The sequence below is a fragment of the Megascapheus bottae genome, chromosome 25 (assembly GCF_031878675.1).
Source record: "Megascapheus bottae isolate mThoBot1 chromosome 25, mThoBot2.hap1, whole genome shotgun sequence".
In the NCBI taxonomy this organism is placed as follows: Eukaryota; Metazoa; Chordata; class Mammalia; order Rodentia; family Geomyidae; genus Megascapheus; species Megascapheus bottae.
In genome coordinates this window covers 14538-158241 of record NC_143533.1, presented here as the reverse complement: position 1 = coordinate 158241, position 143704 = coordinate 14538, and the positions used below count along the sequence as shown (strand labels likewise).

Sequence of the window (143704 nt, the reverse complement as noted above, 5' to 3'; positions counted from 1 at the left end):
TATCTCAGAAACAAAACAGTAGTGAAGGTATGCTTTAAGTGGTAGAATACCAGCCTTAAGGGAGAAAGCCAAGCCAGAGAGTGAACTCCTGAGTTCAAGTCCCACCACAGGCACAAGTACAGAACAAAACCATAAGAAACGGGCTTCAGCATGATTCAGGTGATAAGAGCACTGGCAGTCCATATTGCATAAAAACAATTATTTTGTGGGACTCATTGGACAAATTTTGTGGTTACTGATTTTGAATTTTGATTTGTGTGACTCTGCAGGAATGGATTGACAAAGGGCCCCCTGTGGTTTTTTGGATCTCTGGATTCTACTTCACACAGTCGTTTTTGACAGGTGTCTCTTAGAATTACTCCCGGAAATATACCATTCCCATTGATCACGTTGGATTTGAGTTGAGGTAGGAGTATTTGGGGATAGGACAGCTCAAACCATTCACGATTGCCTTTTTCCTTATTAGTCCACACATTTGGGTGTGTTAGGGTCCAAATGCTTCCAATGCTACAAAAGAATTAGTTAGGCTGACTTATGATAGTTCCAAAATCTTCTCTCTCTCTAGAGCATTTCCAAGACATTGTTTATGTAAAAGGTAATCTTTCTAGAGGGAAGTTCTGTTACAGCCATACCTTGAAAAAAGAAAGCATCCTTCCACGCTTCCTATTCTTCATGATGACCTCTTCCTTAGAGAAATGTCGATACCCTAGAATAGTCACTAGAACTGGAGGAAAAGATTGGGCCCTGGTGGCTTAAACTTCTAATCGTAGTTACTCAGGAGGCTGAAGTATGAGGATCATGGTTTGAAGCCAGAGGGGGCAGGAAAGTCTGTGAGACGTTTCTCTCTACCAAAAAGCTAGAAGTGGAGCTGTGGTTCAAGTGTGAGATCACTAACCCTGACAGAGTGGGGAAAGCTCAAGGACAGTGCCCAAGCTTTGAGTTCAAGCCCCAGGACTGGCACCAAAAAAAAAAAAGAAAAAAGAAAAAAGAAAAGAAAAGAAAGACATCCCATTTATAGCACATAACTAACTAACTGATTATTATCCTCTCTGTTATAGGTATATGTTATCCTCAATGTAGACCATTTTATGCTTTTCCAGGAGGAATTGGTGTTTATTACCCCCCTGTCTAAACAGTGGTAAGCTGAGGCAGACTCACACCAGCTCATCAGAACCAGGTGTAACATTCTTTTGGGAATCACCTAACTTTGTTCTAAGATAGTAGCAGAAAAACCATGGAAATTGGTAAAATTATAAATCAAGGACTGATTTTTTCCTTCCCAGACTCTTTTTCTAACATGTCTCTGCATAGAATCACACCTCTTACTACATAAAGCCAGGTACAAAAATGGAATTGTACCAAGTCATGAAGTTATGATAAAACATGGCCTCCTGTCCCCAATGCAATCACTATATGTAAGGGCAACTCAGGAACCAGACCTTGCTCACGTATGGCAGGCAGGAGTATTACCAAACAAGCCCCTTTTGTCATTAGAGATCTATTCTAGTAGATCATGTTGCAGCTAGACTCATGTTTATGTATGCCTAATGTGGGGAAAAAAATGGAAGATTACAAAGCTCACAGAATTCCCCTCTTCCAGGTAACCAAACAAGAAACAAGCATGGAGAATAACCCAGAAGACGGGGGCCTACATAAAAGGGCTCTACCTGGAAGGAGCCCGTTGGGACAGAAAATCTATGCAGATTGGAGAGTCTTTCCCCAAAATCCTCTATGACCCGTTGCCCATCATATGGCTAAAGCCTGGGAAGAGTGCAACATTTCTGCATCAGAAAATCTATGTGTGCCCGATCTACAAAACAAGTGCCCAGAGAGGCACCCTCTCTACTACAGGCCACTCCACCAACTATGTCCTCTCTACTGAGCTCCCAACACATATGCCCCAAAAGCACTGGATAAACCCAGGGGCGGCTTCACTATACCAGCTGGATAACTGATGGCATTTGTGTCAGAACAAAGTAAATGGCATTTTGTTCTTTACTACAGATTAGCCTCTTTTTGTTTTAAAGGGGTTTATTAGCATATATTAGTTGTGAAAGGGCATTTTTCACTGTGACAGTCTCATTCACAAATGCAATATGCCCTATCAGCATCACCCCTTCTATGTCTAATCCCCATCTTATTAACATAGTTTCAACTAGCTGCCTTTTCTTAATTCATAATACAATGAGGATGGTAATTACATGAAGACAGCAACTGCTACAAACCAGGTATTTTATAATAACTCTACAAAGTAGCTTATTACCATCCACATTTTATAGCTGTAGAACCTGTATAGAGAGAATGTAGGAAATTTCTCCCAATTTAGGCAAGTAGAGTTGATATTCTTCAATTTAGACTTTGTCATTTGAATTAATATCCTTTGTTTCTGTGTGTGTGTGTCTTGGTCTGGGGGTTTGAACTCAGAGGCTGGATGCTGTCCCTGAGGTATTTTGCTCATTCTATCACTTGAGCCCAGTTTCACTTCTGGTTTTTTTTGTTTGTTTGTTTTTTTGTTTTTTGGTAGCTAGTTGGAAATGAGTCTTATGTACTTTCCTAGGCTGGCTTTGAACTATGATCTTCAGATCTCAGCATCCTGAACAATGAAGGATAACAGGTGTGAGCCACCAGTGCCTAGCAATTTTTTTTTAATCATTGATAGGATTTAGGATCCAATAGCTTCTTGGTGCTATGGATCAAACTAGTCTTGTGTTGTCTAGGCAAATTCTACATATAGTCCCAGTCCAGTTCCAGTTTTTTTTCTCTTTAGCCTATATAGAAGAGCTAAAACTTCAGAAGGAGTTAATAAGAATCATATTTATTGCTTGTCTATAGTTTGCCAGGATTTGTACCCAATACACATTTAGATATCTTGTGTGATTTTGTACACTATAAATATTGTCTTTCCCTTTAGTGTTCAGGGGAATTAAGTAGCTTGCTTAACATTACCCAGCTCTTTCTCACTGCAGATACAAGTGGTTTGTTTGGTTCTTGAAACCATGCATTTTCAGCTACCTTCTGTCCAAGTACCGGTACATGTTCAGCTGTAGATTGTTGGAAGAGATGTGTAGTTCCAACAAGACTGTGTCCAAAAAAATTCAACCATTTCTATTTCCTTAGGGATGGCTAGAAACAAATCCTGAGACAAAAGTCAAGCTTATGATGGATTCTTCACTGACTCTTGTAGTTCTTTGGCTGTAAATGGCTTTTCTCAGGGTGTTTCTTGCTAACTTCACAGTCAAGCAGACATAAGGCTGAGAGTTTTCATATGTCTGGCCTGGCTTGCTTCTTTACTAGAACAAATGTTCTGACTCAGGGCCTCTGATTTTTCTAGAATGTGGAAAGCTTCTGAGAATCAAATAAACATATTCTAGAAAATCTCAGTTTAAATTCCTTTATGGTGCTAGCCAAATCCTGACTGAAGACTCTGACTTCAGAAAGAAGCAAATCTTCCAACTCTAGGAATTCAGTGCAAGAGAAGGTCTCCCAATCTTGTCACAGGGCAATAGAGACAGTGAAAATTCAGCCTCAGACTCAAAGAGGGTATCTTAATAGTTAATTTTTTTTCCAGAAACATACCTTTTCCCAATGCATGCGGGAATCGGCATCAACAGACAGCTGTTGATTAGTCACATGAGATGGAAAAATAGTCAAGATCCCAAATCCTGACTCTTGAATCAGTACGTAACCACATTATAAGCTATATAGGAGGTAGCAGTAAGAGTGTTTCTATGAGAACAACTTAATTTTAATTGCAGTTATCTAATGCCAGCTTTAGCAACAAAAACTGAATGAGTCAGGGACTGTCTCATTCCTCAGGGGTTAAAGGACAAAATGTTTTTTTCTTTTTCTGTTTTGATGAATTACATTTTTGTAATTTAAAACATTTCTCTTTGTAAACAAAGATTGCCTTAAATTTGAGGTCATTTTCAACTGGGGCCAGTGTAGAAACAATGTCTCCTGGAAGAGAGCAAGATGCTCTTCAGAAATCACTGTGATTTCGAGGCTGGAATCCTAGGGCAGAGATGGTCAGAGAACAGCCCTGTGAGAAAACAGCAACCCTGGTTTATAAACAACTCAGAGGATGGCATTAGGCAAATCTAGTCATTAAGTTAGTCCCTACTCTTAAAAATCTAGCTATTAAGCAGTAGAGTATCTGCTTAGCAAGCACATGGCCTCAAGTTCAAATCCTATTACTGCCAAAGCAATAACAAGATCTAGCTGTTGAATAAACAATTATTTTCAGAAGAAAATTACATTAAAGGATGGGTGTAGGGAAGGTAGGATTGGCACCTTATAAGATTGCAGATGGAATCTATAGCTTTGAAAAGAAAATGAGGAAAAATGCTTTTTTAAAAAAAGAAAAAAAATCAAGTGTAGCAGATTATGCTTATAATCCTAGATTTTTTTGAGGATGGGGGAGAAGGATTGTGATTTCAAAGCTAGCCTGTGCTATACAATGAGTTTCACACCATGGTTTACATATTAAGACCCTGTCTCAAAAAGAAAACAAGATATACATTGCATGGAAGATAGTAATTGACAATTGTTTTTGTGTCAATGTGAGTGTGTGTATATATTGTCTATGTCCTAATAATATATACATACTATATGTATATATTGTCATAGCATATATATGTATATATATACATATAGTATAATATATACACACGATAGTGTCATGTGTCGTGGCATATATACTAGTTCGTGTGTGCGCGTGTGTATGTGTGTGTATTCTTTGCTTCTTCACTAGAACAAATATCCTAACTCAGGGTTACTGATTTTTTCAGAATGTGGAAAGCTTCTGAGAACCAAATACACATAAGGCCATATAGTATGATGCTAAATGAAAGGACCTCTAGAATATAGAAACAAAAGTCATATAATGAGTGATTGTTGTCCTTAATATACTATGTTATCTCTCATCTCTTTTGCTGTCCCTTGGTTATCTCACATTGTTACAGTATCTCACTTTGTTATCTGATATACTGGATATATTTGTATTTGGTTATTTGAAATTGGATAGGGAAGGGGGGAAAACAAGATGAGGGGTGGGGTGGGGGGAGGGAAATGGGGACCAAGACATGAGAAAGGGTATCAATGTATGTGAATTAATGCACCTTCTATCTGACAAATATAATGTAACCCTTCTATTAACTACAATAAAAATATATGGAAAAAAACCTGAGGTTTTAGTTTCTTCATGGTGCTAGCCAAATTCTGACTGAGAATTCTGAATTCTAAGATAAGCAACCTTCCAAAAAGACTCTAGGAATTCAGTACAACAGAAAGTCTCTAAATCTTGCTATAGTGCATTAGAGACAGTTGAGGTTTTTAGCCTCAAACTCAAAGAAGGTACCTTAGTCATTATTGTTTTCAGAAACATATGTCTTCCTAATGTTTATGGGGAATTAGAATCAACAGACAGCTGTCATGTGATATAAACAGGTGGTTAGGATACCAAATACTTATACAGTATATGTACTATCTATACTTTATTTGGAAAGGGGCAAGACATAAAAGACACATTTAGTTAAGATTTCTGGCATTCAGAAGGCTAGTCTGTGCTATACAGTAAGTGCTATCCAATGGCTATCAATTTGATGGTCTTCAATTGTGGAGGCTGGTTTGGAAAGATGGTTTCTACACTTTGTAGAGTTAACACAAACATTGTACATCATTGAAAGCACCTGAGGTGCTTAGAAAAGGACTGTGAAAGGAACTGTGGTAGAGACAGGTAAGTTACATCTCAACTGGTCCAGAATGGCCAGTCTTTTTTTCTAGTGTTAGGAACATATCTGGCTGACCATCAAATGAAGCCCTGGACTTCAGTTCACATATCCAAAACTGCACTGGCCATACTTTAGAGTCACCTCTAGGAAAAGACACACTTCTACAGAGACCCACTGAGTGACTGTGGGATCACCAACATACCTACTAGCACACTTAGACTTCTCTGCCTCCAGAAAGACCTACAGCTGTATTTGTGTTAAATATATATGATATGCTGGGCACAGTGGCTCACATTTGTAATCCTAGCTACTCAGGAGGCTGAGATCTAAGGATCATAGTTCAAAGCTAGTCCGGGCACTAAAGAACTCAAGACTTATCTCTAATTAACCACTAGAAAATGGGAAGTGGGGCTGTGACTCAGGGTTAGCTATGAGCCATTAGCAGGACAATACACCACAAAGTCTTGGTGGTTTACTCTCATGACTAAGAGCTATGTCTTGTTGTTATTGGCTAGCCCTGAGACAAAGTATTGTATTACATATTTCTAGATTAAAAGATGAAAATTTCACATATGGTTTCTAGTAAACATGTATCATTTTCACATCATTGTAAAACTGAGAAATCATGAGTCAAACCATCATTAAGTATGAAACCATTCATGTCTTATTTATCTGCACTGGAGCACATACAAGATTATACTTGTATAGGGGAATTTCAATTAGATGATTTTAACCTATATAAACCAACAAATATAAAGCTATTTTTTCCACTGAGAGACAATCCTAAATGGAAATCAAGCAATGTTTCTTTAATTCAAAAGAACGGAAATAATTCCTTAGTAGTATACTTCAAGAAACAAAGATAAGAATCAGAGGACAAAGGCAATATAAAAGATGTAGGAAAAAAAGATGAAAACAGGCAAATGGCTATACATCAGTCACTCATGACAACCTAGCCAGGATCTTCAAACTCAAGAGAGCCAAAATGCCAAATTAAACTCATGCTTTGCAATGCTCTTCTAAGAACATGGATTAGGAAACTATAAAAGGTCTTTGGCAAGATGAGACAGAGTTGGAACTTTCTAGCATCTAACTGTGTACTCAACTATTTAATATATAATAGCACTCTGAACAGAGGGCCAAGTCTTCAGAACACTCTAACATAACCAAACGATAGAGGCAACCTGTGCAGAGGCACTGGTGTTCCTGACTAGACTTTAAGAGGAGAAGCAGTCAATGATTATTTGTACATGTGGAGAATGATTAGCAGTAAAAAGTACCCTCATGTTCTTCAATACTAGCTCTAGTTAGGTGCCGGGGGCTCAAGCTTATAATCCTAGCTACTCAGGAGGCTGAGATCTGAGGATCACAGAATGAAGACAACCAGGTCAAGAAAGTCCATGAGATTCTCATCTCCAATTGCCTACCAAAAAAGATGTTAGTGGAACTGTGGTTCAAGTGGTAGAGTGCTATCCTTAATACAAAAGCTCAGGGAAGCACGCAAGAGCTGAGTTCAAGCCTCGAGACTAGTACACACACACACAAAAATGGACATAAAATATCCACTGGGGTTATACCAGTAGGGTAAAAGCCACAGGTGACTGATGCTGCACAAGAACCTTTGGGAATGTTAGGCTAGTATTGTCAGACTGGTTTTTCAAATAAAGCCAAATTTGGATATTTGATGTGCCAGTTTTGAAATGCTGGCTAGAAAATAAAAAGAATTAGGGAAAAAGCCCCAGAAAATTAGCAGGGCCGGTGGCTCTTGCCTGTAATCGTAGCTACTCAAGAGGCTGAGATCTGAGGATCACGGTTCAAAGCCAGTCCAGGCACTGGATAAGAGAAACTCTTATCTCCAATAACCACCAGAAAAGGAGAAGTGGCACTGTGGCTCCAGGGGTAGGGTGGGTAGCCTTGAGCTGAGCTGAAGAGCTCAGGGACAGCCCCCAGGCCCAGAGTTCAAGCCCCAGAATCCACACAAAAAGACAAAAAGCCCAAAAACATAAAACAAAAACAAATAAACAAAAAACTCCAGAAAATCACTTTGTAGTCTGAGCAGTATGTTTGTAGTCAACACCTGTCTTAGAAATTTGCAACTTCTAACTTAGGCCAACCCTTTCAGCTAAAAGAAAAGGGACTTACCCAAGGCTACTCTCTGTCAAGTCTAAGATGGAAATCCAGACCTGCTTCTTTTTCTCATACCACTTCCAATATATTGAGACTGACCATATTGTTGTGGTAGCAGTAGCAGGGACAAAACATCCTTTGTCATAAGCTATTGAATTTAGTGGCTGATACTTTATGAACACTGTGTTCCTGCCTAGCAAGGCTCTACATTACTTAGCAGCCAAGAAGACACAAAGAAATAGCCCATTGGGAAGACAGGCATGTAAATAAGCATTTATCAAAGACAGATTATATATATATATATATATATATATATATATATATATATATATATATATATATATGAGATGTAAATTTACCTGTGCACAAGCCCCAAAGCACTGACAGCTGGGAGGGGAAGGAGAAAAGAGATACAAGTGCCCTTTAAGGAAGAGTCTCAGATTATGACCTTGGGTCCTATTAGTCAGGATCTTAAGGGGAGTTCCTTCTTTTTTTTCCCCTGAGGTCTGATTTATGTCTCCTTTGTTTGCTTCTTTTCTGGGTCATCTCTGAAATGTTATGAGATGTAAGGGATGAATGACCCTCTTTTTATGTGTGTGTTGGTTCTGGGACTTGTACTCAGGGACTGGGCATAGTCCTTGAGGTTTATTTATTTTTTGACTGTGGGGCTTGAACTCTGGGCCTAGGAGCTGTCCCTTAGCTCTACAGCTCAAGTCCACTCTTGAAACAGCCACATTTCAAGTCTCATGGTCTTTAGTGCCAGGGCTGATTTTGAACTGTGATCTTAAGATCTCAGCATCCTGAGAGGTGTGAGCCACCAAGCCACACCTCCATTTCACACTTTTTTTTTTCTGTGGTGGTGAACTGGAGATACTTGTCTTTAGAATTTTCCTTCCTGGGTTGGCTTGGAACATAGATCCTGATATCTCAGCCTTCTAAGTAGCTAGGATTATAGGAGTGAGCTACCAGTTTAGGGATGTACCTTCTTTGTTATCTACACATTCTTCCTAGGTGGTCTGGAGATGGGCCAATATTTATTATCTCCAGTCAAAAGATTCTCCCTAATCTGTCTAACTTCTGAACATATTTGGATTACTACATTCAAAAGAAAAGCCTAAGATTTTCCCCCTAAACTGTTTTCCTTTAGTGAGTCATTTGCTCCATCATTTCCGACATGTTTGACATTCAATTCCACTTCATATCCAATTTGGCAACAAAATCCTGCAAGCTCCACCTCCAAAATAGAATTCTGTTAATTTCCACAGTGACTACCCTTCAACACTATGGTCACCTCTTCCTAAGCCTTCAACACTTTTATCTTACCTTTTTCACTCAGCAGCCTACGTGATTGTTTTAAAAAAATGTAATCAGATCAGGCAACTAACTTAAAATCCTATAGTGATACAAAAGCCAAACCCTGCATGCCACTTCTCTAATTTGATGCTGAGCACTCAAGCCTCTGTCTTCTTCAACCACGAGGCTTTTATTTTCCAATCTTAATCCTCTGCCCACTGACTATTTTCTCCACTTAGCTGTTTGCCTTATTCTCTGAGATTTCCTCAGGATGGATTTAGAGTGTGTCATCACTTTACCAGGCGTTCTTCTTAATTTTTTTTTTTTGGATGGGGTGCATTTCTCACTTTCGGATGGCTTTATTCTTGTGCTTGTTAACTCCTTCTTGCACGCGAATGACAGGGTGGCAAAGGTGCCCTCTGGTTTTCCAGTTTGCTCATGGAGAGAACTAGGAAGCAGGCTCTGTCTTGGAAAGTCTCAGCTCCCCACTACGCGGGTGGTTAATTTAGGTCGATCTGCCCGAGCTTAGAGGCCTTCAGTTCCCCCAACTGCCCCACGTCCTCTCTCATTTACATTCGGGGATCCAAAGGATCCGGACGAGTTCTCTCCTGGGCCGCACACCAGGCCTCCCACCCCGGCCCACACGGGTCGCTTCCCCGAGGCCGGCGGTGATGACACCGAGCTGCCCTCGCGAGGCTGGGGTCACACTGGCGCGTCGCCTAGCAACGCCGTACCCGCACCCCATCCCGGTCCCTGGGGAAGCCAACCCCTTTCCCCCCACTCCGGGTCCCCGCGCCGGGAGTCAGCGTCTCCATCCCTTCACTCACTCTGCGTCAGTCTTGCCTTCCCCCACCAACAGCAGCGCGGCAGCCCCCGGAGGGCCGCGAGGAGGCGGCGCCGGGAGCTTCGCCTCAGCGGTGGCCGATCCAGCTCCTCCGGTAGGTCCGGTAGGCCAGGCCAGACCAAACCACCGGGGCAGACGTCTTAATTCCAGGTCAGGATAGGCTCGAGTCTCCTTCAACTTCCAATTCTACACATTCTTCACCGCATCCAACAAGATACCCAAACCGGTCCTCTCCTTAGTTTCCCCTTTTACTCCTTTCGTTATCCTCCTCCCACCCCCACTCCCAGTTAAGAATGGTCCAGTCCAGCTCCTCCGGGCTCGCCCGCCCCGTAGATACGTCTTTGCCCTTACTTAACGACAGCTTCCTACGTCTTCGTGTACGTCGTGACGTCATCCCAGTCATTCCCTCCCCGCCCCTCTTCCATTCTCCCTCCTGGAGCTGGTGGCCGGCGGGGTTACCGGAAGTGATGATGCAGGAGGCGATGGAGGGGGCGGGGCCTCAGGGCGGCCGCGGCCGGTGGGCCGCAGATGAAGAAGAGGCGGCAGTGGTGGAAGAGGAGGCGGCGGCGACGGCGGCGGCGGCGGCGGCGGCGGCGGGGGTAGGGAGTCTGGAAACGCGAGCTGGGATGGTAGGTGGTTTGGACCCACCAGGCTGCCGTCGTTTCCAGAAAGGGTTTGACTGGAGGAACCTCTGGAGCAGCTGTGAGTTTTGTGAGGGGGGGGGCCGCAGGGAGTTGAGGCAAAGTGGGAGCGTTGAGAGATGAAGGGGCGGGGGTTCGAGTCCTTGGAGAAAGTGAGGGGGGGGGTGTAAGGTGAAGAGTGGGCCGGCCGCTGTGGAAGGGGAGGCTGGGAGCGGGAGCCGGTGGCGTGTCAGTCAGCACGGGGCTCTGGAAACTTAACCCACTGCCCCTGCTTCCCCACCGCCAGCACCCCTCCGCCCGGGCTCTCGGGACGTGGGGTCGGAGCTGCCAGGGAGTGGGTGCAGACTCTGGCCCTGAGGTCCCGGGGTAGAGGCTCTGAGGTGGGAGCCCAAGGGGAAGGTGGGAGGTCAATCTCGAGCTCCCTCCGCCCTCATCTCCCTCCCCACCCCCATCCTCCTCTTTAATTGTTAACAGCCCTGGAATTGAGGGGGCCCGAGGCCTGTCTGTGCACCTTTGCTGGAAGCCGAAGCCATCTGTGCCTGAGGTCACGGTGCGGGAGGCTTTGCTTTTTTTTTTTTTTTTTTTTAATCCTGTAATCGAAAGTGGGACGGGGTGACAAATGTATTGTTTTTTAACACCCCACCCCCACCCCTTAACCTCACCCATACACGCACCCCCCCCACCCCCGTTTCCACGTTAATTCTCTGGAGTTGAGTGGCAGTCATGGTGTTTACCCGCCTCCCTTTTATGGCACTTAGTACCTTGGTTATCTCTGTTTTGAATTTGGTGTTGAGCCTCCCTCCCAGATCTTAACTGCAAGCTTTGTAATACTTGAGTTTCAGGGGGTGGTCACATTGGGGAGTACCTCTTAGTGCTTTCTAGTTACCTATGACAATGAGCATGATTTTAACTGAATGCTGGAATTCCAGAGCCCTAGCAAGGAATTATAAATGGTATCATAGCTCAGGAATCAAGGTCTTGCTCTAAATACTTTTGTGTGAGGAATTTACATGTTGTCAACTCTTCCCTAAATGATTTGACGTGAGGCTAATTTTGGATTTCTGTGTTTCTCAACGCCCACACTTCATGATGCATTTCAGAGAACAGAGAAACCCATATTACTCTTTTGTTTCTACAATTGGACAATAGCTCTTTTATCTTTTTCTCCATTTACGTGTCTGGCACACGCATCTTCAGACACAATTGGACTTGTACTATTTTCATTTTATTTATATAGCTGATGCTTTCTTGCATATAGGTAGTTTTCAATGAGTTGATGTGATGTGCTTCATTTTTATTTTATTTTTTAAAGAATACAAGCAAGTAATGGATTTGGACATGTTTGAAGAGAGCAAAGGATGGGAAAAAAAAGATGTTTGTAGATCTTCTGTTGTTAAAAAGCAAACAGCATATTTCAGTGTTGACACATTTTTAAGAATTTTTCTTTTGAGTCTGAAACTATCTTTTAGGGAACTTTAGTAGTTAAGGGACAGTTCTTAAATTTTAGGGATTCTTTGATTAAAAAGGATGCATAAGTCTTGTCCTTCTGTAACTAAGCTTGATCCACATTACTAGTAGAATTGCTCTAATAGATATTCTGATGTTGGGAAGAGAGTCCCATTCTATTTATTAGGGCTTTCAAGGGATAGTAAAATCCAGTGTTTTTTGCTTTAATTGTACAAGTAATCGTATTTAGGTATTTCACAGAAATACAAGAGTGGCTACTATGTTCACTTAAATTCATTTGGAATTAAATTGAATAAATAAAAAAGAAAAAAACTTCAATTATTGACTAGCTCTTTAGTGCCAGCCAGTGTTGTAGGTACTGGCTGCATACAGGTAACATAAGTAAAAAGGTCTACTCTCATGTTGTGGGAGGGGGTGGGATTAGAGAACAAGTAACTGATTTTGATTAAGTGCTGAAAAAAAATAAGTAATGTGGTAGAAAGAATTTGACTGGGATGAAGTCAAGGGAGATCTCTGAAGAACTTTAAAAAAAAAAAAAAAAGCCAGAAAGGCAAAGATGAAGGGAGGAATCTTTCAGATTCAGGAAGTACTTGGTATTAGCTTAGCAGGTTCCAGGGGCTGGGAAAGAAATGGTTGTGTGCTGGTGGTGTTGGTATGTAGCTACCATCCAGGGCTTAGTAAGGAAAAGATTGTGTAAAAAGAGTCAGAGAAGTGGAAATGAGACCCCATGAAATAAGAGCAAGAAGAAAAAAAGATCCTTTTTGGTTAATCCTATTGACTTTACAAAACTCTTATCACTTACTGTTTTGCAGATACTGTTGGACTATTACAATTTTTTTTTTTTTTTTTTTTTTTTTTTTTGCCAGACCTGGGCACTGTCCTTGGACACTTTTGCTCAAGGCTATCACTCTGCCACTTGAGCCACAACGCCACTTCGGCTTCTGAGTTCCAAGGAATCGAACCCAGGGTTTTGAGCATGCTAGGTGAGCCCTCTACCACTAGGCCGCTAGGCTATGCTCCTGACCCCTATAATTTATTTTATTTTTTGAGGGTCATAGGGCTTGAACTCTGGGCCTGGGTGCTGTCTCTGAGCTCTTCACCTCAAGGCTACCGCTCTACCCCTAGGCCTGGGTGCCGTCCCTGAGCTCTTCAGCTCAAGGTTACCTCCCTACCCTCTATCTAAGCCCTACTTCTCATTTTCTAGCTGTTAAGTTGGAGATAAGGGTCTCAGGTTCTATTGTGCCCTGGCTGGCATTAAACTTGGGCTGGCTTTAAACTTTGATCATCAGATCTCAGCCTCCTAAGTAGCTAGGATTACAGGCCTGAGCCACCACGCCCAGCTATAATTTTAATTTTTTCTAAACATCCTCCCTGAGTAGGAGAAGAAGCAGTAGTAGTTGGTCACCAGGGTCTTTTCTGGCAGGTAAATATCTGAGCTACATGTTTAAAAGTCAGGATGTTCCATTGAATACACACGTTTTTTTCCTTAAAGCATTCCATCTCACATGTTATTTAAAATCGTATAATAAATATTCTGAATATGTCCTAGTATATGAACTTTGTATTTCTTGAATTTAAGGTTGATGTGCCTATTTGTGTATAGTGATGGCCTTCAAGATATGTTTCAAGTTTTTTTTTTTTTTTGTGGGAAGGCAGAATTTATGTTGCAATTGTACTACTATTGTCTGCTTTTCCTGATGACTGAAGTCATTCAGCTAAGATGTAGGCTGGTGCTAAAAGTTCACTTAGTGGATTACATTAGATAATGACCATTGTGGGGCACATTTCTACTATATTGGAATCTTTGAGTTGGCATATAACCAAGGGAGGTGACCTACTTTCTTTCTGTTGGGGGCATCTATAATTCCTTTTTCAGCTTCACCCTGACCAGAGTCCATTTGAGAGGCCTGATTAACACTTCTACATTTGGCTTGATCCATTATCATGGTGTGTCAAAGAAATGAATACTGTATACTTTTATTTGTTGTTGTTTTAAATCATACAGCAGTGATTGGTTGCTTAGGTTATTTATAATAAGTCCTAGTCTTAGAAATGTTAAAATTAAAACCAAACCAAAACAAAACCTTTAGCTTCTGGGAAAGACAAGAATCAAAAACCGGTGACATGTTATCTGTTTTAGATTTTAGTACTGTAATAACACCGGTAGGTGGATTGTCAGAACCAACTTGAATAGACTGATTTGGGCAAGGTAACAAAAGGGATACAGTGGGGCCTGCTCTTAAATTACTGAATTCTGACTTGAATACAAATAGAAAGTCTGAGCAAGGAAATGACTAAAGTGAACAGTTAGGACTAGGCAAATAATAGACTGTACCCTCCATTCTAAAGAGTAGCCTAAAGGAATGGAGAATCATACATACATACATCCTTACACACACACACACACACACACATACACACATACATATCTCTTTTTATTTGACATTGGCCCTGAAGAAATACTTTGGACTCCACTTTGTATGTTTATTTTATGTCCAGTGGGTTATTAAGTTATCCACCATTCATCTTCATTTTACTGGTTTATTATAACTCAAGTACGAAAATATTCTGTAGACTGAAATTTCCCTCAGCTACTTGGGAAACTGAAGACTCTTTGCTAATTCTTGAAAGAGGGTAGATAGGTAGAAGGAGGCTTGAACACAAGGAGAAGTCATTGACTTCTTCCCCTAGTTTTGTATAGGGAAAGACTTTGTAAATCTAAGTATATTTGGAGTCTTGGAACTGAGTTGGCTTTTTGATCCTAGGGTACCAGTAAATTTGTTTCTTAAGGTTTGAGTACATTATTCTAAAAGTTGTGAAACATAGGAAACCAGATGATGCCCCTAGCAATTGCACTTGTAAGTGGTTTTGCATTGCATTAGATAGTTTAGAGTTACTCTGATTTTGCTACTATTTTGATTTACGGAGTTAATTGTATATTGTCTGCCAGTTGTTATGAGGTGAAGAAGTGGTAACTCAGATAGAAACAATGCTAATTATGTGGTAGCTCCAGTTTCCTTAGCTCTTGGTAACTCACAATTACCTCTTCCTGTCTTTTTACAGATGTCTATATCAGTGTATCAGCATCAGTTCTCTCTAATGTTCTTACAGTATTGGGAGTTCCTTACACAAGAGATAGGGTCATTTGAATTGTCCTTCAGTTCAAATCTATTTGAATAGTTCTTGTGTCTTTTTTTTTTTTTTTTTTTTTTTGTCTGTCATTAGGCTTGAACTCTGGGCCTGGGCACTGCCCCTGAGCTCTTCAGCTCAAGGCTACCACACTACCCCTGGAGCCACAGTGCCACATCCACTTTTCTAGTGGTTACTTGGAGATAAGAGTCTCACTGACTTTAGTGCCTGGACTGGCTTTGAACCCTGATCCTCAGATCTCAGTCTCTCGAGCAGGTAGGATTGCAGGCATGAGTCACCATTGTGTTTTTCTAAATAATAGAGGATCCTATTTCTTTTGGGCAAAAATGGATAGTTGGAGGTAGGGGCATCATGAATAAAAGATTGAAAGTGGCTCAGACTATTTCTTTGAAGTTGAGATAGACTAAAAGGAGAAAATGGCTGGGGGAAGATGCCCAATCATTACCACGACCACTTTCTCCTCTTCCTCCTGTTTCTCCTCTTCCTCCTCTTCTTCCTCCTCTTCCTCCTCTTCTTCCTCCTCCTCTTTTCTTCTTTTTCCCAGTCCTGGGACTTGAACTCAGGGCCTAGGCACTGTCTTTGGACACTTTTTGCTCAAGGCTAGCATTCTACCACTTGAGCCACCACACCACTTCCAACTTTTTCTGTGTATGTGGTTCAGGGGGAATCGAACCCAGGACTTCTTTAATGCTAGGCAAGCACACTACCACTAGGCCATACTCCTGGCACCCCAATCATCTTCTTCAAGATGATTGTAAATGAGTCCTTACTTTAATACTTTATATCAGAATAGAGAAGCCTAGAGAATCAGTATTGAGGTGCTGATTAACCCATGTGGCAAAATAAGTCATCTAGCCTAGCACTTGAATACACTGTGATTGTATAGATAGGTAGACATGTAGATGATAACACTTGAGTTCCCCAGGGTTTGTCCTTACTCAAAAATACCTTTACCCTTTTCATTTTGTGTGTGTGTGTGTGTGTGTGTGTGTGTGTGTGTGTGTGTGTTAGCATCGAGTTGTACAAGAAGGGCTCATTTTGACATATCTATGTACGCCCAGAAATTGGTACTTTGAACAAGCTCTCCTTTCATCATGCTCCTTTAAGAATATCCATTGAAGGGCCTGGAGTTTGGCCTAGTGGTAGAGTGCTTGCCTAGCATGCACGAAGACCTGGGTTCGATTCCTGGGTACCACATACTTAGAAAAAGCCAGAAGTGGTGCTGAGGCCCAAGTGGTAGAGTTCCAGCCTTGAGAAAAATCCGACAGTGCTCAGGCCCTGAGCTTAAGCCCAAGACTGACAAAAAAAAAAAAAAAAAAAAAAAAAAGAATATCCATTGAAAACTCTAGAAGTATAGCTCAAGTGGTAGAGTGATAACTCACTCAGAGTGAGGCCTTAGTTGAAATCCAGCATTGCCAAAAGAAGGAAGGAAACAGGGAAGAGGAGTGAGGACAGGAATATTCTTTAAGCTCTGTTGGAACATTGCATGTCACCTGAAATGGAGAATAGGAATCTCTTATGTAGATTTAGCAAGCATCATCTGTATTCCTGCTTTACCCTGCCTGGCCCAAACATCAGTCTGTCCACTATCAGATCTCTTGACTGAGGCTCTTGGATAGGCCCATTTGCATAATGATTGCTAGAATGTTCATGTATCTTATAATTACTGCCTCTTTCTCTCTGCCTGTCATTCCTGGAAACTATTTGAAAGACTTACTCCTTAGTTTAGTAGTAGATTGCTTCTGTGCTATTAAGCAACAGCATTTGCTACGTTAACTTTTGGTGGTGGTGGTGGTGATGGTTGTGGGTCTTGAACTCGGCCTGGGTGCTATCCCTGAGCTCTTCAACTCAAGGCTACCTCCCTACCTCTTAGGCCACAGCGCCAATTCTGGTTTGCTGGTGATTAATTGGCGATCAGAGTCTCACTTTTCATGCCTGGGCTGGCTTTGAACCAGGATCCTCATTTCTTAGCCTTTTGAGTAGCTAGGATTACAGACGAGCCACTGCCCAGCTTTGTGTTAACTTTCTTTTATTCCTAAGGGGTTTGGACTCTAATGGTGGCCTAAAGTGAGCTGGTGTGTGATCTCTCTCTCTCTCTTTTTTTTTTCTTTTGTCTTAGTACTAGGGCTTCAGCTCAGGATCTCACTTTCTTACTCCACTTTTTCATTCTGTCTCCCACATCACACTTGGCTTTTTCACTCTGGCTGACATGCTACCAGCTAGTTGAGATAAGCTTTCTCATTTGTCTACCTGGGCTAGCTTGGAAATTCCAATAATCATAGCTCAACTAGGATATAGGCATGAGCCACTGGTGCCAATCTTAATTTTATTCTGAACAAGACTTGGGTCATAGCATTAACTACATTGAATGAAGTTTATTCTGTTTCCTTTACTTTAGGATGACACAGGAAAAGTCAGACCCTTATACAACTTTTAGGCTATCTGGTATGATGTTATTTTCTAAGCTGATCTTTGTAGAGTCCTCTTAGGCCATTACTGGAATATACTTAGGGCAGGGATGGTGGAAGGGGCTTTGCTTGCCTTCTATATTTCGCACTGCATCATTATGCTGAAAAGCAACATAATACATTTTTAAAATATGTTTGAAGGCTGAAAATCAATGATTTTAGGAGGGAAACAACCTAACAAAGTTAGAGAACATGGTATATAGGCAGCTGGCTACAGGTACAGACAGCTACAGGACAATTAGATTTTCTGGGCACTAATTCTTGTTTGTTTGTTTTTTTGTTTGTTTGCCAGTCCTGGGACTTGAGCTCTGAGTGTTGTCCCTGAGTTTCTTTTGCTCAAAGTGAGCATTCTACTATTTGAGTCATAGCTCACTTCAAGCTTTCTTTTTTTTTTTTTTTTGTCCGTCCTGGCCTTGAACTTAGGGCCTGAGCACTGTCCTTGGACTTTCTCAAGACTAGAGCTCTACCACTTGAGCCTCAGCACCACTTCTGGCTTTTTTCTGTTTATGTAGTACCAAGGAATTGAACCTGGGTCTTCGTGCATGCTAGGCAAGCAAGCACTCTTACCACTAGGCCAAACTCCCAGCCCCTAGTTTTTTCCTTTTTGCTCAGTTCTGGTGCTTGCACTCAGAGGGGCTGGGTTTTATCTCCAAGCCTCTCTGCGCTCAACGCTAGCACTCTACCAGTTGAGCCACAGTGCCACTTTTGGCTCTTATTTTTGTTTATGTGGCACTGAGGAATCCAATCCAGGGCTCCAAGCATGCTAGGCAAGCACTCTGCCACTAAGCCACATTGCTGGCCCAAGGCCTTATCCTTCCTTCTTAAGGTTTTTTGATTCCTTTAAATGTTTTTATTATTTATTTGTTTACTTGTTGCCAGTCCTGAGGCTTGACCTCAGGGCCTGGGAAATGTCTTTGAGCTTTCTCTAGGCTAGTGCTCTACCCCTTGAGCCACAGCACCACTTCTGGCTTTTCTATATATGTGGTACTGAGGAATTTAACCTAGGTCTTCGTGCATGCTAGGCAAGCACTCTACTCTTAGGCCAAACTCCTGGTCCAATGTTTTTATTTATTTTTTTTTGTTTATTTTTTCCAGTCCTGAGGCTTGAACTCAGGGCGCGGGCACTGTCCCTGAGCCCCTATGTGCTCAAGGCTACAGCTCTACCACATGAGCCACAGCACCACTTCTTGTCTGTCGATTTCTTAAGACAGGGTCTCACTATCTGGCCCAGACTGGACCTGAACTCGAGATCCTCCAGCTGAGCATCTCCAGACCATGCTGGTCTACTAAGTTCTTAAGATAGTGGGCAAGCAATGGAGAATGCCTGTGTAAAATAGAAATTGCAGCCTGGTGGCTCATGCCTATAATCCTAGCTACTACAGGCTGAAATCTTGAGTGAGGATCACGGTTCAAAGCCAGCCTGGGCACAAAAGAACTTGAGACTCTTATCTCCAATTAACCTCTAGAAAATGGGAAGTGGGGTTTGGCTCAAGGGTAGGGTGGTTGCCTTGAGCTGAAGAGCTCAGGGACAACACCAAGAGCCACAAAAAACCAAAATAAAAACAAAAACAAAAACTTCATGACCTGCTTTAAAATCCGATCAAGAAAAGCCAGGTGGTTTTAAGAACAGTGGTTTTTCAGATGGTTTTATCTTTTCCCCTTTACTTCCACTTTTTTTTTGTTTGTTTGTTTGGAGGTTAATTGTAAATAAGCTTATCTCCAGAGGCTGGCTCTGAATTACAGTCCTTCAGCCTCTTAAGTACCTAGGATTATAGGTGAGGACCACCTTTGTCCCTGCTATCTTTGTTTTTCTTGTGTGCCAGTCCTGGGGCTTGACCTCAGGGCTTAGGAACTGTTCTTGAGCTTTCTCAAGGCTAGTATTCTACCACTTGAGCCTCAGCACCACTTATGGCCTTTTCTGTGGTGTGTATAGTACCTGAGGAATCAAACCCAGGACTTCATTCATACTAGGCAAGCCCTCTACCATTAAGCCACAGTCCTGCCCTCCCTCCCCACTTTTTTAAATAATTTTAATGTTTGGAAACTATATTTTCAATTAAACATTTGCTTTGTATCTACTGGATAGCTACTAGTGAGTGCTTTTTAAATGTGAGTGGGTGAGTCCTTTCAGCCCCATTGGTGGATGTCAGACTGAAATGCTGCCTGGGAATGTACTGTATAGTGCTAGTAATCGTCATCTGTGTTCCTACTTTGTTCTGCCTCGCCCAAACATTCAACCTTTCAGCTAGAAAGAATTCTCTTAGTGTAACCTGTAGATCCATAGGAGATCTTATGCCTGGGGATCTTGGATATAGCACCACTGTGCAGTGATGGTACTCTAGCAGAATTAATCATAGGAGGCAACATCAGATACATACTAGAAGTCTCTGGTCCTCAAAGAGGGTGGTATTCTTCTTAGTTATGATAGCATTTTCTTTCTTTTCAGTAAGTGGAATTGAGAGAGGAATTATGAGTAATACTCGTCTCTCCTCCAAGTACTGGGTCTTGAACTCAGAACTTAGGAGCTGTCCCTTAGCTTTGAAAAAAAAAACAAAAACTCAGGGTTAGCTCTTTATCACTTGAATCAAATTCCCCTTCCAGCTTTTTGCTGGTTAATTGGAGATAAGATTTTCCTGCTCAGGCTTTCTTTGAACCATGATCCTTAGATCTCAGCTTTCTGAGTAGCTAGGATTACAGGCAATGAGCCACTGGCACCCAACCCCCTATGTTTTTAAGAATTTTTAGTAATGTTCCCATGATTCTTTTGTTTCAGCAAATTAGTTTTTCTTTGGAATAAAAGTCACTTGTCCAGTCATTTACTCCAAGCAGTTGGTTATAGCTTATGTCTAACAGGAAAACTTCTGCTTAGGGTTTCTAACCTTTATAGAGGAGGGAAATGAACAACCTTTTCCATAGACATTAAGATGAGAGGTTCAATTAAGCTCGAGCAGTGGGTGTAGTTGAGCAGGTCTTGGAGAGGAGAGTTGTATGTGTTTGTGGTATGGATACCTGGGAAGAGGCATGTCCTCAAGTGGTCTAGCTGGGCAAGGGAGGGATTACTAATGTGCTTACTGAGGGAATGGTAGGTAGAGAGAATGGTTCCACTTTAGGGACTATCATTCAATTCACTAACAGGCGGACAGGACTGAACCACAAGTCCTATCTATATACCCTTACTTGAAAGTGAATTTTTGCTCTAGAGAGATGAGTGCTGGGACATAGCTACTGAAGTTGAAATTGGAGTTTTAAGCTCCGCCTACTTTTTCCCCAAGAAAGAGACTGTATAGATGAGAGGCAAACAAAGGAGATTGTGTGTGTGTGTGTGTGTGTGTGTGTGTGTGTGTGTGTGTGTGTGTGTGTCTGTCTGTCTGTCTGTCTGTCTGTCTCTGTCTCTTGTGTCCATCCATGTGTCTACCCACGTGTGTCCAAGTGTCCACACCTGTGTGCACATGCTATTCCTGGGACTTGAACTCTGAATCTGGGCACTGTCCCGAAGCCTCTTTTGCTTGCCCCAGTTGAAGAGAGCACTTCAACCCATTTTCAAATGTTTACATGGGTGCTGGAAGAAGGATGTCTTGTCAATGAGTGTAAAAGCATCAGATACCAAGTTCAAGTCCTGGTCTTAGACAAAAAAAAAGAAAACATCTACAGACATGAGCTTCAGGTTTAAAGAATTGGCAGCAAGAGGAGCGAGGCATGCATTTTATTAAGCAATCCCGTTACAAAGGGCGTTCCTGTGGATCTTTAGCTCAGTCCTTGTTTTGGGAGGGAAATTGTTCTTTTCTTTGGAGGAGTTTCCTCCATTCTTTCTTATAAATATGTTATGGGTTGTTCCTATCCTTCCTGGATTCTAAGGTGATTGAAAAGTGCTTAAAGCAAAGGTGTACAAAATGATGCCAAGCTTTGTAGTCAGTTCTTGAGCCCAAGTAAAGAGTCAGTGCTTTTCAACAAAAGCAGCTTTTAAGTACCTATTATATTTCCAAAAATGTTCTGGCAGCTACTCAGAAAATTACTCTCCAGCAATTCCTCTGTGATACTGTCTGATGCTAGCACAGACCCCTCATGTTAATGACTTAGTCTCATAAGACTGCTCCATTTTAGATGCCATCTGTAGGCATTGAATATTCCCAAGTTACCTGAACTTACGCTTGGCATATTATATATTCAGGGATTCCCATTACCACACTTCCCATCAGGTTCCATAATTGGCTGGCATGTTTCACAGAACTCAAGCAATACATCATATTTAGGATTGCAATTTTGTTAGAAAGATTGTAACTAGGGCTTGAAATGTAGCTTAGTTGTAGCATATGCAAGTCCCTGGGGTCCCTGGGTTTGATTCCTAATACTCCAGCAACCATGTGTTGGCATACCCATATAGTCCCATCTAATTGGAACATAAGATCACTCAAGCCCGGGTTGCTGAGGGCAAGGGATGAGTTTTTGGATTACAGAACCTTTATCTTCTCTAGGTGAATACCCTTCTAAGAATGTCCTTCTGGTGTTCACTAACTTGGAAATTTTTCTACCCTCATTGTTTTAGAATTTCAATTGAGATTTCATTGTCCATTATCTCCCATCTGCTGTAGAATTAAAGTCTAATTATGTCTCTGATTTTTTGGGCTCACCCAGCCCCTCTTCTGGAACCACAGTGTGCCCACCCTGAAATCACTTTGTTATTCTAAACTCAGGTGTGGTCCAAAGGGAATCTTCATGAAAAACAAAAAGATGCGTCTGTTGTGACATTCCTAGGGTTTTAGGACATGCCAAGGGTTTTTAGAAATTGTCAGAAACCTGGGACAAAGACCAAATAGACTTTTTATTACTTTATTCAGTTTTATATTCTATAAGTAGTAATAGAATAAGGATGTCTACATTTGACATAAAATAGTGCTTAATAATGTGTATTATTTGATGTTTTTGACATTCAGATAGTGCAAAGTGAATAGCTTCAAATTTCAAGAAGCAGACAGACTTCCTCAGTATGAAATGGCATTCATTCCCTGAGTATGCAGTACTCTTGAACTTCACAGGTACTCTTAATTGTAGACTTCTATAATGCAAGAAACAGGTCAACTTAAATAAGATGTCAGATATACTGACTTTTGGTAACCTTCTTTTTTTTTTTTATGCTGGTACTGGGTACTTGGGCTTGAACTCAGACCCTCTAGCCCTTGCTTAGCTTTTTTTAAAAAAATTATTTAAAAAAATTTTAATACTTCTAGCTGGTCTGCTTTGCTGATTAGTTGGAACTAAGAGTACCAGCTGCTTGGGCCAGGTGGTACTGAAACATGGTTCAGATCTCAGCTTCCTGAGTTAGCTAGCATTAACAGGTATAAACCCCTAGTTCCTTGTTTTGTTTTGTGCCAGTAATGGAGCGTAAATTCAGGGCCACTCAGTTTTGCTTGGCTATCTTGCTCATGGTTGGTGCTGTACCACTTGAGCCATGCCTCCAGTCCATCATTTTGCTGTTTACTTAGAGATGGAGTCTCAGACTTTTCCTTTCCTCAGGCTCACTCTGATCTGTGATCTTCTAGATCTCAGCCTCCTAAGTAACTAGGATTATAGGCATGGGTTATTGCTGCTGGGCTTTCATGTTACCTTTAAAACATTTGTATATATTTATTAGTTATTTATTTTGCCAGTCCCAGGGTTTGAGCTCAGGGCCTTGTCCTGTCCTTGGGTGCTCTCAAGGCTAGAGCTCTACCACTTGAGCCTCAGCACCACTTCCGGCTTTTTTTCTGTGTATGTGATATAGAGGAATTAAACCCAGGTCTTCATGCATGCTAGGGAAGCAGAATTTACCGCTAGGCCACACTCCTGGCCTGTAGTTTTGAAATTTTTCTTAACATTATAAAGGTGATATACAGAGGGATTATGGTTGTATAAGTCAGCTAAACAGTACATTTCTTTCTTTTCCCATATATTTTTTATTGTGATTAATAGAAGGGTTACATTATATTCACCAGGTAGAAGGTACATTGCTTCACACATATTGATACCCTTTCTCCTGTCATGGTTACATTTCTTTCTTTTTTTTTAATTTTGTTTTTTAAAAGTTTTTATTTAAAGAATTTATTAATAGTGATTTTTACATCATATTTCAAATGGCGTATTTAACAAACAAGTATTCAAGAATACATTTCTTTTTGTACAAAGTCATCCCTTCCCTCACTCTCTCCCAGTTTTTCCCTCTCTCCTCACCCATAAGTTGTACAATTCATTTTCAACATAGTACCCAGTGAGTACTACTGCTGCATTTGTTCACTCTTCGTTCCTCTATTGATTACTTTTTTTTTTTTTTTTTTTTTTTTTGCCAATTCTGGGTTTGAGCTCAGGGTCTGAGCACTGCCCTTGGACTAGAGCTAGTCCACTTGAGGAATTAAACCCAGGCCTTCGTGCATGCTAGACAAGCACTCTACCACTAGGCCAAACTCCCAGCCCTTTATTCAGTACTTTTAAAAACGATTTGGGTATAACTGGTACATTGGTTAAGAGACTAGTGTAGATTTGTCTGGGTTTGAATCAGAACTTTACCTACTTAACACTTAAACTTTTTGTGGATGAGCCATATTGTCTTTAATCCTCAGGTTATCATGTGTAGTGTAAGCACACTCACACTACATATTTGTGAGGATTTAGTAAGATAGTGCATTCAAAGGTCATGGCACAGTATTTGGTGTATAAATGAATAGTTAGTAACATTGGCTATTATTAGCTGCATGGCACACATATCTAAGTTTACCTGGATTGCCAGCTCCTGAGAAGACAAGGGCTTGTGTCATTTTCTTCCTCCCATAGCTGGAGTATGGAACAGCGTATGAAACATTTTTAAATTCTCAGTAGACACAAATATGAATCTCTTGAAAATAAACTTACTTTCTCGGTATCTGGGAAATATATGAGTGAATCTGTAATGGAAATTTCCAGCCTATATCCAAAGCTGGACTAAAACTCAGAGATGGAAAATCTTCCTCATGAAACCCTATAGTACCTATATGGGGACAAGAGGCTCGGAATGCTGTAGGGTCCGCAATTGAGTTTATATAAGATCCTAAAGGTGGTATAAGAATGGCTGGTGGTAAATTCCAAGACAGTAATTCTTTGCAATCCCACATCTTATTTAATGAAATCTGTGGTAATGGCCAGAATACAGCGGGTCCAAGTTGGAGCAGGTGTGAAGAATTACCTAACCCAAGAAAACTGACAGATTCCATGGCTGAGGCATGGCTAAAGCTAGAGCCTATCTAGCAAGTGTTAGATTTAGTTCAAAACCCTAGACTCTGTGAAGTAATGCACCTTCTATCTGGTGAATATAATGTAACTCTTCTATTAATTACAATAAAAATATATAGAAAAAAAACCCTAGACTCTCCCCACCCCCATTCAGAAGATACATGTTAGATAATAGTGTTGAATTTAAAATACAGCCATTGCCAAAATACCATTGGGTGCATTATGTAGAATTTAAAATGTCATAAGCATTATTAATGCTGCCTTGTTTTGTCTGTTTTGGCCAGTCCTGGGGCTTGAACTCAGGTGTTGGGCACTACCCTTGAGCTTTCTCAAGGCTAGCACTCTACCACTTGTACCACAGTACCACTTCTGGCTTTTTCCTGTGTATGTGACACCAAGGAATTGAACCCAGGGCATCATGCATGCCAGGCAATACTCTATCACTAGTACAGACTTCCACCCCATGGTGACTTTTAAAAAAATAATGAAAAATGAATATTATGTTTATTCTTTTAGCTTTTACACCATACTTGTATTGCTTTTTATCTCCATTCACTCAGGTGTTAGGGCTCATTATGGTAGATATTAGATCTGTGTTAGCCATTTTTTTTTTTTTTTTGCCAGTACTGGGGCCTGAACTCAGAGCCTGGACACTGTCTTTGGACACCTTTTGCTCAAGGCTAGTGTTCTGCCACTTGAGCCACAGTGCCACTTACTGCTTTTTCTGTATATGTGGTACCGAGGAATCGACCCCATGGCTTCATGAATGCTAGGCAAGCACTCTACTACTAGGCCATACTTCCTGCCCCTGTGTTAGTCTTTGGTGAAGGAAAAAAAGTCTCTGACCACTTTGCTTGTATTCACCCAGTGCATGGGTTCAAACCTCTGGAAAGCAAGAACTCTATCTTGTACATTACTTATTGTTGTTAACTGCTTTAATGGGACATTGTAAGCTGGGCGCTGCTGGCTCATGCCTGTAATCCTGTCTACTCAGGAGCCTGAGATCTGAGGGTCGAGGTTCAAAACCAGCCTGGGCAGGAAAGTCTGCAAGGCTCTTATTTCCACGTAACCACCAGAAAACTGGAGTAGTGATGTGGCTCAAGGGGTAGAGGGATATCCTTGAGCTGAATGAATTGCTCAGGGATAGCACCCACACTCAAGAGTTCAAGACCCACGACTGACAAAGGAAAAATAAAAGGGGACAGTATAACATGTTTCTTAAAGCTAAAGGCTTGAAAAGACTGGCCAAGAGTAAAAATGGTGCTGTGTATTGTGGGAGATGCATTAAAAACCCAGAATAAAACTAAAATCTCTATTGAGCAATATAAGCCTAGAAAGCTGGCTTCTGGTGTAGTTTTTGTTTTTCAGATTTTTTTAGTTTCTTTTTTTATTAAAAGATTTTATTAACTGATTTTTTACATCATATTTCAAATGCCATGTTTAACAAACAAGTACTCAAGAAGGGAATCTATATATAATCACTAAATTTTAGAACATAATTAAAATTAAGCTGAGATTTTGTATAGCATAGATATATATTGATCTATAACATGTGTTTTTCAGATTTTTTCAAAGCTTAATTCATTACAGTTTCTAGACAGTTTTTGCTTACTATTGTCTGTTATTTATTTTTTTTCCAGTCCTGGGCTTAAGCTCAGGGTCTAAGCACTGTCCTTGGATTTTACTCAAGGCTAGAGCTCTACCACTTGAGCCTCAGCACCACTTCCGGCTTTTTCTAAGTATGTGGTACCAAAGAATCAAACCCCAGTCTTCGTGCATGCTAGGCAAGCACTCTACCACTAAGCCAAACTCCCAGCCCCCTGACTGTCATTTTCATTGTCTACTTTTGGTCAAGTTTTATGAATGATCTTGTAAATTAACATAAAGGGCCATACATTTTATAAAGATCCTTGTAAATAGTTTAATGTTTCAAATGGTAACTTTTTCTGAATTGCTGTAAGTTGGGTGGCTCACAACTGTAATCCTAGATGCTCAGGAAAGATATCAGTAGCTCAGTCTTAGTGAAAAGTTTGTAAGCCTCAGTCTGACCCAGTAGCTGAGCACAGATGTACACCTGTCATTGCAGCTACAGCAGGAAGAGTAAACAGGAGGGTAGCTATCTAGGCTTGCACAGGCACAAAAGGAATACTCCATCTCAAAAGCAACCAGAGCAAAAAGGACTGGAGACATGGATTAACCAGTACCTTGCAAGCATAAAACCCCAAGTTCAAATTCCAGTACCACACATTCAAGAAAAGACAGTGAAGATGGTTACGAATTGACACCTTTCTGTGCTGTTACTGATCAAGCTTTGATTGAAGTAGAACAGAACATTGGCACTGGTGTAACATTTTTCTTCTACTTCGTCTATGTAATAGCAAGATTTGTAGATTTCCTTCGGGCCTCCTCAGTCATAGTGCTGGAGATTGAAGCCATGGTCTTGTGCATGCCAAACCAGTGTTTTGTGTCCAGACTACTATAATCTCAGCCCTCAGCATAATTTCACAGTGAGAGACTCAGATGCTTCCTAACTGAGGGCTTCAGGTCTTGATAAAATTTTGGTTTTGTCATTCACCCTGCCTCATCACCTGAGAGAAGTTGTGACCTGTATTACTGGGAGTATTGAGAAAGGAAAATAACCTTTGTGACCGCATATTGCAGGATTAAAAAAAAAATCTCCATTCCTATTATCTGTTTTATGACATGCAGCTCCACCTTAGAGTGGGTTTATTTGAATTCTACCCAAACAATTTACTTGACTCCTTCCTTAAGGTCGATACCAGGTTTCTGAAATAGTCTATGTCCCTTGGAGATTAAGCATTGTTTATGCATAATGACTGATGAATACATAAATTCTGAAAGGGGATGGGTAAGGGTTGTGACACTGGCCCTTGGTCTACAGGCTAGCCTTTGCAATCAAAACTAGAGTGAGGTTGTTTATTTCCTTCTCTTAGGAAATTGCCATTGGATCAATATGTCTTAGCGAAGATCTTTTGTGGGCAGCTGAGTAGTTAGTTGTGCTTTTAAAGATTAGAGACACATGAAAGATTATTCTTCCTAGACATTCAAATTATCTTCATGGTACTATAATTTCCATAAAAGTATAAGCCAGTGAGACTACATATCTAAAAGGATAATAAATATTGAAGAGTCAGAAGGAAAGTTGTGCAAACATGGTGGTCGAGTTCATCACCTTTTCAAGATGTTCTTATACATTTCCCACACTATGTAACTATAGTTTTCTCCTGTTAGAATAATCTTTCAGGTTATCCAGAACATTTTTATTTGTAAAATAAAGTCTTTTCGGGGTATTAGAAACTTGAAGAATCTCAAATTGGAGGCTTAAGTGACTTTATACGTCCCTGAGTCAAAGATCTGAGATTGCTCAATTTATCAGAACATTTGCTTTTCTAAGTGTCCAACTCTCATCCATTGCTTGGCCTGCAGAAAGAGCTAATAAAAAGTTATGCAACAGGTGAAAATCTTTTCCATTTGCCTTTTCCCCATTTAGAAGGAATTCTAAATGGTCTAAGATTTTCCCCTTTCTGACTTGGATCTTCACTGTTTTCTTTTTTTTCCATATATTTTTTATTGTAATTAATAGAAGGGTTACATTATATTCACCAGATAGAAGGTACATTACTTCACAAATATGGATACCCTTTCTCATGTCATGGTCCCCATTTCCTTCCTCCCCTCCCCCCGCTTACCTTAATTTCCCCCCTTCCCTATCCTATTTCAAATACCCAATTAAGCATATATAAAATATATTAAATAACAAGGTGAAATATTGTAACAATAAGATAACCAAGGGACAGCAAAAGAGATGAGAGATAACATAGTACATTAAGGACAACAATCACTCATTTTATGGCTTTTGTTACTATATCCTGGAGGTCCTTACATTTAGCATCATCCTAGATTTTGTTCTATTGTGAATCTCTCCTAGGAGAGCCCAAGGTTTCTACTGATTATGACAAATGAGGGAAACCAGCCTATGTTCCTTTGAGTCTGGATTACTTCACTTAATATGATTTTTCTAAGTCTTTCCATTTCCTTACTAATGGGGCAATATCGTTATTTCTGACAGCAGCATAGAATTCCATTGTATAAATACCACATCTTGTTGATCCACTCATCAAATAAGGGATATTTGGGTTGGTTCCATATCTTTGCTATGGTAAATAGTGCTGCAATGAACCTTGTTGTGCTAGTGGATTTAGTATGTATTTACTGGGTAAATGCCAAGTAGTGGAATTGCTGGGTCATAGAGGAATTCTATCTTTAGTCTTTTGAGGAACTGCCATACTGCTTTCCATAGTGGTTGAACAAGTTTGCACTCCCACCAACAGTGGCCACATCCCCTCTAGCATCTGTTACTTGATCCTGGCCATTCTAACTGGAGTGAGGTGAAATCTTAGAGTTGTTTTGATTTGCATTTCTTATATGACCAGAGATGTTGAGCATTTCTTCATGTGTCTATAGGCCATTTTTATTTCTTCTTCAGAGAAGAAGACTCTTAAGTCTTTGGCTCATCTTTTAATGGGATGGTTGTTTCTTTGGAGATTAGTTTTGGAGTGATTCAATTTTTTTTGAGCTGTTGATATATTTTAGATATGAGGCCTTTGTCTGTTGTATGGTTAGGCATCTTCACTGTTTTCATACAGTACTTAAATTGTTTCTCACTACAAGTTTTAAAGGTCTGTAGCATTTGGTACTTCAAAAATGTGCTTAAGCAAAGGCTTTTGGTTTGCCATAGCAGCTTAACTCACTTTTAATGGTGTTTAAGATTTCCATCAGATGCTCACCAAGAACCAGATTTAGTCATTTTCTAGTTAAGAAATATATGAATAATGGACAGCCTTTTCTAGATGGAATGTTTATCACTCAACCAGTCTTGTCACCTGGGAAATTTTGGTCTAAAAAATGTAATGCTTCAGCTGGGCGCTGGTGGTTCGCATCAGTCATCCTACGTACTCAGGAGGCTGAGCTCTGAGGACTGTGGTTCAAAACCAGCCCAAGCAGTAAAAGTCTGTGAGCCTCCAATTGACTGTGAAAAAGTTGAAAATGGAGCTATGGTTCAAGTGGTAGAGTGCTGGCCTTGAGTAGAAAAAAAGGTCAGGGACAGTGCCTAGGCCCTGCGTTCAAGTCCTAAGACTAACAAAAAGCCAATACTGTATTATATATAGAAGACTGGCTCTTAGTCATCATAAGGAGTCCTGTCAGAAGGCAACTTGGAGGTAGGGCTAAGAGTGACAATACCTGCAGTGCTAATAGCCTGGCAGAGTTATGGAGACAGGTGAGGTTATAACATCCTGAGGGGGAGGAGAGTAGTGACAGCTGCGAAAGCAATGCAGAAAAGCTAGTGATTCTGGTTGAGTTTGGATTTCATTCTGTAGGTGAACAGGAATATTAATTTATATGCCAAGTGTTGAACTCAGGGCTTCGTGCATGGTTAGGCAAGCACTCTGTTACACCCCTGGCTCTGTTAAATTTTCTTGAATAGATGCACAATGCGCAAAGTGTGTGTGTGTGTGTGTGTGTGTGTGTGTGTGTGTGTGTGTGTGTGTGTGTGTGTGTGTGTGTGTTGTTCACTCTCATGCCAGCAGTGTGGACTGGAAGTACTAAGTCATCTGTGAAAGTGTTCCACTGAAGATGGTGAGAGGCCCATATGATGTCAGTCACTGCTCAGAAAGGTTATTCAGAGGTTAGAACTTAGAAGTTTGGCTTAATCTCATAAAATTTATGGCTTGTGTGTCCTGTTCTGTGCCAGTAGGTGGAACAGTGCTTTGATCCACATAGTTCCACAGAGACCAGGTAGAAGTCAGTTCCACCATCTCTTCTTGGTGCCACCTATGCCATCTTTTCCCCAACTTGGTTTACTGTGGTGGTGGGGAAATGATAACTGGCATGTCACTTTACAGCTTCTTTCTGGATCTAGATATGACGTGTCATTTCCCTAACACAGGTCATTTCTCTCTACCACCATTAGCTACAAGTAGACCTCCTTCCCCACAACTGAAAGGACAGTGGGGATTGGAGGGGCTAGATTTATTTTTTTTTGGTACTGGTATTTCAGCTTCCTTCATACATAGTCTGTTTGCTTGCTTGGCTGGGGCTTTCCTGCTTGATCCACAACTCTAGCTTGGCATTATTTCACATTCTGCAATTTAAAATTTGGATTGATTGATTGTACCATTACCAGGGCTTGAATGCTGGGTGCTGTCCCTTAGCTTTTTCATTCAAGGCTGACTGCTACTTGAGCCACAGCTCCACGTTTGGCTTTTTGCTGCCTTCAAACCGCAGTCTTCAAATCCGAGTACCTTTCTGAGTAGCTAGGATTGCAGGAGTAAGTAACCAGGATCTGGCTATTTATTTTCTACCTTGGCCTTTTGTTGATTATTATTATTATTATTTTTATTTTTTTGTGGGTCATGGGGCTTGAACTAGGCCTGGGCATTGTCCCTGAGCTCTTCAGCTCAAGGCTACCACCCTACCCTTGAGCAAAGCCCAACTTAACATTTTCTGGAGGTTAATTGGAGATGAAAGTCTCAAGTCCTTGGGCCGGGAGTTTGGCCTAGTGGTAGAGTGCTTGCCTAGCATGCACGAAGACCTGGGTTCAATTCCTCAGTACTACATACATAGAAAAAAGCCGGAAGTGGTGCTCAGGCTCAAGTGGTAGAGCTCTAGCCTGAGAAAGTCCAAAGACAGTGCTCAGGCCTTGAGCTCAAGCCTAGGACTGGCAAAAAAAAAAAAAAAAAAGTCTCAGGTCCTCTTGTGCCCAGGCTGGCTTTGAACCTTGATCCTCAGATCTTAGCCCCCTAAGTAGGTAGGATTACAGTCGTGAGCCACCGCACCCAACTTTTATGTCTGGGTTGGCTTTGCACCAGGAACCACCAAATCTCAGCCTCCTGTGTAGTTAGGACTAGAGGCATAAACCACTAGGGTCAGGGCTGTAGAATGTCCCTGCTGCTTTCCTCTCTCCCTCCCCCCTTTCCTCCCTCCCTTTCTACTTAGTGCCAGTCCTGGGACTTGAACTCCGAACCATGGTGCTGTCCCTTCACTGGAGCCACAAAGTTTCACTTCCTGCTTTGTGGTGATGGTTAGTTGGAGATATGTGCCTCACAGACTTTTCTGCCCAGGCTGGCTTCAAACTGCAGACTTGAGACCTCAGCTTTCTGAGGAGTTGAATTACAGGCATGGGTCACAGGTGCTTGGCTAGAATGTATTTTAGATTGCAGTAGAAATTTGAAAAGCTGTTGGTTTAGTTCAGGGTCTTATTCACAGTAAATGATTTAAATGTGCATAAACAAAATTCAGGCCCAGAGTTTGGCCTAGTGGTAGAGTATGTTGTGCATGCTAGGCACAAAGACCCGGGTTTGATTCTTTAATACCACATACATAGAAAAGCCAGAAGTGGTGTTAGGACTCAAGTGGTAGAGCTCTAGCTTTGAGGAAAGCCAATGACAGTACTCAGACCCTGAGTGCAAAATAAATAAAATAAAAAATAAATTTAAAAAAAGGAAGAAAAGAAAAAAACAAACAAAATTATAAGCTGTTACAGTATACTTTTCTTTCCCTCCCTCTTGCCCTCCTTTCCTTCTTCCCCTCTCTTTCTCTCCCTTTCTTCCTTCCTTCTTTCCGTTCTTTCTCTCCCTTTCTTTCTCTTGTTCTTTTCCTTTCTTCGTTGTTAGTCATGGGGCTTGAACTCTGGGTCTGGGCATTGTCCATAAGCTCTCCAGCTTAAGGTTAGCACTCCTATCACTTTGAGCCACAGCACCATTTCTGGTTTTCTGGTGGTTAATTGGAGATAAGAGTCTCATGGACTTTGTTCCTGGGCTGGCTTTGAACCCCATAGCTTCCATTTTTCAAGGCTGTATAAGGTTGATGTCTTTTGTAATGAGAACTTAATGTCAGCCAACTGCTTCACAGTGAGGATGACTATGCCTTTTGCTGAGCAGTGGTAGATAATTATTTTTGATAAGCTCATTGGCAATACTGAGTTGAAACGTAAGTGAATACGAGTTAGTCCAGGTTGCCTGGTAGAACTGATATATAACTTACAGGATCCATAAGCCCTTTGCAGGGAAGTCTCTATTATCTTTACTGTCACTACAGTTTCTCTCTAGGCCTGAAGATCATTCTTTTGTTGTTTTCACTTAAAATGGTTCTCATTAATTAAAAGGAGTAGCAATTTGTTTTTTAAATATCAGTATTTGGCTTTTGCTTTTAACACAAAGGTGTGTTAATCAAGAATAAGGCATCAGAAATCTAGCAATGTTAGAGCAAATGATTTTATTAATATAAAGGGTTATTTTTCTCTTTTTTTTAAGCAAGCCTGATTTCACTTCTGAAAAATGAGTTGTCTTCAAGGTTTCAAAACATTGGCTAGCCTCAAAAAAGGGATTATTAATGCTTTTGTTTTGTAAGTTGTTGCTGCAGTCCATTTGTGTCACCGAGAGACCAGTGCAAGAGGAGTGTCAGTTTGGTTTTCCATCACCTGATACAAATGGACTTCTTAATTCTGTCATTTGTGGACATCCACTGTTAAACAAGCCTGTACTACTCTTTTATGACTCACTAAGAAGTCATGCGGTCCCGCCACCCCAGCTACCAGCACTTAAGCTGGTAATTTTCAATGTATTGTGTTAAAATAAACTTCTAATTGTGGCTATTTTTCTTTTTTTAAGTCTAAAATTGGAAGCTCTATTTATAAAACAGTCTCCTAGAAAAGTCACCAGTGTTTCTATTCTGTTGCTACCCCAAATATCATAACTGAGCCTGGGGGTGGGGAGAGAGTAAGAGCTGGCTGTTTCATATGGTTAAGCAGAATGTGTGGGCCAGCCTGCAGAGGTGGAATCTGCTCTTTGCTTTCTTGGCAAATGCACTTGGCTTTTGGAAGCCTTGTTTAGGACTTCACTTCGTAACTATTTCTTTCTATCGTATACAGGCTGTTATTTCCAGTGGTCAAATGCTTCTCCTTCCTTAACAAGGTACATGCTCCAACAATCTGTTATCAAAAGTTTTTGTAAATAATACAGTGCTATCATATATCTCAAAAACTGTACAACTGGCCCAGTTTGGGCTTTTCATGTTTTACATAGTCTAAATCCTTATTTCAGTCAGCAGTATTTACTTATTTTGCCAGTCGTGGGGCTTGAACTCAGGGCCTGAGCACTGTCCTTGGACTTTTCTCAAGGATAGGGCTCTACCATTTGAGCCACAGCACCACTTCCAGCTTTTTTCTATGTATGTGGTATCAAGGAATCGAACTCAGGCTTTCGTGTATGCTAGGCAAGCACTATACCACTAGGCCAAACTCCCTGCCCTAAGTCAGCAGTATTTAATATTCAAAAAGGTTTTTGCTCTTGCACCTCAAACTCCTTCAGTGGGATATGTTTAGGTATTGAGGTAGAGAGGACATAGTTCAGAGTAGTCAGTTTTCTAGAATTACTGTGTGCCTATGACTTCCATTAATCCTTGGATTTACACTCTTGGTGAAAAAAAGAGGCAAGAATCTTTTCTGTTAATAATGTGACTTTTTTTCTAATGGAATAAGACACAGGTCAGAAGGAGAAAGGTTTGGCTCCTCATTTTAGTTTCAGATTCTGGCTTTTGCTGTGTTTGTGGTGAAAATGAGCTTGTGAGGTAGATGAACCAGCCATCGACTGCTGGCTGATGAGCTATGTTTATTTTATTTGAGAAGCTGATGATTTAGAATAATTGGAGCAATTAGATAATTCCCTGCTTCCTCTTTTGTGAAGGTAGTGGAGGGCTGGGAGTGGAACAGCCTGGAGAAATTGGATGTTGAAAACCAGCTTTTGAGAGGTGGAATTCCCCATCCTTGGAACTCAGATCCCTGTACAGTTGAATATCTGTTCACATTGTCATTTAATTAGAATTGGCATAATCATATATCATATGTTGAGTACTGACTGTGCTAGGGCAAGTGCTAAGCATGTCAGATTTATCATTTACTCAAATCATGAATTAATACATTGGCAGTGACAGTGCCTTGTACTGAATGAGTCCTCCTCATTTCTCAGCAGGTATTTATCAGAGACTTGCTAGATATCTAGCACATAGCTTAGGTGCATAGTATAAAATTTCTGCTAGTTATAGGAGCAGACAATATGTCACAAATAAGGAACTCACAGTGTGAACAAATGAAGCTAGATGGGGGTTGCATATTTATAATCCCAGAACTTTGGAGGTTGAGGCATCAGGACCTCAACTTAGCCTGGGCTCTCTAAGGAGATCTTCTATGAGAGAGATGTAGGTGGGTGAAGAGAGGATGAATGAAAAGGAGAGAAAGAGGGGGAAGGCAGAAGATAAAACGTTATTGTTTTGGATTAAACTGAGACTCATCTGATATGAAGGAGCCATAGATTTTTTTCAGAGCTCTTCTAATGTTTTCCTTGTCTTCAGGTGAGAAAACAGGTAAAAGGTTGTTAAATGGAGAGCTGATAGGACGGGCTGTGCAAACAGATCCAGCCATTCTACATTCAGTGTATGTCCTGTCTTCCCTAGAAGGCATAGGACTGTAGTAGAGCAGCCAAAGGAGCTACTGGTTTTGCCACAAGTTTTTAAGTGATGGGAATGGGGTTTCAGTACAGGCAAAATGTCAGTGGAAGTTCAGAAGTTGCATGTAATTCCATGGACTTCCTTTAAAAAAAAAAAAAGACATGGACAGAATCCATGTCTTTGTGTGCTTGGTTTGTTCTGGGGTCTATGGTTATCTTCACGTTTCAGATGTCTTGATGGTTATGCTAATGCTGTTGCTGCTGTTGCCTTCTTTTAGAATTTTCTCATTTTTTCTGACAGTAGAGCCTTGCTGTTTGGCTGCAGTTAATGGACAGTATTACAGTGGCCATTAGCTAATGTTAGTTTGGGCAGGTCATATGGGTGGGATGTGAGTGAGAACTGGATAGGAATCATCAGAGGCCTTTGCAAAAGTCTGTCATCCCATGTTGCCTTTCAGCAGATGGAGGACTATTTTGATTGTTTTATCTGCTTTTCTCAACATAGGTTAACGTATCGTGGCATTGTGAAAATAAGGATTGGAGATAGGACTCATCTTTAGAGTGCTTGTCTAGCACTCTAGCCTGAGATCCTGAGTTCAAACCCAATCCTACTCCCCACAAAAAGAAATAACTTTTTAAAAAGCAGAGCCTTCTTTCAACTTGCAGGGATGATACATATTTCCAATAAAGATACACAGCATGAATATTTCCTGTCACCATCTTTAAATTGTAAATTGGCTCTTCAGCACTTAAAGAGAACGCGTTCTAGTGATAGTAATTAAAACCAAGAAGGTGGCCAAGCTTTGCTCCTGTCTGGTCTTCCAGTTTCATAGGATGGGTGTCTTTGATGAAACCTTTTTCAGCTGGAAGATTAGTCAGGATATTGCTACACAGAGAAGACATCTGGGAATACTTGCTATATGGCCCTTTGGGTGGTGTCTGAATGTTGGGAGGAGATTCCTCCTTGGGAACATGAAAGTGACAGAAAATTCGTCCATAGTAGAATGAGATAGATATAACTATTCTTCACTTAAAGGGGGGTAAAAATTCCAATTGAAAATATTCTTATAGGCATTAGTTATACCATCTTATGGCATGCTTATATATAGCATTCCAGTAGTCTACCTAGTTGTAATGGAATTTAACAGGCTTCCTGGGATAGGGATCACTGGTTCTGGTGGACCCCCTGATGTTTGGGGTTGAAATTTTGGCCTAGTAAGTTGGTCTTGGAGCTTGGGGCATAAGTCAGGAAATAAGTCTTAAGCATGCGATCGTCCTCCCCCCCCCCCTTTCTTCCTTTCTCTGTATGTAGGAGGCCTGAGTGGCATATCTGTGTCTTTGTAGGGATTCTCAATTGTAATAAAAACTGACATCTGCTTATATGAAAGGAAAATTTTATGATGTTTGGGCTTTGATCTTGAGTCTATGTGCAGTTGGATTCCAGGTATAAATAATGCCTTCAAAATTCAGTTTCTCTTTCAGTATTTTCTACTTAGGGATTTTATTCCTGGGTATTGTATGGATTAGACCTGACTCACCTGGTAAGGAGGAGACACTTAAACCTCGCGTGGACTTTTTTTGATAGGCTCCTTTGCTACTTGAATTCTGCCTTCCCTGGTGTCTCAGGAAAGATGACTGTTCACTGCTGAGATTCAGTCTTGCTGGCTGAGATCACCTGTCTATCCTGATCCCAATCTTTGAAACCAGTTTCATAGGAAGCATTGGTTAGCCTGAGTCACGTATTTTGTTATGAACCTCACCCAGCCTTATAGTCAAGTGGTGGAGAGAAAACTACTCGCAAAAATTAGGTAATCACCTGATAGAAAGAACATGGATGCTGGATGCTGGATGCTGGGGAGGAAAGTTAAGTCTCTGGCTAGACCCTGGTCCAGATTTTTCTAACCATGATGCTAAATCATGAGTACTTATTGCACTGGTTGATGGGCATTCTTTCTCCTTCTTGTAAAATGGTTGTGAGGACTTTGAAGTATGTATTCTTTAAGAAAAGATAAATGGAGGAAATTTAGATACAATTGAAAGATGTCCTTATCATTAGTTTCTTGTTTGCCCCATCTTATCATTTAATAGGGCTTACAATGAGGCAAATGCTCACTTCCTTTAGTATTTTTCCTTAAATATGTTGTAGATGTTTTAGTTGTTGCTGTTTTACTTGAACTCAGGGCCTGTGCTCAGTGTATTTATTTTATTTATTTATTTTTTTGCCAGTCCCGGGCTTGAGCTTAGGGCCTAAGCACTGTCCTTGGGCTTTCTCAAGGCTAGAGCTCTACCACTTGAGCCTTAGCACCACTTCCAGCTTTTTTCTATATATGTGGTAGCAAGGAATCGAACCTGGGTCTTAATGCCTGCTAGGCAAGCACTCTACCACTAGGCCAAACTCCCGGCCTCAGTGTACTTATTTGTCTGGTGCTTTACTACTTGAACCAGGCCTCCAGCTCTACCTTTTTTTTTAACATACTGGCTACTATGTCAAAAATGGGATAGAAGTGTATAAATAGCCTATGGATTATATGAAACTGCTGGCGAATTAGTGGGAACAACAACGTTGAATTGGTGCCCTTTTCAAAAACATTTTGAGAGAAGATTTTATGTGGAGAGAAGACCTATATGTTGAGTGGGAAAGGTTGCAAAATACAATATGAATTGTTTGTTAAAAGGTTTATTAATGTTCAGGATTGGGAGTTTGGCCTAGTGGTAGAGTGCTTGCCTAGCATGCATGAAGTCCTGGGTTCGATTTTCTTGGTATCATATACACAGAAAAAGTTGGAAATGGTGCTGTGGTTCAGGTAGTAGAATGTTAACCTTGGGTGCTCAAGGACAATGCCCAGGTCCTGAGTTCAAGTCCCAGGACTGGCCAAAAAAAGTTCAATGTTCAGTAAATGTGTAACTCATGTGAGCCACCCGTGGTGTAGAACCTGTCAGGATTCTGTTTTTGTTTTTTTGTGGAACTACTTAAACTGCTTGACCACCTGTATGTGGTGTTTTCCTTGTGACCACCTGTGTATGGTGTTGTCCTTGTGAACATGACCACCTGCGTGTGGTGCTCTCCTTTAAAAGCTCAGCCCCATGGAAGGGCAGGACCATTTTCTATCAGCCCGTTGGTGGAGAGTAGTTGCTGCAGTGCTGTTAAGCCGACTCCTAGCTCCGTTCACTGACAGATGGTGACTCTATTGCTAGGAGTTCAGGAACCCCAATACGACTGGGATATATTACACATGGATGCTTTATATAAAGAATTGAAATCTAAAATATTAGTCTACATGGCATAATTGCTCATTGACCCTTTATGCTTTCCTCTGTGTTCTAACTCAGTGTTTTCTAAATTGTACAGAATTTTTAAAACTTTTGAACTAAGCAGAACTTCTTAATGGTTGTAATCTTCTGCCCAGGTTACTATTCTTTCTGTTGTACAGATTTTTTTTCTCTCCCTCATCCTCTTCCTGTATGTTGTGCATTAGCAATCAGCTTTCATCATGGGCCTCTAGGAAAAAATGACCTTAATGGAGTTAGAGTTGTTTCTTTTTTTCTTTCTTTCTTTTTTTTTTTTTTTAGGAATTAGTAAACCTTAGGAAATTGATTAGTTTCTGTGTGATGGACTTGAAACCTACTTAGAAACCATGTAGCTGTAGAAACCACAGCAGTACATTTGTGGTAATTCAGGTACCTCTTCAAGATAATTGGAGGCAGTCACTAATCATTTTTGTATTGGGTTCCTTCCTCTCTGACTTATTCCACAATTTCCTTTCTTGCCTTTTTCTTAGATTGAAAAAAAATCTATAGTTAACTCTTTTTTAGCTGAACACCTAAGAAAATGATTAAGAAGTGAACAGTTGATTTTATAATTACAGTTGTGTATGTATGTGTTGTGTGTGTTCTTGGATTCACTGGTTTTTCTTATAGCAATTCTCAGGAAATATTTAATGTGTTGAACTTCAAGTGCATTTTCTGTTAGTCCTGTTGTATTATATCAATAGTGAGCTATGGGAAAAAAGTGACACTTTAGTTTGTGAGGTCTGTCAGCTACAGTCAGATGTCCATATTGCTACCTGAAAGCAGAGAATTAGTGCCTAATCAGTAGTTTAGTTTCGGTGGCGTCTAATAAGGCAGTTATCCTAAGGACGAGACAAGTTATAAACATAATCAAAGATAAAAGTATAGTGAGTTTGCTTTTTTTTCCTTTCTTTTCTGTCAGTTGTGGAGCTTGAATTCGGGGTCTGGGTGCTATCCCTGAACTTTTTAGCCCTACCCCTTGAGCCATAGTGCTACTTCTGGTTTTCTGGTGGTTAATTGGAGATAAGAGTCTCACTGACTTTTTAGTGCTGAGGCTGGCTTTGAATCTCCATCCTCACATCTCAGCCTCCTAAGTAGCTAGGATTATAGGTGTGAGCCACCACGCCCAGCTTACGCTTTTTTTTTTTTTTTATTAACCATAGAGCACAAATTCAAAATCAGGAAAGTCACTGGGATGGCAGAGAGGAGAAGAATCGCCAACATAGAAATAAGATGCCCTCTTTGGGTACTCAGATCTATTCAGAACAATAATGAAGGCAAAAAAATTTCAGCTGTGGGGTAGTGAAATGATGCCCCCCCCCCTTTTTAATCCTGTGGGATATAGCTCATGTAAACCTATAACTCAGTTTCAAGGCCCAGAGAACAAAATGCTTCATTATTTGATGTTTGGAAAGTTTGTAGTGGTATGTTTATTGACTTGGTTTATCCTCGCAAATATTTGGTCTGGCTAGTTCATTTTGACTTCAATCCTCAGGCCTCAAATACATGTGTATTCTCAGCAGTTTACAATCATGAGACACTTTACACAGTGTGTATTTGGAGAAGCATTAGGTGTGTGTGTGTGCTGGTCCTAGGTATGAACTCGGGGGTAGAAAGGTATCTGAGCCATAGCTTCACCTTGGCTCTTTGGCAGTTAACTGGAGATAGTCTCATGGACTTTATTGACAGGCTGAATTTGAACTGCAGTCCTCAGATCTCAGCCTCTTGAAGAGCTAGGATTACAGGTGTGACCCACTGGTGATTGCCTGTTGCTAGATGATTTTGTCATTGTGTGAACACCATGAGTGTATTTACTTAACACCTATACCTACATTTACATAGGTGAAGTCAAGTACTATTTGTCACTTCACGATGGCTATCAAAGGGCATGGTAATTCTTAGACATATTAGGCTGCTGCCAGTATGTCACAGCACACAATTTATAATCAACTTGTTCCCCCTATTCTGAGACAAGGAAAGCATCTCTATGAATCACACTGGCCTCAAATTCAAGATCTTGGGATTGTGGGGGTGTACTATCACACCTGGTAATTTAAAATATATGTATGTATATGCAGAAATACATGAAATAATGGTTGAGAAACCATAGTATGGGAAATACATAGACCAATAATATCTGTTTCTTATCAAGTATGTACTGTTCATAATTATATGTACTGTACTTGGATACATTTGGCAGTGTAGTAAGTTCATTAACACTAACATCACCAAAGCACCTGAGTAAAACATTCTTCAACAGTTTTAGGCATCATCTAGCAATAGGAATTGTTTGGCTCTATTAGGCTTCAGGGCGACCTTTGTGTAAGTGATCAAAATACCATTCTGAAGTGTGTGATTATATTTGAGGCATGTAAAAGAATTACAACTTTTTAAAAAGGTTATACTTCATGCCAAGTGGCTGGCTTTTAGTCATGAGACTAAAGATTATTTTACAGAAATGTAACTGTTTGGTTTATTAATTGAAATTTTTTTTCTTCCCTCCTCAACTTCCGTCATTCCTCTTTTCCTTCATACCTTTTCTGTACCTCTGAGATTGGTTGGTATAGAAGATTCTACCAGTCCTTACTAGAACTACTGCCTTAGCTTGCAGCATTAAGACATTTTAGGACCAAAAGTGTTTTAAAGCTTGAACAATAAAAGCAGGCAGGTTTGCTTTGGTTGAGGGAACTCCTTTCCTTCCCAAGTAGCTGTAGGTAAGATCTAATTTCCAAAGGAGATCTTTTAAGTTCCAAAGTGACTTGCAGTCACTTCTACACTTAGCAAAGTATCCTTTTGCTAAATTACTTTTTGGATGTTTCCAGATTTCTAGTGGTAGCTTACAATTGGATACCATCAATATTCCATCTTTTTCTCGGGTAACTCAGAACCTACAGCTGCCAGTGGACATGAGAAGCCCTTGTTGTCTCTTGCCTTGAGATTCCTTAGGTTGGATTCTGCCCGGATGGCTGCTTCAGCCTCTGACAGCTGTAGCAAAGCTGAGTAGTTAATGTGATCATCTTCTGTAGGTGGTCTGGCATATAAAATAAATGCAGATACCCAGTAAGAAATAAAAGCACAGACCCTGACAGCTCTGTGAGTGGTTTAGATGCAAGTTGAAAGGATGGGTTTTTTCCCCTTAATTGCTAATATGTAAAGACACCTGTGGCTTCCTGGATTGTTTTGGTCCCTACTGTTAAGGAAGTCTTCAGAGCAAATCTTTAGTGCCTTGCTGACACTGGATGGCAGCATCTGTCTCTCACTCTTTTTTTTTTTTTTTTAAGCTCATTTTACAAGTCTGTTTCTTGGATGGCAAGCCCTCCACCAGCAGCCACCCTCACATTTCGCTAAGCAGACTTCCTGCCCCCAGCCAGATGCCTCAAAGACCTGGTTGGTACTGGTCTGTTTGCCATTTGTAAAGAGAGCCTATTGCTGACTCTACAGAGATCAAACTCGTATGATTAAGGTAAAAGAAGGCAGCAAAACCAGTGGTATCCATTTTCCTTTTGGGATTGGCTCTGATTGGTGCAGGCAAGTAGTTTACAAAGCCAGTGGCTGAGGAGATATATTGCCTGTCCTCTGAAGAGTTGCAAATGTGCAACTGCTGCCTCTTTGAATATTCAGAAGTCCCAGAACTTTTCGACCTTGAAAGACTCCTCATCCAGATCTCCTCGCTCACAGATACTGAGTTACTTGCTCAATGGCACACATTGTTTAGTAAGAGCCCAAAAGAGAACCCAAGGCATCCTGGGAGTTTATTGTAGGTATTGACGTACTATCCCAGAAATACGCTTAGGTGTTAGGTAAGTGTAAGTGTTGACTTATTGAGGCATCCTCCTCCCCTTAGGGAAGAACATATCCTAGTACATCTACTGTTCTAGTAGAGATGCCATGGACTCCTAGACTTGAGTCCTCTCTCATTCAGAGTGGTTGTGTGAGCGTAAGCCAACTTCAGCTCTGCTTACTTTCTTCCTCTGTAGGATGTAGAGTGGAGATTATCTTCATTATCTACAGTGAATTAAATGCGGATGCCTGCAATAGTAGCTATTCAGGAGACCGATACTTAAGGATTGTGGTTCGAAGCTAGTCTGGACAGGAAAGTCTGTGAGAACTCTTATCCTCTTATCTCCAATAAAGTACCCAGAAAGCTTGGCTTGAAGTGCTTTGGTTCAAGTGGTAGAGTGGTTCAAGTGGTTGAGCACAGAAAGGCCCAGAGACTGCCAAAATCTTGAATTCAAGTCCCAGGACTGGAAAAACAAAACAAAAAAATAAATGTGACAGTTCATGTCAGCCCACTCAATAAACACAACTAAAATTTAAAATATAGTTACGTTTTGGGGCCGGGAGTTTGGCCTAGTGGTAGAGTGCTTGCCTAGCATGCACGAATACCCGGGTTCGATTCCTCGGTACCACATACATAGAAAAAATCCAGAAGTGATGCTGAGGCTCAAGTGGTAGAGCTCTAGCCTTGAGAAAGTCCAAGGACAGGGCTCATGCCCTGAGCTCAAGCCCAGGACTGGCAATATATATATATATATATATATATATATATATATGTATGTATATATATATATATATATTAGTTAGTTAGGTTTTAATAATATAGATCAACTATATTGTCCCTCTCTTCCCCTCTTCCTCACATTTTCTCACATTTCATCTAATAATGATCTAAGTACTACATCAACCTTCACTGAACCTTCCATGGGAAATCCCGTGGGTAGGGTTTATGTCCCAGTCCATTGCTTGGTAGTTAAGAAATCTGTTTCCTATTCTGTAAAAGCTATAAGTCGCCTTCTCAGGCTAGTTGTGAAGCTTGAAAGGTATGATGTGTACCCATTGAATAACCCCAGGTTTCTCAGGCCTACTCTACTTTTTTTCATTTGTTCCAAGTCTTACTGTGTGTTAGCCTTCCCTGGTGGTTCTGTTTTGTAAAGGCAGTTCTGTTTCAGCACCTGAAAACCTAAGTGTCTAGCAGAGACTTGCCTATTCTCATTCCAGGGAACTTCCTTAAAAGAGGAGCCAAGCTGGGTGTTGGTCGCTCACACCTGCATTCCTGGCTACTCTGGAGGTTGAGATCTGAGGATTATGGGTTAGAGCCAGCCCAGACAGGAAAGTCTGTGAGCCTCTTATCTCCAACTAATCACTAGAAAACTATAAGTGGAGCTGTGGCTCAAAATAGATTACTACCTTTAAGCAAAAAGTTCAGGGACTGTGACTGGGTCCAGAGTTCAAGCCCCATTACTAAACAAAAATAAGTAAATAGGAGTTGCTTCCCGATTTCTCCTTGAATGCAGCCTCTAAGGACTGCCCTGGAAGCTGAGAAGTGCCTGCCTGCTCCAAGCAGCAGCTCAGAGCCTTACCCCAGGAGCAACAGCCTGGGCTGTGTTGCTGAGAAAGGAGGGGAGGGGAGATGGAAGCAGCTGGGACTGAGATTTAGAGAGGCAAGCTGGAAACTTACCTTGGTTCAGAGTAAAGCTATGCAGAATCGAGCAGTTAATGTCTGCTAAAGCCAGTTTTGATTGCTTAGAAGTAGGTTTCCCTGGAGTAAGTATGTGTATGTGTGAGCACATGTGTGTTCCTTCTCTCCTTTTCTTTCTTTTTTCTTTACTCTTCTTTGTCCTTGGCTCTATTCAACTCATTTGCGCCACTTAGCCGAAACAGGAGAGCAGAGCCACTCATTGGGAGGCCATACCTGAATTGCCACAGCAGGTCTCTTGGCTGGCTAATGAAGAGAGTGTGCTGTTGCTAGGATGAGGGAAACTTAGTTCTGTCAACAGCTTTTTGATAGCAATAATAATAACTATTACAGGAGCTAACACTTACTAAGTGCTTTTTATGAGCCAGTTATTGAGTCGAGCATTTTACATGAATTATCTCATTCCTTCTACCCAGTAGTCTGGAGGTATAGCAGGCTAATGAGCTGTTGACAGGTAGAGTTGGTGTCATCACCATGATTCAAATCCAAGTTTGTTCCAGCTCATCTTTATTGTGCTGATCTCTCCCTTCTCAAATAGGCTTCTTGACCTCCGTTTTCTGTTATTGAGGATAATTATTTCATAGAGTTATCTTGATACGTAGCTACTATACTAACATCATGAGCTACTTGTTAATTCTGCTGCTGTTATTTTGGAAGATTGGGGCAAGAATGCTGGGTTGTTGGAATGCTGCTTCTCAGAGGTGTTTATGAGAGGGAGGGGGACCAACTGGGAAGGCATTCCCACCAAGTGAATTTAACTGCATAGAAAATCAGAAATCTTGCCTTTTGCAAATCTACAGAGATGAGCTGAGTGGCAAGGAAACGGGGAGGAGTCTAGAGTGGACTGAAAGTCTGCTTCAACAGGGTGGGTCCAGCAATTTAAAGTATCGATGAGGCGCCGCAGACACAGACATTCAGCTGGATCTGGAGATCAGTAGAGAGGAAATGCTGTCCTGTGAAGTCATATCCTTGAGATGTGATGCTTTTGAGTATCAGGGTCAGTGCTATGGTGGGAAATTGTGTTTTGAATGTCTCAGGGCAGGGATAGAAATCCTGGCTGGGCTTGGAAACTCTCACCAGACCCATCATTTGTTGGTTGCTGCTTACTAGTGTCATATCAAGTGACAGTACCCCGGTGTGTGTCAGTAAGTACCTAAAGTGCTTAGCATAGTACCTGGCACTATATCAAGTGCTTGGTAATTGATGACTGCTATTATTAGCTATTAGCCAACAGCCAGTGAGCCAGCAAGACCTTCCACTTTAAAGGACTTGAAGTGCTGCCAGCTTGGGACACAGGGCTGGGCCCCAGGGAAAGCTCTGTGAGCTTTTCCTTGGGAAGTATTTTCCCAGAGAAAGAGGTAGCAGAGGAAGGGAGACCATTTAGCAGAAATCAGAGAGCCAGACCCAACCATCAGACCTGAACACATTTTCAACATGCCTTCCTGCTCAAGTAGAATTTGGGGACATTTCAGAGAAAGGAAATAGAATGGCATCCATAGATGTAGATTTCCCCCCCTTTGCTCATCTGCTGGGCATAGTAAAAGCCTCTGAGATTCTGCTGGTTCTGCTGTGTCAGGTCATCAAAAGATGCTCTTACATGGCTGGTTAATGGAGTAAATGGAATTTAGACGCCTTCCTGAGCCCCATCTGGGCTGTCCTTACCTGGAAGGGAGCTGCTGTATTGAGGCATTTGTCCTGTGGGGATGGGGCGGGGACGGGGTGGGGGTGGGGCGAGTGGCCTGGGTAGGTGGGTCAGATGGAAGCTGGGAAATCCTCTTATCCACCCAGTTCTGGGCCTCCCTCAGCAGCAGGAGCCGAGCAGCAAACTCTGGTGAGTCAGTCAGCCTGGCAATGAAAGAGTTGCCAATCAGTGAGCATGTGGGGTTTGTGTAAGTTTGGGCCTTTTGTTTCTTTCAGCACTCCAGTCTTTAGAAACACAAATCTGGAAAGCAGGCCCTCCACATGGTACAGTCCTGCTTATTTTGAGATAATTCTGCCGGAACAGTTGCTTCTCTTGTATGATGGTCTTCCAAGAATTAACCCATTGCTTTTAAAACTTGAATACGTTGTGCTTATGGCTTACTACTTACTCTTTTAAAGACTAACACTATAAAAAACTAACAACAACAACAAATCCCACCTGGGTCTCCTTTTCATGCTACCACAAGTCTTTTTAAGGATTTTTATTTCGTTAATGAAGCAGACTTGTTTTTTTTTTTTAAGTTTTTAAAATTGTTATTATAGATAGCTGGGCACCAGTGGATCATGCCTAAAATTCTAGCTGCTTAGGAGGCTAAGATCTGAGGATTACAGAGCAGAAAAGTCTGTGAGAGTCTTATCTCCAATAAACCACTCAGAAAATACTGGAAGTTTTTTCTGGTGCTGTGGCTCAACTAGTAGAGCACTAGCCTTGAGTACAAAGAGGCTCAAGGACAGCTCTTAGGCCTTGAGTTGAAAGCTTGAGACCTCGAGTTGAAAGCTTGAGACCTCAAGTTGAAACAGTCAAAAAAAAATGTGTGTGTGTGTGTGTGTGTGTGTGTGTGTGTGTGTGTGTGTGTGTGTGTATTATAGAGTTACTTTAAGATGGGCACAGGGGCTCACACCTATAATCCTAGCTACTCAGGAGGCTTAGATCTGGGGATTGCGGTTCACAGCCAGCCCTGGCCCTCCAATTAACTGACTGACACTCCATTTAACCACTAGAACACCAGAAGTGGCACTGTGGCTTAAGGGGTAGGGTGGTAGCCTTGAGCTGAAGAGCTCAGGGACAGTGCCCAGGCCCGGAGTTCAAGCCCAATGACTGACAAACAAATGTTTTTGTAAGTTATTAAAAAGTTATTGCCGGGAGTTTGGCCTAGTGGTAGAATGCTTGCCTAGCATGCACGAAGACCCGGGTTCGATTCCTTGGTACCACATATGTAGAAAAAAGCCGGAAGTGGTGCTGAGGCTCAAGTAGTAGAGCTTTAGCCTTGAGAAAGTCCAAGGACAGTGCTCAGGCCCTGAGCTCAAGCCCAGGACTGGCAAAAAAAAAAAAAAAAAAAAAAAAAAAGAAAGAAAGAAAGAAAGAAAGAAAGAAAAGTTATTATAAAGGTGATGTACCAAGGGGTTACAGTTACATAAGTCAGGTAAAGAGTACATTTGTTGGCTGGAAATGTGGCTTAGTGGTAGAATGCTTGCCTAGCATGCATGAAGCTTTGAGTTCAATTCCTCCAGTGTCACAAACACAGAAAAAGCCACAAGTGGCCCTGTGGCTCAAGTTGTAGAGTGCTAGCCTTGAGCAAAAAAATACTAGGGGACAAGGCCCTGAGTTCAAGCCCCAGGACTGTTCTCCCCCCCTCCAAAAAAATACATTTCTTTTTGGATAATGACATTTCCTTACCCCACCCCAGTTTTTTCTTCCCCTCCTCACCCAAGAACTGCAGTTCTCTTAAGGGCATGTGTGGACATGTCTTTGTGGGTCATGCAGTTCTCCTTGAGGGTGGAGAGACACACCCTGATATGATGACCTTCCTGTAATCACAGAGATAGTTCTTGCTTTATTTTATACACCCAAGAGTTTACTCAATTGAGAATTCCTCTGAGACACAAGTCTCAGTTTATCCAGGAACCAAGAAGAGGAAACAGTTTTTTAGGTTAAGTTTCACCTTTTATTTCCCCAACTGTCAGACACTTAAGAGCTCTGAATTTGCCTATGAACTGTAGAGGCCCATATGAGACTGACTTTGATATTGTTGTACAGAAATTTGATCCAGAGATACAGAACAGCCACATTTTGAGAGAAGTCTTTATTAGACTCTTATTAGATACATTTTGAGAAGAGTCCTTATTAGAAAGCTCACAACTGCAGGCACATTCCTGTTCCAAAGTGCAGCTAGCACAAAGCTTATAAAGGCAAAACCCACATGATTTGGGTGGGGAATTAAAAAACTAGCTTGATAAAACAATCAGGGGCTTTGGGCAAAAATTCCCTGGAGCTAAACTGCACATCATCAATTCAATGAATGACCTATTTTCATCACCAGATTCATCCACTGCTATGCCAAGATGGAGCCAGTTAGACCTAGGATCCATATTTCAATTTGTTTGGAATCTGCTAACCCTCTTAAACTTTTGTGGCTCCCATTTGTAAGGAAATGGAAAGACTTGGAAAAAATCATGTCAAGTAAGCCAGACCCAAAGGAACATAGACTCAATGGTTTCCCTCATTTGCAATAATTAGCACAAACTTAGGACTCTCCTAGCAGAGGATTACAGTAGCTTGAACCCTGGATACATAAGGCCATATAGGATGAGGCTAAATTAATGGACCGCCAGGACATGGAAACAAGAACTTAATTATGAGTGACTGTTGTTCTAAATGTACTATGTTTTTTTTTTTTTTCCTCTCTTGTAGACCCTTGGTTAATCGCATATTGTTACAGTATCTGACTTTGTTACCTGGTATAGATATATATTTGAAATAGGAGGGGGGAAAAAGATGAGGGTAGGGAAATGGGGACAAAAACATGAGAAGGGGTATCAATGTGTGAGAAGTAATTTACCTTCTATCTGGCGAATATAACTAACCCCTCTAAACATTAAAATACAAAAAATTTTTTAAAAAAATTTTGTGGCTCCCACTCCACATTTCTATTAACGGTTCCAGTGGCCGCCATTATTCTGTTGCTAGTGCTACAGTATAAATGGACTGCTAGAAAACTAGTTGAAGGAAAGAACTTGTTCTTGAAAATACACGGTAGATTTCCTTTGGCTCAAAGTTCTAGCAATGTGTGTGTCTTTGCCCTGCAGACAAGGATCCTACCACTTGAGCCACATCTCTAATCCTTTTTGGTTGTAGATTATTCATTTGAAAGGGCCCCTATCTTAAAATTTCCCAAGCTAGACTTAGACTGGGATCGAAAGTGTAGGCTGCTATACCCATCCTTCTGGCAGTTGATTTAAAAAAAAAAAAAACTTTATTTTTTTAAATTAGGATATATTAGTTTACTGAGGGGGATTTCATTGTTATACTTCCACATAGGCCAATGTATGGGCCAACAATATATTCCAATCAGTCTTACCTCCTCTATTGCTGCTCCCTCTTCCCATCCCAATACAGTTTCGACAGGTTTCATTGTTTGACTTTCATAATGCAAATAATCTATTTCAACCATACTCATTTTCCTTTAAAATATATCTCAAACTCCTTTACCCTCTCTTATCCTTTTTCATTTACCTTTTCTCTCTTATGTAGTGCCTTAGATTCATGATTCATGTTCTGTGCTTATATAAAGTAATGTAAATGGATATGTGTTTGTTTTTTGGTTTTTTTTGTTTTGTTTTTTTTTTTGCCACTCCCAGGGCTTGAATTCAGCGCCTAAGCACTATCCTTGGGCTTTCTTAAGGCTAGAGCTCTACCACTTGAGCCACAGCATCACTTCCAGCTTTTTCTATGTATGTGGCACCAAGGAATCAAACCCAGGTGTTCCTGCCTGCAAGGCAAGCACTCTTACCACTAGGCCAAACTCCAAACTCCTCTCCCCACTATGTATGTCTTTTAGGTCTAACTTCCACATGAGTTAAAGTTTTGTTTTGGGGGGGTTGTTTTTTTTTTTTTTTTTTTTTTTTGGCAGTTCTAGGGCTTGAACTCAGGGCCTGAGCACTGTCCTTGGGCTTTCTCAAGCCATTTATGTGGTACCAAGGAATGGAACCAAAGTCTTCATACCTGCTTGGCAAGCAAGCACTGTAACACTAGGCCAATCTCCCTGCCCCAAATATTTTGCGTTTTGAGCTTGGATTGTCTCACTCAATATTGGTCTATCATTTAGTTTCATATATTTTCCTGCAAATAACATGACTTCATTTTTCTTTGTGGCTATATAATATTCCATAGTATACACATTCCACAGTATGTTATATAGTTTCTTTATCCATTCATTTGTTGGTGGACACCACAGCTGATTCCTTGTTTGGCTATTGTGAACAGCATTGCAATAAACATAATTATACAAGTGTTTTTTCTGGTATGTGGGTTTACTTTCTGATATATGCGGGGCAGTAGTGATAAGGAAAGTCTGTTTAGTACTTTGAATAACCTCCATATTGATTTCCATAGTGGTTGCACTAGTTTACATTCCTACCAATGGTGTATGAGGGCTAGGCCTAGAGCCCTTACCCTTGCCAGCTTTGTTATTGTTTTGAGAGTTGTTGCTATTCTGACTGGGAAGAGGTTGAATCCGGGGTGATTTTGAATTGCATTGCCTTTCTAGCTAAGGATATTAAACTTTATTAGCCATTTGTATTTGTTCTTCTGAGATGTATTTAGTTAATTTGCCCATTTATGAATTGTATTATTCTGGTTGTAGTTATGGATATTCTTTGTATATTATAGACATTAATCCTTTATTTAAGTAGCTTGCTAGAATTTTCTTCTAATTCTGTGAGTTGCTGAGAATACAGGAATGGGCTACCACACCCATCCTTCTAGTAATGAAAACTTTTTGGGGGGAAGACTGTGACTTTCCTCTACATACATACAATATATCTTGAGCAAACATGCCCGCCCATCATATTGTCCTACCTTCTGCACCTTCTGAAAGGCTTCGTTGTTCTATTTTCATATATGCAAATAATCTTTCACATTCTCTTCATGTATCCTCTGTTTCCCCTCCCTCTCCTATAGATACTCCTCCAGCATTTTTAAGTGTGTATTAATTGTACCAACAAGTTTCTAGCAATTAATGTACTTTGTTTCCCTGTACTGGGGCTTGAACTCAGGGTTTTATGCCTGCCAGACAGGTACCCTGTCACTGATCTATGATTCCAGCCCTAACATACTTATGTTTTTTTTTGGGGGGGGGGGTGGGAAGATGAAATTTCAGTCCTGGACTTAGACATTGTCCTTGAGCTCTTTTTTGCACCAGGCTAGTCCTTTACCACTTGAGCCACAACTCTGCTTCTGGCTTTTTTGGTGGCAACTTGGTGATAGAGTCTCATGGACTCTCCTGTCTGGACTGGATTTGAACGAAGATCCTCAGATCTTATCCTCCTAAGTAGCTAGGTTTACAGACATGAGCTTGTAATCCGATACCTGTCTTAAAGTATCTTTGAGTTACAACAAATACTGAATAAACCACCATGATGAATGTATTATGTATCAGATCAATCAGATCAGTGCAGTCCTCCCCCCCCCCATGTTGGTCATGGGACTTGAACACTGGGGCCTAGGAAACTGTCCCTGAGCCCTTCAGCTCAAGGCTACCCACCCTACCCCTTGAGCCACAGCACCACTTCCAGTTTTCAAGTGGTTAATTGGAGATAAAAGTCTCATGGAAGAGTCTCAGGGACTTCAGTGCCTGGGCTGGCTTTGAGCTATGACTCTCAGATCTCAGCCTCCTTGAGTAGCTGGGATTATAGGCATGAGCACCCGAATAGTGCAGTCTTTTTCAAATGTCAGTTATCCAGTATTTTGCAAATATCAGTTATCCAATCTTTTGCAGTAGAGATAGATGTCTTGCTCTGGAAGGCTGAGCCTATAGTTCTGTCATGTAGAACAATAGTATTTAGCATGCCTTTGGCTAGAAACTTGAAGAGGAATTGAGAAGAAACTCCTTGATCAAGAAACCACTTAGAAGTACAGGCTGGGTGAATGGGTTGTTTAAGTGGGAGGAATAGGGCAGACAAGGGGCTGATACCTGCTCTGGGGGAAAGGCTCAAGAAGAAACCTGGAGAGATTAGACAAACTGCACTCTGCCCATTGTCTAGGGTGCTGCTTGTGAATCTTGACACTTCAGACCCCTCACCTCATCCTTAGGCCATTATGAGACTGAAGATGTCCTAGATCTGTCTGTATTCATTTTAAAAAGAAAATCTAGCCAGGCCCCGTAGCTCATGCTTGTAATCCTAGCTATTCCGGGAGGCTGAGATCTGAGGATTGTGGGCCAAAGCCAGCACAAGCACATAAGTCTGTGAGCCTCTTGGTTCCAATTAACCACCAGAAAACCGGAAGTGGGCATGGTTCAAGTGGTAGAGCACTAGCCTTGAGCTGAAGAGCTCAGGGACAGTGCCCAGGCCCAGAGTTCAAGCCTCACAACTGAAAAAAAGAAAAAAAAAGTATGGACATAAGGAGCTTAGACATTAAACTTTATATTTGCATTGGCATATTCTGGCTTAACCCAAGTCCAAATCGCTTTCCATGTAATAGTTAAGTTGGCAAAACAGTTCATCTGGCACATTTTCATCAGAACTGTGTTCTGCACATGAGTCAGGCTCTTGGAACCTGGGCCACTTTAAGAATTCTAAGAATTGAGGGGCTGGAAATGTGGCCTGGTGGCAAAGTACTTGACTAGCATGTATGAAGGCCCTGGGTTCAATTCCTCAGTACCACATACACAGAAAAAGCAAGAAGTAGTGCTATGGCTCAAGCGGTATGGCTCTAGCCTTGAGAAAAAGTGCTTAAGGACAGTGCCCAGGCCCTGAGTTCAAGCCCTAGGAATGGCAAAAAAAAAAAAAAAAAAAAGGTTAGGAATTTCACATGTTGGTTTTCCATGTGTCCCACGCTACTGAATTTCCCAGGGGAAGTTACAAAGCTAAATTACAAGGTAGATGATGTCTTCCTTGTCTTGTCACTAGAATAGCAGTCCTTGGTATGGAGATGGGGTGGGCCTGTACCTCTTGCACACCTATCCAGAGATGACCGTTTTCTGTTTCTTTCCAGGTTGGCTGGCTCCTCTGGCTGATGGCATGTTGAGATACATGGACCAGTGGCAGCAAGGGCATTTAATCTGGAGGGGGCCACTCTAGAGGCCCTGCCACCACCATCATGGGCCAGTGTGTCACCAAATGCAAGAATCCCTCATCAACCCTGGGCAGCAAGAATGGAGAACGGGAGCCCAGCAGCAAGTCACACAGCAGGCGAGGTGCAGGCCACCGTGAGGAACAGGTGCCACCTTGTGGCAAGCCAGGTGGGGATATCCTCGTCAACGGAACCAAGAAGGCAGAGGCTGCCACTGAGGCCTGTCAGCTGCCCATGTCCTCGGGAGATGCTGGGAGGGAGTCCAAGGCCAATGCTGAGGAGTCTTCCTTGCAGAGACTGGAAGAACTGTTCAGGCGCTACAAGGACGAGCGGGAGGATGCAATTTTGGAAGAAGGCATGGAGCGTTTTTGCAATGACCTATGTGTTGACCCCACAGAATTTCGAGTGCTGCTCTTGGCTTGGAAGTTCCAAGCTGCTACCATGTGCAAATTTACTAGGTAAGTCACAAATTCTTGTCCGTAGATGAGCAAAGGAAGAAAGGAAGCACCATTGGACAGATATCTGGGTTGGTTTCATAGGGTTTAGGATATTTGTGGTATTGATTCCCCCACCCTCATCCCCCCCCCCCACTTTTTTTTGAATCATTTTCTCTGAAACTTAAATGTTGAAAGTTTTTTGTTCTGGTCCAGAGAATACCCTCAGACTCTAAGGGTTCAACAACTGCATGCTTGTTGCTTTGGCTAATCTACTGAATAGGAAGGTTGAGGCATTTGTATTTTGATAACACTCCTGTTGTTTTTTCTTTTCTTTTTGTGCCAGTCCTAGGGCTTGAACTCAGGACCTGGACACTGTCCTTGAGCTTTTGTGCTCAAGGCTAGCACTCTACCACTTGAGTCACAGCTCTACTTCTGGCATTTTGATGATTAATTAAAGACTTTCTTGCCTGGACTGGCTTTGAACCGCAATTTCACAGCCTCCTTAATAGCTAGGATTTGAGGCACGAGCATCCAAGCACCTGGCTGTGTCCTTCACCTGTGAATACACTATCACATGCTGACTTGATGTTTATTATCTGCCTATTAAGGACCTGGTACTTCTATACCAATGCAGTGAATGCTCTGGGATATCCTTTTGTCACTAGAGATGCCAGTCATCCCTTCTAGCTGTGAGCATATTGCTTTGAGCCAGGCCTTTGTGCATCGAGGACAGCTGGCCCCTGTAATCAAGCAGTAGTTACAGATGGGCATGTGTTCCTACAGAATTTGTCTGTGGGGGGAGGCCCTGATAGGTGTGGTTTGCAGAGTGAATATGAACCAGCTTTGAGACCCAGCTATACAGATTCTAGTTTATATCTGTGGCCTCCTTGGTAACTTAACCCTGACCAAATACCTCACCTCTTCAGCAGTCCCTGAGATGACCACTGATGTGTAAGCTGGGAGTGCTATACAAATGATAGAAATACATACATAGGCTGGGGTTGGGAGTTTGGCCTAGTGGTAGAGTGCTTGCCTAGCATGCACGAAGACCCGGGTTTGATTCCTTGGTACCACATACATAGAAAAAGCTGGAAGTGGTGTCGAGGCTCAAGTGGCAGACCATTAGCCTGAGACGCAAGCCCAAGGACAGTGCTCAGGCCCTGAGTTCAAGCCCTAGGACTGGCAAAAAAAAAAAAAAAAGAAAAGAAAAGAAGAAATACACAGGCTGCTGGTACAGGCCTGTAATTCCAGCACATGGGAAGCTGAGACCAGGAGGCTGAGGATCGAGAGGCTGAGGCAAACCTGGATTATCTAATGACACAGCCTATCTCAAAAACTTCTAGTTTTTAATAGCACAGCTTTGCTCTCTGGTAACAGAACTACTCAGGTTCATCCAGAATATTTGGCTCCAAAAGACCCTCTTGGTAGTCACCAAAAATAAACCCCAAACAATCCACAGATAATCAAAAAGGCAGGAGGAAGTCTCGCAGTCTGGGAGGAAAGCCTGCAACTTAACCACTGTTTGCAGAATGGGAAACATTCAGGCAACAGGAAACTCGAGTTTATGTTTTGTTCATTGCTTACTACCTGCCAGGCACAGTTAGATGCAGTTAGTATCTGTTAACTAATTGAGTCATCAACAAAACCTTATAAAGTAAGACGATAGACACATGGCGTGTGACTGGAGGAAACAGAACTAGTTAGTGGAGGAGATGGATTTCCACTTCAGGCCCAGGCCTCACACCACTGCACTCTATTGCCACTCAGTAAATATCACACTGATTAATTGTGCATTTCCCTTTCCGTTATAGGAAGGAGTTCTTTGATGGCTGCAAAGCAATAAGTGCAGACAGCATTGATGGAATCAGCGCTCGGTTCCCTAGCCTCTTAACAGAAGCCAAACAAGAAGACAAATTCAAGGATCTCTACCGGTTTACATTTCAGTTTGGCCTGGACTCTGAAGAAGGGCAGCGGTCACTGCATCGGGAAATAGCCATTGCCCTGTGGAAACTAGTCTTTACCCAGAACAATCCTCCAGTATTGGACCAATGGCTAAACTTCCTAACAGAGAACCCCTCAGGGGTCAAGGGCATCTCCCGGGACACTTGGAACATGTTCCTTAACTTCACTCAGGTGATTGGCCCCGACCTCAGCAACTACAGTGAAGATGAGGCCTGGCCAAGTCTCTTTGATACCTTTGTGGAGTGGGAAATGGAGCGAAGGAAAAGAGAAGGCGAAGGGAGAGTCGCACTTAGCTCAGGGCCGGAGGGCTTTTGTCCCCAGGAGCAGACTTAGTGGCTCTGTCCCAGGAGCAGCTGTGAGGATCTGCAAGCTGCCCTGAAGCCAAGCAAAGAATTGGACCTTTCTGGAAATTACTGAAGATCCGGATATTTTCTACTTTTACACCTTTCTCTGCCTTGTATCTGAAAGGGCTCTAAAATGCTGTATCATGTTTTAGGCACTTTCTTCATTTTCGGTTATTTTGGTTATTTCTTTTTTGGGGGGGAAAGGAATGCCCCAAAAATATTTGAACCTGGCTACATGTTGTGTATCTTTTTTTTTTTTTTTTTTTTTGGAAAGCCTTCAGATAGAATAAGCCTGCCATTTCTTGCACAAATTTAGATTTTGGTTTGTTTTTGTGGGGGGAGGGCATAGAATCGGGTAGGGGTGGTGGAGGAAATGGGTCTGTTTAGGTTGAATTAACATTACAAAATGATACAGTGCCAGATCTCAGTTTCACATACATATATTTTTTTTCCAGGGCAGGTATGTACTGTGTGTAGTGCTGTTTACATGGTTGAGTTTAGGTTGTAATAATTATTTTTTAAAGATTTACACAACTTTGAATAGCAGTGTTAACTGTTTAACCATATTGCATTAATTTCCAGACAATTTAGAACTCTTGGAGAGCCAAGGCCGGCAAGAGTATTTGCAGTCTGGTGACAACGCCCTTTTAAGCTAATTTATCCCAAACCTTTGTTACCCTCACTTCTAGTTCATCCCTCCTTTGTGACCTGTTGCGTTTCATGTTGAGTTTATCATCAACGTGCTGCACGTGTCAGTCAAGTGAGCAGTTTTGTTTCATTTTTAGAACACGTTATACTGAGAACCACTTACATTGAATGCAGAGAAAGCAGTGCTACCTCAGTTTGGCTGAAAGTAGACTTCTTTGATAGTTTTCTTTCTTTGATGAATTTCTGTATTTTCATGTTATGAGTGGAAATACTTTTTCTTTTTTCCATTTGCCTTGGAGCCAAAGTTTCTGTTCCTGGTAGTCGGAGAACTGTGCCGGCCGGCCAGCTGACTTGAAAGAAAACTGGTATGGAGCTCTGCTTGAACTTTTGTTTTTACTTTACTTTTATTATTATTTTTTAAATGTATCAGCTTACTTGTCTGGCAAATGCAGAAGCCTAGGACTGGCTTGATCTCTGCCAAACAAATTATCAAAGTGTATTTAATAGTTCAAAGTGTGCCCTTTTCCCTTCTTGCTGCACCCACGTTGTCACTTAACCCCCCAGGAGTTATTTATTATCTTTTTGTTCATGTCAAGCTCATTGGGGGCAATGTGATGACTATTTAGGTTTACATGACTCCCCTCCCCTTGCCTGTCCCCAAATGTGTGTATATATATATACATATATAAAGTATGTATATATTTTACATATATAAAAATATATATATACACATATATGTATCTATATTCCTGTTTCTTTGCCTGCTAAAACTGGCCATAAAAGAGGGAGCTGCCTTCATTAGCTAGAGTGCTGGTGTGCATAACTGAGGCTATAGTATCTGAATTTGGACCATTTTTACTAAAGAGAACATGAATTTGATAGCGAGGGCCCAGTTCCCTTTGTGCTCGCTTCACAAGGCCAGTTTTTGGCCAAACTGCCACCGGGCCCTGAGGAGCTGATTTGTCCTATCTGGTTTTCGTAATGGGGGCCCTCTTGCTATTTTTCCATTAAAAAATTATCTATATCTATCTATATCTATCTATCTATATATATATATCTTGAAAAACCTGTACTGGAAGGGTGGGTGGCAGGAGCTTGTACAGTTCAGCTTTCAACACTTTGGAACAGATTAAAAAGGGAATCTTTTAAATAAAAACTTATCAAAAATGTTGATACTCGTGAGGTAATGAGTTTGTCTTTTAAAACTTGGGGGTTTTCTCCCCATCCCCACCCCAGGTATATTTCTCAATTTGGGCAGGAATTTTGTGTTTTGAATTTATTAGTAGCCTTATAGGTCTGGGCTCCTGTCATTGTAAAATTGGCTATTTAAGAAGCGGCTGTTAGTTTTTCTTAAAGTGACATCATAGGACACATACTTGGTTTTGGTTTTTTTTTTTTTTTGCTTTTTTTTTTAAATTGAGTACCTGACAGCTGTCCTTTCTAGATGGGCAGACAAAAAAACTTGAGAATGAGCCACAATACCGATTGGAAGTATTAGTTGAAGAACTGATTGAAGTCTTAGGTGTTTCTTTTTGTTCTAGCAAAAACAATACTCAAATCTTAAATCTCCAGTGGCCTCAGCAGCTTATGTGGGTGCAACTGTAGTTGAGGCACTCAGTGAGGTCTTAGAAACCACCTTTTCAACTAATTTGAAACTATCAATTCTGGCTTGGGTAGAAGCTAACATGAGGGAAAGAGCAAGCTGCTCCTATCCCAGATCAGAGTACAAGAAAGAGGTGGCTGAAGACATGGAGGGCTCAAGAACTAGATTCCTTCCACAGCCTCTTAGTTCCCTCGTTCGGTTCACTGAAATGGATTTGGATTTGTTACTCTCTAGCTAGCTGACCGTATAGAAATTACTTTGGGTTTAATTTTTAAAGAGCCATCCTCTTGAGAAGACAAGAAGTGACTTTCAGATCTGAGTCCCTAATGCCTACTAAGGAATTCAAGCCTATGTTATAGCTCTGGGTCTGACCATAGAAAAAGTAGGATTTTGTTTTTTCTCCTGCAGGGGGTTCAAAGTATGAGGCATGGAGAGGGTCTGTAGTCATACTTGTGGGAAACAAAGTCCCTGTGCCTCACAATCTAGAAATGTTTTTTTGTTTGTTTTTCGTTTATTTTTGCTTAGTGGGTGGGTGAGCAATGACTTAGGAAGGCCCAAAGCTGGCTCCTCAGGTAAGCCAGTATACTCATCACTAGCAGTTTTTGGAGACAGGCAAGGATGTGAATACCATTTTGAAAATCTACAACACTGAAGGGTGACTACAGCAAACTCAATCGCTTGGAAATTTGCTTGTTTTTGACAATGACTTTGTGAGAGTCTGTGCTGTTTAACAATGTATTCAAAAGCTGATATGAAGTGTTGCTTTGCTGAATTGCTCTTTCCCCCATCCATCTGCCAAATTTGAATGTATTGTTCTTAATCTTGCTTCCTCTGTAGTGACATTTTGCTAAGCTTCAGCTAGCTGCCTCAGCAGTTCTCTCCCCTTCATCTTGCCAGATATGCCCACATGTGTTATTACTTGGGTCCAGGAATTTGTATGTACCTCTTTTATAAAAGGGGGGGAAACCCTCAAAAAACCTAGAACTGCTGAAGATCTAAATTGTAATCCAACCAAGAGGTTTTGTAGGTATGTAGAGGGTTTGTAGTCATACTTATGGGAAAGAAAAAACTCCCTGATCCTTGCAATCCAGAAATAGGTTTGTTGCTTACTGGGTGGGTGAGCAGTGACTTATGTCTAGGGGAATATACACCACTGAAACTGTACAAGACAGTATTTCCTAGAAGGGTAGGCACAAGCCACCCATGGAAGCCACATAGTATTTGTCTCGGTGTCAAAATAGTCTTCAGGTTGAAGGCTGGAGGGTGTGGGCCAGGAGTTCACTTGGTGGCCTCATCTACCATGTCAAGTTGTACTACATGGTGGGAAGCAACAAAGACAAAGATGTATCAGTCTGCAAATGAGTCTTTTGTAGTTTGGGCTGCTGTATTTCAAATGGAATCTTCACTGAAGCAGGTGGGTTGAAGTATTATAAGCTAAGGGCTGGTGAAAGCTGTGCTCGCTTTACTAATTTGGTCAATATGACTGTCTTAGTAACTGATAATGTTTTAAATGGCTGAAAGGACATATTAAAGCTGTTACTGTTGGTTAACACATGTGACCTCGATCCTCATCTTAGTCATTTCTGAGTCATGTAGAGTCCTGAGAAGTTAGTCCTATGCCAAGCTAGAATTAGCATTATATCCAGTTTAACCTGGCATGGCTACATATTGATATAGGAGGGTCTGCAGGTTCCCCCATCTTTTTTTACCCTTGATATATTTGTAACATACTTCAGTGTCCCTTTCCAAAAGATGGGTTATAGAGTCCAAGGTGGTTTGATGAACATCACATTCTTCCTACTTTCCTAGAAATATAACCTGTTGTCAGATACCTGCTACCATCATTGGGGGTTCCCCTTACCAACACTCAAAATATTTGCTGTGGAAGAAGTCCTTCTGCCCCAGCTCTCAAGCTGTGATTGACTCTTACCTGTTGCACTAATGAATGACTCCCAGGTTTCAAAGGCGGAATGTGAGCATATTACCGCCTTAATTAGCTGAGATGATGAGTCTACTGCTCATGTAGCCCTCCACATTTGTGGATCTCTAGTTCGTGATCAGCGTGTTTGATGTTGTACAAACTTGATGAAAGTTATTTTGTGTTCTCTGCACTGTTGCACTATCCAAATGGCCCCTTGAATATTTTTTATCAACTTGTTACTTTTTGGTCTCTGATGTCTAGTTTTGTTTTTTAATTTGGAAGATTATCTGCTTTTGGATTTAATAAATTTGTTTACCTAACTATTGATATTTATGCAAAACAAAAAACAAGTGACTTTATTTTGAGGGGTTGCTCTTTCAGCATGTCATTGGATAGCCAATCTCTTTGATTTGGAAAACAGTTTGGGTAGTTCAGGATCCCCAAACTCCAAACAGCAGGGTTGACCTTCTGTGCACTAAGTTAATGGGTTGGCCTTTAGGGTCCCTGTGCTTCTTTCTAGACAAATAGTATTACAGTAGGGTTACTACTGAAATGCTCTTTCAAGTAACTGAATTCCTATGTAGAGTAAGTGAATTTGAGCATTGTGTTAAATGTATGGTCCCTAGGTTATCAGGTTAAGTGCAAAGGAGACAGGCTGACTTGGCAGTTACTTTGCCACCTCTGTGTAAACTCTGGAAAGTAGGTGAGTTTTTTTAAAAGTTTTTTGCTCGCTTGTAAAATAAGCACTTATTTCCATGCTTTTTAAAAAAAAGTTTTTAATGGCCTGGCACCGATGCCTCACACTTCTAATCCTAGCAGTTACTTAGGAGGCTGAGATAGCAGTTCAAAACCAGCCTGGACAGGAAAGTCTGAGACTCTTACCTACAGTTAATCACCAAAAACCCAAATAACAAAGTGGGGCTATAGCTCAAGTGGTAAAGAGCTATCCCTCCCTGCCTGAGCCAAAAAGTTCAAGGACAGTACCCAAGCCCCAAGTTCAAACCCCAGGATCAGCACACACACAAAATATGCCTCCATATTGCTCCCCATTGACTCTTGGATGTGTGTTTTGTGCTTTTGCTCTTCTGAATTCTAAAACTACACAAGGTTCTTACAGATATGAAACTAAGAAGCTATTCTGAGTGTTAGAAGTAACAGAGTATTGTGATTTTCAATTAGATGAGAGGCAAATGACTTTACAACCACGAGACCAGCCTTCTAGCATATGGAATGAGCTTTTTTCTAGCAAGAACGTATCTCAAAGGTGGTTCAGGGGATACAGAAAAAAAAAATCACTTTGGCACTGGCCTCTTTCTTCCTGTCAAAGTCCCAACTAAGCAGGGTGGGCTCTGTAGGTCATTTACCTCCAGGTTTTTACCTAGACTGAAAGAGTGCAACTGTGAAGTGGTTAGGAAGCCTGCCTACCAGATCTCATTTCTTTCCTCTTTGTGAACTTTTAAGAAGGTACCCAGTCTACAAAAATCTACAAAAAGCCTAGATAGGCTCATTTTTCCTAGTGTTCTAACCCTTTTTCTCAGGAGTGCTCAGAAAGTCCTAGTAGAATACATACAGCAACAGTAGCAAAGTCGACAACATAACCTCTTAACTCTAGGCTTTATGACAGGGAGTCTCCACACACCTTGTGCTAATCTAAAAGGCTGCTGCTATAGTTGCAAGAGATAAGTGCACTTAACACCTTAAGAAGAAAACATGGGTACCAGATCTGGACATAGACATCCTCCTACATTGGCTAAGTAAAAATAAAGAACTGGTTCACATTATCTACATATATTGGAAAATAAGTTCCAGAAAGTATAAGGGTTATACTTGTCAATGGGTGTTTTTAAGTTTGGCTTATGAATCAGTGAGGATGTTGTAAGCATAACAGCAAATACTAGAAAACTCAGGCTGGAGGTATGGCTCGGTGGTAGAGTGCTTAGCATGAGACACTGAGTTTATGCCTCCGTACTGTCCAAAAAAAAAAAAAAAAGAATAAACAGGAACTTACATGTCTTAAAAAGACTAGAAGTATTTTCTTCAATAATTGTTAGAAAATGAACATTATATTTAATTCATTAGGAATTTTTAAAAATTCAGTATGGAAAAGTACTTAGTTTCCCAAATGAAAAATAAACAAAGGATATACATACCTCATTGGGGGGGTGGGGGGAAATTGGCTATAAGCCTTTTGGAAAAAAAAACCTCAAGGGTATTTACAATAAGCAGGCATTAAACCTAGTGTAAAAATTCTAGTTGATTTAATTGGGAAAGATTTGAAGCAAATCCATGCTATAAAACTTTTCTAGTGTTAAAAGAACTTAAGTATTAAGTATTCTAATTCATAATTCCTTTTGGGAACTTGGAGATTTTTCTACTTTCTGCTAAGTATATATGTTCAAAATCACAAATTTCTATTTATAGTAGGGGAGGTTATTTACAAAGACAAAAAATAGAAAATATAATGGAGTGTCCTGGCCATCCTGCTATGAGCAGTGAGCCTAGAAAACGAGAATGATATATTCCAAGTTTTAAATCAAGATCTCTGTAAATTTTTTGAGCTGCCCTTTTCTTCCCAAATGAGACACTGCTTCTCTAGCATCTGCCTTGGCAGTTTTTCATTGGCTGCCCTAGAAGGGTGTGGGAGGAAAAATGCACAAACACTTATGAATGGAATGTGTGTTTTGCAAGAGGCCAAATTGGCAGCTTTGGTTTCCAAAAGGTGGGAGCATCAACTGAAAAGAACAGTGTGCAGAGGTCACAGGGGCCTGTGGTCCAAGTCTATCTCTACAGAGCTCTTGGAGCTAGGGCTAGGGGGTGGGGAGGGCTGTACCTTATCCAGAAGGAATGGCTACTTAAGAGCAGTGGGTGTGTCTAGGTTCAGAAAACCCTAGTCTTCCTATACTAAAAATGAACCTTAGCATTGAGCACTTAGGGTTTTCCCTAATTTAATCTTCATGAAAACCTTATGAAGTAGTGAAGTGGGTTATTCCAATTTTAAAAGTGATGAAACTATGCACCTAGCCACTCAGAAGGCTGAGATCTGAGGTCTTGGTTTGAAGGCAACCCCCCAGGCAGCAAAGTCTATGAATCTCCAGTCTATTAATCCCCAATCAACTACCAAAAAGCTGGTAGTGTGCTAGACTTGTGCTTAAATAAGCACCCAGGCCCGGAATTCAAGCCCCAGGATTGGCTCGCACATGCACACAAAAGTGAGGAAACGAAGGCCCTGATGAGGAAAAAATACTTGTATTGTCATTTTCTGCAAATGATCTTCCTATTTCATAATCCTTATAAGTAGGCACTTCCTCATTCTACAGCTGTGAAAACTGACTCAAGTTTGTAACATTTACCCAAATATCAAGAGTATAGAGCTACAGTCCCATCCAAGCATTTGTACATCATTCTTACCTACAAAAGCAAGCCTCAAAACTATATACAGCATCCTATATTCCACCCTTCACACTTCATATAACAGTATGCTGTACTGTGTAAACAATCTCAATTTATTTTCATATTCTACTAGATATGTATCATCTCCAGTACAGAGATACTTGTAACATTCAAGTTCAACTAATAGAAGTTGGGATTCAAGAGTAGAGATGCCTAACCTGGCTACCTGGAATTCCATTGTGAGAAGCATATACATTTCTGTTTAAGGGTTTTTATTACCCGAGGATGGAACTCGATATGGAATTGCAGGGTCTGAGCATTATATATATATATATAGGGCAATTTTTGGTGTGACACCTCTAGCCAATTTTCCAATTGTGTGCCTGTGCCTTGTGTCACTGCTAACACAAAGTAAATTTGACTGTTGGATCATACCTATAATCTTAACTAATCAGGAGGCTGAAATCCAGAGGACCACAGTTTGAAGCCAGTCCAGGCAGAAAAGCTCGATCCTATATCCTAAATAACCAGCAAAAGAGCTAGGCTGAAAGCATCTATCAAGTAGCACAGTGCCAACCAATCAACCATACTCAGCAAGCTCAAGACCCTGAGTTCGAACTCAGGCAAAAAGAAGAGAATTGACTTTTGCTTCAAGTTTCTAGTTCTCAGGAAGGAAGCTGATTGATGGAGGCACCTACTGGTGAAGGCAGGCCTCTGCAGTTGCTCCAATGAAGTCATTTCCAAACTTGGAAGGTTTCCTGCATTGGTTCAAAAACAAAGTTGGTCTTTGGGCTGGCAAAGCAGCAAAGAGAACGAACACCATGTCTTGTGGATCTGGAGAAGAGTGCCTTGCACTGGGCAGACCTGCTACTTTCCCTGTTGGCCAAATCTGGAAGGGAAAAAATCTGAATGTTGTCAAGAATTATAAAGTTGAATAAAACTTAAACTTCATCACATTAAGCTCAAGTGTAAGATGAAACATGCAATGAACCAAACCCAAGAAGTAAAACTGAGATAAAAATTAACCCCTCCCCGCCAACTAAAAGTCTTCTACTCTATGGCAGACTTGCCACACTTTTGGTTCAATCTATCTTTTTGTTTCAATTTTATGATGCCTCCCACAGTAAAACATTTGGTTCAGATGTACTTTAGTGAGCAACCTTGTTTTACCCCTCACGTTGTGTGAAGATGAAGAAGCCTTAAACTTTAGGCATTTATTGTAAATCTGCACATGCAGAATCAGCCTAACCACATTTGCTGCTATTACCCTCGAGGGTAGGAAATGGCACTTGGAAAGTGGTGCCAAGACACTCAACTCCATGCTTGGGGTGGTGCTTTTCTCTTTTGCTGCCATCAGACCTAGACCAGAGAGTGATCCATGAGGGCTACAGTAAAGACAGGTTTTTATCCATAAGGCTAGAGGAAGCACCATTTCAAGTATGTATGCGTGCCATGAGGAAAGAGGCAGACAGGCAGACAGTAGGTTTATGAAAAGTTGCCCGATTCTAATTCAAGCTCTGCCATTCGTGAGATGGAAGGCAAATCTTAACCTAGGCTCATTTTTCCAGCTAGAAGACACTAAAAATCTCAGGATCAACTGTCACTGAGCAGGACTCTCCTTACTGTTTTCCAAACAGAAGTTCAAATTCCAGGGCCAGCAAATCCCAGCAGCTTTCTCCCTCCTGATTTCAGGAAGCATTTACTCACCTGCAAGGCCTGCTTGTCAGAGGAAGGAGGCAAAACCTGGGGGCCTCCTTGATTCTGCTTCCAGTCTTTGCTTGTGAGACTGTCGAGGGCCCTCTGTGAACTGTGAACATTTTTAAATCAGAAAGAATAACAGTTTGGAATTCTATTATAAAGGGTCAGGGACAAGCTAGAAGCTGTCTAGAATGCTTGGGGAAGGAAGAATCATGCTAGTGCCTTGCTCCACTCCTAGCAAAACTCTGGTAAACTTTTCTCTTCTCTGACCTTATGTAGTTTCAATCTTCCTCAAGACTACACTCAGTGGTATAGAGGCATATACCTACTCAGGAAACAGTAGTTTATCTGCTTTCTACTTTTAAAATCTTTAGAATGGATCACAGCTAGTAGGCCAAGGAAGGAGGTGTACCAATGTAACAGATGTTCATTAATGGTTTTGCCCACTTCAGCCACATAAACAGTATTTTGGGTCTGAGAATTTCATTTGGTTCACTTATAGGTGTGACAAAGTCAAGAGTGAGCTGCTGAAGTAGCAGTAGGTCCTGAAGTAGGATCTAACCTAGGAAAGAGTCTTACAAAGTGGAAAGTCACTTTCTTTGAGCTATGTTATATAGTAAGAACTCAATTTTGTAATTTCCTAATCCATAGAGGCTTATGATAGCTATGTAACAAAAGTGTGATTACAGCAGGGGTGTGATTACACCCCTGTAATCCTAGCCACTCAGGAGGCTGAGATCTGAGGACTCTTATCTGCAATTAAACACCAGAAAACTGGAAGTGATGCTGTGTGGCTCAAGAGGTAGAATGCTAACCTTGAGTTGAAGAGCTCAGGGACAGTGCCTTGGCCCAGAGTTCAAGCACCATGACTGGCAAAAAAAAACAAAACCAAGTGATTAAGGATGTGTATGCATGTATGTATATACATATACAAGTATGTGTGTTGCATGTAAATCTATTCTGATTAGTTCCCTGCTTCATACTTGCCATGAAACATCCATATACTTGCACAAAATATTTCAAAATATCACCATTTGATCACAGAAAGCTAAAGGAATGGGCAACCACAAAGAATCACCTAGAAAAACCATCTGGGGATTAAGTAATGATACAAAATTCACAGAGGATCTCAATCTATCCCAGGCTCAATGAGCTAGATTCATTTTTTTTTTCTGACAAAAATAAATGATGAGTCTGAGGTCACTGATAGAAGAATGTCAGACCTAGTTAAAGACATTCCATAACAGAATATTGTCTAGACCTCTCTAATGGGCTGTATTCTTTTCTTGTTCTGATCCAAGACTGATTGGTATTCAAACTTGGTACTTGACACTTTCACTCATTGCCTGGTGGTCTACCAACTAAACCATGGCTCTAACACTTTTTGCTCTAGTGTGTTTCTTACATGTCTATGTATACAGGCAATATAGGCTGTGCTAGACCAGGCTTAAGTGAAGGAAGCTGTTTACAGCTTACTCTGGCCACCCTATCTAATGCAGAACGCTTCTACTAGAATTTCATTCAGGGACAGCTTCTAAGACATTAATCATACTGTATGCAGAGATGAGGCTGCAGAAAAACTAAGATTTCCTCACTGTTGCTTTCCAGTTCATACTGCTAGACTGGGAAAGGGAACCATTTGTCTTCAACTAAGCAGGAAGTGAACACTGGCTTGAGCAAAACAGCTCAGGGACAGTGCTCAGGTGCTGAGTTCAAGGCCCAGGACCAGTATAGGGGAAAAAAAAAAAAAAACAAAACAACTGCAAATTGTATTTCATCAAGCTTAGGAACTTTTAGATCATATAGTGGCTTGTTCCTATTATCCTAGCTCCCTGCAATTGTATCTGAGATAAGCAAGACTTAAGTTCAAAAGGCCAACCTGGGCAAAAAATAGCAAGACCCCTTCACAACCAATACGTGGGTCAGCAGTATACAGATGGTTCTGGGGTTGGTTGGGGCAAAAAGCAAGATCCTACCTTAAAATTATGAGTGCAAAAAAAAGAGCCTCAAAGCATCACTAGCAATTACAAGGTCCTGAGTTGAAACCCCTGTATAACCAACAAAACCAAGAACAACATTTGCACATACAAGGACACTGTCAACAATGTTGAAAGGCAGCTTATAGAGAAAAAGTTAATTGCAAGCTGGGAGTTGGTGCCTCTCACCTATAATCCCAGCTACTCAGGAGGCTGGGATCTGAGGATTGGGATTCAAAGCCAGCTTGGGCAGAAAAGTTCGTGAGACTATCTCCTGTAAACCACTCAGAAATATCTGGTAGTGATGCTGTGGCTTTAATAGCAGCCTTCTGAGCACAAAGCGGTTCATGGACAATACTCAAGCCCTGAGTTCATGTCCCAGTTCCAGCAAAAAGAAAGCAAACAAAAAAAGAACTATTTGTAAACCACATATCTAAGAAAAGTTATCAGAATTTAGAGAACTCTTTACAAGTCAACCAACCAACCAACAAAAAACCCCACAAAAACCCTACCAACCTGAGAAAAATTAGGCAACCATTTCAGCAGATGCACTCCTAAAAGTATATGAATGATACTCATCACCAATCATCAGGAAATTCAAATGAAAACAAAATTACAATACCATTTCACACCCATTAGGATGTTACTATTTTTGAAAGGCCAGAAAAAGTGTCATTTGAAGATGTAGAAAATGAAAATTCTTTCTCTCTGCTGGTTGAACTGGGACAGCTGCTATGGAAAACTGACAATGGTGATGGTTATACAATATCATCATGCTTAATGTTATATGTATTTTATTAATTTTGTTTCATTTTTGCCAGTCCTAAGGCTAGACCTCAGGGCCTGGGCACTGTCCTTGGGCTTTCTCAAGGCTGGTACTTGTATCACCTGAGCCATAGTACCATTTCTTTTTTCTGAGTATGTGGTACCAAGGAATCAAACCTAAGGTTTCATGCATATTAGATGAGCAATCTACCACTAGGCTACATTCACAGCCTACATTTTTAAATTAAAAAGAGCTAACAGGAAGTCATATTTAGTCATAAAAGATTTAGTACAGAAGTTTTTACAGGGTCATTTTTTTTTTTTTTTTGGAGGGGATGGTCATGGGGCTTGAAGTCTGGGCCTAGGTGCTATGCCTGAGCTCTTCAGCTCAAAGCTGACATACAGCGCCACTTCTGTCACTATTCTTTTGCAAGAATATTATGCCACTTAAAACTGAGGTCACAATGAGAAGACCCACAGGCTACATTTAAGCAACAAACATGTTTTTATCTGGCTTACATAATATATAAGAAAGTTAAAGGTAAAATATGATTTCCCTTTAAACCAAACTAAAAAACAACTGCGCATAGGCAAGACAAGATAGAAGCTGGACATTGGTGGCTCATGCCTGTTATCCTAGCTACTCAGGAGGCTGAGATCTGAGGATCTCGGTTCAAAGCCAGCCTGGGCACAAAAATTCATAAGACTCAATCTCCAATTAACCACTAGAAAATGGGAAGTGGGGCTGTGGTTCAAGGGATAGGGCAGTAGCCTTGAGTTCAGGGACAATGCCCAGGCCCGAGCTCAAGCCTCACAACCAAATAACAAACAAAAACAACAACAACAAAAAAACAAAACACAAAAACACAAGATTGGGCAATATTGGGTAGACATTTTCATGTGTCAGTGACGGCTCCCATCAGTCAGATACTCTAGCTCAATTCACTAATATCTATTATCAGCATAGCTCCAGAAATGACCTGAATACCTAACACTAACAAAAAAAATCTGACTTTTCTGGTTGTATTTATTATCTGATGAGTGTAGGGACAAGAGTCATTGACCAGACTGGGCCAAGAGAAATATGGTATGTAGTAATGGTAAAAGATGTGAATGATATAAGAATGAAATTATTAAAAGTTGCAAAGTAGTGTGCATAGTGGCATTCCTTTTTTTAAAAAAAAGAAAAAAAATATATATATATATAAATAAAGTCAAGCCAGGTGCTGGCTCACCCCTTTAATCCTACTCAGAAGGCTGAAAAAAAGCCAGCCCAGGCACAAACTGAAGATTCCTATCTCCAGCTAAACACCAGAAAACTAAAAGTGGCACTGTGGGTCAAGTGGTAGAGTGTTAGCCTTGAGATGAAGAGCTCAGGGACAGTGCATAGGCCCAGAGTTCAAGCCCCACAACCAAGAAGGGCGGGGGGGGGGGGGGGGGAGTCTAGGGATAAGTATTGTTAGGGCTAACCTATGTTAAAAAAAAATTGGAAAAGACCAGGGCACAGGTCTGACATCGCTTATTACCAGGTATCTTACCACCTGAGCCACACTTCCAGCCCCATTGCTCACTTTAATGAAAAGTGTAAGTCCACTAAACTCATCTATTTACTTTTGTGGTTGTTCATTTCCTCAGTAAGGAGGGGTAAATGGGCACAAAAGCCAAAGAAGAAATCCTATTTCTTTCAGCATTGTCCAGTCCTTTCTTGAACTAGTTAAAGACAGTATAATTTCAGAATCTGAATCGAGAAATAATGTACATATGAGCAGCCAGATAAATTCCATACAGGATAATCCATGGTATGACTAGACAAAGATAACCAAAAGCTGCAGATTTCCATATCAGTCTGTCTATAATTTCCTCCTTCCTTTTGTTTTGTTGTCCTCCTCCCGCCCTCCTGGCCTTTGGGCCACAGTAATTCTTAAAGCTGGCCTCAAAAAAGAAAAAAAAAATCCTAACCCATACAAGGCTTCTTGCCTATGTCTCCTGTATGTTAGGATCACGTATGTTTTAGGATCACAAGCATGCACCACCATGTCTGGCCACATGTCCCAAATAAAAAATGGCACATTTGCATAAAACTGATGTACATTCTCCTGTATACTTTAAGTCCTCTCTCTGGATTACTGACAGTAGGATTTAAAAGTCATATATATTGTTTGGAGAACAATGATAAGAAAAGTCTGTAATGTTCAGTACAGACTTTTTTTTGGTGGGTCATGGGGCTTGACCTTTACCTGGGCAGTCTCTGAGCTCTTCAGCCCAAGGCTACCACCCCCACCCTTGAGCCAAGCTCCACTTCCCGTTTTCTAGAGGTCCTTTTGTGTCCAGGCTGGCTTTGAATATGATCCTGAATAGCTAGGATTATAGGCGTGAGGCACTGCGTCCAGCTAGACACACTGTTTCTGTGTATGTGGTACTGAGGAACAAACCCAAGGTCTCATGCGTGTTAGGCAAGCTCTTTACCACTAAACCATATTCCCAGCCCCTTTTTCCTAAATATTTTCAATTCCTAGTTAGTTAAATCCATGGATGTATATATAAACTATAGATTCTAAGAAGTGACTGTTTAAAAGATGCAATGCATTTAAAATAACTGAATAAAGCAGCTAAATTTAAACATCTTAAAGATGCTTGAACAACAAAACCAAGAAAATGAACAAAATGAAAATACCAACAAAGAAAAACCAACAATTCTGAAGTAAAAAAAATTCTTTAATTAGCCAGGCATGGTGGCTCATGTCTATAATCCTTGCTACTCAGGAGGCTGACATCTGAGGATCATAGTTCAAAGCCAGCCTGGGCAGTAAAGACTGTGCAACTCATCTCCAATTAACCACTAGAAAACCAGAAGTGGTGCTGTGGCTCCAGGGGTAGGGTGGTAGCCGTGAGCTGAAGAGCTAAGGGATAACGCCCACACCCAGAATTCAAGCCCCATGACTGAGGGGGGAAAATTCTGTAACTGAATTGAAAACTTCTCTTGAATGATAATGAAAAATAGTTCATTTGAAGTGAATCTGAGAGAAAAAGAAAGCTAAAAAAATTGAAGATTAAGGAATGTATATAATACTAAATGTTCATTAGCATTTGTCTAAGTATAGTAATAACTGGTGTCTGCACACACACCAAAATAAGCATACAGGCTCTTACAGCAGCTTTATTCATAATTGTTAAAGTTAAAGATTTAGATAATGTAATACTACTAGGAATAAAAATAAATGAAATAAAAAATGAATAAATAAAAAAGCATCAAAAGGACAAAGAGGAAACAAGATTTTGATGGAGGAATGAAAAGGCAAAGAATATTTATTGAAGAATTATTAGGGCAGTGATTCTACTGTCCCCCCTTCCCTCCCTGTTAGTCCTGGGGCTGCACTGTCCCTGAGCTTTATTTGCTTAAGACTAGCATTCTACCATTTGAGCCACAAACCACTCTGGGTTTTTCTATGTGGTATCAAGGAATCAAACTCAGGTCTTCATGCACGCTAGGCAAGCACTCTACCACTAGGCCACACTCTTGGTCCCATGATTCTACTAACATGATTTAGTGATCTCATATCACATTTAGATAATGCTATAATTATGGATATGTCATCATATATTTGCTAAAACCTATGACATAAACATCAAGAGGCAGCCTAATGTATATAATGGATGGGCCAATGACTAACAAATACTCTATAGAATGCATATAGAGAAGGTTGCATATGTGTGGAGTAGAGAATTAGTGTAATAAAATATTGTAATACAATATTTTTAGTGGGAAATGTATTTTAATATTTTTATAAACTTAAAAGTATTCTATCAGTCTATTAAAAAACAAAACAAAACCCTACTATTGCCCATAAAATCCTTAAAGCTTACACAAGGTACTCAGGAAGGGGATAAAGAAAAAAAAATTCGGGGCCGGGAGTTTGGCCTAGAGGTAGAGTGCTTGCCTTGCATGCATGAAGACCCGGGTTCGATTCCTCGGTACCACATACACAGAAAAAAGCTGGAAATGGTGCTGAGGCTCAAGTGGTAGAGCTCTAGCCTTGAGAAAGTCCAAGGATAGTGCTCAGACCCTGAGTTCAAGCCCAGGACTGGCAAAAAAAAAAAAAAAAATTCAGGACATAAGAATAAAGGTGGTCATCAGAATTGAAAAACAAATGAGGGGAGCCCTGCACATTCTCCAGCTTGCTGCCTACAGGAAGTTTCCAGGCCATGTAGGCAAAGGCAACCTGAGGGCCAAAATATCAAAGAACAAAGAGCTACATAAAAAGACCAAAGCTATGCAGAGGAGCCCTACCTATCAATGTTCGATAGAGTATGTTGGCATTTGTCAGACAAACTATGCAAAGCTCAATAAAGAACACCCAAAAGGACTGCAAACTCCTCAAAGCTGGCATGTAAAGTTTCATAATTCAGGAAACATCAAGTATAGCTTTGCTTCAGTAATGAGGCAACATTTGCTCTGGTTCCACCTAAATACCTTAATAGCAAGATACAAGATGAGCGTTATTAAGTAACTTTAGCACTATCCTAGCCACTTTGGGGGGACCTGAACCGCCCCAGCAAGAGTCACCAGCACTCATTAAACCAAGATGGAATCATTTTAATAGCCAGCACAGTGACTGCTCTCCACCGGATAAAAGCCCTGAGCTTCAGTGGGGCTGAGTAGACACCCCACACAGGTGGTCATAACCACTCACAGGTGGCCGTGTCATCTTACAATGCCCAGTCAACATCACAAGGATGAAACCACACGCACGTGGTTGTAACTTCATGCACACGGCTGAGGTTAAGCATTTTTACACAATTTGGCAGCTAAGCTTGCCAGGTTATTACACTTGAGCAAAAAGAAGTCACATTTATAGTGAAACTAATGACATGCAACAAAATACTATGTTTTATTATATACTATACTACAGCTTACATGCAAAACAACAACAACAAAAAATCTCCCGAACTACCAACCACACAAAGAAGAAAACAAAAACAAAACCTTCAGCTAAATAAGCATATGATCAGCTACTCCAGAGATGGAAATACAGTTCAAGACCAACCTAGGCAAAGTTAATGAGACACTATCTCAAAAACTAGTGATAACCCACATTTGTAAATTCTAGCTTCTACGGATGCAGATAAAGGAGGCTCATGGTCAGAAGCCAATTCAGTCAAAAATATGAACTCATCTGAAAAATAAATTGAAAAGAAACGGGCTTTAAGGTGTAGCTCTGGTGGAGCATTTGCCTAGCCAAGTGAGGTTGAGTTCAATCCCTTGTATCGCCAAAATAACCAAAAATGCCCAAACCCAAAGAAAATAAAACTAACAACAAAAAAGTGCAACCTATGATTAAAAAAAATTGGGGCCGAGAGTTTAGCCTAGTGGTTAAAGTGCTTGCCTAGCATGCATGAAGACCTGGGTTCGATTCCTCAGTATCACATACATAGAAAAAAGCCGGAAGTGGTGCTGAGGCTCAAGTGGTCGAGCTCTAGCCTTGAGAAAGTCCAAGGACAGTGCTCAGGCCCTGAGCTCAAGCCCAGGACTGGCAAAAAAAAAAAAAAAAAAAAAAATTGAGTGAAGCTAATAAAATCCCAGATGATCAATTTGATGAAATAAACTATTTTAAATAGTTACTATATTTAAGCTCTAATATTAAAATTAGTGTCTTAAGTGAAAGCACACTGGATGGGATTTATTAAGATTTTATATGTATATATATGTAACTATTCAGGAAAAATGATTACAGATCTTGAAGACATTCATTTTTATCATTTGATATAAAACAAAGAATAAAAGACTGAGAAAACAGAGCATGCATACTAAGTTATGAGACCATTTTATGTACCCTAATATATTTATGGTGGGAGTACCCAAAGGAGGAAGCACAGCAAGATAAAATGAGTAAATATAGCTAGTCTGAAAAGGGAAGAAAGAATTCAAATAACTTAGAAGTAAAACATTCATATATCCTGTAAGTGGATTGCAGTGTAATATCCCAGCCATTTTGAGGGGACCCCCAAGCCCCCCCAGCAATAGAGTCACCAGCACTCAGTGAACAGAGCTAAGAGTCAGTTTAACAGCAGTGCAGTGGCTACTCTCCACCTTCCAGCTGATAGAGAGTTGGGCTGAGCTTTTAAAAGTAAACACCACCCACAGGTGATAGTAACCTTATGTCACCTGACCATGCCCACAGACAATAACTACAAGGATGAAATCACACGCAGGTGGTCCTAACCACTCGCAGGTGGTCGAGTAGTTTCAGCATTTTTACAAAAACAACTTGTGACCTAAGCCTGCCAGGTTATTACAGCAGAGATGTGAGGAGAGAGAAAAGCAGAACTGCAAAACAAACCATGAATACATTCTTTGCTGCTATGGATATATCAGGTCTAAAAATAGTTTGGATACAGAATATAATGTAGGTTGTAGGAAAAAAAATTCCTGATACTCTAAATTACAAAAGAGCTAGAGGCTTTCCTCTAGCAAATGGGGGATCCTTACTAGTACAGTTATAGGTAAAAAGAGTAAAAGATTATTCACATTTTTTTTTTCAGTGCCAGTATTGGGGCCTGAACTCAATCAAGGTTGGCACTCTGCCACTTTGGACTTTTTGCTGGTTAAATGGAAATAATAATCTCATGGGCTTTCCTGCCAGAGTTGGTTATGAACTGAAATTCTTGAATTTAGTAGCTAGAGTTGTAGCCATGAGCTCATGAACATATGTAGAAGTACTAATTCAAATCCTTCCCTATGGGGCCAGGAGTATGGCCTAGTGCTTGCCTAGCATGCATGAAGCCCTGGAATCTACTCCTCAGTACCACCTACAAAGCTGGAAGTAGTGCTGTGGCTCAAGTGGTAGAGTACTAGCCTTGAGAAAGCTCAAGGACAGTGCCCAGACCCCGAGATCAAGTCCCAGGACTAGTTAAAAAAAAAAAAAATCATTCCCTATTACATACTGTTGGTGCCACTGCATCCTGTTTATACCCCAGCCAATCTAGAAACAGTTATTTTCTGTATGGACTATATTCCTACTGCAGTTTTCCCTAGCTTTGAATAATTCTATATCCCTTATAATCAATTTTAAGTTCAATTTATGTCTTTCTTCCTGTATTTTATTAATAAATACCAAGCGTTTTAGATTTTATAGACATTTTCCAACAGCTACCCTTATCCCAGGATCTGCCCTTTGTTTCAGCTAGTATCTGTTATGGCTTCATAAATCCTTTCATTGTGGAGGAAATGCTGATGTGTCAGGGTCTTTTGTCCCTGGTCCCTCTCGACCAGCAGGAGAGGACAGGAGAGGACAGGAGAGGGCCCACTGACCGCCTGTACCCAGCCCTCCTTCCCAGAAGGACAAACAGACGCATCAGGTCAGTTTGTCAAGGCAGGAATCTCTCTTATTCCGGAAGTGTCTCCTCCTAATACTGAGTGCCGGAGCCTATCAGCACAAAGATGGGCAAGGCAGGGAGGTCTTCCTGTTTACTCCCACTATAGGTCTCAGCACAGTGATAAAGCAACAACACATTTGTAACCAATGGTAATCAAGTCTTGCACCTTGCCTTTTGCGCTTTGCCTTTTGCGCCTTGCCTTGTTGCCCCTTGCCTCAAAGCAATAACACTTGCATGTTGCCTTGCCTCTCAGCAGAAAGTAATTACTGACAATAGCTCAAAGTTAGACATGGTGTTACTCAGCCCCCAGCACTGATGTTTTATGTCAATATTCCCAAAGTGGAAGAAAAGGTAATAAAAACATAAATGTAAAGAAGAAGGCAAAGTAAAGAAGAATCTTGCATGAATAGTTTAAAGTTAGAGGTATTGGCACAGACAAGATTATTTCTTAAATGTTTACGTATGAACAAATATTACTGTGCATTTATTCATACATACACACATGCATATATTTCTTAGCTGTCTGCTTTATGGGTCTAGAAGCAAAGACATCCAAGTAATAATATGTAGCCAGCTGTCATATCTTGATTTATACCCAGAGAATCCTAGCTATCTTGCATTGGAAAACAAGAAAATGCTGTAAAAAATGGTGGTTGGTACTCTGAATGGCAGTTTGGAGATTTCTTAAAACACTAAACAGAGGGCCAGGAGTTTGGCCTAGTGTTAAGAGTGTTTGCCTAGCATGCATGAAGACTCAGTTCAATTCTTTGGTACCACATACGTAGAAAAAAGCTAGAAGTGGTGCTGTGGCTCAAGTGGTAGAGCTCAAGCCTTGAGAAAGCCCAAGGACAGTGCTCAGGCTCTGAGTTCAAGCACCAGGACTGGCAAAAAACAAACAAACAAAAAAACCAGTCCTATAACCTCTGAATACTCATTCAAAAATTTTCTCATTCTCATTTAGTCCAATAGCCAGTAATTCAGTCAATCATGTGTATGTAAAGAAGCCTGCTAAAATCAAAGGACAACATTTAAAGGGCTTATACATTGCTAACATGTGAGAGCTCCTAAAGGGTGCTCAGAAAGTTCTACCTTTTCCTATAACTCACCCTATGTATCTGTTTATTTATACTCTTTGTGATAAACTTATACATCTAACCTCAAGCAAATCATTCAACCTGAGGAGGAGGTTATTGAGAACCCTGATCTCATAGTTAGCCATCAGGAACAAGGTAAAACCACATGGAGTTTGCAAATGAGATCTAAAGTAGGAAAATCTTGGGACTGAGCCCTCAACCTCTAGGAAGAAAGTATCAAAATGGAACTAAATTAGTGTACACTTAGTTAATGTTTGTTGCAGAAGTGATTACTTGCAAGTAGGAGAAATGTTTACATATTCAAGGATCATAGAAGTCCTTGGTGTTACTTCTGCATGAGGGCAGAACAAAAGTGGGTTGTTTTTCTTCACTGTAGGTATTTGTGTATTCTTAGTGCCTCCTTATTAAATATTATTTATTCAAATTGAGGGAAAAAATGAGAACTCAATGGTGAAGAAAGCTGGTCACAGCTCAGGCTGGTGATGAAAATAAACAGCAGATAGACATGTATCTCTGGATGATAAGTATTTAGGGGTTAAGTGCTATGACATGTGTTGCTTACTCTTAAATGGTTCAGCAAATGTGTCATATTAAGAAAAAAAAAAAGTGGGGGACAGTGAGTACATGCTTTCTTTCTATTAGTAGAGAGAGAAAGCCCTACATACAAAAAACAGCAAAGGGGGCAAAGTATCAAAAGTTGAATCTAACCAAAGTTCCACCATTTATGTAAGTTTTATGGTAAGTTAAAAATTATTTCCAAATAAAATGTTTCAAAAAGTTGTTTCTGCTTCAGGAAATGGAAACAATGATTTTTGTTCCTTTGTTTTTGTTTTCTTTTATTTGTCTGTCTTTGGTACAGAACGGGAGGGAGCCAAGATATGAACAAATGCAGCAGTAGTACTCACTAGACAATTTTTCACATGGAAAATGAACTATACAACTTGTGGGTGAAGATGGGAGGGAAAAATTAGGAGGAAGTACATAACAAAAGTACTCTTACCTGATTTATGTAATGGTAACTGTTCTGTACATTACCTTTCTAATAAAATAAATAAATTCTGGACATGATGACAAATACAGAAGTGATAGAATATAAGAAAGAAAACAAAACACAGGGCTGGGAGTGTGGCCTAGTGGTAGCATGCTTACCTTGCATGCACGAAGCCCTTCCCTGGAACCACATACACAGAAAAAGCCGGAAATGGTGCTGTGGTTCAAGTGGTAGAGTGCTAGCCTTGAGCAAAAAGTGTCCAAGGACAATGCCCAGGCCCTGAGTTCAAGCCCTAGGACTGGCAAAAAAAGAAAGGAAAGGAAAGGGAAGGGAAGGAAGAAAGAAAACAGTCAGTCAAATAAGTCATATACAGAACAAAAATTCAAAGTGGTAAGTAGTTTGTAAAAGCCAAGCCACAGGTGTGCTGGCCCCTGGAGACAGATTATTTTGTTCCTAAGAGACTTTCAATGTGCTATGCAACAAGGGAAAAAGAAGCTAGGCTTGCTTACTTTCTGTAGTCAGGGTTGCTGATGAAAAAAAAAAATACTTGATGTGGAAGTAGCGCTGTGGCTCATCATGGTAGAGGGGTAGCCACTGTCAGGCCCAGAGTTCAAGCCCCACGACAGACCTTCCCCCCAAAAAAAACAACAGCAGCAACAACAAACTTCCTTTTTAGCAGTGTGCCAGTGGCTCACATCTATAATCCTAGCTATTCAGGAGGCTGAGATCTGAGGATCAAGGTTCAAAGCCAGCCCAGGCACAAAAGTCTGTGAAACTCTTACGGCCAATTAACCACCAGAAAACCGGAAGTGGCACTGTGGGTCAAGGGTAGAACAGTAACCTTGAGCCGAAGAGCTCAGGGACAGAGCCTAGGCCCAGAGTTCAAGTCCCATGATGGACAAAAAACAATTTTTTAAAAAATGAATGAAGCATATCTGGGGTTACAATACCCTCTGCTGGGCCAGGAATGTGGTCAAGTGGTAGAGTGCTTGCCTATAATGCATGAAGCCCTGGGTTCAATTCCTTAGTACCACATACACAGAAAAAGCCAGAAATAGTGCTTTGAATGAAGCCTACCTAATACATAATTACAACAAACCACTCACCTCATTATCTGAATAGTGCTTGGTAGTTCAACAGTTTTCAGAAGAAAGACATTAGTTTATGTCTCATGGGTTAAAAAAGAAGTTTCTGATCAACTGAATCCATTCTAAAACACTATAAAATAGAAGAAAGTGATAAGTTTTTCATATCTTATAGTTATCTCTCTATATCTACACTGTTCAATATATTAGCCACTGGCAACATATGATTCAATTCATTGAATTTAAAACTTGGTTCTTCAACTGCACTCGTCATATGTGATGAGTGATTATCACACCAGATAGTATTACATAGAATTAGGGGATGAGGGGCTTGGCTCAAGTGGTAGGGCACTTGACTAAGCAAGCCTGAAGCCTTTAATTCAAATCTCAGTACACAGCCCACCCCCCCCCAAAAAAAAACCTTCATTAGTTTAATACAAAAATCATGTTTCTTCCAAAGTGGGAAACTACTTGACAGCTCTGATGCCAAAAAAGGTACACAATGCTTTTTGAATGAACTATTTAAAATTTAAACATTATTTAGAATCATTGTGGATTTGCATAAAAAGTCAGAGTTCACACATATCCCATATCAGTAACAGATTAGTATGGCACATCTGTCACAATTAAACAGTGATGATACATTATTATCAACTAAAGTCCACTCCTAACTCACATTAAAGTCTGTTAATTTCTGGTGTGGATGACAAGCATTGTTTGAAATTAAACAGACTTAGGTTTGAAGGAGCTTTATTTTTCACTAGTCATGGGACATCAGCTAAGTTACCTAACTTTAAAAATCTCATAATGCCCAAGTATAATAAGTTAACTCAAAAGATTGCTGTCATAATTAAGAAAATGATCAGAAAATACTTTACAACTATAAACTTAGTAAAAACTCAGTTTGTGCCCAAATAAGACCTTTCAGAATGTCTTTCTAAAACAATGACACAAAACACTATTTTGGCTGTTGTTATTTTACACGGGCTACATTTTATTTCAGAAGAGACACAACAGAGCTTATTATGGAATATGATGATCTAATAGGTTAGAAAGTCTCTTAGAAACTATTTCAGTGTTTCCCATATGAGGTATTCAAATCTCTACCCACCAAACTATGGTTGAAACAATGGTAAGTGCCCATACTCAAAGAGAGCAGAAATCTGTGTAGAGTTTTAAATAAATATTGCAATTATTAGCATTAACTAGAATGATCACCACCACCAGTATGGTGCCAATACAGTCAAGGCATATCAGAGTTAAGAACTGGGAGCCAGGCGAGATGGTTCACACCTGTAATCCTAGCTACTCAGGGGCCTGAGATGTGAGGATCAAGGTCCAAAGCCAGCCCAAGACCAAATGAATCTGAGACTCTTATCTCCAATTAACCTCTAGAAAATGGGAAGTGATGCTGTGGCTCAAGAGTAAGTTGGTAGACTTGAGCTAGAGAGCTCATGGACAATGTCCAGGCCCAGGGGTAAAGCCTTGAGCTGAAGAGCTCAGGGACAACACCTAGGCCAGAGTTCAAGCCCCATGACCCACAAAAAAATAAAAATAAAAAAAAATTTAAAAAGTGCAAGACCAGTCAGTCCTGTGTTCAAACCCCAGTACTAAAAAGGAAATGAAAGAAGTGGCACTATGGCTCAAAGTGGCAGAGCTTGAACTTTGATCAAAAAAGCTCAGGGACAGTGCTCACAACCTGAGTTCAAGCCCCATAACCAATCCATAAAGAAAAGAAGGAAAATGAAGGTATACATGTGTATGTATACATGCACGCATGCATGTATATACATATGTACGTATATGTATATTAACATATATGTACATCATTGTACATAGTATTTCAATATATGACATATATGAATGTGTTATATTTTGAAAATTTAGGTAGCTTTTTTGCCCTTCATCTATTCTCACCATCAAGCTTCAACTGTAAACATAAACCCCTTTCTCTATAATTTCTTCCTAGGAAATGAAAGATGTACATAAACTACATGCATTAAATTACTATATGCTCTTTTGTGCAATTTAGCAAGACAATGTAATATGTAAATATACTCCCAAATTTTAGATATGGGTAAGAATTTCAGCTTAAATTTTCTTTCCTGGTCTCTGACATAAAGCAATGTGGTAACAATAACACATGGATGTATCATCTGAAGAGGAAAGAGAATGAGTAAATAGCATCTTATGCTAAAGGAAAAAAGCAAATGGGCTACAAGAGCCTAAGGATTTACAGCAAAAGCAAGTTCTAAACCAGATACACTCTGAGACTCAAGGTCCATAACACAAATGCAGGAGGAACCAGTGCTTTTAACTGCTTCTGTACATCCTGGCCTTACTAAGTTAAAAATCTTCTTTGTGACTCCTGAAAAGTTTTCAGTAAAAGGAGAGAAATGGACATGGTGTTATATTAAGTTTTTTCTCCCTTGAAAAAATGAAGATTATACTTAATATTTGCTAAGTGTAGGAAAGGTTGAAAATACAAATAAGAAGACAATTCAAAGTTAGTCATAATGTCATCACCAAGAAATGATCACTTTTTACATTTTGGAAAATATACTCCCATATATATATATGTATATATATGTATATATGTATATATACATATATATACATATATATATATGGGAGTATATATATGTACATGTATATATATATGTACATGTATACACACATATATATATACATGTATATGTATGTTTACACATCATTTTTTAATAAAAATACACTTCGAGGTGTTGGCTCCTACCTAATTCTAGCTACTTGAGGGGCAGAGATCAGGAAGATTGTGGTTCGATGCTAACCCAGGGAAAAAAGTTAATAACATTCCCATTTCAATCAATAAAAACTTGAGTGCAATGACATGTACCTGTTTAGAACAGTTTAGTCCATACCAGCCTGGGCTTAAATCTAACACTCAAAAGTAAAAAAGGGAAAAAGGACTCAAGTTCAAAGTTCAGCACCACTAAAAGAAAAAAAAAAATCATAATGTGTGCTCCCTTTTGATTTTTGCCACTTGCCAATATATCAAAAATAAGTTTCCACATCAATAAACCAATGTTAACATTTCTTTTTTTGTTATTGTTTGGTTGGACGTGGGGCTTGGACTCTGGGCCTGCAAACTGTCCCTGAGCTTTTCAGCTCAAGGTTATCACCCTATCCCTTGAGCCACAGTGCCACTTTTGGTTCTTTGGTGGTTAATTGGAGATAAGAGTCTCATATTCTTTAGTGGCTGGGCTGGCTTTGAATCTCAATCCTCAGATCTCAGCTTCTGAGTAGCTAGGATTATAGGCATGAGCCATAGTACCTGGCAACATATATTTTTCAGTTAAAAAGAGTATTCTGAAAATGGATATAACTTTTTTAAACTAATAACTTTCAAACATCCATATTCCCATATTTTTTACTTTTGTAATACTATGATGAACATGCTTGTATATACATCTTTGCCACACATGATTATTCCCTAGCAATATTGTCTAATCATCAAGAAACCAAGACAGCCTGTGTCACTTGCATGGTCTCTGTGTTCAAGCTGAATGCATATGTAATAAAATTCAATAGAAGGAAACAGTTAAATCTCACTAGCTTTTTTTCTTTACTTAATTATGGTGTATATTTTGAAATCACATGCTACTCTTTGGGAAAATAGGAGTGAAATTTAGACTTTCAATTTGCAGCTATGGAAAAATTAATTGTTATTGTTTTTCTTTTTGGTTTAAGAGTAAAGGCAGGTAAATTGCTATGGTCAACTGACTGTCAAATGATAGTCTGTAGATTTTTACATGAGATCTTACCAAAAAGCAAAACTCCCTCCAGCTGTCTGAAAGTTGCCAGATTATGAATACAACTGAGAGATCCTAGGACAAGAAAGATAATAAGTTGTTGCCTTAATATCACAATAGGATTAAAGAACAAGAAAGCATTGTATTTAGACACTGTAATTTCAGTATTAAAATATATTGGGGTACTACACATATATAAAACATAAATGAGGGGCTAGGAGCTTGACTTAATACCTAATGAGACAGTCCAGAATCCAATAACTGGGTTTGACCAAATCAATCCTAGTGCAGCACCCTTCTTCATAAACTAGTGAAATATGAGTTAGTTCTCTCTTGTTGGATCTGAGGCACCATAAGACCAGGACACAGTCATGCTGCTCAACTGTAAAAGCTATTGTTTCTACTTACTATTCACATTGCCACCTATCCTCAATTACTAGAGACCCTGTAGCAATGGCAAAGATGTTTGTTCACCAGAAAATCTGATAAGAATGAACTTAAAGCTAGGGAGACTGCTAATTATTTCATTTAGGAGAAGAAATAGTACAATTTCTCCAAGAAAGAAAGATAAATGAAAATAATACTGATCATAATTTAAGCACTAGCGAGGTAGTCTTTTTTCTTTTTCCTTTTTCTTTTCTTTTTTTTCTTTGGTCATGGGGTTTCGGCTCTGTCCCTGAGCTCTCCAGCTCAAGGCTAATGCTCTAACACTTGCGCCATAGCACCACTTCCAGTTTTCTGGTGGTTAAAGATAACAGTCTTACCGACTTTTGATGCCCCAGCTGGCTTTCAACCACGATCCTCAGATCTAAATCTCCTGAGCATCTAGAATTACAGGTGTGAGCCACCAGTGGCTGGCTATGAGGTAGTCTTTATGTTCACCTCATAGAGGTTAAAGCTAAGCCTGACAGAAGTTAGGGGATTTATCTGCAAGTAACATAGCCAACATTAGTATAGCCAAAATACATTTCCTGGACTACTACACTCCAACACTTTAGCACTATTTGGAAAAAGCCAGAACTGGTGCCAGGCCAAGTTTAAGTCTCAGGAGTGACCCCCCCCCCCCCAAAAAAAAGAGGATTATAAAATATATCTGAGGCACAAAGACCTGGGTTCAAATCAAAAAAGGAAATTTAATCATCACTACTAGTTAGGAGGAAATAAAGAAAATGAAATAAAAATACTTTAAATTTCTGCTCCATAATTCACTGAGACTCTGAGTATAGATTCTCTCTATTTGTTAAAGAAATGAAGAGGATGGGGCTGGGAGTTTGGCCTAGTGGTAAAAGTGCTTGTCTAGCATGCATGAAGACCTGGGTTTGATTCCTTGGTACCACATACACAGAAAAAGCCAGAAGTGGTGCTGTGGCTCAAGTGGTAAAGCACTAGGCCTTGAGAAAGCACAAGGACAGTGCTCAGGCCCTGAGTTCAAATCCCAGGACTGGCAAAAAAAAAAAAAAGGAAAAGGAAAAAGAAAAAAATGAAGGTGGGGTGAAAGGAGGAGAAATGTGAAAGTGCTGAAGACAATGATTTCTTAATACTGAGAAGGAAGAGAACAGAATAAAAGGGAAAATCTTCCTCATTAAATATGTCAATGCTATTTAATGTTTTCTCATGTGTCACCTAAATCATAGCTTTACCATACCAATTATAGTATCCATTCCATATTTTGGGAAACATAATGTTTTAAGTATTTTCTCCTTACCAGAATATGGGTTAAGAATTAATCATTCAAAAAAATAAATTTTCAACAAAATTATTTAAGTATTAACAACATTAAGTTTAAACCAACCCTGTAATGAAAAGTGAAATATTTTGATTTCCTTCTTTGATAGAAGGCATCCAGTCAAGTCCACTTTCTTAGAACTACATTTCTGAATGTTGGGGATATTCCTGAAGGTTGATGCTGGCTTTTGAAATGGCAGAAGGTAAAGATCCTAAAATAATAAAGACAACTTAATGTTAGAATATGTAAGAACCCCAGAGGATATGTCTCCTAATGTTGTATAAGCAAAGAAGTAGCAACAACGGTGTTTAAGACTCAATTTTTTTTTTTTTTGCACCAATACTGGGGCTTGAAATCAGGGCCTGAGCACTGTCCTTGAGCTTTCTCAAGGCTAGAGCTCTACCACTTGATTCACAGCACCACTTCTGGCTTTTTCTATGTATTTGGTACCAAGGAATCGAACCCGGGGCCTTCATGCACACTAGGCAAGCACTTTAACCACTAGGCCAAACTCCCGGCCCCCAATACTCAACTTTTAAGAGGCCTGATATCTAATACAATACAAAGAAAAGTTGGGTGCTATAGTGAAGGTCTCTATAACCCCAGCATTCAAAAGGCAGAGCTGGGGCTAAGAGTGTGGCATGGTGGTAGAGTACTTGCCTAGCATGCAAGAAGCCCAGGGATGGATTGATTCCTTGGTACCACACACAGAAAAAGCTGAAAGTGATGTTGTGGCTCAAGTGGTAGAGCACTAGCCTTGAGAGAGCTCAAGGACAGTGCCCAAACCTTGAGTTCAAGTCCCAGGACAGGCAAAAAAAAAAAAAGAGATGGAAGCAAGAGGACTGCAAGTTTGAGGCCACCAAAGGCGACATAGTAAGATCATGTCTCAAAACACAAATCAAATCGAAACAAAGGAAAAAATAAAAACTCCCCAAGAATACAAAATAAATCTCAAATAGGGTCGAACAATAAAGGTGATAAGAGAGAAGAGATGAAGAGTATACTTTAGGCAGGAGTAATTACAGAGAACACAATGATCTGAGTCTGGAGAAAAAGGGCAGAATTAAGATAGTTGGTGTATTAGACCAGTCTGCTACAATGCCTTCCAAATCCCAATTGCCAAATTTAGCCAGATCTCCCCCCACCCTCAGTCATCTACTCAAGCAGTTTGTTCCTTAACCGTGAGTGACTGTCTTAAGGTTACAGCCTCACACAAGGGGATGTGGGGCTGGGAGGGAGTTCATCTACAAACAGTGAGTTAATATTTGCCAAGGTACACTTAAAAGGGACAATAGTAATTAAGTTACATTAGTCCCACTGCTTCCCACTGCTTGTTTTCAGAATTTCAACTAGGAAATCGATTACTGACCCCCGCCACATACACACACACTGTGATACCATGAAAGAAATGTAGAACAGCTCTTCATTGTCACTTAGGTTCCACATGGCTTTCTGGTCTACATGCAGACTTCAGGCAATAGATTCCTTGCTTAAGGCGGCCCAAATGAGGATCTGAAGGCCGGAGGCGGACTCGTTTGGGTAACTGCCTTGGGTCCCTCACTACTCACCTTGGCCTCCCGCTATCTATCCGTCCTCAGGACCCCAATGGGATCTCACCACCTCTGCCGCCAGCTTGTTTGGAGCCGGCCTCTTCTTCCTCCCCTCGGTGGGGAGCCTTCAAATCTTCCTTCCTCTGGCTCCATCAAGTGGTGAAGAAAGAACAGCTCCAGCTGGACCAAGTGCGGAGACTACGTTCCTCTCTTGAAAAGGCTGAACCGACCACAGGGCTCTGACAGTGTATAAACCTCCCTCAAGCCAGTTCCTTAATCCACAGTGGACAAAGCTCTGGCAGCAGTCCCGGAAAGCGGAGCCACTCACCATCTTTCCTTCCCTCGGCTTAGAACCCCCCGCGTCACACCCAAGGTCCGCCTTCCAGAGGTTCCCCAAGGACACCAACGCTGGCAAGAGGGAAAGTGACCCTTCTAAGCGGCGGTGCGGCCTAAAAACCACTCTCCCCAGTCGCCTAAATCCCGAAAATGCAGAAAAGAAGCAACAAGGAAAGGGCAAGCTGCTACCGGTCCCTCAGCAACGCCGCTAGTTGAGCTGACCGGAAGCGCCCGATGACTTCCGGGAGAGCCTCTGAGACTTCCGGAAGTTGGATCGCAAAGGACCTGTCAGGTGACTGCCGCCGCCGCCCCTGCCGCCGCCGCCCCTCAGCCGCGCCAGTATTTGAAAGGACCGGAAGTGTGCTGGGAGGACGCCACGGTGCTGGATTTCTAAGAACCCGGCGCGTCTGGGATGGCGACCAAACGACTGGCCCGGTACGGTAAGGGAGTTCCTGGCAGGGGGAAGACAAAAGGATCACTTTTGGCCGCCAGGCTCTTGAGATCCGCGGTAGGAGTGGGAAAGCGGCCTCAGCGGAAAGGCCCGGCCGCCCCTCCACCATGGCTTTCTCCCCTGCTTGGCCTTGAACCTGCGTCTGCCTGTTTTAGGCCTTGCATAATATATTGCCTTGGAGAACCTTTTTATCCTAGCTTACCTTGCAACCGATTTCTGAATGTCTCATTTATTTACTGATTTATTCATTTTTCTCTTTGGCCAGTGTCAGAGCTCTGCTACTTGAGGCACAGGACCATTTCCAGCTTTTTTTATGTATGTGATACCGAGGAATCGAACCCGGGTCTTCGTGCATGCTAGGCAAGCACTCTACCACTAGGCCAAACAACCGGCCCCTTTACTTACTTTTTTTTTAAGTTTCCTAGATTTTTTTTTTTTAATGTTTTATGTTGTTCTGGCTTCAAAACTGTTATATACATAGCAAGGACTTACTTTTTAGTGCATCTTTCTTTACAGTAGCTTACTTAAGTTTCTTGGTATTGCTTTTAAAAAAGAAGAGCAGGCAAAATTACGTAAGAGCAAATTTGTACCTTAAGGCTCATGATAGGGAAAATGCCTACTAAAATGAAAACGTGATAGCAATCAGTCCAAGAACCCAGGTCCTTTCCTCCTAAAATGTAACTTGATTTCCCTTGAGTATGGTAATGAAGTGTTGCCATTTTTCTCATGCTATTATTTTGGTTGCTTATTCAAACAGGAATGTGAATGTGGTCATTGAACATATTGGGTGGTTTTTACACTTTTAGGCAGCTTGGATTAATTAGGAGAAAGTCAATTGCACCAGCAAATGGGAATCTAGGAAGAAGCAAATACAGTAAGTAATATACATTGTGTCTTTCATATTGTAGCTGAGCATTTTCAATACTAATAAATCATAAGAAACCCTGATCTTTTGCAGAGCAGTTGTATGACTACTTAATTGTCATTGATTTTGAGTCTACATGCTGGAATGATGGGAAGCAACATAATAGCCAGGAAATAAGTAAGTCTGCACTGCCAATGACCAAAAACTAGCTGTAAATCAATCATTCTAAGTTTATAGTTGTAAACCAGGCAACAGTTTAAGAAAATAAAATGTCTATAAATATTAGTTTAAAACTAATTTAAAAAAAACAAAAATCCCAAGTACCTAATATGTTATTGTATAAAATAATTGTTTTAAGATTGTGTGTGTGTGTGTATATATATATATATATATATATAAAACCTTAATTGCATAGAAACAAAAGCATTATTGCAGAAAAGTGGAGTACATTTTAGCATCCTTATGCTCTTCATAATTAAGTGTGGAAATATAAATTGATATACACTTGCTTAAGTAATTTGATTTATCCTTTGGCATGGCTTTATTATAACTTGGCCACATTGCTTTGATCATTCTGTTTTTTTATTATTAAAGAATTTATTAACATTGATTTTTACATCATAGTTCAAATGACGTGTTTAGCAAGCAAGTATTCGAGAAGGGAATCTATATAAGCACTGGCACTTAGATTTTAGAACATAATTAAAATTAGGCTGAGGGTTTGTATGTCATAGATACATATTAATCTATGTAATAAAACATGTCTATAGAGTCAAATTTTTATGTCTATGTATGGTCATTCTGTTTTTAAAACTGTAGTAAAGCTATTATGATAGTGCATTTAACTACTAGTGTGGTTACAGCATTAATTTATTCTTTTTTTTTTGTCAATCCTGGGGCTTCTACCCAGGTTCTGAGCACTGTCCTTAGACACTTTTTGCTCAAGACTAGTGCTGGACCACTTGAGCCACAGTCTTGAACCACAGCACCAGTTCCATTTTTTTTCTGTGTATGAGGTACCAAGGAATGGAACCTGGCTTTGTGAATGCTAGGCAAGCACTCTATCATTAAGCCATACTCCTGGTCCCTAATTTATATATTATATATATATGTAATTTTTAATTAATTACTTTTTTTATACTAGTCCTTGGGGTTTGGGTGCTGTCCCTGGACTTTTTTTTTTTTTTTTTTTTTTGCCCAAGTCTAACACTTCCAGTTGAGCCACAGCTCTCATTCTGTCTTTTTGCTGGTTAATTGGAGATTAAAAAAAAAAAAAGTCTCATGGGGGGCTGGAAAAGTGGTAGAGTGCTTGCCTAGCATGCATCAAGCCCCAGGTTTAATACCACATAAACAGGGCAGGAAGTGGTGCTGAAGCTCAAGTGTTAGTTCACTAACCTTGAGCACATAGAGGCTCAGGGACAGCACCCAGAACAGGCAAAAAAAAAAAAAAGTCTCATGGACTTTCTTCCTCAGGCTGGCTTCAAACCACAGTCTTCAGATCTTAGCCTCCTAAGTAGCTAGGAAAACGGGCATAAGCCACTGGAGCCATACATTCCACATTTAAGTCATTTAAGTGTTAACTGACTATAGTTCTTTCATTTAGTTGAATTTCCAGCCGTCTTGCTAAACACATCAACTGGAGAGATTGAATCTGAATTTCATGCGTATGTTCAGCCCCAAGAACATCCTATTCTTTCTGAATTTTGCATGGAACTGACAGGCATAAAGCAGGTATGCTGCAAATGTTTAAGTTGAGAATTTGGTTTCAAAAAGGAAAAAGCTATCTAGCACTTGGAATTAGGTTTGTTCATTATTAGCTGGATATTTTTATGAACATGAAGATGAGTACAAGGGGAATAACTGAGTGTTAGAGTGCTTCCCTAGTATGCATGATGTTCTAAATTTGATCCCTAGGATCACAAGAGAGGCGGATTCATATTTATTTTATGGAAATTAAATGTCTTAAATTTGTCTCTTTTTTTGTCAGTAAAAATTTAACAATTTATCAGCCTAATTTGCCTTCCTATAATTCTAATTACAGCATTTCTCTCATTTTTTTTAAACTTACCTTTTCACTAGATATTCACTCTGCCCATTAGAACTTATTTGTTGTATAATTATAATACATGCTTGTTATCATGGAACTTGATTGTTGAATACATATTTTATGGATCTCTAACCAGGCTCAAGTTGATGACGGAGCCCCTCTGAAAATTTGTTTATCTCAGTTCAGTAAGTGGATCAATAAGATACAACAGCAGAAGAAAATTACATTTGCAACTGAAGTTTCTGAACCTGCTGCTTCTGAAATAAAATTATGTGCATTTGTCACTTGGTCAGGTAAAAATATGAGTCATATTTATAAATCACAAAAGACTAGCATTACCACTGTGAAATTCATTTTTTTAATAATTGATTTATTTTATTAGCCCATTTTGGTGGTAAAAAGTGATTTTGTTGTTATATTTTCCATACATGCATACAATATATGCTGACCAAATTCACCCCCCTCTGTCATTCTCCTTTATCTTTCCTCTTTCTTTTTCAAACAACTTCAATAAGTTTTATTCTACTTTTATAGATGCATATGAAGTACTTTAATTTTAAATTTTTGTAGTACATTAATATTTTTATAGACTATACAAAATATAGGCATTATAATTTATTAATTTAAATAGATTTTACTGAAGGTTCATGAAATACCTTCTTGTGTTTGAGAGTATAGCTGAAGTGGTAGAACATTTGCCTAGTCAGTAACATGGCTCTGAGTTCAAATGGTAGTACCATCATGAAAGATAGGAAGGAAAAAAGGAAGGAAGGAAGAAAAGAGCAAGGGAGGGAGGAACAGAGAAGGAATGAAAGAGGGAGGGAGGACGGAAGGAAGTTCTTAAAACTTAGTACCAATGTTACTTTTTAATAAACTACGGTTCTATTTTATATCATCTTTCATAGTTTGTTGATGAAAAATGTTGACGTCATTGACTTTGTTCTGTTTTAATGTTTAATACAGACTGGGACTTGGGAGTTTGCCTGGAAAATGAGTGTAAAAGAAAACAGCTGTTAAAACCTTTGTTTTTAAATTATTGGATTGATCTTAGAGCAACTTACAAGGTAAGAGTGATAAATTGGAGTATGTTCACTTTCCTTTATTGAGAATGCTCACATTTTATCCCATGCATATGGGCTTTTTAAAATAAGATACTTTCTTTTGGAATGTTCATGTAAATATACGTCTTAAAAATATTCAAAGATAGCACATAAACTAAGCCCATTTCAAATAGAACTAAGAATCAGGAGAAATGATTGGTTAATACATACCCTTCTAAATACTAATTATATTTTTAAGTATGATTTCTTCTATTTCATTAGCTTTTCTACAGGAGAAAACCAAAAGGACTAAGTGGTGCCTTGCAAGAAGTGGGAATAGAATTCTCAGGACGAGAACATTCTGGTTTGTAGAAATTAAAAACTTTTTTTGGTCAGTCATGGGGCTTGAGCTCAGGGCCTGGCTACTGTCCCTGAACTCTTTCAGTGCAAGGACAGTGCTCTACCATTTTGAGCCACAGTGCCACTTCCTGTTTTCTGGTGGTTAATTGGAGATGAGTGTCAGGGGCTTTAGTGCCCAGATTGCTTTGAACTACGATCCTCAGATCAGAGCCTCCTGAATACCTAGGATTATAGGCATAAGTCACTGGTGCTCAGCTAAAAACTTTTTTGTAGTAAGTTTTAAGTACTATGGGAAAGAAACATTTTACTCATTGATTTATTATTTGTTGACATTAGTCAGTTTGAACTCAGGGTTTCATTTATTTTTCTAGTCCTAGGGCTTGAACTCAAGACCTTGGCTCTGTCCCTGAGCATCTTTTGCTCAAGGCTAATATTCTACCACTTGAGTCGCACTGTCATTTCTGGCTTTTTCTGTTTATGTGGTACTGAGGAATGGAATCCAGGATTTCATGCTTGCATGCTATGCAAACACTCTTAGCCCTAAACCACATTCTCAACCATACAATACATTTTTTTTTAAAGAAATTAAGTAGTTATACAAAGAGTTTCCAATTCTATAAGTCAGGTTTTGTGTACAAAAGGTACAAAATTTCATTTTATTATGAATCATTTTACCATATAACTCATTTGACTCTTGTGAAATTTTTTATATGGATCTTATTTTTTTGGTAATCCCATTAATAAAGGATATCCTTCAGTAAACAAACAAACAAACAAACAAAAACTACTACTGGAAGTTAGTGACTCATGCTTGTAATGCCAGCTAATCAGGCGGTTGGGATCTGAAGAGCACAGCCAAGGCAGTAAAGTCTGTGAGCATTTTTCTCTCCATTAAAAAAAATCCTGTAATCTGTTCAGTTCATATTATTTCTGATTTTCACAATTATTAGGTCATGCATGCATTATTTAAGATAAAAGACTGCCATCTAGTGGTTTTCTAAGCAAATCAAATGAAAACCAAATCAAATGGAAGTTAAACAAGTACTCAAAAAATTCAGTGAACTATTGAAAGAAAAAAGAAAAGAAACTGAACAAGACTACTGAAAAATTATGGCCATACAGAATTCAGGTTACATTTTTGGGTACTGTATAACAATTTTTCACACCCTTCTCTAAAGATGGGAGGTTTTATCTTCCATTGAGAATGCTCCAATTGCTTCTCACAGACCAATTTATTGTGATTGAAATTAGTTGGTGAACATATATGTGCTTCAACTTCTACTTAGGAAGTGCTATTTTTCTTTTTTTTTATTTTAGTTTTTATACTTAGCACTACTAAATTCAGTGTTCTATGTCCATTTCCTTAGGGTTAGATGATTCTCGGAATACTGCTCTTCTTGCTTGGAAAATGATCAGGGATGGCTGTCTGATGAAAATTACAAGGACGATCCATAAGGTTAGTGGTGTCTTCTCTCTTTATTCTCTCATCTCAAACCCCATAATATGAAATTTGGATTTCATGTGCACAATCATTAAAAACAAATGACATTTTTCTTTTTGTCATATGTCTATGGAAGAAATGATAAATGCAGAATTTCTAAAGTTGTTGGATTTGTCTATGGAATCATAGGTTCCTACTAAGAGGAATTCCAACATTTCGGCCAGAAATGTCAATATAAATCAAGTTGAAGAAACATCTACTTCCAACATTAGCACCCATGGTCCTAGCATATATGAAAAAGATACTAAAAATACAATGAATGAAAAAGTTCAAATGAGCTCAGTTTGTGTGAATTCCCCTATAAAGGCACAGAAGGATCAGTTACAACTGAAGAGTGATAAAAAAGGAGATTTTCAAAATGTCAAAAGTTGCTTATTTCTTTGTAATACTAAACCCTCCGTTTCTCTGGGACAATTATCATCTCCAGCCTTGAATCCACCTCTCTACATGCAGAAGCAAAGAAGAAGTGACCATTTTGCATTTAATGCCAAAGCTAATTCTTCCACGTTAGGTTCTGAATTGGTACTTGTTACCACTACTGTTCCATCTGTTAATCATGTTTCTGATGCGGAAATTAGTTCTGCTCTTGACTGTTTACCTATGTTGGTTGATTGGGAAGATGCAGTTTTATTACCAGCATCTCAGCCTGAGCAAAATAAAGATTGTACGCCTCCAACTGATGATACAAATGTAGATGTTTCATTTAATTCTGGAGAAAGGCCAATGGATTTAAGTGAATCAGAAATGTTAAATCATGAAAACTCCAGAAATGTGGAAGAAACTCCTGAAAAAAAGTCTGTTGTATACAAGAGCCCTCACACTACTATTTATAATGTAAAAGAAGCCAAACATTTAGATTCAGATGTTTCCGCCTTTAAATTACCTGAACACAAATCATGTTCCTTCAATAATGTTAACACCAGTGTATCACATCCTTTGGTTTTGAGAAAACATGCTCTTCTTTTAGGTAGCACTAAAAGGAACTCATCTAGTTTGCCAATTTTTCCACCAGCAAAAAAACAGACTTTCACTATTCATGAAGAAAAGTCTGTATCATCTGATATAAGAAGTTCTTCCCGGAAGATTCTCCCTTCTATGTTAACATCTATAGTTAATGTACAAGAGCCTTGGAAGAGCACAAAAATGACACCTCCCTTATGCAAGTGTGGCCGAAGATCTAAGAGACTTGTTGTTTCTAATAATGGACCAAACCACGGAAAAGTCTTCTATTGTTGCCCTGTTGGGAAATACCGAGAAAATAGGAAGTGTTGTGGTTATTTTAAATGGGAACAAGCACTTCAAAAGGAAAGAGCCAACAGCATTATTCTAACTCATTCCGCAAAGGGACTTACTTTTAATTCTCCAGAAACAAGATATATTCATGATAGGAATCTAAGTTTTTCTACTAACAATTCTTTGAGACTCAGGCCTTCAATGAGAAACTGATAAAATGTCCTTACATCTGAAGTATATTTTTACTTTTCATATAATTTCCATGTGACTTTTAGCACAGGAAAGATAAAAAGTATAGGGTTATATGTTATAGAGACAGCATAAGTGAGCTCTATGTGTACATACAAACTAAAAAGAGAAAACAACTGCACCAAATTATTTATCAATTGTCTTTTATTTGTACATATGAAGCCTAATTGTTCCTTTAAATTTCCAAACGTGAATTTTCTGATAACACCTTCCATAATTTGACTTATATTTTATACATTGTTTGATGAATTTATTATCCTTGTTTTGAAGAACCACAAATAAAATATTTCTGTGAACTGTTATTTAATAGGTTAAATATAATTAAGCAGTAGTAGTGAATGATATCTTTTCTAGTTAACCTTGAAGCAGATTTTAAAATTTTTGATGAAAATTTGATGAATTAAAAAAAAAATCCCTATTTTCAAGCCAGGCCTAGAGGCTCATGCCTGTAATCCTAGCTACTCAGGAGATTGAGATCTGAGGATCAAGGTTCAAAGCCAGCCCAGGCACAAAAGAACCTGAGACTCTTATCTCCAATTAACCTCTAGAAAATGGGAAAGGGGCTTGGCTCAAAGGTAGGGTGGTTATCCTTGGGCTGAAGAGCTCTGGGACAACACCAGGCTGAGTTCAAGCCCCATGACCTCCCTTCCCCCCCAAAAAAATCCCTATTTTCGGGAATATAGTTTGAGAATTATAATCTTATGAGATTGTTTATTTTTCTAAAAACTTGTATTAAGTTTTATTTCAAGGCTTAAAGATAGTTCTGATTTGTTTATCAGCATACTTGAACTATTCAATTAAGGTAAAAAAAAATAGATCAGAGATTTGATTTGGAAATTGCTTCTGTGTTCTAGATTTTACTACTCTAGGCTGGCTGCTCGTGGCTCATTGGAAGGTAGAGATTGGGAAGACAGTAGGCCAGCTGGGCATAAAGGTCTTAAGATCTCAATCTTAACCAGTAGCTTGGCATGAGTGGGCAGGGGTGTACTGCAATTGGGAGAATTATGATTATAAGTCAGCACAAAAAAGCTTTTTACACCCCATCTCAACTGAAAAGGCTAGATAGGATGGCCGTGCCTTCTCTCCCAATGAGAGTGGGAAGGAAAATAGGAATATTATTGTCCAGAACAGTCCAGGGAAAAAACTGAAGACCCTGTCAAATCACCAGAGCAAAAAGGTATGGCTCAAGTGAGAAAGAACCTGACAGTAAGCATGAAGCTCTTAGTTCAAGCCCTAATACCCCCCACCACCAAAAAATTTCCTCTGTGACTGATGAATTCTTTTTTTTTTTTTTTTTGTCACCAAAACTACAGGAACATTGACACTAAGCCAAAACTATTTACTGGGTACTGATTTACAAATTCAGCCTCTGTTGTCAAAATATTTTTAAAATGGACAGTTTAGAAGTGTTTCAACATTTCTGTGACCTCTTCATAATTTTGTGGTTTCTACAGATGTTATAGAATCTGGGATTACTGATGGAATGAATTCATGTTGTTTTCCATTCTTTCTTCCTCAGTTCACTTCTTTTTATCTTCCCACTGACAGTCTTTGGCAGCTCTTCAATAAATTCTATCTGTTGTTATCAAGGAGATGAAAATTAGTCTAGAAACTTGCGATTTTGAAGGCTGATCATATAGTAAGTAGTGTAATATACTCATTGGTGAGAGGTATTATTGAGATTTTTCTTAATTTTTAGTGATTATTGTAATCCCAGTGATCCAAATTACCAAACAAATTAATTGAGGGGCTTCATGTAAACCTAAAAACTTTCTTATTTCATATCCATCTCTCTATTTTTGGAATAATTTGTGTAGTGTATTTGAGGAAACTTAATTAAAAAGAAGAAAATAGCTGAAAAACTTCCAAAACACTAAATAAATATTAATCATCATTAGGATCTGCATACCTTTCTGGGATATTTGTAAGGTGCTGTGGTCTTTTTTACATGCTCCTGGATCTCCAGTTTTAGCTGCTCTTGATCTTGTGACTTGTAATCAGGATTCAGAACAATAAAAGCCTTTACTACCTAAAATAAATATTTAAAATATCAGACATGAGTTGTGTTTTTTTCTGTTTTAGTATATTTTGCTTGTTTTTTTCTACCTGAAGATCTACATGCCTAGTTAGGTAAACCAAGAAGTTTAGTAACGATGAATCCCACTCCTGTGATCTTTTTAATTTTGTCTTTTTGCTGGTACTAAGCCTTACACTTACTTGGCTTGCTTGTGGCTGGCACTCTACCATTTGAGCCACCCCTGTATCCTAGCATTTTGCTAATTATTTTGGAGGTGGACTTTCTGACTGTTCTACTCAGGCTGTCCTTGAACTGCAGTCCTCTGGATCTCAACCTCTTTAGTAGTACCTAGATAAAAATATGATGTGTGTTGGGGGATGTGATTGCATGTACGCACAAACACATGCCAGCCCCAGGGCTTGAACTCAGGGCCTGGGCACTGTCCCTGAGCTACTTTTGCTCACGGCTAGCACTCTACCATATGAGCCACAGTGCCACTTCCAGCTTTTTCTGTTTATGTGGTACTGAGGAATCAAGCCCAGTTCTTCATGCACACGGCAAGTACTCTAGCACTAGGCTACATACCCAGCTTTTTTTGTTAATATAAAGGTGATGTGCATCCTTAATATACTATGTTGTCTCTCATCTCCTTTGCTGTCCCTTGGTTATCTCATATTGTTATAGTATCTCACTTTGTTATCTGATATACTGAATTTATTTGTATTTGGATATTTGAAATTTGATAGGGAAGGGGGGAAAACCAAGACGGGTGGGGGGTGGGGGGGAGGGAAATGGGTACCAAGACATGTGAAAGGGTATCAGTGTATGTGAATTAATGCACCTTCTATCTGGCAAATATCATGTAACCCTTTTACTAATTACAATAAAAAAATAAAATTCATTTCTTCTAAAAAAATAAAATAAAGGTGATGTGCAGGGGGGTTACAGTTACATAAGTCAGGTAAAGAGTACATTTCTTTTTTTTTTCTTTTTTTTTTTTTGCCAGTCCTGGGGCTTGAACTCAGGGCCGAGGCACTGTCCTTGGACACTTTTTGCTCAAGGCTAGCACTCTGCCACTTGAGCCACGACAACACTTCCAGCTTTTCTGTGTATGTGGTTCTGGGGAATTGATCCCAGAGCTTCGTGCATGCTGGGCGAGCACAGTATCACTAGGCCACATTCCCGGCCCAAGAGTACATTTCTTTTTGGACAATATCACCGCTTCCCTTGCTCTGTCCATTTTCCCCTGCTCATCTCCACTCACATGTTGTGTAGTCCATTTTCCACATAGTGTCTAGTGAGTAACTACAGCTGCATTGTTTACCCTTCATCCATTTCTGTGTCACATTTTACCCTCACAAAAACAGATAAACAAGACAAAATAAAAAGCGCAAGAAGGAAAACCACCTGTTGTTTCTGTTTGCTGGAGTTAATTTTGACTTATTTATTTATTTATTCATTCATTTTTGCTCGTTCTGGTTCTTAAACTGGGCTTGGGGTGCTGTCCCTGAGCTTTTTGCTCAAGAGTAGTGCTCTACCACCTAAGCCACAGTACCATTTCCTCCTTTTGCTGTGATTTATTAGATAAAAATATCACAGCTTTCCTGCCCTGGCTGGCTTTGAACTTTGATCATCAGATCTTAGCCTCTTGTGTAGCTTGGATTACAGGTATGGGCCATGAGCAACCAGTGATAAGTATTTTCTGGAATCAGTTGCACATAGGCATTTTACCTTCGTGTTTCTCTCCAAAGGGTATCTTCCTTTGGTGTGTGAATGCCTAAATTCCTGTATAATTTGTGATAAAGTATATTTTAGACCTAGTTACAGTTGAGAGCCTTGAGTTCCTGGTTTTCTCTTTTACTTATGGCTGGCATGCTCCTCTGCTTTTGGCTTTTTTTTTCTGGTTATTTGGAGGAGTCTCAGATTTTTCTACCCAGGCTGGCTTTGAACTGAGAGTCTCCTCAGATCTCAGCCTCCTGAGTGAGTAGCTACAATTGTATGCCTGCACCACCAATGTGTTGCTCTAAAATCTGCTTTCTGAGCAGATTCATGACCCTATTCATAGCATTGTCTTCATAAACTATAGTCACACTGGATTTATCTTATCTTTGTTGAAGATAATCAACTCACTAAGAACATTAACTCTCTTTCCACCCCAAACAGGTGCTACCAGGGTTTGAGTTATGGTTGTCATGCTTATTATGCAGTTGCTTTACTACTTGAACTATGTCCTCAGCCATTTTTAAAACTTATTTTCCTGCCTTTTTATTTTATTATTTTATTTTATTTTTGCCAGTCCTGGAGCTTGAGCTCAGGGCCTGAGCACTGCCTTTGGGCTTTCTCAAGGCTAGAGCTCTACCATTTGAGCCACGGCACCACATCCAGCTTTTTCTTTTTCCTTTTTTTTTGTGGGGGGGAGGGGGCAGGTCATGGGGCTTGAACTCGGCCTGGGCACTGTCCCTGAGTTCTTCAAGGCTACTGCCCTACCCTTGAGCCAAGCGCCATTTCCCATTTTCCAGAGGTTAATTGGAGGTAAGTCTCAGGTCCTTTTGTGTCTGGGCTGGCTTTGAGCCTTGATCCTCAGATCTCAGCCTCCTGAGTAGCTAGGATTACAGGCGTGAACCACTGTGCCCGGCTCCAGCTTTTTCTATGTAGAAGACAAATCTAAGATTTTTGGGGGGAGAGAGAGTGAGGGGTCTTGACCTCAGGACCCGGGCACTGTCCTTGGGCATTCTTAAGGCTAGCACTCTACCACTTGAGCCCCAGTACCAGTTCTGGCTTTCTCTATGTATATGGTTCAGAGGAAACAAACCCAGGGCTTCATGCATGCTAGGTGAACATTCTACCACTAGGCCACACTCCAAGCCCTCCAAGACTTTTATCTCCAAATAACAAGCCAAAAACCAAAAGTGGAGGTGTGCTCAAAGTGGTCAACGAGTGCCTTTAGCTCAAGCCTCAGTGATGGCAAAAATAAATTTAAAAAATAAAATTGATCCTTTTGCTCAAACACAAATTGCTTTCTCAATTTTGCAATCACTTTCACATGTTGATGACATGTATACTATGAATAAAGTCTGCCTTATGTTTCTAAAACACTACAGAAAAAATAACAAGGAAAACAACCTAGCCTCATGGGTAAAGGTATGAATTCTGAAGTCAGACAACTTGGACTCAGGTCACAGTTTTGTGTATAATTTTGAGCAAGGTCTTAGTTTCTTTTCTCTAAAAGAAGTTGTGAGGATTAAATAAGTACCTTAGAATAATACGTGGCACATAATAACTCTTCAAAATAGTAGTCTGTACATATAGCAGTAAAAGTATAAAGAATTAGGGAATTTGAGGTTTTTCCTGTCCAAGCTGAGGACTTCTTGGCTTACTTTACCACCTGAGCTACATCTCTAACCAGCTTTGATGGTTGTTTGAAGATGAAATCTTTCAGACTTTTCTGTCCAGGCTGGCTCTAAACTGATCCTCCAGATCTCAGCCTCCTGAGTAGGTAGAATTACAGGTGTGAACTACCAGTGCCTAACTTTATTTCCCCGTAAAAATCCATCCATGACAAATCAAAACAACTCTAAGATTCCACCTCACTCCAGTTAGAATGGCCAGGATCAGGAAAACGAATAATAACAGATGCTGGAGGGGATATGGCCAGGAGGGATCACTACTACACTGTTGGTGGGAGTGCAAACTCATTCAACCACTATGGAAAGCAGTATGGCAGTGCCTCAAAAGGCTAAACATAGAACTCCCCTATGACCCAGCAATTCCACTACTTGGCATTTACCCAACCGTCCAGAATCTAGGGCATACTAAATCCACTAGCACAACAAGGTTCATTGCAGCATTATTCACCATAGCAAAGATATGGAACCAACCTAGATGTCCCTCAGTTGATGAGTGGATCAACAAGTTGTGGTATTTGTACACAATGGAATTCTATGCTGCTGTCAGAAAAAAACGACATCAACCCATTTGTTAGGAAATGGAAAGACTTAGAAAAAATCATTTTAAGTGAAGTAAGCCAGACTCAAAGGAACTTAGGCTCAATGGTTTCCCTCATTTGTCATAATCAGTAGAAACCTTGGGCTCTACTAGCAGAGATCTGCAAGAGCAAAACCTTGATACATAAGGCCATATAGTATGAAGCTAATTGAAAGGACCTCCAGGATATTGAAACAAAAGCCATATAACGAATAATTGTTGTCCTTAATGTACTATGTTGTCTCTCATCTCCTTTGCTGTCCCTTAGGTATCTCATATTGTTACAGTATCTCACTTTATTATCTGATATATTGAATTTATTTGTATTTGGTTATCTGAAACTTGATAGGGAAGGGGGGAAAACCAAGACAGGGGGTGGGTAGTGGGTGGGGGGGAAGGGTAATGGGTACCAAGACATGTGAAAGGGTATCAATGTATGTGAATTAATGCACCTTCTATCTGGCAAATATCATGTAACCCTTTTATTAATTACAATAAAAATATTTTAAAAATCCATGCATGAGCTTTTAAAGAGCCTGTGATTGTGTCATTCAATATATGGGTAACCTCCCCTAAGCAACATGTGACTATTTAAACTAAATTATTTAAAATTAAATAAGTTCCTTCAGTTACCCAACCCCATTTCAAGTAAGTGCTAGTCATAAATGTTAAGTCCAAGACCTATAGCCTTTTTCTTAGAAGTATGTGATCCAGTAAACTTAAGAACCTAGTAATCTCAACAGATATTGCTTAGCTCTCTATTTCACATTTAAATTTTAAAACATTTAAAATATAAGTATTATTTTAAGAAATAACAATTTAAAAAACCTCATCTATTTCTTCATCTCTACTGAGACGTTTTAAAGAAGTGTGGTGGTATACTTCTTTAATCTTAGCACTTTGGCTGGCAGTGGCAAAAGGATCCTAAGATTAGTTCAGCTTGAGCTACATAGTAAGAAGTTGTCAGTTTTTGACCAGTTCTTCTAGAAAGACCTAGCAAGCAAGACCTAATTTGGAGGATTCAACCCAGCTAGAGTATACCTGCCACCAGAAAGAAAGGAGCCCAAGGACATTTTTTTCATGGGCCTCTTGTTTTTTAGACATCCACTTGGATCTTCTGCCAGAAACTGTTCCAGTCTACCACTGTTTGGAAAGTGGTCAAACTTTTTTCCTTACTTTAGCTAATCTTAGCCACAAACAAAAAACCCAGTGCTATGAGGAAAGTAATACAGGTCTTTATTCTATCATACTGGAATATGTGATGACTGCCAAACCAACTCTTGTCCTAAATGCTCCACAACCATCCTTTCCCAAGTAAGCATTGTCTAAAATTGATTATAACAGGGAAATAGGGGAATTGCTGAGACTAATGAAATCCAACAGTGGAGTTCAGTGGAAAAAAAAAACTATTAAAATTTGGTCAACTGCTCTGTTTCTTGCTCTCATTTATCTGGAATATTCCCTTTTACAGTAAATAGGAGTTTTCATCTTAGAAACTTCCCAAACTAGTAAATACCAGTCATTGTTCCACGTCCAAAACAATTTTGGGCTTGGTGCTGGTGGCTCATGTCTATAATCCTAACTAGAGAGAAGGCTGAAGATGAAGATCACAGTTCCAAGCCAGCCTGGGCAGAAAAATCCATGAGACCAATCTCCAATTAACCACAAACTAGAAGTGGAGCTGTTGTTCAAGTGGTAGAGCACTAGCCTTGAACTAAAAAGCTAAGGTATAGCATCCAGGCTCTAAGTTCAAACTCCAGTACCAGCACCAGAAAATATAATATTTAGTTAATTAAACCTATCCAATCCCTGAAATTGAATACTTTATAAGTCTTGTATCTGCTACTTTTTCAAGGCCTACATGTAGGATTTGAGATAAGGAGCTTGATTACATGATACAGAAAATTCTGGACTTAGGGCCGAGATAGTGGCCTTGTGGTAGAGTGCTTGCCTAGCATGCAGGAAGCCCTAGCTTCAATTCCTCAGTACCACATCCATAGAAAAAGACAGAAGCAGTGCTGTGGCTCAAGTGGTAGAGTGCTGGCCTTGAGCAAAAAGCAGCTCAAGGACAGTGTTTAGGCCCTGAGTTCAAGCCCCAGCACTGGCAAGAAAAAAAAAGAAAAAAATTCTGGACTTGTGTTAATATCCATCTCATCTGTAAAACTTTGTTCAGTAGTAGAAGGAAGATGTATTGACAAAATACTTGTGGGAAGATAGTGTCGCTCCAGGCAAACCTTGGAGTTATATTGGAAATGCCCAGGTAAATCCCAGGAAAGGAGTCTGACCTGATAAGAGTGGCTTGAAGAATGGCAATGACAGCTTTTAGCCCAAAGGATACCATGTGGTCAGCTCCAAGAAGAGTAGTAAGCTTTCAAATCTCTTATCTTGTTCTTTGCTTATTTTCTGAAACTTTGTATTCATTTGCTTTCCCTACTTGCTCATAGTTGCCTCTATTCTTCTGATATTGTTCCTATTCCTGACACTGATGTCAGACCTTTCTCTTCAGCAATACCAAGGCCACATCTGGCTTCCAAACCTGGATTAACTACTATCCTGCTGCCATCTGAAACTGGATAATTGACATTCATTCCATTTATGCCCTAGCCCTCCTTAGAAAAGATTAATATTTTTTCTAGCATGTCTGCCTGCCTGCCTGCCTTCCTTCCTTCCTTCCTTCCTTCCTTCCTTCCTTCCTTCCTTCCTTCCTTCCTTCCTTCCTTCCTGTTTTCCTTTTTACTCAAGTCCTGGGGCTTGAACTCAGGGCCTAAGCACAGTCCTTGAGTTTTCTCAAGGCTAGCGCTCTGCCTTTGAATCACAGCACCAATTCCAGTATTTTCTGTGTATGTGGTACTGAGGAATTGAACCCAGGTCTTTGTGCATACTAGGTGAGCACTCTATTACTAGGATACACTGTTGGCCTGAGCATGTTTTTTATTTTATCTTATAGCCATTCTTTCTGGCTAAAATATTTCTATCTGACATGTATTTAGTAAATGATTTTTATCTGATCAGCATGTTTAATAAATGAAACATTTGTGTAATTCTGTTTCAGTGAAGTCCTATTTTATGTATTTTTACTTATTTTTGTGTTAGTACTGAAGCTTGAACTCTTGTCTCTGTGCTCTTGCTCAGCTTTTTTGCTCAGGGCTGACACTCTACTACTTGAGCCACACCTACTTTCTAGCATTTTACTGATAAACTAGAAATTGGAGTCTCTCAGATTTATCTGCCTGACCTTCACTCGTACTTCTCAGGTCCTACCCTCTTGTGTAAGTAGGATTATAGGTGGAAGTTACCAGTGCCTAGCCTGTAAATTCCTATTGGAAAGTATACATTAGATTGCCAATAAAACATAAAGTTAAGATGAATCAGTTATTTTACTTCTCCTCTGATAGGGTCCGGGCTACTGACAACAGCTGATTCTGCAATTGAAGGGTGCTCCATCAAGGCACTTTCTACTTCAAATGGTCCAATTCGGTAACTGGAAAAGAATGCAACAGGAATTTATAAGGGTGAGTTAGATTCACTCTATAGTGCCACTGATTAGTTAACAGAGGCAGAGAAGAAAATTACCCAGAAGATAATATGATATCATCGGATCTTGCAACAAACCAGAAATATCCATCTTCATCCATATACCCTCTGTCTCCAGTAATATAGAAATTGCCTCGTATAGTTGAAGCTGTCTTTGAAGGGTTATCCTGTGAAACAAATAGCATTATCATGGATAGGACTCTTTTAATGTGTTAAAGCTTTAAATATTCAAATAAATAGAGTTTGGGAAGGGGAAGGGGAAGGGGAGGAAGAGGAGGAGGAGGAGGAGGGGGAAGAGGAGGAGGAGGAGGAGAAAAAATGGTCTATACCTCTAGCATAAGAAGGAACAGGAATGGAGGAGGACCTGGACCTGGATCCTTTATTATAGTGAAAAAAGCTTTGTTCTAATTTGTCCACCATGATTAGAGATGAAAATATATTCACAGACAGCAAGGAGGCAGAATTCATTTAATCCAGTTATTTCTCCAGTTCCTCTGGAGGAGGGAAGAGCACTAATCAGCTGTGCTTCTTGATAGTTAAGAGGAGCATTGGAAAGCAGAGCATAGTAGTCTACACCTACATCTTAGCACTGCAGGCTGAGATAAGGATAATGAGTCTTAAGCCAGCCTGGGCTATATATTGTTGAGACAAGATCTCAAGTTGACACCTACAATCAAACCAAAACAATAATATATTAAAAAAAGGACATTGAAAACATATATGTAACTGCCTTCTTTTTAGTGTTTCCTTTCTTTCACCTTTTTGGTTTTCCAACCTACTAGTCCTGTATGCTTTTTAGCAAGCAACAAAGTGTTTATTTAGTTCCCTCTCTGGGGGATTATTATTCAGGCCCATGAATCTCTAAAGAAAGAGACAAATATCTAGCCTGAGTCTGGTTTGTCAGAAATTGGGACAAGGATTACTTTTAAGAAATAAATAAACAGAAGATTTTTGTTTAAGATAAGTATCTTACTATATAATGAGTAAAAAGACCAAGTGGCTGGTTGGGTAGAACTTGAAGCCCAATATCGCCTTCTTTTCCAGGAGGTAGAACACTGCCATTTTCATCTATAATCTACAACAGAATAGAACAATTTATTTGGAGGGTATGTCATTTTAATGTGAAATTAAAATTTAGATTTAATTTCACATTAAAATCTAAATTTTAATTTCACATGTTTTATTGCCATATAAGAATGCAATCATTAAAAATGTCTTAAGTATACTTAAATTCCTAAGAGAAATTATTTATCTGAGTTCTTATTGCATAAAGTATTGAACGCATACTACCAAAATGAAATAGAGAAATAAAATGTTGCTTAAATTATGTCATCCAATGCTAATCACATTTTGATAATATCTTTTGGGACAATATAGACATAAGAAAAATTAACATCACTTATAACACATAGTTTCACAGTCTGGTTTTTATTTAGTAACACGTCTTGCTGAAAACCTAGACTTTAGATATTTTTTTGCCAAAGCTTTTCTATCAGACTTTTAACTGAAGGGAATTAGTAGTTTAAACAAATAAACATTTGAGAATCCTAGAGTCAGATGAATTTGGGAAACATTGATCTTGTGTACATCTGTCTCTTTTGCCCTTAAAAGGCATGTGTATTCACTTAAGATCGTTTGACTATGCCTGCCACACAATTTTAATGGTGTGCAAAGTGTGTGCAGATGAGAGAATAGAATTCTCCCTCAGCATAAGGAAATAGTAATCACAGCAAACAGAGACAGTCTCGAGACTGTTAAGCAAGCAAGGAGAAAATGCTGTGGCCACTGTGAGTTGGGCCTCTTTTGGTCCTAGATGATTTGGTCCTGATCTCCTTCACTGGAAGAAGCAAAGAGGTGCTGTAGTTAAATGTATGACTACTAAAACCAGATTCCTAGAGAAATATATTTTTACTCAAGTAGCTACTAGAAGTGTGTCCTTGAGTGAGTTCCTTAACCTCTTGTTCTCATCTGTTAAAGGGATTTAATATTAGCATGCCTATAGGTTCCTTCTGGAAATGAAATAAGTTAATAATTACAAAATGCTTTGAACTACATGGTACATTGTGTTTGCAAAATAAGAATAGACTAGTAAACTAACATTTCTTATAATTTTTATCTTTATAATAGAAATGAATGTATGGAAATAATAGGGAATTTCACCAAGACTATGGGAATAGTTAGGAAACGGGTTGAGTTGTTAAATAATCTTCTAGAAAGAGTGTGTACCAACCTTAACATCAAAAGCAGGAGAAGCCTTTCCCATAGAGCCAGGCTTAATTTTCATTCCCTTAAAATTCCCACAGATTAGCACCTAGTTAATAAGATGAAAAAATAAGAAAACATTATAATATGGGGCTTGAACTCAGGACCTGGGCACTGTCATTGAGCTTTCCTCAAGGCTAGTACTCTACTCTTTTTTTTTTTTGCCAGTCCTGGGCTTGAGCTCAGGGCCTGAGCACTGTCCTCAGACTTTCTCAAGGCTAGAACTCTACCACTTGAGCCTCAGCACCACTTCCGGCTTTTTCTATGTATGTGGTACCAAGGAATCGAACCCGGGTCTTCATGCATGCTAGGCAAGCACTTTAACCACTAGGCCAAACTCCCGGCCCTAGTGCTCTACTCTTAAACTACAGCACTGCTTCTGGCTTTTTCTGTGTGTGTGGCACACAGGAATCAAACCCAGGGCTTTGTGCATGCTAGGCAAGCACTCTACCACTAGCCACACTTCCAGCCCATAATAAACTTTTGAGAGACTGACTCCATCCCTGCTAAAATATTTATTATTATGAAAAGGAATATATTCACATTTGTGCTTTTATGAGTAGGATATTTATTGTGTCTATTCTATTTAAATAATTTGTTAGTTTTTAACTTTTTGGATTTTTTGCCCAAGTAATAATTCTCACTCAGGGTTTATAAATTGAAGCATTATAGAAAGACACACCATGAAAATATGTTCAACCTTTTCCTTATTTGCACTGCTTTATACCTCCCTGTGGTACAAAATAACTATTTTTTTTTATCTTCCTTAATTGCTTCTAGAATTTCTATGAGTTCTTGGAAGATCCTCTTTAAAGTTGCTCAGCAACTCTTTAAACAATTAGGTGTTTAAAGAAACAAGATGTTCAGCCCATTTTCCACTTTGTGACAACATTGATTAAGACTATTGCCCCTGGCATAAATTCAGTAGTATTTCATTAAAAAATTATTGGGGCTGGGATCGTGGCCTCATAGTAAAGTGCTTGCCTAGCATGTATGAAGACTTTGGTTCAACTCTTTGGTATCAAGTACCTAGAAAAGGCCAGTACCCAGGCGTGGTGGCTCACACCTGTAATCCTAGTTACTCAGGAGGCTGAGATCTGAAGATCAAGGTTCAAAGCCAGCCCTGCGCCTCTTGTCTCCAATTAACCTCAAGAAAACTGGAAGTGGGGCTTGGCTCAAGGGTATGGTGGTAGCCTTGAGCTGAAGATCTCAGGGACAGTGTCCAGGCCCAGGAGTAGAGCGGAAAATAAAAAGCGGGAATGGTGCTGTGGCTCAAGTGGTAGAGCTCTAGCCTTGAGAAAGCCCAAGGACAGTGGTCTGGCTCTGAGCTCAAGGCCCAAGACTGGCAAAAAAAAAACACAAAAAAAATGCAAAAAACCAAAAAAACAAAGATTGTAATACTGAGCTCACATCTGCAAGCCAAGCCATAAGACTCTTAACCACTGAAAAGCTAGACGTGGAGGACACTGGCCTTGAGCACAGAAGTTCAGGGACAGTGCTCAGGCCCTGAGTTCAAGCCCCAGGACCAGCATACATGCAACACACACACACACACACACACACACACACACGTATCATGATGTCCTCATCATGGAGCCATCCATAATGACACAGCTGTTTAACAATTCTGCCATAGAGCTTTAATCTAACTAGTTTCTGCTTAAGCCTTTCCTTAAAACAAAGAAAACCTGATTCCTAAGCACATCACCTACTTCCTTATCCTTCAAACATTCTAAAGACATAATAGACATTTTGATTCTTCTTTAACTAAATTGACCAGTCTTGTCTTCAGTAAGGTCGGGTACCGTTTCTGTTTGTCCGTAGCCTTCATAGATATCCAGGCCTGTCCTGGCTTTCCATTGTTCAGTCACTTCCGGGTTGATTGGCTCCCCTGCACTCACACAATGCTTTAAGCATTTGAACCTGTAACTTCTCAGACAAATAGAGAACACATTAAATTTAGGAGGAAAAAAAATGGGAAGGAAATTAGAACTGTTGTTAGGACCAAAATGAATTCTAGTGTAAAACCATGCAAGTTTTGCTCTTAGTTCTTTTTTAAAAAAATTATTTTTAATTTTTGTCGGATTCGAGGCTTGGAACTCTGGGCCTGGGAGCTGTTCCTGAGCTCTTTCTCTCAAGACTACCTCTCTACTCCTGGAGCCACAGTGCCACTTTCGGCTTTTTGTTGATTAATTAGAGATAAGAGTCTTCAGTGCCAGGTCTTTAGTGCCTGGGCTGGCACTGAAGAGAAATCCTCAGATCTCAGCCTCCTGAGTAGCTAGGATTACATGTGCCTGGCTTGTTTTTTGTTGTAAAGCCATGTCATCCTTAGGGAAGGTATACCATAAAAACATTTTAAATTAATAATGAAAATTTGTCTTATATTTATTTATCAGCCTGAAATTGTGGGTACAGTAAATTTTTCTTTTCAGACTAATGGTGGACTCATACAAATGGAATCAATACTTTTAAGTATTGAGGAAAAGGAGGAACAGGAGGAGGAGGAGGGGGAAGCAGAAGCAAGATGAAGAGGAAAAAATATCAAACCCTATATATATCAGTCTAGCTCTGCTTTTTTTAAAAAAATAATAGTTATTTTTTATTTTGGGGTAGTAGGTGCACTACTTCTCACACATTGATACCCCTTCTCATGCTTTTGTTCCTACTTCCTTCCCCCAACCTCCTCCCAATCATCTTGTTTTCCCCCTTCCCTTTCTTATTTCAAATAAACATATATACAATATACTAGGGAACAAAGTCAGATACAGTAACAATATGAGATTAACCAAAGGGCAAAAAAGGAGAAGATAAATAACATAGTACATTAAGAACAACAATCACACAAGATAATAGCTCTGCCTTTAGGCAGAAAGAACTTTTGTTTCCCAGCTTTCTCTTCCTATTCTGTCTCCCCACTTAGCGCCTATATACCAGTTTATCTTACCTTGTAATATCATTCTGTACAAGCATTCGGTATGCAGTTGGTGCTGAACAGAAGACTGTGATGGGAAACTCAGAGAGGGTCTGCAATTAAGAAAAAGCAAACTCTTGGCTTGGAGTGTAGCCTACTGGTAGAGTGCTCACCTAGCATGCACAAAAAACTGGCTTCAATTCCTTTTCCACACAGAAAAAGCCAGAAGTGGTATTATGGCTCTATTGGCAGAGTGCTAGTCTTGAACAAAATTTGTTCTTCCCAAGTCCCAGGGACCAACAACAACAACAAAAAAGAAAAAGCAAACTCTTGGTCTTACAAAGACTGAGAAAATGTTTAAAGGTCAACAATAGGCCCAGCAGGGTAGAATCATTATTTACTTTAAATGAACTCACACTGTTTATCTTTTCAGACTTATTGACTTACAAGTTGTGAAATATCTAATTCAGGATGTCTCCTCTGATCTCCACCAGCTACCTCATTCACCAGTACTGTCAGTGACACCGCTATTGCATTTCTTTTTCCTTTTTTTTTTTTTTTTTAGTCCTAGGGCCTGAAGTCAGGGCCTGGGCACTGTCCTTGGACACAGACACATTTGCTCAAGGCTCTACAACTTGAGCCACAACACTTCTGGCTCTTTCTATGTATGTGATACCAAGGAATCAAATGCAGTTCTTTGTGCATGCTAGACGAGCACCCTACCACTAGGCCAAACTCCCGGCCACTGCTATTGCATTTCTAAATATGGATTCACTGTGTTCTTGCTTACTTGTAAGATGGTAGTTGACTCAAAACGGGGCAAATAGTGTGCGAATACACATGCTCCCTGGATCCATGGAGAAAAGACACTACTCCATGCAGACTTTGCCCAGCCTGTGTCAGAAGTATTCCACATCACATCTGAGGGTGTCAAATCCAGCCAGAACCTTGGGAAAGCAAATAACAGTCCCAGTATAGAAACTGGTTAAATTTGTAGGAAGTTGATATGCATAAGGCTACACGTAAATTCAAATGTACAAATTTATTCAATTGTAAAACAAAAAGTTAAATTGGTAAGAAAACAAATTTAAAAGGCCAGTTTTAAAAGACAGCTCTGTAAAATTACCTTCCATTTACAGATAATCCTAAACCAAAACTGCTGTGGGTATGTGCAATCATTTTAGGGAGTCCAGTTGTTCCACTGGTGAAGAAAATGGCCATTATTTCATTGTGTTTTGTTCTCACACAAGTGTGATTATCGCTGGCATGTCTGTAAAGGAAAATCTACAATGATTCTGCATTTTAAACACATAGCGTAGGCCACTGAGAAGCATTCAAGAAACCATCTACTTGGAATTTTTAAATTTTATGCAACAGTCCTCAGTTACTTGAATCCAAAGGTATAATTAATCTATCCCATTATCTCATTTAAATGTTTCTGAAAATGGCAGCTTCTGGAAAAATAATCAGTGGTATATAAAGGCTAGCTATAATAAAGTAGGTAGGAACAAGTCCCTAGTTACAAGCTGGCTCTCAAGCCCTTGAGGAAAAATTAGAAGCTCATTCTAGGAAGGGAATTTGCTGTCAGGCTAGTGGTAAAGTATAGGCAGTAACTGGAAAGAGTTTCAAATGAGTCCTTGAAGTACTCAGTAGGATTTGGAATTCAGTTTTATAATTTCACACACTTACATTAGATGCTATTTTTATTTCAACCGGGTAAAGTTCTGATGGTAATCACAGGATCTGATTGTGATCATTTTTTTTCCAGCTGATTACAATGATAATACCTTTGCGATTCTTAGATCCCTCTTAGATTCCTCTGTAGGAATGTAGGACTTAATGTCCTCAAATATTAGGTGCCTTCTTTAGAGGTTGCCTGTTTTGTTGAAGAGATCAGCCTCTTTTTAGGAGATACCCTATCTCTAATAACTGGTCAATGTTGATGTATACAGTACATAATCTTTTGATTTGGCCCAGAACTGCTTTGAGGATTGTTCAAATCAAATCCTAGAAGTTCCCATAGGTGTAGGCTAAGAGCTTTGTGAGGAATACATTCCCAAGTCCAATCTCATCTTCCTCCCCTTCTTTATAGAAGTTGATCCTAAGAGAACTGATTTTTTTTTACCAGTTTAGAACTCAGGGCATGAGCACTCTAGTCTTCGTGCATGCTACTCAAGCATTCTACCACCAGGCCAGACTCCTGGCTCAAGAGAACTCTTTAATATGTTTCTTTTACTTCCTCCCAGGAACTGTTTACTGGGTAGACCAAGATATAAAATCCACTCTCAACTTCTTCCTGCCTCAGAGCATAGCCCTATTAAAGCAGCAATAATAAACTGTTTTGGTCACTCCGTGGTTGAATATCTTTTTCTATCGCTTTTCTTTTCTTTTCTTTTCTTTTCTTTTCTTTTCTTTTCTTTTCTCTCCTTCCTTCCTTCCTTCCTTCCTTTTTTCCTTCCTTCCTTCCTTCTTTCCTCCCTTCCTTTCATTTGCCAGTTCTGGAGCTTGAACTCAGGGCCTGAGCACTGTCCTTGGGCTTTCTCAAGGCTACTGCCCTACCACTTGAGCTATAGCACCTCTTCTGGCTTTTTCTATGCATGTGGTACTGAGGAATTGAACCCAGGTCTTCCTGAATTCTAGGCAAGCACTCAACCAGCAGGCCAAACTTCTGGCCCCAGTCTATTACCTTTCTTTTAAGGAAGCTGTTCTGTAATTAAGCCTACTCACTTCATCATCTCCTTGAGGTTCCCCCACCCCTGTCTGGAGTGCTGAGACACCATTAACTTGCAGTGGAGATGTTCACATTTTGGTGCAACAGTATCTACTAATGGGGCTAAGACATCACTGGTAATAATGCACTTTGCTTTTGAAGATTGCAGCCTGTAGAGGATATCTTTCTCCGTCAGTTGAGTGGTTCCTGGGATTAAAATTGTTCCTAAAGGAGTTGAAAAGAAACAATGTTTGAAAATCAGGTTTTCTTTCTTAATAAGGACCCAGAAACACAACAAATCAGAGAAAGTCTGGATAAGTGGGATTGCATTAATCTGCAGACCTGTATGGCAAGAGACATAGCTAGCAAACTAACTAGAAAGCCTACAGAATGGGAGATCTTCACTAACCATACAACAGACAAAGGCCTCATATCTAAAATATACCAACAGCTCAAAAAATTGAATCACTCCCAAGCTAATCTCCAAAGAAATAACCATCCCATGAAAAGATGGGCCAAAGACTTAAAGAGAGTCAAAGAAGGAATGGGAATGGCCTATAGACACATGAATAAATGCTCAACATCTCTGGCAATAAAAGAAATGCAAATCAAAACAACTCTAAGATTCCACCTCACTCCAGTTAAAATGGCCAGGATCAAGGAATCTAATAACAACAGATGATGGCGGGGATGTGGCCAGGAGGGATCACTACTACACTGCTGGTGGGAGTGCAAACTCGTTTAACTACTATGGAAAGCAGTATGGCAGTTCCTCAAAAGACTAAAGATAGAACTCCCCTATGACCCAACAATTCCATTTCTTGGCATTTACCCAACCGTCCAGAAACAAGGACAGACTAAATCCACTAGCACAACAAGGTTCATTGCAGCACTATTTACCATAGCAAAGATGTGGAACCAACCCTGATGTCCCTCAGTTGATGAGTGGATCCACAAGATGTGGTATTTGTACACAATGGAATTCTATGCTGCTGTCAGAAAGAACAACATCGCCCCATTTGTTAGGAAATGGAAAGACTTAGAAAAAATAATGTAAGTGAAGTAAGCCAGACTCAAAGGAACTTAGGCTCAATGGTTTCCCTCATTTGTCACAATCAGTAGAAACCTTGGGCTCTCCTAGCAGAGATTTAGATACATAAGGCCATATAGGATGATGCTAAATGAAATGACCTCCAGGATATAGAAACAAAAGCCATATAATGAGTGATTGTTGTCCTTAATGTACTATGTTATCTCTCATCTCTTTTGCTGTCCCTTGGCTATCTCATATTGTTACAGTATTTCACCTTGTTATCTGATATATTTTATATATGCTTATTTGGTTATTTGAAATTGGATAAGGAAGGGAGGAAAACAACATGAGGGGTGCAGGGGGGAGGGAAATAGGGACCAAGACATGAGAAAGGGTATCAATGTATGTGAAGTAATGCACCTTCTATCTGGTGAATATAATATAACCCTTCTATTAATTAAATAAAAATATATTTTAAAAAGTCAGGTTTTCGTTATGTTATTTCAAATAGTGTAGATAGTGTACGTACTTTCTGTATTTTTCAGAATGGTGGAAGACATTTGTCTTCTCTGTTATTTTGGTTTTGTTGTTCAAGAGGTCTCAAAGTCTGAAATTCATTTTCCCTAACACGTAAAGATTATTCAATTGGATAATTATCCTGGATATGAAAGCCACTGGGCTTGAAGACTATTTTAATTAAAGAGTTAATTACAGTTAGGTGCTTGTGGCTCACACTTGAAATCCTAGCTATTCAAGAGGCTGAGATCTGAGTATCATGGTTCAAAGCCAGCCAAGGCAGGAAAGACTGTGAGACTCTTATCTCCAACAAACTACTTAGAGAAAGCTGGAAGTAGTGCTGTGGCCCAGGTGGCAAAGAACTAACCTTGAGTAAAATAGACTCAGAATTAGTGCCCAAGCCCTGAGTTCAAGCCCCAGGACTGGCATATGCACACATATTCTCTCTCTCTGTCTCTCTCTCTGTCTCTCTCTCTCTCTCTCTCTCTCTCTCTCTCTCTCTCTCTCTCTCTCTCTCTCTCTCTCTCTCTCTCTCTCTCTCCTGTCTCTCTGTCTCTCTCTGTCTCTCTCTCTGTCTCTCTCTCTGTCTCTGTCTCTCTCTCTCTCTCTCTCTCTCACACACACACACACACATTAATAATAATCACACAACATTTCGTAGGTATGTGAGTCTCAGAAACTATGTTAACTGTTTTTCACATTTTAACTCATTCAATCCACACCAGAAAAACTTACAAATATAAAATGTATGGGTAATTTGCCCAAGATTGCCTTATTAGCAAGTGGCATGTAGTGATTAAGTGCTGCAGCCTAACACAAAAGCTGGACGCTTACCAATTCAGTTCAGTGCCTCTTATACTGTACAACCAAAGTGTTGGCACATGTATGTGTGTTTTTTTGCCCACTCTTTCCTGGCTTGCAGTAGATTACACAGTAGTATTACAAAATAATAATAAACTTGGGTTTCCTCAAGTCAAATAGTTGTAAACCAGCTTTGACAAGCTACTTTACTTCTGTGACCCATTCTCTATCTGTAATGTAGGGGGGGCAATAATATTCCTATCCTTATAGGATTATTTAAGGATTAAATGAGTTAAAACATGTATAGAGTTTAACTAGAACTCAATAAATGTTAGCTATTGAGAAAACTATCTTTTTTTTCAAAAGGTGGTATTTTATTTAAGATTCTGTTCATCTGTGCACATGAAATAGACTAGATTAACACGTTTTCAATAGAGTTAATGATTATAATAAATTAATCATTGGTGCTTAAAATAATGATTTATGATGAGAGGACTATTTATTTGATAAATAATTTACTATTCCCACTCATTGGCTTTTTAGGAGCGTACATAGTGTTATAGCAGTGATAGATTTATAAGCAAACAGCATGCCAAACAGTTAAAATGGAAGTAGATATTGCTTTGTAGGGCTAAGGAAAAGGTCTTGCCCTGCGCTTAGTTTATGTATGATTGAATCACAAACATTACTAACCTGTTCGCAGACAGGACACATTTGCAAGCCACCATTCCGGGATCTTAGGCAGGACCACCATGACTCGATCTCCTCTTTGCAGGGAACAGGCTTCTGTAAGTATATTGGCAAATTTCCTTGACAAAGACCCCAATTCCTCAAAACTCCACCTCACCTCTTCTCCATTTCCACTTATCCACCAGAAGGCTGGATTGGAAGGCTTCTTTCCAGCCTGCAAAAAGGCAACCAAAATATGGACTTAGAGATGATTATACAGCCAAGGTTTATTGCAACTGACTTAACTGACTATATTTCCTGTAGAAAGCTTATAACTCATTAGGATTTACATGTAGTATTGAGAAATAAGTTTGAGAGCTTTATTTCTGGATGTTGGGAGGTACTGCCATTTCTTTTGGCTGGTGATATGTCCTGTTTATCTTGTTTTGATACTTATAGAAAGTTAGATTTATTTTTATTTTTATTTTTTGCCAGATCTGGGGCTTGAACTCAGGACCTGGGCACTGTCCTTGACACTTTTTGCTGAAGGCTAGCACTCTGCCACTTTAGTCACACAGTCACTTCTGGCTTTTTCTGTGTATGTGGTACCGAGGAATTGAATCCAGGACTTTGGGCATGTGAGGCAAGCACTTTACCACTAGACTATGCTCCTGGCCCTAGATTTCTTTCTTTTCTTTTTTTTTATTGTTGGGGTAATGTATAAACGGGATACAGTTATATCCACCAGGTAGTAGGTGGCATTACTTCTCACACATTGATACCCCTTCTCATGGTTTTTGTCCCCATTCCCCTCCCCCTTCCCACTTTGTTTCCCCCCTTTCCCTTTCCTATTTCAAATAAATAAATGTATATACAATATGCCCAGTAACAAAGTCAGATACTGTAACAATATGAGATTAACCAAAGGGCAAAAAAGAGAAGAGAAATAACAAAGTACATTAAGAACAGCATTCACACAAGATAAAGCTCTTGTTTTTATATCCTGGAGATCCTTTCATTTAGTCTCATCCTATATGGCCTATGTACCTAGGTTTTGCTAAGACTCTCTGCTAAGAGAGCCTTAGATGTGTACTAATTATTACAAATGAGGGAACCTCCATACTGCTTTCCATAGTGTTTGAATGAGTTTGCACTCCCACCAACAGTGTAGTAATGAGCCCTCCTGGCCACATCCCCACCAGCATTTGTTGTTATTAGATTTCTTGATCATGGCCATTCTGACTGGAGTGAGGTGGAATCTCAAAGTTGTTTTGACTTGCATTTCTTTTATGGCCAGAGATGTTGAACATTTCTTCATGGGACTTTAGGCCATTAATACCGGATCTTAGAGAAGTCTCTCTGTAAGTCTTTAGCCCATCTTTTAATGGGATAGTTGTTTCTTTGAAGATTTGTTTTGGACAGATTCAATTTTTTTAGCTGTAGATATATTTTAGCTATGAGGTCTTTGTCTGTTATATGCTAGTGAAGATCTTCTCCCCACTCTATGGGTTTTCTGTTTAACTTGCTAGCTAAGTTCTTTGCCATACAGAAGCTCTGCTGTTTAATGCAGTCCCATTTGTCCAAACATTATTTCGTTTTTTGTATTTCTGGATCTTTATTAAGAAAGCTTCCACCTGTGCCAAGGACACCTATTGTATCTCCTATTCCTAAAGTTTTCAATGTATCTGCTTTTACCTCGAGGTCTTTGATCTATTTGGAATTAATCCTGGTGCAGGGTGATATAGGAGGATCCAATTTAATTTTATATAGGTGCTTAACCAATTCTGCCAGCACCACTTGTTGAAGAGGTTGTCTTTCTTCCATTCTACTTTTTTAGCTCCCTTACCAAAGATGAGGTGGTTAATATCTGGGTCCTCAATTCTATTCCATTGGTCTTCAGGCCTGTTCTTGTGCCAGTACCAAGCTGTTTTGGTTACTATAGCTCTGTAATAGACTCTAAAGTTTGGTATTAATATTCTTCCAGCACTGTTATTTCTGCTTATGATTATTTTTGCTATACAGGGTCTTTTATTCCATATGAAATTTTGGATTGCTTCTTCTATTTCCTTAAAGAATGACACTGGGACATTGATGGGTATTGCATTGAATTTGTAGATCCTGGCCCTAGATTTCTTATTATTTTCTTTTTTTTTCTTTGCCAGTCCTGGGCTTGAGCTCAGGGCCTGAGCCCTATCCTTGGACTTTCTCAAGGCTAGAGCTCTACCACTTGAGCCTCAGCACCATTTCCAGCCTTTTTTCTATGTATGTGGTACCAACGAATCGAACCTAGGTCTTCGTGCATGCTAGGCACTCTACCACTAGGCCAAACTCCCGGCCTGCCCCTAGATTTCTTGTATTGCTTTGTTCTTTTAGTACCCATGCCTCATTTCCTACCTTGGTTTTGTTTTTGGTGCTGGTCTTGGGGTTTGTACTCAGAGCTTCAGTACTGTCCCTGTGCTTTTTTGCTCAGGGCTAGTGCTCTATCTCACAACTCAGTTTCTGGCTTCTTGATAAATTATTGGAAATAATAGTTTCTTGCCCTCACTGGCTTAGAGATGTGATCCTCAGATCTCACCTTCCTTTTTTTTTGCCAGTCCTGGGGCTTGAACTCAGGGCATGGGCACTGTCCTTGAGCTTTCTCAAGGCTAGTCCTCTACCACTTGAACAAAAGCACTGCTTCTGACTTTTTCTGAGCATATGGTACTGAGGAATCGAACACAGGGCTTTGTGCATGAGAATCAAGCATTCTACCACTAGGCCACACTCCAACCCCCAATCTCAGCTTCCTGAGTAGCTAGGATCATAGTTGTGATCCAGCAACGCCAGGCTTCCTGCTACATCAGCCATGCATCTCCATCATTCTTGGTTGGTTGCATGCAGTTGGGAATAATAAAACCTTTTCCCTTCCTGCCTATATCCTGCAGGGCATTCTCTTTTATCAGCCTACCTTCATTTAAACCTAACAGTTTTGACTCTTGGAATTGCTTTCCACTCCCTATTGTTTAAAATATAAACAAGTAAACAAAAATAAGTTTTGTTTGTAAAAGCAAGGAGTATACATTTATGTACCCCAGACTTTCTTAACCAAACACAAAACTACTGACATTGTGGGAGCTTTTCATTACATAATGTTATTTTTTTTTAGCAACATCCTTAGCCTTTACCTTAGATTCCAGTAGCACCCAACCACCTCAATTGTTTACACACTCACGGAAAAAGTGTTTGCTAAATATAAAGTATTGCTAAATATTCTCAGGAGGGAAACTGTGATTGACTGTCTCTATCTTGCCCCATACCTTTTCTATATTGGTCCACTGGTCCAGGACATCTTTAGCAAAGTTGAAGTATTCTGGAATCTCTAATTTGAAGTCCTGTTTCATGGACTCATAGTCAGAGAAATTTTGAGGGGTTATTCTTGTATAGTCTTTATGCAAGCACCTTATGGATCCAGGAATTGCTAGGCGCTGAAAACACTTGACACGAAGTAATATCTCCATGACAAAAGCTAACACCAGTTACTCTCACTGAATATTTTAACACTCAGGATTTCCACTGAAACGAATCCATCTGAAAGAGAACCAAAAGGTCATATATTTGTTTCTGTCCCCAAAGTTGCCATAACCCAAACAGCCAAATTTTATTATTATCAATCTTCAATGTCACTGTACTATTTATGAGCACTCTTAGTGTTCTAAATACTATGCTTAGTGTTTTACATACTCTTTGTTGTTACATTCTCAGAGTAATCCTGCAAAGTGGTTTTCTCCTTCCCTCCTTCCTTCCTTCCTTCTTTCTTTCTTTTGGAAAATGACTAGTAGTAAGAGATATTAGTTGGATTTCAACTCAGAGGTCTGAATCTAATTCTCTTGACTTAAGTGCAGTACAGTGTTTCTAAAGATAAAGAGATGGGTTGGGTGTGATGATCCTACTGTAATCCTATAATCCTACTGTAATCTCAAAGATGGAAAGGGTAATGACCTCATCTCAGAAGTCTTGCTGTTGCTTATGTGGTAGAGAGATGCCCTTGAGCAAAAACATTTAGGGACAGGACCCAAGCCCTGAGTTCAAGCACCACTTCTGATGCTCTCTTTTTCTCTTTCTTCTTCTCTCTCCCTTTCCCCTCCCTCCTTTCTTTTCTCCCTCTCTCCCTTCCTCCCTCCCCCCCCCCCTCTCTCTCTCTCTCTCTCTCACACACACACACACACACACACACCCCTCATCTCATCTCAGTCAATGAGCTGGGAATTGTGGTGTGAACAGGAAGCTGCAGATAAAAGGATCACAAACGGGGGTCTACAGTGATGGTCTGAGGTTTACCCTGGGGAAAAAATCATACCCTACTTGAAAAATAACTAAATCAGAGGAGGGTTGGGGTTAAAGAATCATAGTACAGGAGATTTAAAAAAAAAGAGGCTGCTACAGTGCCCGCTTAGCAAATATGAGGCTCTGAATTAAAGTTCCACCAAAGGAAAAAAAAATCAGAGTCATCGACTTTATCTCTTTTGCAAATGGCTAAAGCTTTCTGATCTAATATATTTCACATTTAGATTTCAAAAGTAGTGTGGAAATGCTAAGAGGATCTTTTCACAGTGAATAATCTACAGATGAAGCAACTGGTGATCACCCAATGCCAATTAGGTATGAAAGTTTATAAGAGTTTGTAGCCTGCTTAGTTTGTAGGCTGTAGTTCCCATGTTCCCAATAGAAACCCACACTGCAACCAAGTCCAGACTTGTAGGTGTAATATAGGACTTTAATCTTCAGGGCTTTTGTGTGCAAGGCCCCCCTTGGTCACCTAGCCCTCCCTGCTTCTGTGGGAAATCATTTGATCAAAATATCATTTACTTGGTTGAGGCTAATAAAATACAGTTTATGAGCATTTAAGGGTCTCCTCTATATAGTTGTAATAATTTTCCTACAATGAAACAGAAACTACTCTCAAAATCATTAAATTATATTTTTAACTACAATTTGAGTTGTGTGGCATATAAGACAGACTAGCTATGAGGAAACATTTCTTTATTGATGAAATGGTCAAACAGTGCATAATATCAGATATCAGCGAAGTTTTATCCTAAATAACCTGGGGTTTGGGTACCATGATTTTGTATTGAATACATTTGGGAATCTAGATAATTGTTCAGACCCTCCCATTTATTTATTTATTTATTTATTTATTCATTTATTTATTTATTTATTTATTTATTTATTGGGTCATGGACCTTGAACTCTGGGCCTGGGTGCTGTCCCTGAGCTCTTCAGCCCAGAAGTGGTATTGTGGCTCAAGTGGTAGATGCCTAGCCTTGAGAAAGCCCAAGGGCAGGACTTAAGCCCTGAACTCAAGGCCCAGGACTGGCCAAAAAAAAAGAGAGAGAGAGTTGTTGAATGAACAAGAACACTTTCTTTTTTCAGATAGCAGAACTTTATACAATAGCTTATTTCCATAACTCAGGATTATAGATTGAAGAGTGGCTCTGCTTTAACCAGCATTATGTATCTACCTGCACTGTTTGCATGTGGCAATTCGTTTAAGTTAGCTTATATATGATTTCAATTAAAATTAACATTTTATTGATTACATTAGCTTTAGTTATTTGGTGTCCATCCTGGGGCCCGAACTCAGAGCCTGAATACTGTCCTTGAGCTTTATTATTATTATTATTATTATTATTATTATTATTATTATTTTCTCAATGTTAGTGCTGTACCACTTGAGCCACTTCTGAGGTTTTGGTGCTTAATTGGAGATGAGAGTCTAAATGACTTTGTTGGCCTCACTGGCTTCAAATCATGATCCTCAGATTTCAGCCTCCTGAGCAGCTAGGATTGCAGGCGTGAACCACCCACTCCTGGTACAATAGCAACATTGTAAGTGCTTAAATACCCTCTGTGTTCCATGGCTACTATGAATTCGACATAAAACATAGTCCCAGAAAATTCTTTTGGACAATGCTGTTCTATATTGGTAATAACTTACAACTGAACTCATTTGAATCATTAGAACAAAGGAAAATTAAGGGAGTGAATTTTCTAAGATGAGATTTTCTTTTTCCCCAAAAGTTTAGTAAAGTGTTATCTATCACAGTTGTGTTGTCCAAAGGTTGTGAGAGGAAAAGTGTTAACAGGAAATTCAGGCTATAAGGAGACAAGTCTACAATTTAGAACAGAAAGAAAATAACTGTGAGGCCAGTTCCCCTGGTATTAAATTCTCACATCTTCAAATGTCATTCTGTTTGTCCTTAAGGAGCTGGTAGAACAAGAACTAAAAGGCTCTACTCCTTGCCAGCAAGTTTTACAGCCCATTTGGCCACAATCTGTCCTAACAGGATTAGCATCAGGTTTCTTTCAACTTTGACTTTGTTTTTATTTCTGACAGTGCTAGAAGGTTTGAAGAAATAATCAACACTTTCCTCAAATATAAACTTGTCTCTGTTTCTAACATCTTCAAACTATGTTTAAAAAAAAGAAGTACACATAAAAATCTGCTGCCCATTTCCAGTCTTGAAGCTTCCCCACTCTCACATCCCAAGAAACCATTATTCTCTCTATGCCTTTATTTTCCCCCTCAAGGATGGCACTCTACCATTTGAGCCACAGCTCCACTTCTGACTTTTTTGTGCTTAATTGGAGATTAAGAGTCTCATGGACTTTCTTGCCAGGACTGGCTTTGAATCATAATCCTCAGATCTTAGCCTACTGACTAGCTAGGATTATAAGCATGAGCCAGCAGTGCCTGGCTCTCTGGACCTTTTTAGTTATTTTATATGCATTCAGACAAATGTGATAATAAATTTTTATTTCTGTAATACTTTTATGCCACAAGTAGCTTATAATACATAGTATTCTGCCTACTAAAAACTTTTTAGCAATGTGTATTTGGAGATCTTGTTATAGTAGGACATTGAGTTCTTCATTCTGGTTTTGTTGTGTGTATGCTTGGGGTTTTTAATTTTTGGCAGTGCTGGTGTTTTAACCTCAGGGCTTTGCATTTACCTAATAGGTACTCTACCACTTGAACCACACCTCTAGTCCTTTTTGTTATTATATTTTTGAATAGGATCTTGAATTTATGTCCAAGCTGACTTAGAGAGTAATTCTCCTATGTGCTTCTTGGGTAGCTGGGAGCAGGCTCACTTTTCTCAGCTTTTATTGAAATGAGATCTGGTGAATTTTTCTTTTGGGGGCCTGGGCTGCGTCAAACTAGCATCCTCCCAAGGAGCTAGGATTTTAGTCAACGAGGCCAGTTTTTCTTTAAGCTGCACTGCATTCTAATGAACAGCGTCAATACAATTTTTTCTTTTCATTTTTTTCTCTTGGCCAGTCTTGGGGCTTGAACTGAGGGCCTGGGCACTGTACTTGAGCTTTCTTTGCTTAAGGCTAGTGCTCTACCATTTGAGTCACAGCACTACTTCTGGCTTTTTCTGTGAATGTGGTACCAAGGAATCAAACCCAGGGCTTCATGCATGCTAGGCAAGTACTCTACCCTAAGCCACCACACTCCTAGCCTCAACATAATTTTTTTTTTGCCAGTCCTGGGCTTGAGCTCAGGACCTGAGCACTGTCCTTGGACTTTCTCAAGGCTAGAGCTCTACCACTTGAGCCTCAGCACCACTTCTAGCTTTTTTTTTATATGTATGTGGTACCAAGGAATCGAACCCGGGTCTTCGCTCATGCTAGGCAAGCACTTTAACCACTAGGCCAGACTCCCGGCCCTCAACATAATTTTTTTTTTTTTTTGGCCCCCTTCTCTTTCTGGCCCCGCTCGCTCCGGCCCGGCTCGCTCCGGCCCCGCTCGCTCCGGCCTCAACATAATTTTTTTAACCCAGTTTCTAATCGACAATTATTTAAACTGTATCATTTGACCATTTAGATAAAAGCTTGAAAGTATTTTTTTAGAAAAGAAATGCCCTGATTCTTTTCCTCAGTACAAATATTATATTGAAATCGGTAAGAAATAGAATAGACGTTTTCTTAACGTAAGAGGCAGTAATCTGATCTGGTTAGTGCAAATACTCTGGGATACTGTACTTTATTCTTTGTACGTTAGTACGATTGCTTTTTTATTCAACAAATATTGATTTAGTGGTAACCATGAGATGTTTCAAACAGAAAAACTATGGGAAAACTAATTAGACATGATTCTCTCTGTGGTCATAGAAATAAACAGATTAACAAGGCCAAAAAAGTGTTAACACACACACACACACGCACACACACACACACACACATACACACAAAGCAAAGAATATAACAATAAAATGGGAATGGGAGGTTATTTTCAGTTTCTCTGTTTCTCCAGGGATATAACATTTTTTTCTGAGATCTGGCATGTGGCTGCACTGATTTATTATTATTTCTACTTAATTGTAAAGGAAACATATACACAGAGATAGAAAACACATATTCAAATTGAAAAATGAACTTGCTTATTCAGATATTTGTTGAGCACTTACTATATAGGATAGACCTATAATAAATGTTGAAAATTCAGCTGTGAACAACACATAAGCTTATAAACTATAAAACACATGTAAATGTTTTCACTGGGGATAAGTACACTGTACCCAACTTGGTGATATTGTGTAGAATCAGAGTTTAATATGATTTCATCCTTATCCTTCACACACATTCAAAGTAAACACCAAAAAGAAAGCTGACTGGTTATTAAAATGAACTTAATTTTATTTTGTTTTACCAAAGAGAAAATATTAGCCTCTCCCTAATCAAAACCACAATATTGTTTTCCCCCAATGAAGTCTTTTCAATGCTATTAGCATTTTACAACTCCTATTTTCCAGAGTTTATAAAATTGTTCATAGATGAACAAAGATAAAATCTAACCAGAGTAAGTCTAGATTTTGGATTTTGTTGTTGTTTTATCCTGGGGCTTGAACTCTGGCCTGGGCACTGTCTTGAGCTTTTTGCTCAAAGCTAGACACTGTACATTGACCACAGCACACTTCCAGCCTTTTCTGGGTATGTGGTTCAGAGGAATCGAACCCAGCTCATGCATGCTAGGAAAGCCCCTACAACTAGGCCAGCACTGCTGACTCCTTGAGCAGTTTTTCTTAGAAATGTTTCCTGAGTAATATTTCTGGCTCTGGCAGTAAGAAATTTAGTCTGAGGCAAGTCGCTCATAGCTTGTAATCCGAGCTACTCGGAGGCTGAGATCTGAGGATCATGTTAAAAGCCAGTCCAAGCATGAAATCCTGAGACTCTTATCTCCAATGAACCACTAGAAAAGCGCATTGTCCCTGAGCTCTTCAGCTCAAGATTACTCCCCTACCCTTTGAGCCACAGTGCCGCTTTTCTAGTGGTTCATTGGAGATAAGAGTCTCAGGATTTTCATGCTTGGACTGGCTTTTAACCATGATCCTCAGATCTCAGCCTCCCGAGTAGCTCGGATTACAAGCATGAGCGACCTGCATCTGACTAAATTTTTATACTGAGAGACAGAAATATTACTAAGGAAAACATTTCTAAGAAAAAGCCATGGGTCAGAGTGTGGCCTAGTTGTAGGGGGCTTTCCCAGCATGCATGAAGCCCTGGGTTGGATTCCTCAGCAACACATACACAGAAAAGGCTGGAAGTGATGCTGTGGCTCAAATGGTACAGTGTTAGCTTTGGACAGCAAAAAGCTCAAGCACAGTGCCCAGGCCCTGAGTTTAAGACCCAGGACTGGCAAAAGAAGAAGAAAGGAGGAAGAAGAGAAGAAGGAAGAGGAGGAGAAGGAAGAGGAGGAGGAGGAAGAGGAGGAGGAGGAGGAGGAGGAGGAGGAGGAGGAGGAGGAGGAGGAGGAGGAGGCAGAGGCAGCAAGTAAGCAAGCCACTGGCCAACTAGGTGGTTTCACTTGAAACACAAACTAAATGTGCATTAGACCATCAGTGCCAAAGACACTCACTCTCCCATATTTCTATAAACCCCTTTTCCCTAAGTAGTTATAGTAATAACAGAGAGTTGGTATGGGTAGCTTCAAAGCAGAGTAAATTGCCTACTGCTTTTCCCAAACCCAACCCAACACGACCCTTATACAACTTTTTTTTCCTTATACAACTTTTATAAATAGCCTTTGTCACCTAATGCAGAAAACTATTGCCTCCACTATTTTTTCTTAGATTTTTGCACCTGTTAGTTTTCCAAAGCTTTCTAGGACTAGTATGCATACTTTCTAGATAATGAGGAAGATTTGATTTCCACCTGCCACTGAGCAGGTAGGATTTCCACCTGCCACTGAGCAGGTAGGAGCTAAGCAGTCAGTGCAGTAGAAAACTTAGCTGCTACTCAGACTCCCTTAATTTTTCTAAAACATTTTATCTAGTAAACATATGCATTAAGATTCATTATACTTTCGGAAAAAAAGATCCATTATACTCATAAACTGACATGTTGAAACCCCTGTTTAGAAAGTATTTAAAGCTAATAAAAATACACCAAATCAAAATTGTTAAAAAGTAAATGCATGCACATACTTCAGTATCAGGTGATAGCAAAAAACTTAATATGAGAACTAAACTTGTATTTTTAGTTCTGTTGGGTATGCTTCTTACTTATCACTTATTAGTGCTAGATCACATAACAATTGAGAAAATCTGAAATATCTTGGCTGCCCATAATTTCAATGAGAAACAGTGAGAATGTGTGTGTGTGTGTGTGTGTGTGTGTGTGTGTGTGTGTGTGTGTGTGTTCCAGTCTTGAGGCTTGAACTTAGAGCCTGGGCACTGTCCCTGAACTGTTTTTGCTCAAGACTAGAGCTCTACCATTTGAGGCACAGCTCCACTTCCAGCTTTTTATTTTTATTTTTTGGTCCCTAATTAAAAACAAGAGTCTCACAGTTTTTCCTGCCTAAGCTGAATCACTATCCTCAGATCTCTACCTTCTGAGTAGTTAAAATCATAAGCAGCATGAGCCACTTGCTCATCCCTGGCTATGAGAGCATTTTGTTCAAATTTATTTTCAGTTAGCATACATTAATAGCATGAGAGAATTTCACTGTGATAATTCCAAAGATGCATAGTGTACTTTGAACAAGTTCACCTGTACATTATATTCACATAGCAATTCCCCTGTCATTTGTTAGCTCTGCTTGCTTGTTAACTTTCAAGAACAACAACAAAAAAGTTGTACCAGTGCAGCAAATCTTAGACAGGAAAGAAAATGAGATACTCACTAAAGTTACAGCTTCTGACAAGTAGAGATGATGGCAGACCTGTGTCCTTTGAATAGTCCAGGAACTTGATTTCTGACTTCTACTTTAGTCTTACTAAGCAATCCAAAGTAGTCTGACAGTAGGAGAGCAAGTGCCTTTTCTTCATTGGTGGAGTTATTCTAGAGGGTGGAGTTAGAACTCTGGGCCAAGTTTACATAATCATTACCAATCCTTACAGGTAACAACTGGACTTTGAAAGTGTTTTTACCTCAAGCTTTTAGCAGGCTAGGGATGCAAATTTTTTATATGATAGAAAATGTCCAAAGCGTTCCTGAAATGATTAGCAGAAGAATAAGCAGAGGAAGTCCTCAAAAGGAGGAAAGGAGAAATGGAAGAAGGCATAAAAGTGTTTGTTTCCTATCTTGGGGCTTGAACTCCGGTCCTGGGCACTGTCTTAACCTTTTTGCTCAAGGCTAGCACTCTAACACTTGAACCACTGGTCCACTTTCAGACTTTCTAGTAATTAATTGGTAACAGACTTTACTGCCTGATTGGCTTTGAACTGCGTTCCTAGGATTTCAGCCTCCTGAGAAGCTAGAATTACAGGCATGAGCCAATGGTGCCCTGCAAAGATGATGATGATGATGATGATAATGATTGTTTTGGTCAGTCATGGGGCTTGGACTCTAGGCCTGGGCACTGTTCCTGAGCTCTTCAACACAAGGTTACCGTCTTACCCCTGGGCCTGGGCATTGTCCCAGAGCTCTTTAGCTCAAGGCTACCACCCTACCCCCTTGAGCCATGATGCCATTTCTGGTTTTCTTGTGGTTAATTGAAGATAAGAGTATCACAGGTTTTTGTACCCAGACTGGCTTTGAACTGCGATCCTCAGCTCTCAGCCTCTTGAGATTACAGGCACAAGCCACTGTGCCCGGTTTAAGATTATTTTTTTAAGATCTCACAAAGGCAGTTTATTCAGACCTGAGAAAATTTAAGGCATAGCTAGTTTAAGCAATGTACTCAAAATCATAGAATAGTATATGGAAGACCATGCATGAATTTGCTCTCCTAGCCAGAAACAGGATGGAATAGTCATTTTACTGACTATAATACTGAGTACATCCCACATAATTGTGTGGAATTTACAATAGTTTTCCCCACATTGAAGAGAAAGAAATCAAAGTTTAGGAAAGGAAAATAAATGAAATCAGTATAAAAGTCACATCCAACTCTGACTATCCACACCTGCTTCTTATATTTCATAAAGGTATTGTGACATGAAAAAATGTTGAGGGGCGAGGGAGGATTGACCTAGATATCAGCAAGTTGTTTTCTTTGACACTTGTCAAGACTGAGCAGGTTGTCCTGAGGAGACCTAGTAATCTTTAGTGTTCAGTCGTCAGTGTTAGGAAAGATCAAACTAATGGAAAGAAGGCAGAGACCGCAGCAGAACAGAACAAGCTTTCATCATGGCTGCTGAGAGACTCCATGTAATGCTCAGCAGGGTCAGGGACACAAAGAACAGAGCATGTGGGGAATTGTAAGTTCTAAGATAAGACTCCTCTTCCAAAATTCTTTGTCCAGCCCTGCTGGGGAATTTATTGCCCAAGCTGTCCTGTTGGAAGTTTACAGTGTAAACAATCTTGTCTGTTCAGTTTTATGGTGGGGGTATCCTTCTGATACCAGCAATACTGTTCTTGCAGATAAGGCTCATCCTACATTTCAGAAAATCCAGGTGAGAGGTTTTCCTCTCAGGAGGGATCCCCAGAGTGTTCCCCAAAACATCAGCATGTTCCAGCCTCGAGCCTCCAACTCTGAATCATCAATTTGGTGAGGTATCCAGATCTAAAGGTTTTCCTTACACATTCTCTAAAGCAGTACTCCTTATAGGTTTCCTCCTTTTTGACCCATTTTAACCTTGTATGTGTATATGTACTGGTTCTGGGGCTTGAACTCAAGGCATGGGTGCTGAACCTGTGCTTTATTTTCTTAAAGGTTAGCACTCTACCACTTGGGCCATAGCTCTACTTCTGGCTTTTTAGTGGTTATATGGAGATAGGAGCCTCAGGAACTTGACTGCCTGGGGTGGCTTCTAACTGTGATCCTCAGATCTCAGCTTCCTGAGTATCTCTAATTAAAGGCATGAGCCCCTGGCACCTGACCAATTTAAATTTTTTATACCTCTTATCACTTTAAAGGTAGTGATATCACTTAACTATAGGCAATACTGGCATTGTGGGATGACTGGAATGAGCTTAAAGGGCTTTTTAAAGGGATGTAGGAATGTGAGTGGTAGTGTGCTGTTAAGGGGAGCAGGGAGTGTTAAGGGGAGGAGGGACTAGTGTCATCTGGAATGCCTAAGAGTTCCCTGCCCCATTGTGGAAGGTCGACAATGGGGTATAGCCCAGCCATCTTTGCCCTTCTAGGGAGGGGCAACCTTGACCTTCTCCCCACCCCCCAAGAGGAGGGATGTCCACTTGGGTGGGAGTGGGTCTGCTTTGTGTGGAGACCTTCCCAATTTGCACGCCAACTCCAACTAAGGTGATAGGTAAATTCAAACACTATTGGCTACCTGTGTGTGGCTGGAGCTGGCTGTGGTCCCTCTGTGTATGTAACTATCCCATTGGCCACCTGTGTGGCCAGGTTCGACCTTATGGGTTTTGCCCTTACAAACCCAGCGTGAGGGCTGCTCAGGGGTCACAGTGTCAGCTCTCGAGTCTGCACTGTGTCCCTGGCCAGTCAGTTCACCATCTATTTCCCCAATAAATTCACCTTTTTATATGAGACTGTCTCTGTGTAGTGGACTCTGGTGGGATGTGGAATCCCCTCCTCTTGATCCCATAACAGTGCAATGAGTAGTCTTGGTCCCTTTGACAGATTATGGGGGTGTGTGCTTGACATGCTAATCAAGGTGTGGTTGGAGACAATGTTTCTGGGCACAAAATAGAGCAGAGGAGTTACTAGCTCTGTATGAAATAAAATAAGCAAGGTTATGAATGAACCTATACTAAATGGAGTTAAAACATAACACTAAGTTATTTAGGTTTATTTTTGGATTGACAGTTTATATGGAAAATCCCAAGCTATCAACCAAAAACTTCTAGAATGCATAGTAAAATCTCCTCTTCATTCCAATGAATTTGAGTTGTTTTTGATTATCTGTAATCATTTATTCATATGCCCAACAAACAGTTAATGAATATTCCAAATCACACATGCCAGAAAGCAAAGGTAATCATTTTGCTTTTACCTTCTTTAAAAGTGTTGGTTTGGAGCCCTTATATATCATTCTAGACTCCTTGCAAAGTGACTGGTGCAAACTCAGATCTCCCGACAAGGCCTAAAATAAAAAATCCTTCAGCTATGGGCTGGAATTGTGGCTTAGTGGTAAAGTGTTTGCCCTAGCATGCATGAAGCCCTAGGTTGGATTCCTCAGTCTCACATATATAGAAAAGGCTGGAAGTGGTGCTGTGGCTCCAGTAGTAGAATGCTAGCTAGCCTTGAGCACAGAGAGACACTCAGGGACAGTGCTTAGGCCCTGAGTTCAAGTCCCAGGACTGGCAAAACAAAGAAACAAGGAAACCAATAAACCCCCATTAAAACTCCAAATATTACCCTAAAGAAAAAAAAAAAGAACAGGGAGAGAGGTCGGAAGATAGCGCCGCGACAATTCCAGGAGAGACTGTGCCTCGTCTTTTCTATCTGCGTCGCGGGCGAGCTTTAGGACCCAGTGGCCGACGGAAGGAGGCGGGGGTGGAGGGGAGATGGGGGTGGGGGGGTGGGGTGGAGGGGCGGTCTAAGAGCAGCCGGTCGCACGCTTCTGACGTAATCACCCCGCGCCGGCGTCGCTGAGGACCCCGTGGAAAGCTCCATGGCCGCTTCAGTCCCGCAGCAGCCTCCTCCGGCCGTGAGCGGGAAACGCAAAAGCAAAGCTCAGTACGTACAAGCCAAACGGGCTCGACGTGGCGATGTCGGCGGTTCGCGGCAGCTGGAGCCGGGGTTGCAAGGCATTCTTATCACCTGCAACATGAACGAGCGCAAGTGCGTGGAGGAAGCCTATAGTCTGCTCAACGAATACGGCGACGACCTTTATGGGCCTGAGCAGGTACCGGTCTCAGCTCGGGTCACGCCCGGGCCGGGAGCACCCACGGCCCGCTCGCGGCGCGGGCTCTCTGCCTGCGGGGCGGCGTGCGCTGCGTCGGGGGGCGTGGCCTAGCCGCGTTTCCAGCGGCTTCCCCCGGGAGCGGGCGGACTCCGGGTGTGCTGGGGGTGTTATTGAGATGCCCGCCTCCTGGGAGTCTCTTTCCGTCTCTTGTCATGGTAGCTCTTGTTTTTATTCTGTTGCTAAATTCGGGCCGGGGGATGCCGCAGAAGAACTTTCAGAGGTACTTCACACAACTGTTGTGAAGTTGGCCTAAGCCACGGTATCTTAGAAGTCGTGGGTTTGGTACGAATGTGCATTGTTGCATAAATGCACGTAATCGTACATTTGGAAAACCAAAACTTTTGTTTTATGAACCGAACCATGCTCCCATGTTTTCTGTTTAAGTAGAGATGGGGTCTTCTAGACTCTTCTGTCTGGACTGACTTCGAATCATGATACTTGAGGTTTCAGCATTCTGAGTAGCTAAGACTACATGTGTGAACCATCAGCACTCGGCTTCTGCAAACATTGCAACCCCCCTCACCCCCCTTCCGAGGACTTGTTGGTCTTGGGGCTTGGACTCAAGGCCTGGGTGCTGTTCTTTTAGCATTTTCACTCAGGTCCAGCTTTTTTGCTGGTTAATTGGGGTCTAGGACTTTTCTGTCCTAGCTCCCTTTGAAGCTGGAGCCTCAGATCTCAACCTCTTGAGTAGAAAGGATTACAGGTGTGATCTACTGGTGCTTGGCTTACTGAAGACATATCCAATGATATTTAACCACAGTCTAATGGAATTAATTTCCTTCTCTACATTTTGGGTGCAGTGTAGTCTCAGTCTGCAAGGAACGTTTATTAGACCGTTTTGAGTGGTGTCTGCCTGCCAGTGGTAGTTTCACATGAGCAGTTAATTATGATGTCTGGGCTTGAGTCAGTGTGTTATTGCTATTTATTGGTTTTATGGAAACAGTTTGTAGAAAAGAATCAGCAGCCCTCTGGAAGTGAGGAAGAAGATGATGATGATGTGGAGTCTGCCTTGAAGAAGGAAGTTGGCGATATAAAGGCTTCTACAGAGATGAGGCAAAGAAGATTCCAGTCAGTGGAGAGTGGAGCAAATAATGTAGTCTTCATCAGGACACTTGGGATAGGTATGTCCAACTTAAACTTAAGATTATTGATCTCCTAATACATGGACATGCCCTTCCTGGGCATGGCTCCATTAATCGATCGATTGTAACCTCTATGGATTGTATTAACAGTGGGCACTTAAGAGAGGTGGAATGGGGTAGTGCACATAGCATTAGATTGATAGCGGAAACCTGATTGCCACTTATTTGTGGGTAAACTTAGGCAGAATGAGAGTGCATATTATATCTGAAAGAAGTAGTTGCTGATCAGTTCCAGCCAGTAGTTGCCACTTGTGGGATTATAGGGCCAGATCTTCTGGGTTTTTTTTTTTCAAAACTCTAGAATTCTGGAAAAGTTCTTGGAGTTTCAAGTGTGGTCAACTAATAATCTTAAAAAACACAGGTTATCATTAAACAGTCTGTAGGTAGTATGCAGCCTGCAGACCACCGTGGTTCTGCTTGGACTGTATTCTGATAACCTAATGGATTTATCAAAGGTTTTTTTTTTTTTTTGTCAGTCCTGGGGCTAGAACTTGGGGCCTTGGGCACTGTCCTTGGGCTTTTTCAAGGTTAGCACTCTACCACTTGCGCTACAACACCACTTCCAGCTTTTTTCTGTGTATGTGGTACTGAGGAATTGAACTCAGGGCTTCATATATGCTAGGTGAGCACTCTAGCAGTAGTCCACACTCCTGGCCCCTCAAAAGGTTTTATGACATATAGCTTTTTACTTTTGTGAAGTATGTACTTTCTAATGTTTATTACTCTGATAATTGTACTGTTACAGGAAGATGATAGAAGGCTGTTGTGGTTGGATAAATCAGGATATAAGAACAAACATTAACTGCTGTCTTCTGGAACAGTTGTTTTAAGCAAAATAAATACAAGAAACAAAGTAGGCACTGAAGAAAAAGTGGGGGAAAATTGTTCTGTATTTTTTTCCCTTTTTTTTTTCTTTTCTTTATTTTTTCTTTTCTTTTCTTTTGCCTTTTAGAGCCTGAGAAACTGGTGCATCATATTCTCCAGGATATGTATAAAACCAAGAAAAAGAAGACTCGAGTTATTCTACGAATGTTACCAGTTTCAGGCACATGCAAAGCTTTCTTGGAAGATATGAAAAAATATGCAGAAACATTTTTGGAACCCTGGTTTAAAGCTCCAAACAAAGGAACATTTCAGATTGTATACAAATCTAGAAACAACGGTCACATGAATAGAGAAGAAGTTATCAAAGAATTAGCAGGTATCTTTCTCATAGTGATTTTTACAGGTGTGCTATGATTTAGCACTTGTTCTTAAGTTGTTTTTTTTTTTCCTTAAAAATGAAGACCTATGCGGGGTGCAGTGGCTCATACCTGTAATCCTAGCCACTCAGGAGGCTGAGATCTGAGGATCAAAGTTCAAAGTTAGCCCAAGCACAAACGGACCTGAGACTCTTTATCTCCAGTTAACGTCTAGAATATGGGAAGTGGGTGTTGGCTCCAGGGTAGGGCAGTAGCCTTGAGCTGAAGAGCTCACGGACAGTGCCCAGGCTGAGTTCAAGCCCCATGATCCACAAAAAAAAAAAAAAAATGAAGACCTGTATTCTATGTTTGTTTGTTTATTTATTGCCAGTCCCAAGGCTTAAACTCAGGGCCTAAGCACTATCCTTGGGTTTTGCGCATGCTAGGCAAGCACTCTTACTGCTAGGGCAAACTCCTGGCCCCCTGTATTTTTCTATGTACAACAAATATATTAAAATAGATTTGATTTCAGTTTGTTTCAGTTTGTTAAATATGAGGTTATCTGGTTGTTAGTTCTTTTTTCCAAATTGAGACTGAATTTTCTTTGGGAAATTTTTTTTCCCCAAATACAGTTGTTTCTGTATTCATAATAGATTGGTTCTAAGACTTCTTACAGATACCAGAATCCCAGGTCCCTTCTGTAAAATGTTACAGTAACTTCATCTCACTTGTACATCCTTCTCTGAACTTGCTGGTTTCTTTTTCAAAACATTTTTTTTTGGGGGGGGGGCTGGGGTTTGAACTGAGTGCTGTCCCTGAGCTCTTTTTCTCAAGGCTATCAACTCTGTTACTTTTTAAATTACAGCACCATTTCCAGTTTTCTAGTGGTTAATTAGAGATAAAGAGTCTAAAGAGCTTTTCTGCCCAGGTAGGCTTCCAACTGCCATCCTCAGATCTCAGCCTTCTGAGTAGCCAGGATTATAGGTGTGAGATATCAGCACCCGGCTTAAATAAGTTTCATTTTGACGTTTTCATGTGTGTGTACAGTATTTTTGGATCATATTCATCTCCCACTCATCACCTTCTCTTGCATTATCTCTCTGTCCTCCATTCTCTTCCATCCCTCTCCCTTTTCTTTTTCCTCCGCACCTTCCTCTTCAGTCTTTAGATCTTGATTATGCATGTGAGAGAAAACATGTTATATTTGTCTAGCTTGTTTTACTTACTGGTTTAGTTTCTGGTTCCATCCACTTTCCTGCAAAACATACTTGCATGGCTGAATAAACCCCTTTTGTGTATACATACTACATTTTCTTCATCAACCCATGTGTTGATGGGATCCATAACTTGGCTGTTGGTGGTAGTGCAGGGTGCACAGGAATATTTTATATTCCTTTAGCTATATACCTAGGAATGGTGTGGTAGGACTTCATGATAATTCTTTCAGCGTTTTTCTTTTCTTTTCTTTTCTTTTTTAAATCGGGGCTTGATCTCTTTTCCTGAGCGCTGTTCCTGAGGTCTTCAGCTCAAGGCTAGTGCTCTACCACTTGAGCCACAGCGCTACTTCTGGTTTTCTGGCAGTTAATTGGTGATAAGAGTCTCACGGACTTTCTGTGCTTGGGCTGGCTTTGAACCAAAGTCCTCAGATCTCAGCCTCCTGGCACCTGGCTTAGCTTTTTTCTTTTTTGATGAAAGTCCACATTAATCTTCAGAAAGATTACAGTATTTTACATCATTATTAACAGTTCTCAAGGGCTCCTTTTTCCTTCACATTCTCAACAGTATTTACTTGGGTTCCCCTTTTTTTTTTTTTTTGCCAGTCCTGGGCTTGAGCTCAGGGCCTAAGCACTGTCCTTGGACTTTCTCAAGGCTAGAGCTCTACCACTTGAGCCTCAGCACCACTTCCGGCTTTTTTCTATGTATGTGGTACTGAGGACTCGAACCCAGGTCTTTGTGCATATTAGGCAAGCACTCTACCACCAGGTTAAATTCCGGCCCTTGGGTTCCTATTTTTAAATTATCTTTTGGTTATCTTTAAGTAGTTGTACAAAAGGGTTACCCACTCAACAAATTTGTTTGTAAGTATAGTACACCTGGATCACTATCACCCCCGTCATCATTCTCCACCAACCCTCCCAACCTAATCCCTTTCTTAAAGTGATTTCAATGACTTCAGTATTTTTAAAAATTAGCATACTTTAATTGTATAAAGGGGGTTGCCTTGTGAGATTTCCATATATAAATACAGTGTACCTCGATTGAACTTGTCCCTTACTCATACTTCCTTATCTTTACTCCTTAAAACAATTTAAACAGATTTTACTGATCTGCTTTCATACATGCATATTAAATATTTTGACCATATTTACCTTCTCTCTTTCTTCTCTCCTCCCTGCTGACTTTTCTGATTATTTTAATCCAGGGTTGAACCTGTGGGTGCAGGGTCAATTGATATTGATAATAAGAGGCCATTCTGTTCTTTTTAAATGTTGCAGGATCTCATTTGTGTTTACTTAATGGATTTTGGGGGATTTTGCTGGCTATATATAATATATATATTATATATATACCACATGTATATATTATATATATACCATATATAATATATATATTATATATACCATATATAATATATATATTATATATAATATATAACATATATATTATATATATTATATGTACAACATATAAATATATAGTTTTAACAAATCCCCAACAAAAAAACAAAAAGGGATGAAAAGCTTTTTCTTTTTTTTAGATCCATGAAGCTTAATATCCTTCTCAGCCTAAGTGTTTTATATTCTTGTTACAGGAATAGTGGCCAGCCTCAATTCAGAAAATAAAGTAGATCTCACCAATCCACAGTACACGGTGGTAGTAGAAATCATCAAAGCTGTCTGTTGCATGAGTGTTGTGGAAGATTACATGCTGTTCAGAAAATATAATCTTCAGGAGGTGGTGAAGAGTGCTAAAGACCCATCACAGCTTCACCCAAAGTTGGGAAATGGGAAAGAAGTAAAATTGAAGCTTGACAACAAATTAAATCAAAATGATGCAGCAGAAGGAAATGAGAAGAAACAGGTGGTATCAGAGAATTGTGAGGAGCAAAATCAGTCAAAACTGAGGTCTGAGACAGAGGTACTAGTGAAGGAAGAAGGGGATAAACCTGAGCCTGCAAGTCAAATAACAGATGACTCTAAGTCAAATGAATGTGACCACTCGTAGGGTTCATTTTGTGTTGGAGATGAGTTTCTTAACTGGGATTCTATGAGATAGAAGTGGAGTTTCATGTAAAATTGTGGCTTAAAATAGTCTGGCTTTTGTGTGGGGCATAGTGCTGATATTACAGTACTGATCCCTGTTAGCTCAGCTCAGTTGCTTAGTAGTTTCCTCAAAGCTCTGATAGCCTTGCTTGGAAAGTGTGGTAGAAGGATGATGTGTCTTTGTCTGCAGATTACCTCTCCTTTTGTATTGGCATCTGATTTATGGGAATGAAGAGTTACTGAGAGGCAGAAGACCAGCCGAAAGTTTCATTTTCGCGCAACTTTTGTCTTTTTTTTTTTTTTTTTTGCCAGTCCTGTGGCTTGCACTTAGGGCCTGAACACTGTCCAGGCTTTCCTCCAGGCTAGTGCTCTACCACTTGAGCCACAGGACTACTTCCAGCTTTTTTGTCTTATATATGTGGTACTGAGGAATCGAACCTGGGTCTTTGGGTGTGCTAGACAAGCACTCTACGAGTAGCCAAACTCCCATCCCCACAATTTTTTTCTTAGTGTGCTACAACTCAGCTATCCTCTTCCACTTCTATTATAAACATGGCAAAAACAAGGGATTGTGTAAGTTAGAAATTGTTTTGTTATTGGTTTTGTACTTCTTATGTTCTTGTTTATTCTGCCCATTTTCATATTTTATTAAAGCTTGTAATGAACAAATCTGATGGACCATTGCTACAGTTTTTGAAGGTACAATGTGATACAAAAAGGGACCATATCAACATAGACCTGCCAGTATTTCTGATAATAGTGGAGAGAATCAGTGTTTTGAATTAATTTTATATATTAGTACAACAAGGGATAGAAAAAATTATCTTTACAGTGAAAGCTGTTTCTCAGGGGTTTTATATTGTCTCATAATCCAAGCTATTCTATCCATTATGTATGATCTGTAGCATGCAGCCTAGAGATCTAGCAGGTTTTTCTGCAATTGTAACTAAACCAGTTTGTCAAGGGTCACAATTATCTTAAATAACATTTGGAATATCAAAATAGAGAAAAGCTTTTGTTAAGAAGCAAATTAATAGGAACAGTTTTAAGAAATAATTTTTTTTCGGTGGGGTAGATTATGGGGCTTGAACTCAGCCTGGGCTTGAGCTCAGCCTGGGCTTGAGCTCAGGGCTTAAGCACTGTCCTTGGGCTTTCTCAAGGCTAGGGCTCTACCACTTGAGCCACAGCATACCACTTCGGGCTTTTCCTACGTATGTGGTACTGAGGAATCAAACCAAGACTTTCTGTATGCTAGGTAAGCACTCCACCACTAGACCAAAACACCAGCCTCATTCTTTTCTTTTTTCTTTTTTTTGCCAGTCCTGATGCTTGGACTCAGGCCCTGGGCACTGATCTTGAGCTTTCTCAAGGCTAGCGCTCTACCACTTGAGCCACATTACCTGCTTTTTCTGTGTATATGTTACCGAGGTATGGAACCCAGGTCATCATGCATGCTAGGTAAGCACTCTACCACTAGTCCACAGTCCCAGCCCAAATGTGAGAGACTCTTAACTCTAATCTGGCAAAAAGCCAGAAGTAGAAATGTGGCTCAAGTGGTAGAGTGCTAACTTTGAGCAAAAAAGCCAAGGAGAACAAGAGACCCTGAGTTCAAGCTCTAATGCTGACACACAGCACCAGGTGCTGGTGGCTCATGCCTATACTCTTAGCTATTCAGGGGACAGATAGGATCACAGTTTAAAGCCAGTATGGATAGGAGAGTGTAAGACTCATTTCCCTCTACTTAACCACCAAAAAGCTGAAAGTGGAGCTGGGCTCAAGTGATAGATGGCTAAGTTTTGAGTGAGAAAAGCTCAGCCCCAGGGTTGGCACATATACGGGGAAAAAAACAACATTCATCTCTTGGCCTTTGAATTATTTGCACTTTTTATCCTAATGTGGTGTTTCTTGTTTGTTTTGTGTGTTTTTTTGTTCAGTCATGGGGCTTGAATTCTGGGCCTGGGCTCTGTTTCTGAGCTCTTCAGCTCAAGGCTACTGCACTACCACTTAAGCCACAGCACCACATTGGGTTTTCTGGTGGTTAATTGTAGATAAGAATCTCATAGACTTCTGTGCCTGGGCTGGCTTTGAACCTCAATCCTCAGATCTTAACCTCCTGAGTAGCTAGGAGCCACCATCACCCGGCTTCGGTTTTGGGTGGTTTTTTGTTTTTGTTTTTGTTTTAATTCCCCTAAAGCATTGACCTTAAGCTGAAGAAATTCTGCATCAAACAAACATTTCTCTTAAAATAGTTTTATCTTTATTACAAATTAATCAGGAAAAGATAAACAGATCCAGTAAACATTGTCCCTTTCTAAGTAATCATTAGATTCCTGTTATTTTAAATCATTGCTTTGTCAGTTTGGTCATAATAGTAATTTCTACATATTCTTTTTAGTTAAGTACAGAACAAAATCTCAGTTTTCAGCCAGGAAAATCCTTCCTTCTATTTTAGGAGAGTAGTTACTAAATCTTCAGAAATGTTCTATAGTAAATGCAAGCCTAAGTGCTCTTATCAGACTGTGCTCAACCCCATTCTTGTTCTTGTATTGTAACATGCTGTGTTAAATGATTTTCCCCGTGATTGTCTTATGATATTCCATTATGCTTTTTTTTTTTTTTTTTTTGGTGGTACTGGGATTTGGACTCAAGGTATTATGGTCATTCAGTTTTCTGCCTGATCAGGCACTTTACCACTAGAGTCATACCTCTAGCTCTGTTCTATGGTGATTTTTGAGTTCTTTTGGACTTTTCAGCCCAGGATGGTTTTCAACAGATTTTCCAGACCTGTTGAATAGCTAGGATAACAGGTATGAGCCTCAGTCATCATAATGACTTTTAGTGCAAGCTCATGTTTGCACTAAAAGCCAACAGAATAATCCTTTGGCTTCCCCTAGGCCTCTTCTGTTAGGGAAAGGGAGTTCTTGGCATTGGAAGTGTGTGTGTGTGTGTGTGTGTGTGTGTGTGTGTGTGTGTGTGCTTATGCATGTGCATCTGTTGGTACTGGGTCTTGAACTCGGGCCTGTGTGCTGCCCCTTAGCTTTTCCCTCAAGGAAAATCATACCTACCCTTCCAGCTTTTTGCTGGTTTTGGAAATAAGACTCAGGGACTTCCCTACCCAGGCTGTATGGAACCATAATTCTCAGATATCAGCCTCTAGAGTAGCTAGGATTACAGAAGTGGAATTGTGGCTCAAGTGGTAGAATGCTATCCTTGTGCAAAAAAGGTCAGGGACAGCACATAGTCCCTGAGTTCAAGCATGCACATGAACATGCACAGGGGCCACACACACACACACACACACACACACACACACACACACTTAACTACCGTTTGGTTGAAATGATGGCAACTGAAAGGAAACTGGAAGATCAGTCAGCTGTCAACTAATAAGGCTCCCAAGTAGAAGAAACTAGAGTACCACTTCGTTGTCTTTATATGAAATTATTCTAAAGTCTTCTTTTACTTAAAGAGAGTCTTCTCTGAAGAAGAAATAAAAATGGCCTATAGACACATGAAGAAATGCTCAACATCTCTGGTCATAAAAGAAGTGCAAATCAAAACAACTCTTAAGATTCCACCTCACTCCAGTTAGAATGGCCAGGATCAGGAAAACGAATAATAACAGATGCTGGAGGGGATGTGGCCAGGAGGGATCACTACTACACTGTTGGTGGGAGTGCAAACTCGTTCAACCACTATGGAAAGCAGTGTGGCAGTGCCTCAAAAGGCTAAACATAGAACTCCCCTAAGACCCAGCAATTCCACTACTTGGCATTTACCCAACCACCCAGAAACAAGGACATACTAAACCCACTAGCACAACAGTGTTCATTGCAGCACTATTCACCATAGCAAAGATATGGAACCAACCTAGATGTCCCTCAGTTGATGAGTGGATCAACAAGTTGTGGTATTTGTACACAATGGAATTCTATGCTGCTGTCAGAAAGAATGACATCGCCCCATTTGTTAGGAAATGGAAAGACTTAGAAAAAATCATATTAAGTGAAGTAAGCCAGACTCAAAGGAACATAGGCTCAATGGTTTCCCTCATTCGTCATAATCAGTAGAAACCTTGGGCTCTACTAGCAGAGATCTGCAATAGAGCAAAATCTTGATACATAAGGTCATATAGTATGAAGCTAATTGAAAGGACCTCCAGGATATTGAAACGAAAGCCATATAACGAATGATTGTTGTCCTTAATGTACTATGTTGTCTCTCATCTCCTTTGCTGTCTCTTGGGTATCTCATATTGTTACAGTATCTCACTTTGTTATCTGATATATTGAATTTATTTGTATTTGGTTATTTGAAATTTGATAGGGAAGGGGAGAAAACCAAGACGGGTGGGGGGGTAGAGGGGGAGGGTAATGGGTACCAAGACATGTGAAAGGGTATCAATGTATGTGAATTAAAGCACCTTCTATCTGGCAAATATCATGTAACCCTTTTATTAATTACAATAAAAATATTAAAATAAAGTCTTCTTTTAAAGGAAGCTTCAGGAGTCTTTGAAAAGTATCTTCTGAGCCTTAATCAAGGCCATCTGATATTTAAATAAGGCCCATTAAATGTAGATGGGGCACTAAGGGTAAGATGGATTAGGTGCCAACCCTAAAAGTAAGGCTATTGTATATCCTTTGCCACCATTCTGAGTTAATTAGTCTTATAAAGATTCTTAGTGTTGGGCCAGGTGCTGGTTACTCACAACTGTAATCTTAGTTACTCAGGAGGCTAAGATGGGAGATTTAATGCTCAAAGCCAGCCTGGTAGGAAAGACCATGTGACTCTTACATCCAAGTGACCATCAGAACACTGGAAGTAGAGGTGTGATGCAAAGAGGGACTATGGCAGTTCCTCAAAAGATGAAACAGAACTCCTCTATGACCCAGCAATTACACTCCTTGGCATTTACCCACTTGTCCAGAAATAAGGACATACTAAATCCACTAGCACAATGATGTTCATTGCAGCACTATTTACCATAGCAAAGATATGAAACCAACCCAGATGCTCCTCAGTTGAGTGGATCAACAAGATGTGGTATTTATACACAGTGGAATTCTATGCTGCCATCAGAAAGAATGACATTGCCCCATTTGTAAGGAAATGGAAAGACTTAGAAAAAATCATATTAAGTGAAGTAATCCAGACTCAAAGGAACATAGGCTCAATGGTTTCCCTCATTTGTCATAATCAGTAGAAACCTTGGGCTCTCCTTGCAGAGATTTACAATAGAGCAAAACCTAGATACATAAGGCCATATAGGATGACACTAAATGAAAGGACCTCCAGGATATAGAAACAAAAGCCATATAATGAGTGATTGTTGTCCTTAATGTACTATGTTATCTCTCATCTCTTTTGCTGTCCCTTGGTTATTGTTACAGTATTTCACCTTGTAATCTGATATATTGTATATATGTGTATTTGGTTATTTGAAGTGTGATAGGGAAGGGAGGAAAAGGAAGATAAGGAATGGGGGTGGGGGGAGGGAAATGGGGACGAAGACATTAGAAAGGGTATCAATGTATGTGAAGTAATGCACCTTCTATCTGGTGAATATAATGTAACCCTTCTGTTAATTACAATAAAAATATATGAAAAAAAATCTACTTGGTTAGACTTTAATTTGGTAAGTAAAACTTCCACTTGCCTTTCTTGGATATTTGTAAGGTGCAGTTATTTTTTCACATGATCCTGAGGGTTGGATGATTTAAAGAGTGCAGATAAGACAATTATTATTGTCATTTGTTGTTCAGACACATGAAGGGCTCAAAACTATTTTAGAACCTAAACACTGACTTATTAACAGCAGGAATCACAATGGCAAAAGTCAGAGATCACCTCTGAATGCAGCTGAGTACAATTGGGTTTTGAGAAGGAGATAGATAGACTACATACATTTAACATTTCAAAATTTAACATTTCAAAGACAAGTCTGGTGCCTATAGTCCTAGTTATGTAGGAGGCTGAGATCTGAGGATTATAGTTTGAAGCTTGCTGTAGCAAGATCTCAGCCTCCTACATAACTAGGACTATAGGCACCAGACTTGTCTTTGAAATTAAGTACCAAAAAAAGTTGGAGCATTGTGGGGCACGTCACATCAAGGGTAAAAGGCCTACCTTTATTGGCCCAGTGCTCACTTCCTGGTTTTGGAGATCCAACCTGCCTGTCTCCTGGTTGGGAGGTTTGGCTATGGTTTGTGATGTAAAATAAGGCTACCTGGAACTCATGGATTGGCCCCGCCACCTTCTCTGACTGCACCTACCTCCCCAGTCCTACGTACTTTTAGGTTAATAGACAATCCTGCTTCTTACTTTAGCCCCTGGTATCTTCCCATTAAAGGAGTCTGCCATGACATTCTCCCTGGAGCGTCTGTATCTTCCCTCTGGAGAGGGAGGGCTAGGTGAAGGTGGCCAGCTGGCCCTACCCTTTATCGTCTTAGTCGGGGTGTGTTCTCTTTGCCCTTCCTGCTGGTCAGGAGGCAAAGAGTGCTAAAAACCCCGACAGAGCATAGCTGTGAATAGAGGGCTAACCTTGAGCAAAGAAACCTCAGAGACAGTACCCAGGCCCTGAATTCAAGCTCTAGAACCAGCATAGAGAAAAGACAAAGACAATGAACCAAAACCCAGCATTCCACCTAGCCAGGATAGTGTGCTGAGGAAGGTCCAAGGTCACCGAACTTCAGAGGGAGGCACAGAAAGAGGTGTGGGAGAGTACTGTTTTAAAATCATGTTTCCAGTTTCCATTTGCTGAGTCTTCAGGAAACTTCCATGAGGAAAGGGACATTTTCCTCCTTCCCACACCCTAGAGCTTCCTAATCAAAGGCTCGGAGTGTCATCCCTTTTGTTACATTTAAACAGCTGTTAAGACATAGTTGAGAACTCTACTACATTTCTTTATTTGCATTGTTTCTGTGAGAAAATGTGTTCACAGTTCCATGACAGTTATGCAGACAGTACATTTTAGTGCAGGTTTTGTTCTCTTCCTTTAGGAATACCATGGAGTATTACACTAACTCTCTCTGGTGGGCCAATTACAGGCCTATGACACAAGTCTGTCTCCACTCCAGGCCCTGAGCCTGAGCTTTTGTGTTGTACCACTTGAGCAATAGCTCTATTTCTAGCTTTTGGTGGTTAATTGGAGATAAGTCTCACAGGATGGAGACGGGTTAGACTGCAATAATAAATTAGGACTTGATTTATGTAAGTACTATAACCCCTGTGTTTTTAGCATTTTCAAATAAAAAAAAACCAGAACAGGTTGAAGTGGAGGCAACATAGTGGAGCCAGATATGAAGAAAGACTAATTGCTGAATACAACTCATTTACATGAGTTTCTGAAATTATTTTGTAATTTATTGTATTTTGTAATTTTGTTTAAGGTGTTACTGTTACTTGCTACCCCACCCAAACAATCCTCATCCTCTTGTGTTCATTTCCTGGGTACATTGGTGTCACATTTTGTTTTGTTGTAGTAAAATGAGGACACAGCTTGAAAATGTGAAATTGCTGCTTTAGTTAAGAAAAGACATTGTACCTGTCCTTGGATTGGATCTGGACTACTGACAACAGCTGATTTCACAACTGCTGGGTACTCAATCAATGCACTCTCCACTTTAAAGAGTCCAATTCAGCGGTACCTGCAGAGGAAAAGAAGCCTTTTCTCACTGAATTCCCCAGGCCAGAGATTACCTGCCCTGACAAGTCCTTTCTAAGTGGAAAATGTTCAAACCCAGAGGATATAACGACATCATCAGCTCTTTCAACAAACCAGAAATAGCCATCACTGTCCATTATTCCTCTGTCTCCAGTGACATAAAAATCTCCTCTCATGGTGGCAGAAGTTTTTTTCTGGATTATCCTAGAAATCAAAGATGATAGATACATGGGGATTCATTTGAACAGACTATACATCGGTGTGGGATACCCATTCAATAATTAGCACATTCCTCTTCCTACTTTAAGGATAAGGAACTTTTTTTTTTGCCAGTCTTGGTCCTTGAACTCAGGACCTGGGCACCGTCCTTAGGCTTTCTCAAGGCTAGAGCTCTACCTCTTGAGCCACAGCACCACTTCCGGCTTTTCAATATATGTAGTACCAAGGAATCAAACCCGGGTTGTCGTTAATGCTAGGCAAGCACTCTACCACGAGGCTAAACTCCCGGCCCTAGGAGTTTGGTTGTAAATGCGGAAATATCTACTTTTTCCTAGAAAGTATTCTATTTTATATTGTGCCAGTCCTGGGTCTTGAAATGAATTACCTCTCACTCTTGGCTGTTTTGATCAAGGCTGACACTGTACCCCTGGGGCCACACTTCCACTCTGGCTTCTTTTTGGTTAATTGGAGGTGGTTAAGTGGTGGAGTATTTGCCTAGCATGTACCAAGCCCTGAAATCAATTCTCATGGAATGCACAAAACATCTCATTTTAAACAAATATAGGTTTTAAACTGCGGAGGAAACTCATTTTCATAAACCTCTGTAAAACTGACGTAGAGAAGGCAGTCTTAATATTACTTTACATTTTTCTTAAGACCTTAAGCCATGGGTGTCTGTGGGTCATTCCTGTAATCCTAGCTACTCAAGAGACTGAGAACTGAGGATCTTGGTTCAAAGTCAGCAAATAAATAGGTGAAATATTTATCGCCAGTAAAAAAGAGCTGCAAGTGGAGCTGTAGCTTAAGCAGTAGTGTAGAGATGAAAAATAACTACCAAAATTATTCCCCTTCAGTAAACAGAATTAAAAAACCTTCAATTCGAAAAATCTTCAAGGACCCAGAGGCAGCACAAACAGAAACTTCTGAACCCTAGTCAGCCATTGTTCACACAGGTGTCCATAAGCTCCAGGAATTAGCCTATTTTGTGTCAAAATTAGACTGCACGTATAACATGTATAACATCTGTTTCCCAAGC

General features: G+C 40.2%; 4 protein-coding genes and 2 long non-coding RNA genes across 15 annotated transcripts in view; 3 read left to right on the top strand and 3 right to left on the bottom strand.

The window, feature by feature from the left end:
- LOC150046097 (uncharacterized) overlaps nucleotides 1–10058 on the bottom strand; it is a 20554-nt gene extending 10496 nt beyond the window's left edge. The window contains exon 1 of the long non-coding RNA XR_016539638.1: nucleotides 9977–10058. This is a non-coding gene — a long non-coding RNA (uncharacterized LOC150046097). The remainder of the gene's footprint in view (nucleotides 1–9976) is intronic.
- Dcun1d3 (defective in cullin neddylation 1 domain containing 3) lies at nucleotides 10000–57577 on the top strand. 7 transcript variants are annotated; one of them, XM_090357811.1, is made up of 4 exons: nucleotides 10000–10087; nucleotides 22651–22752; nucleotides 52938–53473; nucleotides 55264–57577. In XM_090357811.1, the coding sequence occupies exons 3-4, from the start codon at nucleotides 53043–53045 to the stop codon at nucleotides 55745–55747; spliced, it is 915 nt and encodes a 304-aa protein (XP_090213937.1). In that variant the 5' UTR covers nucleotides 10000–10087; nucleotides 22651–22752; nucleotides 52938–53042; the 3' UTR covers nucleotides 55748–57577. The 7 variants fall into 7 exon arrangements, with proteins under 7 accessions (XP_090213937.1, XP_090213942.1, XP_090213938.1 ...); XM_090357812.1 differs by lacking the exon at nucleotides 10000–10087 and adding an exon at nucleotides 10088–10143; XM_090357813.1 differs by lacking the exon at nucleotides 10000–10087 and adding an exon at nucleotides 10498–10695.
- A 7456-nt stretch (nucleotides 57578–65033) lies between these two features.
- Nucleotides 65034–85917, bottom strand: LOC150046095 (uncharacterized). Its single transcript, XR_016539597.1, has 5 exons — nucleotides 85386–85917; nucleotides 83884–84028; nucleotides 82104–82166; nucleotides 78325–78436; nucleotides 65034–65127 (listed from the first exon to the last, which is right to left on the bottom strand). It is a non-coding gene; the product is annotated as an uncharacterized LOC150046095 (long non-coding RNA).
- Nucleotides 85918–85996: 79 nt separating this feature from the next.
- Nucleotides 85997–93751, top strand: Eri2 (ERI1 exoribonuclease family member 2). Of its 4 annotated transcripts, none has more exons than XM_090357806.1 (9): nucleotides 85997–86138; nucleotides 86961–87028; nucleotides 87113–87196; nucleotides 88623–88750; nucleotides 89203–89359; nucleotides 90030–90130; nucleotides 90389–90470; nucleotides 91834–91922; nucleotides 92097–93751. In XM_090357806.1, exons 1-9 carry the CDS (start codon nucleotides 86116–86118, stop codon nucleotides 93411–93413), a joined length of 2049 nt encoding a protein of 682 aa, XP_090213932.1. In that variant the 5' UTR covers nucleotides 85997–86115; the 3' UTR covers nucleotides 93414–93751. The 4 variants fall into 4 exon arrangements, with proteins under 4 accessions (XP_090213932.1, XP_090213931.1, XP_090213934.1 ...); XM_090357805.1 differs by having other exon boundaries at nucleotides 86912–87028; XM_090357808.1 differs by lacking the exon at nucleotides 87113–87196.
- A 1036-nt stretch (nucleotides 93752–94787) lies between these two features.
- Acsm3 (acyl-CoA synthetase medium chain family member 3) lies at nucleotides 94788–125134 on the bottom strand. The gene is made up of 14 exons (XM_090357809.1): nucleotides 125054–125134; nucleotides 117183–117453; nucleotides 113911–114121; nucleotides 110885–111092; nucleotides 109284–109427; nucleotides 108948–109104; nucleotides 108191–108270; nucleotides 107052–107175; nucleotides 105215–105295; nucleotides 103958–104059; nucleotides 103024–103151; nucleotides 102832–102931; nucleotides 95359–95478; nucleotides 94788–95025 (listed from the first exon to the last, which is right to left on the bottom strand). Exons 2-14 carry the CDS (start codon nucleotides 117381–117383, stop codon nucleotides 94939–94941), a joined length of 1743 nt encoding a protein of 580 aa, XP_090213935.1. The 5' UTR covers nucleotides 117384–117453; nucleotides 125054–125134; the 3' UTR covers nucleotides 94788–94938.
- A 3747-nt stretch (nucleotides 125135–128881) lies between these two features.
- Nucleotides 128882–138427, top strand: Thumpd1 (THUMP domain 1 NAT10 acetyltransferase adaptor). Its single transcript, XM_090357810.1, has 4 exons — nucleotides 128882–129137; nucleotides 130141–130318; nucleotides 131292–131540; nucleotides 134333–138427. Exons 1-4 carry the CDS (start codon nucleotides 128904–128906, stop codon nucleotides 134743–134745), a joined length of 1074 nt encoding a protein of 357 aa, XP_090213936.1. The 5' UTR covers nucleotides 128882–128903; the 3' UTR covers nucleotides 134746–138427.
- The last annotated feature ends 5277 nt before the right edge of the window (nucleotides 138428–143704 follow it).

Coding starts and splice junctions, on each gene's coding strand:
- Dcun1d3 (XM_090357816.1), top strand. CDS start 53,043: ATGGGCCAGTGTGTCACCAAATGCAAGAATCCCTCATCAACCCTGGGC. Junction 53,474..55,263: donor ACCATGTGCAAATTTACTAG/GTAAGTCACAAA, acceptor TTTCCGTTATAG/GAAGGAGTTCTTTGATGGCT.
- Eri2 (XM_090357805.1), top strand. CDS start 86,920: ATGTGGTCATTGAACATATTGGGTGGTTTTTACACTTTTAGGCAGCTT. Junction 87,197..88,622: donor ACATAATAGCCAGGAAATAA/GTAAGTCTGCAC, acceptor TCTTTCATTTAG/TTGAATTTCCAGCCGTCTTG. Junction 90,471..91,833: donor CTCAGGACGAGAACATTCTG/GTTTGTAGAAAT, acceptor CCATTTCCTTAG/GGTTAGATGATTCTCGGAAT.
- Acsm3 (XM_090357809.1), bottom strand. CDS start 117,383: ATGGAGATATTACTTCGTGTCAAGTGTTTTCAGCGCCTAGCAATTCCT. Junction 104,060..105,214: donor CTCCTGCTTTTGATGTTAAG/GTTGGTACACAC, acceptor ATTCTGTTGTAG/ATTATAGATGAAAATGGCAG. Junction 95,479..102,831: donor CGGACCCTATCAGAGGAGAA/GTAAAATAACTG, acceptor TATTTATTTTAG/GTAGTAAAGGCTTTTATTGT.
- Thumpd1 (XM_090357810.1), top strand. CDS start 128,904: ATGGCCGCTTCAGTCCCGCAGCAGCCTCCTCCGGCCGTGAGCGGGAAA. Junction 129,138..130,140: donor ACCTTTATGGGCCTGAGCAG/GTACCGGTCTCA, acceptor TTATGGAAACAG/TTTGTAGAAAAGAATCAGCA. Junction 131,541..134,332: donor AGTTATCAAAGAATTAGCAG/GTATCTTTCTCA, acceptor TTCTTGTTACAG/GAATAGTGGCCAGCCTCAAT.